The sequence below is a fragment of the Eurosta solidaginis genome, chromosome 1 (genome assembly GCF_040869045.1).
Source record: "Eurosta solidaginis isolate ZX-2024a chromosome 1, ASM4086904v1, whole genome shotgun sequence".
NCBI lineage: Eukaryota > Metazoa > Arthropoda > Insecta > Diptera > Tephritidae > Eurosta > Eurosta solidaginis.
This window is the reverse complement of record NC_090319.1, coordinates 310,075,459-310,219,637: the sequence shown is the minus strand read 5'-3', so window position 1 is coordinate 310,219,637 and position 144,179 is coordinate 310,075,459. Positions and strand designations below refer to the sequence as shown.

At 33.3% G+C, this 144,179-nt stretch overlaps 4 protein-coding genes, 1 long non-coding RNA gene and 1 pseudogene across 14 annotated transcripts in view; 4 read left to right on the top strand and 2 right to left on the bottom strand.

The window, feature by feature from the left end:
- LOC137237633 (zinc finger protein 830) overlaps positions 1 to 11,774 on the top strand; it is a 69,079-nt gene extending 57,305 nt beyond the window's left edge. Inside the window, exons 1-3 of one of the 3 annotated variants that reach the window (XR_010948995.1) lie at positions 456 to 9,113; positions 11,020 to 11,191; positions 11,280 to 11,774. The gene's annotated coding sequence lies outside the window, so the exon portion shown is untranslated. Of the gene's footprint in view, positions 1 to 455; positions 9,114 to 11,019; positions 11,192 to 11,279 lie in introns of those variants that run through there. The other 2 variants (XR_010948996.1, XR_010948997.1) reach the window with 2 other exon arrangements.
- Positions 11,775 to 28,196: 16,422 nt separating this feature from the next.
- Positions 28,197 to 39,193, bottom strand: LOC137237639 (uncharacterized; annotated as a pseudogene).
- Positions 30,412 to 32,553, top strand: LOC137237637 (uncharacterized). The gene is made up of 2 exons (XM_067761512.1): positions 30,412 to 30,886; positions 31,738 to 32,553. The coding sequence occupies exons 1-2, from the start codon at positions 30,754 to 30,756 to the stop codon at positions 32,484 to 32,486; spliced, it is 882 nt and encodes a 293-aa protein (XP_067617613.1). The 5' UTR covers positions 30,412 to 30,753; the 3' UTR covers positions 32,487 to 32,553.
- Positions 39,194 to 51,983: 12,790 nt separating the features above from the next.
- On the top strand, positions 51,984 to 136,158 carry drn (doctor no). Of its 8 annotated transcripts, none has more exons than XM_067761508.1 (7): positions 51,984 to 52,249; positions 52,442 to 53,140; positions 111,964 to 112,360; positions 112,427 to 112,976; positions 115,050 to 115,208; positions 128,202 to 128,370; positions 130,466 to 136,158. In XM_067761508.1, exons 4-7 carry the CDS (start codon positions 112,878 to 112,880, stop codon positions 130,612 to 130,614), a joined length of 576 nt encoding a protein of 191 aa, XP_067617609.1. In that variant the 5' UTR covers positions 51,984 to 52,249; positions 52,442 to 53,140; positions 111,964 to 112,360; positions 112,427 to 112,877; the 3' UTR covers positions 130,615 to 136,158. The 8 variants fall into 8 exon arrangements, with proteins under 8 accessions (XP_067617609.1, XP_067617611.1, XP_067617607.1 ...); XM_067761510.1 differs by having other exon boundaries at positions 51,984 to 52,294; positions 52,967 to 53,140; XM_067761506.1 differs by having other exon boundaries at positions 51,984 to 52,294.
- LOC137237629 (uncharacterized) lies at positions 85,311 to 89,621 on the top strand. The gene is made up of 2 exons (XR_010948994.1): positions 85,311 to 88,475; positions 88,545 to 89,621. It is a non-coding gene; the product is annotated as an uncharacterized lncRNA (long non-coding RNA).
- Positions 119,104 to 121,712, bottom strand: LOC137250614 (uncharacterized). Its single transcript, XM_067783766.1, has 2 exons — positions 120,828 to 121,712; positions 119,104 to 119,112 (listed from the first exon to the last, which is right to left on the bottom strand). Exons 1-2 carry the CDS (start codon positions 121,710 to 121,712, stop codon positions 119,104 to 119,106), a joined length of 894 nt encoding a protein of 297 aa, XP_067639867.1.
- Positions 136,159 to 144,179: the final 8,021 nt, after the last annotated feature.

Below are 144,179 nucleotides of genomic sequence, written 5' to 3'. Positions count from 1 at the left end.
GTTATAATTATAATTGACTTGAGGCTTGCTTTCACTCAAAGCTCCATTTCACTAAAATAATTTGCTCTCTGGAGAACTTTTCTCTCTCGCTTTTCTTTAGTTCTATAAATACTTTCTTTTTTTTTTGTTATTTTTAGCTCATCCACTATTCTCTATCAGGGATGATAAATGAATTTTTTCATTTTGTACCAAACGAGGAAAAAAAATGTACCAAATCATCCAAAAAGGTACCAAAATTCTTCGGATGTGAATTTGAACCAAACTAGAGCTATATTCTGCGATTGAAGCGTACAATTATCTACATATATAAAAACATTTCTTTATTGAGTGCCAGTAAGGAACATAAAATTAGTATTTAAAAAAAATAACAGCTGCATTAAATGCAAAAACATTTTAGGTACCAAAGATTTAGATTCAGGTATAAAAGTTGACAAATTGTCGCCTACATCTATACTAATAACTCATGTTTCTGTAGTGCCAAATTAAAATACATTAAAATAAATTGTAGATGGCAACCCCCTTTGGAAATGTCCAAGATGCAACCATACATCAGATGCACTCGGCATCACTAAAATTGTTAGAGTCGAGCAATTTGGAGAGTTTCTGATTGGTTGAAACTGCCGTTGATCGACGCCATCATTAATATCGTTGCTAAGCAACGTAAAGAAAAGCTGCCTAGCTACATAGTTGCGTTAGCGGCAGTTTTAGTTGAGTTAGAGTTGAGAGTTTGAAGTGAACCGGCCGCCGCGTAAGTTGTAATAAAAATTAAAATATACTTACGCACTTAGCGTAACAGAAAAACTTAAACTAAAGCCAAGTGACAATAAAAGAAACAAAGTGTTAGAGAACTGATTAGAGTGTTAAAGGACTAATTAGAATAAAAGTTTCAAAGAACTGAGAGTTTAAATAAAAGAAAAATATATTTAAAAACTAAACAAATTTTTATTAATTTAAAAGGGAAAAGTGTGCTTGGCAGCCGGGTGAGTGCGTGCAGAACGCTTCTGCAGGATCCAAAGATGGATCCTTTATATGGCGACCGTGGGCCGAAGCCCTGTAAATGCGGCGAGTGGGCATTAGGAAAGCCTCCCAACAGGCGTGGGTGTAACAGTAATTAAGGCGGAAAAAACCCACATAAAATTCAAAAAATGATTGAATAAGTAACAAAAATACATATACATACAAAAAATATTACAAAAAAATATAAAAATTTGAAAAACTACAAAAAATACAAAATATACAAAAACCCTACAAAAAAAAATTTTTAAAAATATCAAAAATCTTCAAAAAAAAAACTACAAAAATTTAAAGCCATTTACAAAAAAATATAAAACATTTAAAAATTCTTACAAAAAAAAATATAAAACATTAAAAAACTATTACAAAAAAAAAATATAAAAATTTGGAAAAAAAGATACAAAAAAAAAATTTTTATTTAAAAAAAAAAAAAAAATTTTACATGAAATACAAGTTTAAAATTCTACAAATATATAAAATCAAAAATAGCACAAAAACTTTAAAATCAAAAATTACAAAAAAAGTACAAAAGATTAAAAACCAATACAAAAAAAAATTTTTTTAAAAAATTTGGAAAATCTACAAAAAAATACAAAAATTACAAAAACCTTTTCACAAAATTATAATACTTAAAATCATTACAAACAAAAACATATAAAACTGAGGAAAATATACAAAAAATTTAAAATCATTAAAAACCAAAAATATGTAAAAATTAACAAAAACCCACAATTTGAAATGGTAAAAGAGAAAAAATTCACGAAATTAACAAATAAGGCAGTGGTGGTGGATTTTTTTGTTGGTCGTGGCTAGTGGTAGGAAAAAAATCGGTTGGAAAAATATACATATACACATAATATAAAAAATTAATAAAAAACGGAAATAATTAGAATTTTCAAAATTAATAATACAACGAACTAATCAAAGCAGAAATAATATTATTCAAAACAAAAAAAAAAAAAAAGTAAAAATTAAATATTAGTTTTGGCATAAACTGTACTAAACTCAGTAGAAAAACGGCACTAGCCACGCCACTTTAGTAACGGCACAAGCCACGCCACCGTCATAACGGCAAACCACCGTACACCATAAAATAGCGGAAAACAAGCGACGCCATCAGCAGCAGAACACCAAGCAGCAGCAGCAGAAAAGGAAGCGCAGCAGCAGAACATACAGCGGTAAATCAAACAAGCAGCATTGGTATGGCGAAATAAAACTTTTGATACATATTTTCATATTTAATAAATACATTTAAAAATTACATTTTTCAATTTTTATATCGAAGTTAAAACATATTTCATTCATTTTCAAAATTATTATAAAAAAATTTTGTTTTGTAGTCAAAATTAAATTGCCTACAAAAAAAATTTATTAAAACTCACATACTCATACATACATATATGTGTAAAACCATAGGTAGGCACTGTAGAACAGAGTCGGACAAAAACTGAAGAAAAAAATTATTAATCCATTCGATCTTTTCGTTATTCACACAATGGTGGTTCAATAAATTTTCATTAAAGTTTTCATTAGTTTAATCCCACTCTGCCCTACAGTGGGCTTCATCAACACAAAAATACAAAAAAAAATTTTTTTTCTTTACTTTTCGTAAGCGGTGCGTCCGCGTAAAAATATTACATATTTTTTAATCCCGGTGCGTCCGAGGACATTCATAATACAATTTTGGAAAGATGCGGTGCGCCCGTATCTATAAAAATAAAAACAATACAATTTTGATAAAAGCGGTGCGTCCGTTTCAACCTTTATATAAAATTATTTGCCATTCTCCAATTTTTGCATTTAGATAATAAAAATTCATTTCAAAAAAAATTTTAATTTTTGCCATACGTTTCAAATTCAAATTTTTTTCACATTCTGTACAATTAAAAATTCGTACATTTCAATAAATATATTCGTAAACAATCAACATCTTTTAAATTGCATGTGAATCCCAATTCCCATTCCCGTTTTACATGAAAAATTTTCAGCTAATTCCAATCATTGGATTTGGGTTTGCGGACAACAAAAGCGTAAAGTATTTCTTTAATCTTTCTTTTCATTAACTAATCACTAACTTTAGTATTTCAATAAAATTCACTAACTAAAGTTTTTTGCTATAAGTATTCGCTAACCAATTATATAATTATAACTAAAATCTAAAAGCTTTCAAAACTACATACTTTCACAAATTTCTTTTAAAATATTTTCATAAATTTCCTTTAAGAATACTTTCATAATTTTCTTTTGAGCTCAACTCAACCCGTTCCAATTTAATTTCTTTAAATTCAATTTCTATTCAATCTTCATAAACAAATTCCACATAGCTTGCAACAAAAATTTTAATATTCTGTCTATTCGTTTCAACGCGTATGGACCTAAGAAGCGGGAAGGTTGTTTCTAAAGATTCCCATTCGAGTTCAAGTCCCAAAAATTCAGAGCAAAATTTAGATTCCGAAAATTCAGAGCAAGATATAGATTCCAATAATTCAGATTCTGATTCATCTTCGAGTGCATCGTCAACTGATACCTTAACAAGTGAACATAATTATAAATTATCTCTGAGTGCAGACTTTTTAGGTTTTGCTAATCAACCTGTTACTCCAAATTCAAGTTTTTCTATTATAACTCCGATTCTTAACGTTACAACCATGGCCACAATCGAGGAGAAAAAATCGTTCATTAGTACTTGCGCCTCGATTATGCGAGACAACTACAGTGGAGACCCGTTAGCACTTGGCTCATTTATAAATAAAGTTGAATTAATGGAAGTATTCTCTAACGAAAACTTAACTTCTACTTTAATTGCATTTTTAAAATCCAAGCTCGAAGGCAAAGCTCGCGAAGCACTACCAACGCATATAGAATCAGTCAGCCAAATTAAAGAAGCGCTATGTAGTGAAATTAGGCCAGACAACTCGAAAGTTGTCGCGGGAAAAATTGCAGCCTTAAGAGTAACCAATAACAATTTTTCAGAATTTTCAAAGCAGGTAGAAGAGCTTTCTGACTCGTTAGAGCGATGTCTAATCATTGAAGGTATAACAAAGGCAAAAGCCCATGAGATGGCGGTTGAACAAACCATTAGCGTTTGTAGATTAAATAGTAGGTCAGATATGGTGAAATCAATCCTTGCGTCAACAACCTTCAAAGATTCAAAGGACGTAGTAGCGAAAATGATTATAGAGCGAGAACAGGAAATTAAAGAACGGCAAGTGTTAGCGTTTCGGTCACATCCGATAAGATATAGTAATTTCCGTGGAAATTCTAGAGGTAACAGCAATTTCAGATATAACAACAATAGTAATTTTCGATTTAACGGTAATGCAAATAGGCAACACACTAATACAAATTTCCGAAATAACAACTATAACAGAGGCAATAATCACAATTATAACAGAGGCTATAATCGCAATTATAATAGAGGCAATAGCAATTCCAACAATAACAATAATAATCGGTCTGGAAATAACAGAAATTCCAATAATCAGGGTTCAAATTCTAGAAATTCAGCCAATGTTCGTTCTTTAAATGCCGAAGCCCCTCAGGCGCGAACACTGAGGGAGCAGGAGCAATTCGACTAAATACTTCTCAATCAATATATTGTCTAAATTTAAATTTTTCCGATTTCGTCGAAGTCGCTTGTAGCGATTCTCATAAAATATGTTCCTTTCTAGTAGATTCACAGGCAGACATTTCACTAATAAAAATTTCCAGTTTGGCAAACGATGTAGAAGTAGACGATAGTAACGTAATAAATATTACAGGCGTAACAACAGACACGGTAACGACAATAGGAACAGTTAATACAAGTATAATCGCATCAAATAAATTTTTTCCTCTGACTCTTCATGTTGTCAATGACAACTTTAATATTCCTTCGGACGGTATAATAGGGAAAGATTTTCTAAAAACGAACAAATGCATAATCAATTATGCTAATGACACAATTACATTCGGACAAGGGACAGAAAAGGTAAATGTTTCAATTTTGCATAGCACTTCAACAAATACTCTTGTAATTCCACCAAGATGCGAAGTTTTTCGTGTTTTTAGTTTGAAAAATTCGACAAGTCCAGTTTTTGTCGATTCTCAGGAACTTAGTAACGGTGTTTTCACAGCAAAATGTATCGTTGATACAAAAAATCCAATAATAAAAGTTATCAACACCACCGACGAGGTCAAGTACGTAAAAGATTTCAATATTCAAACTGAAGACATTAAAAACTTCAATGTCTATCGAATAAATGATACACCTATCCATTCAAACCGTATAGAAGAGCTTAAATCAATTTTGGCAAAACAAATGCCTTCTTACGCTAAAAAGAAATTACTTGATTTATGTTTGAAATATTCTGATATTTTTGCATTAAAAACCGACTTAATGACGCTTAATAATTTCTACGAACAAAAACTTAGATTAACTGACAAAACCCCTGTCTATATTAAAAATTACCGTTTGCCATACACACAACGCGAAGAAATCAATAAACAAGTCGAAAACCTACTACAGAATGATTTAATCGAACCTAGTTTTTCAAATTATAACAGTCCTTTAATTCTGGTACCGAAAAAAGATCCAACAGGCAAAAAGTCGTATCGTATGTGCGTAGATTTCAGAGCAGTCAATAAAAAGCTCATAGCCGACAAATTTCCACTAGCACGCGTTGATGACATACTCGATAATCTTGGCAGAGCCAAATACTTTTCAACTTTAGATCTTTTTTCTGGTTTTCACCAAATACCCCTTCACCCTAAATCTAGAGATGTAACTTCTTTCAGTACAGATCGCGGAGCTTTTCGTTGGAAAGTTTTACCTTTCGGGCTAAACATTGCACCAAACTCATTTTCTCGTATGATGTCAATAGCATTTTCAGGCATTTCGCCAAATCAGGCTTTTATGTATATTGACGACGTTATCGTCATTGGTTGTAGTGAGACACACCACCTTAAAAATTTGGAAAAAGTTTTCGAAACCTGTAGAAAGTTTAATTTAAAGCTGAACCCAATCAAATGCAATTTCCTTCGTTCTGAAGTAACTTTTCTAGGCCATAAATGTACGTCAAAAGGTTTGCTGCCAGACGATTCAAAAATAGACGCTATTAAAAGGTATACTAAGCCAAAAGACAAAGATGCGGTTAGGCGATTTGTCGCATTTGCAAATTATTACAGGCGATTTATACCGAATTTTGCGTCACTGGCAGCGCCTTTAAATCGTTTAAATAGGAAAAAAGTTGAATTTGTTTGGGACGAAGCGTGCGAAAACGCTTTCGAAAAACTAAAACAAGCATTAATGTCTCCTCAACTACTACAATACCCCGACTTCACAAAAGAATTTATAATTACAGTAGATGCTTCTAAGAGTGGGTGTGGCGCTATATTAAGCCAAAAGCATGGTGATAACGATTTACCAATTTGTTTCGCGTCAAAATCTTTTAATAAAGCAGAACAGAAAAAAGCAATTATCGAATTAGAACTCCTAGCAATACATTTCGCTATAAAGCATTTTCGTCCATATGTTTACGGTACAAATTTTACAGTAAAATCTGATCATAGACCACTAGTTTATCTTTTTAACATGAAAGACCCTTCGTCTAAACTTTCTAGAATTCGATTAGAACTATCAGAATATAACTTTACGATTGAATATATAAAAGGAAAATCTAACGTTGTAGCTGATGCTCTTTCACGCATTAGTATAGACGAAATAAAAGAATCTACAAAGCATGTTTTAGCAGTCCAAACGCGATCACAAACCAAACAAAAGGATTTACAAAATAAAGACGATAATTTTACTGATACTTTTTGCGAAACGCCTAAAGTACAAGTTTATGACAAATTTTCATACAATTTTTCAAAAAAGATACCGCGAATAAAGTCGACTATACAATTTAATAAAAATAATGAGATCTCCAATATACAAATTTATGCGCATTTAAAACATAAAAAACTAAATTTACTTAATTTTGGGAATGCTAACGGAAAAACAAATTTAGATGAGTTATTTTCGAGGCTTGAAAAAGCAGCCGGCAGTCACAATATTAAGCAGTTAGAATGGCCAAAGAATGATATATTTTTCAAAGAATTTTCGATTACAAATTTTAAAATCAGCGGTAATAAAATTTTAAAATCATTACAAATAATACTAACAGACTCTGTAGAAACTGTAACAGAAACAGAGCAAAAACAAAAACTTATGACAATTTATCATGAGGACCCTCTGTTAGGCGGTCATTGCGGTACAAAACGATTATATTCCAAATTAAGAACAAAATACTATTAGAAAAATATGACAAGAGACATTGCGAAATTTGTCAAAAATTGCAATAAATGCCTTTTAAATAAAGTAAAACCAAAAACAAAGGAAAATCTTGTGTTGACTCCAACCCCCTGCAAACCCTTTGACGTAGTAATTGTCGATACAATAGGTCCACTTCCGGAATCCAAATATGGTAACAAGTTCGCTGTTACTATGATTTGTGACTTTTCTAAATACCTGGTAACAGTAGCTGTACCAGATAAATCAGCAAAAACTATTGCTTGCGCTATTTTTGAAACCTTTATATTAACATATGGTACAATGAAAGCTATTAGATCCGATTTAGGAACGGAATATAAAAACGAATTATTCTCTGAATTGACGAAACTTTTAAAGATTGATCATGATTTCTCAACAGCTTACCACCACGAAACCGTTGGTGCTGTTGAAAGAAATCATAGAGTCTTTAACGAATATTTGCGTGCATATCTAAATGAAACGTATTCAGATTGGGATACATATTTAAAATACTTTACATTTTTACACAATACTACAAGTAGTTCGGTTTTTGATAATAAATTTACTCCGTTTGAATTAATATTTGGCAGAAAAACTACAATGCCACATGAATTGCAAAAAGAGCAAATTGATCCGATCTATAACGTAGAAAATTACGCAAAAGAGCTTAAGTTTAGAATGCAAAAATCGCATAAAATGGCAAAAAATTTGATTAATAAGCATAAGATTAGAAATAAAGATTTATACGATAAAACTGCTAAGCCTTTAGAAATTAAAATTAATGATAGAGTTTTAGTAGAAACAGAACCTAGGAATAAACATAAAAATATATACCAAGGTCCCTACATAGTAAAGAATATTGATGGGCCAAATGTAACTATTTGTGAGATAGGTAAAGAAAACGAAAAAACTGTACACAAAAATCGAGTACAAAAAATTAATTAATCTAATAATCTATTATTAATCATGTAAATATATTTTAAAACCGCCAATGAAGGCTAAACAAAAATGTAACAAACAAATATACATTTAATTAGGTAGATTTTACAATAACAAAAAACCGGTTTACTTCAAACATTAAATTCAATTTCAAAACTAACTTTTATATATTTCACTTTACTCAAAATTTTCTTTTCATTTTTAATCATCTTTTTAGAAGTTGCACTGCGATGAACGAATGAGTCCCGGGTTAGAGCACCCTAATGCTAGCAAACTCCTTCGTTCATAACATTACAACAACATATTAAAGCCTAAAGAAGAATGTGGCAAGATTAATTACCTTAATCTTACCAAATTCTTCTTTTCTAAAGGGGGAAGATGTAGTGCCAAATTAAAATACATTAAAATAAATTGTAGATGGCAACCCCCTTTGGAAATGTCCAAGATGCAACCATACATCAGATGCACTCGGCATCACTAAAATTGTTAGAGTCGAGCAATTTGGAGAGTTTCTGATTGGTTGAAACTGCCGTTGATCGACGCCATCATTAATATCGTTGCTAAGCAACGTAAAGAAAAGCTGCCTAGCTACATAGTTGCGTTAGCGGCAGTTTTAGTTGAGTTAGAGTTGAGAGTTTGAAGTGAACCGGCCGCCGCGTAAGTTGTAATAAAAATTAAAATATACTTACGCACTTAGCGTAACAGAAAAACTTAAACTAAAGCCAAGTGACAATAAAAGAAACAAAGTGTTAGAGAACTGATTAGAGTGTTAAAGGACTAATTAGAATAAAAGTTTCAAAGAACTGAGAGTTTAAATAAAAGAAAAATATATTTAAAAACTAAACAAATTTTTATTAATTTAAAAGGGAAAAGTGTGCTTGGCAGCCGGGTGAGTGCGTGCAGAACGCTTCTGCAGGATCCAAAGATGGATCCTTTATATTTCAATCACTACATTAACAGTTCTTGTTTCAGTTCTTTAAATTCCTCAGTTGACAAAAAGTTTTTTTCGTATTTATATTATGGCAACTATTGTTAGTTGATTTCATCAAGTCTTTAGTTTTTATTAAATTCGAAACTGTGTTTGTTTGAAGTATATTTCTACACTTAGTTTTAATTAAATTTTGTATAGAAAATATCCTTTCTACGTTTGTGGATGAATGCACATTTAATATATTTCTAACTGATCTTAATTCTTCCCAAAAGCTGCATATATTTAAATTCTTTAATTTTTTAAGGCTCTCATGCTCTGCTAAAGCTCTAAATTAAGAATTAATTTTCTCTGTTTTATCAAATGCAGATTTCGGAAACAAGTCCATAACTAAAGGCACAATACTTTTTGTTTCACCACTTAAAATACTTTCTGGTGAAAGCTTTGAAGCCCACAGCAAAGTTCTATCATTCAAATTTACTTTCTTTAATAAAGTACTACAAAATTGTTTAACACAGCTCTTAAATATGTGTACGTCATCTTTTTCGAAAAGGTTGTTTGATAGAATAATATCCACATTAACACCGCTGTAAACTTCATCTGGAGTTAGGTGATTTTTGTCTGAATCAATATTTAACATCCAAATAGGACTGCAGTCTAAATAAGATTTTTTTATAAAATTTTTAATTTGGAAATAAGTAAAGGTATGCGAATATCTTCAGACTGCATTTCTATATTCACATTATTTAATTCATTTAAAATATAAGAAAGAAATGTAAAATATTCTTTATAAATAAAATAAAATTTTCAGATATAAGATTAATATTTTGATTACTGCTTTTATTTTCAAATACGTAAAGATTGAAATAATACTTGAGGGCATCCCATTGCTCAAGAATTCTATCTATGATTGCTTGTCTAGAAAGCCACCTTGTGGGGGCGTACTTTAGTATAACATGCATTTATGTACCGAAATGTTCTTTAAAACTCTGAAAGTCTTCCCTGCTAAGGGGGCTGTTACAAAAATGATAGTTTACGTCTTTTAAAAATTTATGAATTTTTTTGGGAAATACATCAGAAGCGGCCATTGAAGCTAAATTTAAAATGTGACAAACACATCCATTAACATGCAGATTTGGAACAACTTGCTTCAGCCTTGCTTACACTCCGCTTTTTGCTCCTCATAACCGAGGAATTGTCGGCAGTGAAACCAACAATTTTTTCAAGTGGTATTGAATGGTCTTTCAAGGATTTAATAATGGCATTAAAAATACCCTCCGTGCTACTATCGGTCAAAGGTATCAAATCTAAAAATCTATCAATGCACTTTTTATCGAAAATTCGAATCGAAACTGCCAAATTTTTTGATATATATCAGTCGTTTCATCTATTATTAGAGAGTAATAATTCTTCTGACAAAATGCAATTATGGATTTATAATTTTCTGGCGCTGTTATTTGAGTTATTATTTTCGGTGCTTTAATTCTATTGATCCAAAATTTGTTCACATTTTTAGAATCAGTTATGCTATTTTTCATAAGCATATTTAAATGATCCATGATTGCAAATGGTAAATTGTGCTCGGCAACAAAACAACTTAACTATATATTTTCTTCAAAAAATTTAAAATTTTTTCTACATTCAGATCTGCTTTGCAAATTACTTGAAGTGTAGTGCTGTATTATGTAAAAATGTACCAAATATGTCAATGTAGTACGAACGTACTTTCGGGAAGCGAAATGTACCAAAAAAAAGTACAAATGTACCATGATTATCATCACTGTTCTTTATGTCTTTGTCTGCTATTTCTATTCTCGTGACATTTGATTAATTACATTTACTTTGCTGTTTTTGTACGACATTAAAGCGGACAGCAAATGATAGACGAGTTACACATCATACGTGCTCAGTAACGGAAGACGCCCGACAAAAAATATATAAGATATACATATATTCAGAGCAATCGAATCATTCTACTTTGCACTCGCCCATCCGCAATTGACTCACCGAGATGTACGAGTACATATGGATAGTATATGGTAATGCGAATTTATTCATAACCCTTAATATATGACTTTGTTTTGCGCTTCCATTCCAAGTTTTTCATGTTTTGTTTTCTTCTTATAGATATCTACATATTTGTCGCCTTATCGTCCAATTTTGCTTTTTTCTTAATTTAAATGTCGTCTGCGTAGTACAAACATATGTCGTCTTTTTGTGAAGAAATGAAAAAGGAAATGCAAATTTATTGTGCTGTTACATTTAAGAGGCTTCAATATCTTGAGTGTTCAATGTGTGACGGAAATGGGGGACCACATTTATATCGCACCTACAAATATATGTGCAAATGAAGATACATATCTAACTATTTACTAATGTGCATAAATTTCTCTACATATGTATATATGTATGTGTATGTATAATTTTTAGACCACATGAAATTTTTTTGGTTCTTTTAACTTCGGGGTTTTATGGACATTTTTTCAAGCACTTTGCCTGCTAATTTGTAGTCGATTGAATTTTTATTGATCATCAATTGTTATATTATTTAAAATAGCAAATGGAAATGTGGTTTCATTGTTTATAATATGTTAAGGGATCGTAACGGTCTGGCTCGCCGATATAAAATAAAATAAATGTAAGGCGCGATAACCGCCGAAGAGATCTAAGGCCGAGCTTCTCTTCCAATTTGCGTCGTGCTCCTCTTGATTTTCCATACAAGTTGGCCGGACGGGACCTACATGTTTTATGCCGACTTCGAACGGCATCTGCAAGGCAGATGAGTTTTCACTGAGAGCTTTTCATGGCAGAAATACACTCGGTGCGCTTGCCAAACACTGCCGAGGGGCGACCCCGCTTAGAAAAATTTTCTTCTAATTGAAAAACCGTATTTCTAAAATTTTGATGTTGCTTTGCTCGGGGTGTGAACCCAGGGCATTCGGTGTGGTAGGTGGAGCACGCTACCATCACACCACGGTGGCTCGCCGATATAGGTGTTAGTATATTAGCCTACGTCTTTACAAGAAAGAAACAACCTAAAAGAAGCATCTGCGAACAAACCCCGAAGCAAGCAAGACCACCGATCTTTTAAGTGCCTATGAAAATACTGACCATACTATAGAATTTTTGTTATTGTTTTAATAGCTGGCGTGGCTAGGGTTAACGGCAGTACTTGGCGAAAAGGATGTGCGCTCCCATAATAAGGTATACTGAGCCAGGCGCTAGCACGACGCTCATTTGCCCAATAGAGGCTAAGCTGTATGATCAGCGGGACAAAAAAGTTCAATACGTTCCGATCCGTCCATATTCGAAACGGCAACGGCCTCCGTTGATTGGATAGCTGCGATTTATGGTCCAAGTTTTCGATGAAACTGTTGTTTGCGATTGTTCCGTAAGTTGATTAATTCTAAATCTCTCTGGAGTCAGCACATAATATATCTCGACTATTATCAATATTTCATAAAATACTCGAAAAGTGCAGCGATATCGGAGAGAATTGAACATGGTCCTGTGGCGCTCTTTCAGAGAAAAATTGGTTAGTTTGAAAGAGTTAGTTCATATTTTTGCAGTGTTCCTTTTAGATATCTTAAAGTACCTCACACGATATGATTCAGCCGATATTAGGTAATTAGGAGAACGAGCTTCATTTGCATGCAAATGGATGGAGCATTTAATGCCAATAAGAGGTATATAGATAGATATAAATAGAGGTATATAATAAGAGGTATATTTGTCCTGATACCAGCGTTCACCGGAATAAGATGAAAAAATGATTAGCTAAAGATTTCGGAATTGTCTCTTATTGGTTTGGTAGACGCGTTCGTAGAGAGAGTGATTAAAGAGAATTCTATTAATTTAGGGCAATGACGCTCACGCGACTGTGTGACAACACAAATTACTTTTCTAGCCGAGATATTGCTATGTGCGTGAGAAACGTATTCTCGCTGTTTGGTTGCATCGTTAAGCCGACCATTACTCTCAAAAAGCAAGTGTAAGAGTCGAGTAGAGAAGTTATCAGAGATGTTATTTCTTTGCATCATAGAATCGTGCTGGACGGGACCTTAAACATTTTTGTACGCTGACTCCGAACGGAATCTGCCTCATAGATGCCTTTTGGCTGACAAGCTTTTCCTCGCAGAAATACACTCATTACAAAATGGAACATTGGATTTATGAAGCCATTGATTTACAGCGCTTCCAAAGGCCACGAATCTCAAACGCTTACAAAAATCCCAGAGGAGTTCGGAGCTATGCGGCGCTTTTCTCTCCACTCCGACGGAGGTTCTTAACACTATCATGGACCTACCACCACTGGATTTGGTAGTAAAGAAAAAAGCGAATTTTCACCCAACCTTGGACTAGAGATCTTCCGCCTTTCTGACCATTGTAGTTTTTTTAAAGCGGAAATGTTAGCTAGTGGATGAATGCATGGGAGTCCTAAATTATCTGGGAGACAAAACAAGGTTTTGTTAGGATGTGTTCCTGATACCTAGACAAGTAGGGTGCTATATCAGCATTCTATGGTACAGAGGTCTTCTGTGCACTTACAAGGGCATACACTAGGGAATCCATAAGTAACTGGGAAACAAAGTAGTTCGGATAACAGTGGATTGAGTGCCCAGGGCAAATAGAGGCTTAATATGTTATACTCCCAACAACGAGAGTATCAGCTAAACTCTCACTGGGTACTAAACGGGACAGTGTAGTCTACGATATCACCTACGTTAGTTAAATCTATCTGATACCCAAGTCTATCGACTGTATACCTAACTGTATGTATTAAATAGGTATTTGCATGTTTCCCTAATTTCAACTGCTTTGTCTATATGTTCGTGCAAGGCCAATTCTTTGTTCATCGCTTCAAATTCACCTGGCTAAAGCAAGAGTTTCGTATTGCGCACCATTCTTTGAGTTTTTCTGCTTTTGTGGCATCCACGGTGTTTTGCAAAACGCAATTATGTTTGGGCACACCATATACCATACTTTTAATCCGCAAGTCCTTTATCTGACATATCTAAACATAACATATACCTGCATATACACATTTATTTATGCATCGCAAATTCAGCTCTCGCCCCTAAATCGCTCAACGTTTCGACAAGCCATATATACATAAAGGTGCTCGTATATCATCTCATACCCACATTCATTCATCCAATTATCCTCATTTCATCCGGTTTATGATAGTGTGCTATCAATTCACCTTGTGTTGGCCATTTGTTTTCCTCTCATTTTTTGTTTGTTTTTATTTTGTTGCATTTTTTGCATTGATATTATTATTTTGGTTTTCGTTTCATTATTCATATTTGTCATGCACTTTCGCTTCTTGCCTCTCCCACTTTGTTTACCCCAGCATTTTGACGTCTCATTACTTTACCATACTTTGGCTAAATTTTCTCTCCCTCCGGTCAATCATCATCTGTTCATGTTACACCACCGTTTCGTAAACAACATGAAAATGCATACAGCCTCAACCTGCAGCTCTTACAAGCACCTCCGTCTTCTACCGTCCCGTTGAATAGCACACGTAGATGCGTGTATTACGTTGTTTGTTAGGTTGTTGTTTTGTATTTATGTTTTTATTTTTCTTTATTGTTTTGACTTCCATCATTCACCAAAGACCGAGCGTCCACATAGTTTGGAGTTGTCGAGTTCACCTCACTTCTCAGGTGAAAACACAAAACAAAAGCGTCAGTGCTCGATGCAGTTGCAGTCTTGTCTTTGTTTTGTAATGGAAGATAGGACGTTAACATATGCGATATACGTGTGTGTTGCAGACGCTACGTGTTGTGTATCTTATGCAGCGTTGCTCTGACCTTACATGGTAGTATCGCCTGACATTAGTAATCTCCAACAGAACAGTCCAGCCACGACTTTGGTTAGGTGCAGCAGCTCGGTTTGTTGGTTGTTTTGCTACTTACATGGTTGCCTGGCCTTAGCTTCATGCTCCCTTGCTCATGACTGCTGCCTAAACCACACTCAGCGCAACCATTCAGGTTTTTGCTGTTTGCTTCAGTTTCTTGTGTTGTGGGCTTGTTTCATGTGGCAGACATTTAGACAACGAATAACTTGCAAATTGGGTGTGGATACATAGTGACATGTTTTTATGACAATGTTCCCACACTTGCATATGTGTATTAGAGGGACTCCTGAGTTCACAGCGCGAATAAATGCAGTAACCACTAATCAACCTAAACAGTCCCCAGGTCCGAATAAAAATGTCGGCATGTGGGTCTCGTCTCGCCAATTTGTAGAGAAAATTGAAAGGAGCACGACGCAAATCGGATGAGAAACTCGACTCAAATTTCCTCCGAGGTACATCGCGCCAAGTATTTATTGATTTCGTCAACTCGAATGCCTTATCATGTTTCCCATAGTTGGAAACCGGTCAGAGTGGTTTTTATTCGAAACGTCAATAAAAACAACACTATTATGATGAGCTCAATACTTCACCACATATTCACCGTTTGTTTAATCCGACCAGCTTAATTGAGAACGCTCTGTTCTGCATTTCAGTATGCTAAACACTAAGTGGAGTGGGCGGGACTCGACGTATTACGCCAAATCAGCAGGTATAGACTTATTGCAGTGACTTATGCCGATAGAGTAGGAGTACTGCTGTCTGGTCTGCACCCCAAAATGATCAGCGGTATTACGCAAGGAGCACTGCAGAGCTGAAGTGGATGGGCGTGGAACTCTAAACTACCAGGGACGATAAGATCATGCTCTACCGACGCTCTGAACGTGATATGCAACACCGTACACCGTAAGATACCCTTACTTACTTACTTACTTAATTGCCGCTTAACCGTTTAAACGGTTATCTTCGTCCAACAAGGCACTCCAGTCGTTTCTTCTCTCTGCCAACTGGCACCAATTGGTCACACCAAGGGAGTTTCAAACGTTTTCCACCTGGTCCTTCCAGCGGAGGTAGGATACCCTGAGCTAACATAATCGGTCTCCATAGCAAAACACAACCATACTACATATTTCTGTCCTATGACAGTCTTTCTGTACTACGATCGGGAATACAGTAAACTCACTCTGACATTCGACATTTCAGTCTTCACGTAGCGGTCCAACATTTTTGTGAAGTAGATTTCTGTAATGAACCCCATCACTTCCATATCTATAAGTGAGCGTGTTTTAAACAGAAGAGTTAGCTTTCCAGAAGGAATGCACGATTTTACCGTCTACGAATTGTGCCAGAAGTAGCATAATCATATTTTGGGATAACCAATCGGCTATCTATGTGTTCTAGCCACCAATATAAATTTTGGTGAGGCATTGATCATCAATTTATTTATTTGCTCGGGGTAGATCGTCTTCTATTTTCGCATTTGCGGAATGAAGTATGTAGCCTTCATGAAACCGAAGACCTCCCTGAGCCAGAAACAATGGATCGCCTACTTTACCCATCACACTGCCGCAGTACAATGAAGTTATTTAGAAAAAGTTTTTGGAGATGCTCTCAAAATTGAATGGCATCGATTCCGTGGAACTTTTCGGATATTTAAACTGAACGGGATGTATAAAGTCGGACAATGTTCCCACCCTGGCCCGTTTACATGTTCTAGTATAAAAATGGCCTTTTAGAACTTCTTGTTTGAGTAGCGACAGAAACACTCCCGAAGATTTTGGGAAAAGTTGCCGGTTAGACGGTCCTCGGGTACTGCAGCCTTAAGGTAGTAGGATTTCAAAGATATCGCAACACTTTGTCCTTGTAGTGGGTCTTTATCGAAATTATGTAACATGGGGTTTTGCACATAGCATAATTCTGTAGGGTATAACGTTGATGTTTTCTCACAGGAACAATGTTAGCTCGGTGAGTTTATTATTATGGACAAATAATGATTATATCCCCGATATCATGAGGGAAGGTCTCGTGAGAAGATCACCATCTTGAGCTTGGAACAATTTGTGTTAGGACCATCCCCATGATAAGACCAATTTTCGTCTTTAGCATCCGTTTGTCTTTTTTGAGAGCCTTTGTGTTGGTGGTGATTTAAATCTATCAATTTCCCTTCTGCCTGTTCACCAATTGCACCAACAGCACAGAGGAGAAAGTCTGATGATAAGAATGCCCGTCCCATGAATGAACTCCAGAAACATTTGGATGGTATATACACGTTTGTATAACCTCAGTTTACACTAAATCACAAAATGCCGATGTTGTTCTTGTAACGATAAAGACACTCCCCAAAGGTTTTGGGGAGTGTAATCGACTTAAATGGTCCTTTGTCGGATATAAATGGGTACCTTCCGGAAACAAGCACCATTAAGGTTCCTGGTGGGAGTGGCTAGGTTTTTCAAGTACAAAGAAATACCAAAATATGTTATAGCAGGGCGTTTAGCTTTCAAAACCTGCATCAATCATATTTTTTCGAAGTAGAGGGATCTCATTAAAAGCCTTCTCATATATTTCATTCTGAGGCGAAATAAAATATTTATATTAATATATAAATTTTTTTTAAATTTCTGCTCTTTCAGTTTTTCCTGTTTCCCTCTCAATTGATAGTTTTCGAAGACATTATCTTCACATTTTTAGCCTTTTCGTGTTTTTGTTAGTTTTCTCGTCTCAAGTACGCCGTCAACACATTGTGTTTAGGTGTAACATTAACGTGGTTCATTTCGCATTATACCCTGTAGATCGCTTTGATTTTGAAAATTCTACGAACTCATGAAGAAACCACAAACAATCAACTCTAATTGGCTTTAGCATTGTTGTTTTGATACTTACCGATATCTACATTTTTTATTCCCCTTTATAAGCTTTTTAAATGTCCCAACGGGAGTATACACAGGTAGACAACGCATAAAGGGTGTTTCGGACTGATAATGGAGGAAATTGCCAGATTGCCAAACGGGTCTTCGGATACTTCAATGCCAAACTATGTTATTATTGCTTTCCTCAAGTTGAATAAATCACTCTTAAATAGGATAGTAATCCGAGAAAAACACGGCCTCAGACCAATTAGATAGTTGTTTTGTGATATCAACGTGGCTTAGTATGCTAGAAAACTGGACTTGCTCCGCTCCTGCAAGAGCAAATATGGTCCTTACGCTCCTGAGGCGTATCAAGAACGGTATCGAGGCTGCATTGTAACTGATAGTGGCGCGTGCTATGTATTGAATCGAATGAAAGCTCTGTAAATAGATGGTCTCCTAGAACTGAAGAACTGTTTTATAAATATCTTACAAAATGAGGTTACCGCACTGGCTTCTAAAACTCCCATTCCATTCTTCAGTTCTCAACCTATCCGGTGAGCTGAAAGCCGTTAATTGAAGTCATGAAGGTTCGTAATCTATAATCCAACTCAGGGAGGAACTAGTTCTAATTCTGTCCACTTACAGTGCTTTCAACCGACACATTTAACATTGTGATGTCCTACGAAATGGCCATTTTCCCCATTCCAAACTTTGTCAGCGCGTTCTAAACTGATCCAGTCGTAGTCTGGAATAGTCGTTTCCTTTGAGTAGTAATTTAAAAGCATATAGCTTAGACTTAAGCGCTGTTGGTACAAGTGTGGCTACCAACTATGGCGCTCATCCGACTAGCACCAGTTCATCTTCAGTAAATGTATTGCAATCTATAAAATGGGATTCAGTATTGGAACCAAGCTAGGTTTGGGTTCCGGAGAGGTTGGAATCTATATCGTGGGATTCAGTTTTAAGACTAAGCTAGTATTGCGTTTCTTAGAGATGAAAATGGACCAATTTCTCTTGCCGAAAAACAGTCGTATCATTTTGAATCACTCTTTAGCACAGTTCTACAGCAACTAGCATATCTCTACTTGCTCTAACCCCCTATTAACGACGGCACTCACGTCTGCGTTGTCGTTGCTGTCGTCGTCTGCTATCCACCGTCAACAATTTGTTATACCTTTCTTTTTGTTTCGCGTATTCTTTTTTATACTCAGCGTGCTTTGCACACAGAGTATAATAACTTTGATTGGATAACGGTTGGTTGTACAGGTATAAAGGAATCGAGATAGATATAGACTTGAATATATCAAAATCATCAGTGTCGAAAAAAAATTTGATTGAGCCATTTCCGTCCGTCCGTCCGTGTGTCCGTTAACACGATAACTTGAGTAAATATTGAGATATCTTCACCAAATTTGGTACACAAGCTTATCTGGGCCCAGACTATATTGGTATTGAAAATGAGCGAAATCGGATAACCACGCCCACTTTTTATATATATAACATTTTGGAAAACACAAAACACCTGATTATTTAGTAAATAATACACCTAGAATGTTGAAATTTGACGTGTGGGCTTATATTGAGACTCTTGATAAAGTTGTTTAAAATGGGCGTGGCACCACCCACTTGTGATAAAATCAATTTTACAAATATTATTAATCATAAATCAAAAATCGTTAAACCTATCGTAACAAAATTCGGCAGAGAGGTTGCCTTTACTATAAGGAATGCTTTGAAGAAAACTTAACGAAATCGGCTAAGGACCACGCCCACTTTTATATAAAAGATTTTTAAAAGGGTAGTGGACGAAAAAAATAAGATATATTTTTGCAAAAAAGAGCTTTATGTCAATGGTGTTTCATTTCCCAAGTGGATTTATAACAATAAATAGGAAAGAAAGAAACGGAAACTCTTAGAAATCATAATAATTGAAATTCAATTATTATAAGCCGGTGTTAAGCTCATGAATTCTTAAACATAAGTATAAACTGAACACAACATTAAACAAACAAACATACATAAATAAATAGGAAAAACTTCAAATAAAAAAATGGGCGTGGCACCGCCCCTTTTATAACTAAGTAATTTTCTATGTTTCGGGAGCCATAACTCGACGAAAAATTTACATATTGTAACAAAATTGGGTACACATATTTTCCTTATAGCAGGAAATATTTCTAGAAAAAATGGACGAGATCGGTTAAAGACCAAGGCAGCTTAGTTATAAAACAAGTTTAAAAGGGTCGTAGACTAGAATAATAAGCTATAACTTAGCAAAAAATAGTTTTGAATCAATGATATTTCACTTATCAAGTTTTATTCTAAGAGGAAATGGGGAGACATTTTTCTTTTAAACGGGCGGTGCCACGTGTTATGTAGAAAAGTAATTTATCTGAAATGAAATGTACAAAGGAAGCTTATGCTGAGTATATAATGTTTGGTTACACCCGAACTTAGACACCTTTACTTGCTACTTTTATTGTTTTAGTACAATCTTTTTTATTTTTCTACTTTTATGACTGCCTCTTTTTTTTAAAGGTTTGTTTGTAGAACGCTTGTAATTTATTGTGGTTTCTGTCCATTGGTGGGTCGTTCGATCAACAAACAGTCCAACAGTGAATTGTTAAATTGTACATTTTATTTACACAAACGAATAAGAAAAACAATAAAAAAAGTTGCGTGTCTCGTTGCCCCTCCTAAGTACGTTGTATGTAGTATCTTCACAGTCATGTTAAGTTGGGAACTCGTTCGAAGTTGGCGTACTGTTGTTTGTTGTCTCTCGATGAAGTCTTTGCGTCGCAGTTGATATTTTATTTGTTTGTATTTTGTACCGTTTTACGTCCATATGTATTGCTGCAATTTATAGTATTTCGTTTGTTTTTTCTTTTATTATTTTTTTGTTTGTTAATTTGTTCTATTTTTTCCTTCTTGTTTCTGACCAAACTCACCACAACTCTGTAATTACCACAAAATGGCTATAAGAAGGCCGCTCTCTGTTTCGTTCAGCTTCATATACTACCATTTTAATTGCTTTTAACGTTGAGTTTTCATAGTTTTTTCTTTTTTTTTGCTATTTGAATGCTATAATCACTTAAATATTTGCCTGTCGGTCTGTTTGCTTTGCTTCTCGGCTGTTTCTTCGAGTAACTCTTAGCTACGTATGTATACGAGAACAGCTGCGATGATTGATTCCACTTTGAACTGTCGTGAGATAAAATTTCCTTGTATTTTCTTTTTTGTTAATTTTTTCCTTGTTCTTGTGAACTTTTTTCTTTGTGTTTTCCTTGTTTTTGAGTTTATTAGTACGTTTTTCTTCCCTGTTCGAAATTAAGTTATTCATTATTTAAGTCTCTTTATTACTTACTTACTTAATTGGCGCTTAACCGTCTAGACGGTTATGGCCGTCCAACAAGGCACGCCAGTCGCTCCTTCGCTCCGCCAACCGGCGTCAAGGGAGTTTAAATCGTTTTCCACCTTCCATAGGCGGGTTCCGATAGAAACACTTTCTTGGCCGGAGCATCATCTCTCATTCGCATAACATGGCCTAGCCAGCGCAGTCGCTGCGTTTTAATTCGCTGGACTATGTTGATGTCTGCGTATAGCTCATACGGCTCATCATTAAATCTTCTTCGGTACTCGCCATCGCCAACGCGTAGAGGTCCATATCTTTATTACGAAAATAAATTACTGTTCCTTGTTCTCCCGAATATTTCTATTTCTCTGAGCATTTAATTTACGGACAGTTGCTTGTTTTGTAAAATTTTAGTTTTAAAATCTTTGTCCTGACTTCTAGTAGTATGCGTATGTGATCATTTTATAACGGCGGCGATTTTGGTTAGAGAACACTCTATTTCAGCATTTTCTTGGAGAAATTGTTACAAACCAAATTTTGTTCGAGAATTTGTTACAAACCAAGATACGGCATTCTTGAACTGTTTGCTGAGATATGGCGTGTTCAAACTGGCAGCAGAGATAAGAATATCTTCAGCTCTTCAGTCGATCGACTATGTAAAAAATATGTGTGGAGATTTGGCACGTAAAAACTGCCAGTGAACAAAACATGAAAAAAGGCTCGGATGTGTAACTCTTTTCTGTTAACGATCAGAGTAAACGCCTTGTGGCTACGATTTCAGGGCATGAAACTGCGATGTCTGGATCCGGCTGTTCGAAGTCTTCTTAAGTTTTAAGGTTGACTTCACCGCCCTTTATAAAATGCGATGAACGGGGAATGACATCAATATGCGTGTGACGTCTACTACAGATATCTTGTAAAGAAAAGTTGATTTGTTGGATTTCTTGTGGGAAAAGAACTGCACCGCCAAGTACTAGCGTTTAAAAGCTGATACAGGGAAGACAGGCAACGCTTGGTGATTTTGACATCAGGATGGGCAAGGAAGGATCCCACCGGCGAGAAAGTCCCCATCCAACATGTTCTTGTTGTATTGACACTCCTTCAGCTTACCCCTTCCCGAATTGTTATCCCAGTCCTCTAACAGGGGTCCAAGGGGATGTTACTAACAAAATAGACAGCTATTAAATCCTACTCTTAGGCTTAGCACATACTCTCTGAGAACAGTTTAGGATGGGGATATTTTTCTTACTGCTAACGTCAAAGGGTGCCGACGGGCCGCGAAGTGCAAGTTGTTCTATGCCTTGTACAGGCGGAACTTGTTGCAAAAAATTTGCTACGCGGAGAAAGTTTGTCAAAAGCGAACTCAACATACGTCTTAATTGCCAAATGTATCGTGAATAGCATCAGCGCCAAACCAATTTTGTTCGCCCCTCTTACTCAGTTCACATATTAAGGTGTCTATGGCTAAACCGCAGAACCACCCCTAGCAACAACGGATGGAACTTCTCTCTATTAAACCAAAGGCGAAAATAGAATGATCTTCGTGAAGCATTTGCCTGAATTCCGAGCCGTACATCAGAATAGACTTATAATAGTGATTCTCCGTTCAATTGCCATTGGAGAAAGGAGAGAAACTGCCTTGAATAGGAATAAAGAGGTGGTGCCTCCAATTGGCGTCAATAGCCGTAGGGTTTCACTATGCTGTTGTTCTTGCTTTAGCCGTGCTTTTGACAGTGCAGAGACATACACAAAAAGTCATTAAATTACAATGCCGGTGAACCACGTTCTCAAAAATAAATATCCTAAACTCGCAGTTAAAGAAAGCAACCTCACCAGGGGACGCGAGTCATGAGGTGAATGGTGGATGAGGTGAAGCAATGCCACAACAACAACAGCGAGGTTAACTATCTTATCCTTAAGCATTCAACAATTGGAAACGTGTTCTAAAACCTTTTAATGAGGTAGGATCTTTTAGAATAAAGGTCATCTCATCCACTCAACACTGCCGTTGCTGTGCGAAAACGTTGAATAAGTGTTCTAGTAAAAGTTTGTGGATGCAGACTCAGAAATAAATTAAATAATATAAATTTTCCAAAAGCGTAAAATTAATGTTAATTTTCCGGCAGTTCACAGAATAAAAGCAGAAATATAAAGCGACAAAAATTATATAAGAATGACTAGGAAATATAAGACTGTACAAAGTTAGTTCCTGTCAAAAAATATTAAATACGAAGACTTGCCATTCAACTTGAATTATGCTAACGCATGCAGAAGATCTAAAAAGAAAAAAAAAAAAAACAAAAAACAAAAAAAAGTTGCCATTCACCAACAACTTAAATTTATTTTATTTATTGCGTAGAGGCAAATATTAATACAGTTTTATGTACGGGTATGTATGTACAGCAGCGATCAGTAAAATAACAGTGACAAATTTTATAAAATTTCGTCAGTTAAATTATTTTTTATTTTCTTTAATTTAGAAAAAAAGCTTCAATAAAATTTTTAACTAAAACTATGCAAGGCAATGTCGACAACGTTTTCGATTAAATTCGCGAAAAATTGTCGAAAATTTCGAACTTTTTATTTGGAGTTCCTTGAATTTTTTTAAGTATGTACTTTTGTAGCCCAAACAATTTTAGTCTGGCAAAGTTAAAGTTATTGGTCTCTCAAAATTCGTATTCCTCCGTACAAAGTGCGAGTTAATTTTTTTTATATAAAATAAAATCTGAAACACTATTCGGAAAAAAATTGTCAAAAATCATTGAAAATTTTGAGAGATATGTGACATGTCGACTACTAAAACTTATTGGGCTACAAAACTGCATACTGGAAAAAATCCAGAGAAATCGAAATGAAAAGCTGGAAACTTTCGTAAATTTTTTTTCGAATTTTAGAAATGTATTCGAAATCCCTTTTGAGATTGATCTGCTTACAAAATTCACAGCAGTTTATTCTTAAAATATGTATGGAATTACGACAAAACTATTTTCAATTCAACAATAAAATATATAGACAAACAAACGGTCTTGGAATGGGAAGCCCCACATCAGCAATTCTTATGGAAGTGTTCATGCAAAATCTGGAAGAAAAGTATATACAGGAGCTGAAGTCCAAATTAGGCGTGTCATTTTATGCTAGATACGTGGATGACATAATATGCGTTTTAACTACTAATAACGAAGAGCTTGTACTGGAGTACCTCAACAAGCAGCACGGAAATATAAAATTTACAATGGAAACCGAAAAAGACGGAGGAATCAACCATCAAGACCTGACGATAAATATTGATAAAGTAGCCAAAAGATTTAACTATGACATATATAGAAAGTCAACGGCCACCGACACAATAATACACAATACCTCAAATCACCCCCAACAGCATAGAAATGCAGCATTAAGGCACTTGGTACATACATAGACTTGAAAGAACACCTCTTACACAAGAGGCATATAAGAGGGAACTTGAGGTCATATATAATATCGCTGCAAACAACGGATATAAAAAAGCACTAGTAGACAAGCTCAGAAGGACAAATGGAGAACCAAAAAGAAATAATGGAAAGGAAAATAATAGCTGGACGACTATGACATATACTGGAAAAGCAACATATAAATTGGCAAACTTCTTTAAAAAATACAACATTAACACAGCATTCAAAACATCGAACAATCTAGGGCGAAAACTAAGAAGATCAGAGGATCCGTTTAGCAGCCACGGCATATACAAGCTTACCTGCGGATGCCAGCATAGTTACATAGGACAAACAGGACGGCAAATAAGAACGAGGTTCAGAGAACATATTAGAGATTACAACAAAAAAATACGTAATCCAAACATTATACCCGAGTCTAACTTCGCGAATCATATGGTCGAGAATGAATGTTCCCCGGCAAACATCAATAAAACAGTTAGGATTCTTCACATACAAGAAAAGGGCCGACGTCTCAACGTACTCGAAAACATGGAAATCTACAAACATTGAACATTCGACGGTATAATAATAAACGAACAGATAAAGACAATTTCTGACACAATATTCAAGCCTTTAAAACTTGTTTACAGGAAACAAAGTAATCACACAGGTACAACAGACAAACACAAAACAACAAATAAACACAAAACAATTAACACACCAAAACAAAAAATCGACAAAGGAGGTCAAACGACTAAAATCACAGATTTTTACCTACCCCATTCAGCCACACAAATCGATTAGTAAATCACCCTCGGTTCTGAATGAACACACAACACATACACATAACTAAATATACACAAGCATCAATTTTACAATACCTGCTCATATACCTACGAACTATAAATACAGGACAAACGACAACAACAGATGAAAAAATAAAAATAATTTAATTGACAAATTTTGACAAAAATTCCGGCTGCTATTTTTCTGTGCGCTGCTGTGTATATTTATTGATTGATATAATTTTCTGTAACCTTGCGTTGCCGTCTTCGTACTTACGTTCCATCATTTCACAATTCAAAGTTCGTTAACTTGAAACGCAAAAATTTTAATTAAAAAAACATAATAATAAAGAATTGTGTGTACAAATAACACCTATACACGGACAAACTTAGCATATCTACAACGCACACAGCAAATGGCGTATTGTTAATTTATAGATTTATTATATTTTTTGTGCCCTGAAACTAAAAAAAAGTTATTTATATACTGGTTTGAATGATTAAGTAGTTTAAAGTATTTGGAGAGAGATTAAAAAAATGAAAACGATTGGAATTTCCATAAAACAGTAGATAAGTTGAACTTGCCATAACCGTATCTATTGTTTTAGAGTCGAGTTTCAAAAGAATACTCGTACGAGTATTGAGAAGCATGGAAAGCAATTGCACTAGGCCAATCAAACTAACTTTTACATTTTTACACTCTCATTCCTAACACTCTCCTCTTTAAAAAACTTGATATCTCAAATATCCACGAAAGTTGATGGGAATGTTGTTACTGTAGACTAAATTAACAGAGAAAAAGGAGGGACAGAAGTAAGTGGTTACGAAATTTTGTAAAAAAATACATTGATCCACAAAGTTACCTATAAAGTTTTTGTGGGCGAATAAATATGTCTTATTTAGAGCATTTGAAAAAAAATCGAAACTGGCTCGTATTTCAGAAAATTGAAAAATTTGAAAAGGTGACACAACTAATACCAAAATAATAAATTTGTTTTTGAACGTACACAAAAAATACTTCAATAATCATATGTAATTTAAACAGTTGACGTAAGCAAATAGCGTACATCCGTTTTTTGAATGGTACTAGCTATGTACAGTATTAAAGAATTCTGAGTTGAAGTGTATACATTTTCTTCATATAATTTGTATAAAAGAGCGTGCTTTGCACACAGAGTATATTAACTTTGGTAACATTACGGTTGGTTGTACAGGTATGAAGGAATCGAAATAGATATAAACTTCCGAATAACCGAAAGCCAATTTATAAAGTGTATCTTTTTATAGAGAAATCCCATCTCTTCCTCTAGTACAGAAAACTAATATGGAATAACGTTTTTCTTATATCTTTTTTAGGCAAAAACGGTTCGTGAATAGATCCTTAAGGTAAGAAATTAGATCTCAACTTGTGAGACTTGTTATTTTTACCGGAAAAATGTTAATATGGACAGTTTAACTTGGCTGTGAGTATGGCTGAGCTATAAGGTTATTTTAGGGCCAGTCTACCGTTTCTTAGACAGCAGTAGAAACTAGCAAACGTTCGTCGTCTGTGAGTTGAATCGTTCGCCTATTTTTTTTCTGTATAAGGTTGACGACAGAGTGGAAGCGAGAAGCGTTACTAGAATAAAAGATAGTAATCTATGGAAAATTATTTCCTATGGAGTCAGTGCCAAAAACGTTTCAAGCTTGTAAAATGTATGAAATTAAAAACTGCTTCTAGCCTAGTATAGCTTATAGCTACCACTCTGCCGCCAGCCTAACTATCATAGCAATACTTAGACGGAAGCAGCTGTCGCAAATTAAAGAATTCTGAGTTGAAGTGTATACATTTTCTTCATATAATTTGTATAAAAAAGTGTACATTTTAAAACTCACACTTACTGAATAAACTTTTAAACTTTTCGAATATGTGAATTTTTTTTCGCAACAAAATTAGCGAAAAAAATAATAAAAAAGTTTTACTATAAACATTTTCACACAAATAGTGATTTTACAACTACAGAAGTTTTTTTTTTGTTTTCCTACTTATATTTATTTGCTTTTATTCTTAATTATTCCTATTTATGAACAAAATAAAAATATTTTCGGACGGATATTATTTTTGTGTTTTTCGAATTTTTATTTTTAAACTATCTAGCTTTTTTTGTTAATAAAATAAAAGTTTGCAGCATGTAAAGCCTCGGAACAATAAAAAAACGAAATGTTAAAATATAAAAGATTTTTACACTTTTTTAATTTTTATACTTTTATTTATTTTTTTTTTTATTGCTCCGGTTTAAATTGTATTTTTTTATACCCAGCTGTACTTTTACACAGGGTATTATTTAGTTCTCACTTTTTTATATTTCTTAAATTTTTTTTTAGTTTTTCGTGCACATACATACATAATATGTTGCACCAGATAAAACTGTAAAACACTTAACAAAGTGAAATGAACATAAAAAAATTAAAAATAATTATGAATAATCAATCTTAAGAAGAAAAAATGTTAAGAAAATGCAAGTTTTAAAGAAGTCATAAAAAAATTTTAAATAAAAAAGTCTGAGAAATGAAATCAAAATTATAAGAAGTAATATTATTATTATAAAAAGAGCAACATTAAACTAAAAATGTTAAATAGAAATACAAGTTAAAAAACGAAGTTAAAAACAAAGAAAAAATAAAATATTCGAAGTAGTAAAAATTAAGCTTATTTCCTGAGTTTGTATTACATATTCAAATGTTTTTTATATTTAATTTATTGAAATTTTTAAATTTAATTTTATATATTTATTTTTTAGTTTTATATGTTTATTTATTCTTTTTATTTGTTTATTTATTCTTTTTATTTGTTTATTTATTTATGTATTTTTTTCTTATTTATTTAATTTTATTATTTTTCAAATTATTATTTAAATTTAAAAACATTTATTTTTAATTTTCGAAATTTGTTTCTATTCGTCGTCCCTTAGTGGGCTTTACACATAAATCGAAATGTAATTAAAAACATGAAAAAAAAAAAATTATTCAGACCAATTCTAAATATTTTCGCGGAATTTTGTTCTCGCGGATTTTTTTATTCCCGTGGAAAAATTCCTCCAATTCTTTTCTCCTAGGGAGGAGAATAATTGGGGAATAGGGATTTCGAATTTTCGAAGTCAGCTGTTTTGACAATTGAAATTTCGTTGGCATTTCTTATTTTGTTTAAAAAATTGTAAAATTTAATTATTGTTGCCAATTTGTTTGAAATTAAGAAATAAGGTATAAACAATGCACATTATTGCATTTCATGTGGTATTCACTGAAATGAGTAATGAATTGGTGCCACAGCAACATCAACAGCGGAACATAAGAAGAAGACGGTCGCATAACACAAATCTGCCGGAGTTGCCTGCTTTCATTCTGCAAAGCAATTTTCTGGCGGCCACGTCGAGTTGAGTTCGCCTTTTGCCATATGCCAAAATCTAATTAAGCCTTCTTTAAAAATCCTTGCGCAATTTCTGGATGGATGCATCAAATATACAAAGAGGTCTTCCGTTGCTTATGATATACTTTTCGACTTAAAATAAAGAATATTGTTGCTGTTGTTGTTGTATTAACAGTGAGAATATTGTGGTAGAATGTAAATACATATTTTAGCGCAAATTTGTACAAATAAGTGTTCTTTCTTAAAAGAACCAATTTCCTTTAACTATTTTGATGCATTCCCTTCAATTTAACTAGTGAAAAAACTCCTATGAAATGGCAAAGAAATCTCCCTCTCCCTCACATTCATAATACCTACTTTTCTCCCATAACCGGTTTCCTCTTTTTCGAACATTGTTCAGAATAGGAGGAAAGGGAGAAGTGCAAAAACTCTCAAGGAATTTTTATTTAGAATACGAGGAATGGGAGAAGGGAAAAAACTCGCACGGAATTTTCGTTTAGAATTGGGCTGATTATAAACTGTACCTCATGGGAATGCGATTTTCCCTTAGAGTAGGAAAGTTGCAAACTTACATATGTCTGAGTAATAAATTCACTGACTTTAGAAATTAGTGGAATTGGAGAAGGTAAATTCCTTCTTTATTTCCTTAAACAGATTTTGGTTCCAAGCAAGCAGTTTTTTAAGCAAAATTCGACATAGCGTCACATCAACAAAAATTAAAAGCCGTAAAAAGTTTCGTCGAGTACAATAACTGTCGTCATTCCAAAATCTAAGAAATTTTGGGATTTGTGCGGTATTGAAATAGAGACGCATTAACCATTACAACTTCAACAAACAAAATCCAACAGCGTGTTATACTATTTATGTAAATATTTCAATATTGGAAAAGAAAAGCTTCGAAGTACATACATATGTCTGCCATATTGAAGTACTTCAGATCTCAACGTTGCCACGTAAAAATTCAATATCATTTAAGGTTTGTACGCATTTTTTACGTTGTATGATTCTTTATGATATTCTTTCTTTTATTTCTTATAGATTTCAGTGCCTGCCAGATTAAATTTGTTTTTGAGTTGTGCTCTTATCTACGTTAAAAGTAACTTCATTAAAAAAAAAAATGGCGAAATTTGTATAATCAGTTTAATTATCTTCTCTACTTCTACAATTTGTATAACGAGTTGAATAAGCAACTCAAAGCCACCAAAAGCAGCAAATTGAAGACAACATATGAGTAAAGTAAAATGAAGTTAAACGTTAACAATAAAACATTTATACATGTTATATATGTATCGACAGTAACTACGTAAATATGTATATAAAATTAAACGCAATTGAGTATTGTAGACTGCGTCGAAGAAAAGCGACGATAAAACTCACCACACCTATTGTAATTCACAAAGCACATACATATACATATTTAATTTAGGCGTTTACATTGATTATGGGGTTGTATTAAAAATTATGATTACCGATGTTAATTTTTTTAAATCTCTTCTCTCTGCGCACGCATCTCTCTCTTTATGTTATTATTTCGACTAAATGTAACTTGTTTTTTTTTTTTTTTTAATTTTTATTGTTTTTTTTATCACTTTTTGTTGATTTCAATCGAACGATGACTGTTGCTAACGCTGCCATCTGCTTGTATGGCTTTTTTTCGTGCTATAAACGTGTAAATGAGTAATCAGTTCCTTGGAAACGCAGTGAGGCGTACGCCTTTAGGGTACGAACAGAGTGGGCGCTGAAAGCCGAGCCGAGATTGTCAGTGCGATAAAACTGATTACATACAAGTCAATACAAATAAGTTTGTGTATAACACAGTGAACGCCGACAAGAGCAGAGCGCAAAGCCGATGAGTGCGAGAAAACAGTTTCAAAGCGTTTTTCGCGCTTTTTTGCATTGTTGATGTTTGCTTTTTAGCGTGCAGTCTTGTTTTTTGATGGATATCGATCAAATAATAAGTGAAATTTTTTCCCGGCCTGCTTTGTGGGACCAAAAAAACAAATTGTATCACAATCGTGTTTATGTGGAAAAACTGTGGACATCGGTTGCAGCAGAAATAAAAGTACCGAGTAAGTAATATTACATATTATTTGAGTTTATTGAGGCATAGATAGTTACAAAAGTGATCTCTAAATAATGTACCATTCTTGATGCTGGTTTTATTGAATTCATTTTGCGGTTCTTTTGTGTTTTGCTTCTCAACTTCTCTCAAGTTTTCATCCAAACCCTCTCGATCAATGATAATATTGTGCAGTAGGCGGATTGCCTTAATAATTAGTTCGGCAAAGGAAGGATCGGTTTCCATAAAATTCTAAATCTGGCATTTATAAGTCCAAAAGCGCATTCAGTGCACTTTCTAGCTATATGGCCGTAATAAACGTTCCAAAATGGGATAGGCTTCATCAACAAAAAAATAAGAAATATATGGCAAATTTTGGTTAGTATTTGATAGACTTGTGCCCTTGGTACCGCGTACCTGTAGTTCCCGAGTTTTCAAAATTCCATACCCTCCAACTTCGATCGCAATACATTTGCAGTTGGCATCGGAAATACCTTGCAACACAATGGAAAAAAATTTTTGTAATTATAAAACATTGAGCCAGGACTTGCTGGACACTTGATACGTATGTGCTTTCCATCAATACCACCAATGCAATTTGGGTAGTTCCATAAATTCCAGTATTGCGCTGCAACTTCTTCCAAGTGTTTTTTAGTTGGTGGCGGCATATGGACAGGAAATTACTGCTCTCATAGCGTTTAAGTTGTTTCTTTTACAATTAGTCCAACAGTTGATTTACCAAGTCTAAACCAAAAAGCCAGCGACGCAAACGATGCACCAGTAACCAAATATCTAAATAAAGAGATTGTCCTTTGTTGAAATGTTTGCAATATGAAAAATGGGTTTGTTTTCTTTTTTCAGAGGAAGATTTGAAGAAAAAATGGAAATATTTGCGCGACCAATTCCGGAGTGAACTAAAAAAGACTCCAACACCAAAGTCTGGTGATGCTGGTGACACTGCATCACAAATCACTTCAACTTGGCCATACTTCCAGTCTCTCCTTTTTTTGAAGGATCAGATGAAATATAGAAATTTAGGTATAAATTTAAAACCACGGAAATTTAAGAATAGTCAGGTGGAGGAGTATGAAAATAAAGACATCCACAACACATCACAAATTGAGGAAAGTGAGGAAATAAATGAAAGGTATGAATCATGGCCAAAGAGGAAACGGACTACGAACAGCAGCAGTGCAGAACTGTTAGAAATAGAAAAAAATCAATTACTTTTGCTTCAAAAAAGAAATTCAGAAAGCAAAACAGTATTGGACGAAGATGAGGCCTTTTTCTTAACATTACTGCCGCATATTCGGAAATTGGAGCCGGAAACAAAATTTTTATGCAGGATGGAAATGCAAAATACACTGTACAAATATGTGTATGGCAAAGCCAACAGTTTGCCAGCACTGCCCAACGAACGCTCACGCTATGAAGCAATTTCCTCTCCAATTAGCACCTCCTCTGAGAACGTGTACTCAACTGATTTGAGCACATCAGGACATTTTCAGTCCAGCACATTTGTGCCAATTGAAATCAAAAATGAATCATTGGACCAAATACAAAGAACAAAGGATACGTCAATTTATTACGCTGACTCGATACATGAATAGTTTTTTTATAAATACAAATTATTACATGAAATAAAATAATAAAATTAAACAAAGTATTAAATAATTATTTTATCTCAGAGTCACTATCAATCTTTCGCAAGATGTTACTGGCATCTTAATGAACTTTGTCCAGTTTTTGTTTAGTTTAACATCGATCTTGTCCAGAATGTAATCAAAGGTTTAAATTTTCATTCGGGTATATTGTTGAAATTTAGCTGGATCTTTTCTTAAATCATTATATAAATGATGAAATTCACCAAAGTCATTCCTTTTTAGTGTAATTGGATGTTTTCCAAATTCTTTTCTGTTAATAATTGCATTAATCACACTAAGAGAAGGAAAATACTCTACATGTTGTTGTAGTTGTTGTAGCGATAAGGACACTCCCCGAAGGACTTCGGGAGTGTTATCAGTTTATGATCCTTTGCCGGATGCAGATCCGGTACGTTCCGGTACCAAGCCCGACCATCTCGGGAACGATTTGTAATGACCACATGCGACCTTCTTTCTAGGTCATTCCGCCCTCCCACCCCCTAGATCAATGAGGAGTTCGGGGCTGCCAGAACCGCGGCTGTTAATGAAACAGGATTCGCCACGGATAGGTGAGCGTGAGAGAAGCTATATATTGCGCTGGTAACCTGAAAAGGTTGCGCTACACAACCCTTTGAATTTGGGGGCCTACTCTGTATTGCGATGCGAAAGAAAAAATACGCGAAATCGCAAAATCGGTACTCTGTATCTAGACATCCGCATTCACATTTTGCCCATTCGCATTCACATTTTGCCCATTCGCAATTTTTCTCCCTTTTCGCATTGCTAGCACTCTGTATAGCGAAAGCGAATGTCAAACAGCATTGATTTTTGCATTTTTCTTGCTACAACTAATAGGCAGTCGCATTGTTCAAATATGTAAGTATTAATTGATGATTTTATAAATTGATATCTTTATATTCATTGTATATTCTTTTAAAAATATATAGGGCAACTCCAAAGACTAAACAAACACAAAGGCAACAATTTGAAATCCTAGTGGATTTCATGGCAACACACCCAGATTTGGCTAAAAGGTTACTTAAAACGCCCAACGCAAAGACAACGGCCAATAATTTATGGAAGGTGTAACTTCCCAACTAAATGCAACCCAACCAAAGCAACTCAATAAAAGTTCTAAACGAGATGAATAACAATTTGAAGAACATTTCCAAAACCATGGGACTTACATTCAAAATAGAAAAAAAAGCTAAATTTTGCCAAATAACAATTTGTCCATAATCAAAGAATGGACCGTGAGAATTTAAGAATAAAATTAACGGACACTTCTTCTGGTTCAATTTCTGAACTGGGAGGATTTTCAACATTGAACATTATACAAATATTGTGCAGAGCACAACAAACAATAAACATTTGCACCACTTTTGTTGGAACACAATGCAACTGTGTTGAAGCCAAAAGGCAGCGAAATCGACCTTTTAAAATACGAAAAACTCTCTCAGTTAGTAATGCAGAAGTGGAGCGAATTTTCAGCACCATGAACAATGTTAAAACAAAGCAGCGTAACAGGTTACATTTAAAAATGTTAAATTCAATTTTATATGTAAGATACAGACTAAGGAAAGAAAATAAGTGCTGCCATGATTTACAAACGATCTCATTGAACTAATGAACAAATCAAATATTTATTGCAATTCATCAGATGATGAAGAATCCTGTGATATCGAAATATTTTTAGACATTATGTATATTTTTATCTCACACCTACTACCGTTTATATGTATATCCTGTTGCAAGCAGTGAAATAGTTGTAGCAGTAGTAGAGAAGTGGTCAAATGATTAACTTTAAAATATTTGTATAAAACACATATTGCATCTGTAAATTATATTTGGAGTAAAAATTAATTTACATTTTTTACTAGATGTATAAATTGTTTAAAATGCTAAAATTCTTATGAAAAATTAATAAAATCCTTGAAAAATTGCCTTAAATTTTTGGCTTTTTTTAACTTAAAATTTGTTTTTTGCTTTTATTTGGCCATTTAGCTTCTTTTCTGAAAAAGTTGTGGCAACACTGGGTCGGTAATGCATACTCAAGCAAAAAATAAACGAATAATAAAAAAGCGACATTGTTAGCGATGCGATAGCGCTACACAGTTCCAATTACCTTTCGCATCGCAATTTTATTTCGAATCGCAATGCCTTTCGCATCGCAATACAGAGTACGCCCCCTGGTGTTTTAGTCGCCTCTTACGACAGGCATACCTACCGCGGGTATATTCTAACCCCCTAACACGCTAGGGGGGATGAATCCATTACCGTGTACAGAAATTTTATAAACACAAATGAACAACAAGACTAAATTACATACAAGCAAAACACATGGAATAAACAGAATTTCAGCGCTGATTCTCGCATTCACTGTGTTATATAAAAATTTTCTTCTCGCATGAAAATAAGCTCGGCTCGGATCCGCTCGGCATGAGTCCCACTCTGTTGGTACCCTCATGATTTTGTTATTTTTTACGATTAAAAATCAACATACGCTTGTGTATATGTATGCATGCATTCAAGTGTATGTGCGTGCCCTCAAACCAGCAGGCAGCATCGTATTGCGATAGTACAAGTTCATACAAAGGTATCTACATACATGCTATCTTTTATATTTTGGTTATTTTTCTATACATTTATCATTTCGTGATTCACCACACTCAGCTGAGATGGTTTGAGTTAGTCTCCACCTCATTTAATATGCTCTCTCTAAACTTCAAACTCTCTTTTAATAAATTATTTTAAAACCTTTAGAGACTCTGCACTCTATGTTAAAAACAAAATGGTACTAATCAACATAACATGGCCAGCTCTCGCTCGTAGCCACGCTCTCTTGTAGTGCTTCGATATTGCAAAATGTTATTTCACAAGATTTTCACCTTGTTTTTTTGCTCGTGTTATTCAATATTGGCTTATTTTTTCTGGTTTTTTTATTTATTTAAAATTTGTTCTCATTTACGTTCCGTTTGTATGTATTTTGTTAATATTTCTGATTATTTTGTCTTCATCATCATTGTTTCTACTTGTAATTTTTTTTTTTTCAATATACTATACACATACATATGTAAATATCTCTGCCGTATTCTTGAACGTCTACCAATGTGGTGAATAAGGGAAAATTCATAGAGATAATACGGGATGGGACCTAAGAGACTTGAGAATCTAAAAGGATATATACTTCTATAGATCGTTGCCCAAGGGGTTTTCAATGGGGTGGGCGTATCAATGTTGTTTTTATACAGCCGTCGTCAACACGTAGAGGGTCCATATAACATTCCGAGAATATTTCCCTCGAGTACTCCCAGAGCCAATTCATCTAATGTAAGCGTTCGAGTCTTCTTTCCATATAGCAGGGCCTGTACAATAAGTGATTTGTAAATCTTGATTTACCTTGCCGAGAGAGATCTTTATTTTTTTGTTTGCCTACTTAACCCAAAGCATCACTTGTTGTAAGGACGTCTTCCGGCTTTAGGTCACCATCTATACCCATACGACCAAGGATATAGTATAGCTGCCTCTGCTTCTAACAGTTCATCAGGTTTAATGGTATGAGGAACTCTATTCTAATGGGACCGGGAACTCAGACAAGAGTGATGGTGACGGAATTTACTGCTGACTGTTGCATCATCTTAATGTTGTCGAAAGTTTAGGTTTAAATGGTTACGGATGTGGACAGTGCTTTGCCGTATTTGAACCGGTACGCTCCAGCACCATCACCTTCTGGGAACCAGCTTCATTGTCACAGGAATTATTTTTTTAACCTCTCCACATTTGAATCTGTAGATTTTCGTTGCCTCTTACGACATGTATGTCTTATCGCATAATATACTTTATATAAAATTACTCTTAGAAAGCGCCTCACTAGAGACCGCAGTCCATTGTGGATCCGTCTGTCTATCGGACACGATGTTAGTACTCCTGTTCCCCTGCTTAGGCTCCCGCTTGTATCTTGTGCAGTTTTTGATATTGCATTGTCTAGGGCATTTATGGTAGCTACGATCGCCCATGGTCTTAGTACGGGTGCTATGATAGCACCACCGTGTTAGCTTGTGCTTTAGGCTCGAGGTACTGTTCTTACATGACTTCTAATGCATGAGTGGTATGTATTTTAAGCTTTTTTGGTCCTTTTCCAATGCAGGGTTTGTAGATACCGATAGTGCGGTGCCGTTGAGAGGGCGTAGTCGAAATTATGCGATTTTGAGGGTCGATATTTGGCACATATTTAGCTGTCTGGGATAAGGTAGAAGGGAAAAGTACTGATACTGCTATAACTAAGTCATCCTTATTTTTATTAAGTATAAGTGCTATCTCGCTTAGTGCGCTAATTAAAAAGATCTGGTAATAGGACACCACCATATGGTGTTCCTTTTTTATATTCCAGATTTTCTCTACCGACCCCATTTTCGATTTTATTATCTTGTTCTGCAGAATCGATTGCGTCCATCCGCAAATGTGTCTGTTTGTTCCAGCCCTTTTGGAGAGCCACTTCTATTTCTAGGAAGCATGGTTTGTAGTGTGGTGAGCTATCCACCGGTGCCTTGGATATGTAAGACCCTACTATTATTGACCTTATGTTGTTGTCCACACCCCAGAGTATGTACGGTAAACAATCAAAGAATTCTTTCTTTGGAGCTCAATTTTTTGACCTCTTCGGAATTCCGTTTTTTTAACGCAGAATAGTAATAAGCGATCCCCTTCGTTTTATTCACTTAGAATTACTTATTCATCATAACTTTTCTTCGAAGAAGTTGTATCATTAAAACTTTTCTAGTACGTCTATAATGAGCACATTTCCACAATATTTTCCCATTCGCAATTTGGCGAATTTTCAACGAAGAGCATACGAATACTTATGGTAGAGTTTTTAAGCACCCTCAACTCGAACTTACGCATTACTTTATGTTCTTCCTTCTTTCGCTCCATACTTTGAACTGGTTAACCCACCGATTGTTGTTGGCTTTAATGATACTTATGCACGCCTCTATAAGCATACACACATGTTATTTTGCGTTGTTGTATTCATAGATGGGAGTGCAATTTTACTATGTACCTACTCAGCGACATGCATACATATGTATGTGCTATATTAACAATGAATACATTATATGTAAATATGTACATCTGCGAGTAAAAAAAGAGCAACAAAAATTACTTCCAAATTTGTCTAGTTTTTTAAATCTATTTTGTTTTATTTTCGTAAGTTAAAGAAAAACAATGAATAATTGCATAATACAAACTGTGTAAACCAATTTCGAATTCATAAAAATTTTATTATAATTTCAGGATTTTTTTCCGAAGTGTGATCTAGATTTTCTTCCATATAAAAGTTTTTTTTTCACACTTTGTTGCAAGAAAAAAGTGTCAATTATCTATGCGAATATTGCGCGACTTCAAACTTGTATTCCGTCAGACTAAAATTAATTAAATTACAAACCTGTAACTTGAAATTTTTGTAAAAACTTCTCACTTTTTCGTAAATGTTTTCGAAATTGGTTTACATAGCTTCTATACCACAATTTTTAGAAAGTACTAAAGTGGTAAAATACGTAAATTAAATCATTTCGAAAAAAATCGGAATTTCTAGAATCTCTTAAAATACAAAATTTAAGAAAATAGCTCATGATAAAAATAATTTTGCTGCTATTTTTTCACGTAGGTGTACATATATAGGTGAATATTTAATACGTAAAAATTTACGTTTTATGCGCAGTACGAGTGCAGCTCCCAATGCTGGCATAACCTGCTCATACGACGTGTGGTGTATTGATGACGCAGCTACATTTCGGAAATCAAGCTCTTGGGAAGAAATAAATATATTTTTTATATTAATGCGCTAGATTTCGTATATTTATTTATTTCATTTACTGAGCCAAAAAATTCTCGCTAGGAAAATATTTTTTTTTTTGCATTCAAACTGATGCCAATTTCTGTTCAATTATATAGCGGCCATCTTGCCTCAGTTTTAAGTACTTCCAACTTGTATATTAATGCTCTGGCTGCCAAACTAATAATACCTAAATTTTCAGTTTTTACGTTTTTAAATTTTTTAATTTCGCCAACAGTCAATATGCACTTTTGCTTCGAAATTTAATATTTCAATGATAAAGCCTCTTACTGCGTCTTTAGTTTTTTTCTTTTAGTACATATTTTTCAGAAAATTGCCTTGACTCATTTTAGCTGCTCTCAATTTCCTCTCATTGCTCATTTTATGTTGATTTTTCAATTGCATTGTATTTTTGCTAATTTTTTCTTTACATAGGACTGTTATATTTTATTTTGTTGCTGTGTGTGTGAGTTTTTTTTCGCATAAAATTGTATGTGGTGAATATGCATTACATATAAACTCACCACTTCTCTGTGGTGTATTTAAAAAAGCCTAGTCATCGTTATCATTTCTTGTTGTGCTCTTTGTTAATTTATTAATCTATTTGTTTTTGTTTGTGTGTGCGTGATGTGTATGGCTCTCCGTGTGGTGAATCTCATCTCAACTACTGCAAACACCACTACTCATGCAGTGATTGCTGTTAATTTATTTTATTCGCATTTTGTGCTCAATATAGGTAATTTTATTTCGTTTTATATGTTTCAACTTGCTCTAGCTGTATACATTTAAAAAATTATTAATATTTTGCTGTTGGATTATTGTTTCTTGCTCAATATATATGTATGAATGTATACTTAAATGAAACTATTGTTTAAACCTGTTTCATTTGAGTATGTGTTTAGCTAAAAATGTATTAATGCATTTCTTCTGCATTTATAAACTTCCTGTTTTTTTTAAACATTTTTATAAATCTTAAATTTTTTTTCCAAATGACTTACTGCAACGACATTATTAATTTATACGCGTACGTCGGCTTTAACAGCGATGCGCTTTTGTGTGCATAATCTTTTATAATTGCATACTACAATTTCATACATACATCCATATACAGTTTCTAAATGTCAGTATACAAGCAACAGCATATTACTTTTATTTTCTTATGTACATATATACTTTTATTTTTATTATTGTTTTTTACTTTTTTATTTAAGTGCTTGCTGTTTGGCAGGCTGTTGAAGCAACGCATTATTCTTCAATCGACCACGTCTACAATTCCCCATGATTGTAGCAGAGCTAAATTCGAAAAAAGTAAATTCATATAGAACTGTGCATACATATGTACACTTGCATGTGAAAAAATAGCAGCTAAAATTATTTGCAAATTTTATCAATTGTTACATATTTTTATTTCGGTTAATTAAAAAAAAAAATAAGAAGTTGAGTAACTAAAAATATGAAACCAATTTCGGAAATATGTTCGAAAAAATTCGAATATGTGTTTGAAAAAATTGGAAAATCGTTAAAAATGTTGATAGAGATTTATGCCCGTATTACGGTTTACAACTAAACTTAGTTGGGTTGTAATTAAAACAACTCAACTTTAAGACAACTCAACTCCTGTTTGGTATTACGAATTACAACTTATTTCAGTTGAAGTTGAATTGATGTTGCCAACCTAAAAAAGTGATGATTTGACATAAATGAACAGCTGATCAATTTGTGGCGGAAATTCAAGCATTTGCAAAAGTGATTTTTTTATTAATAGCAAAATGGATATGAATTAAATAGTATTACATTTATTTTATACGACGAAAACGGAAAAAATTCTCATGATCACTTCAATCTCTTGGAACTACCAAGCACCAAGTAAGAAAACGTTTAAGTGACAAATGATGAGCCTCTAACGAAGTTATTTTGCAGATTTGTAAGTTATTTTCGGTTAAGTAAGGAGAATATTACTCGAGGGACCCCGGTTTTAAAACTAAACTCCTTGCTGACGGCAGCTGTCAAAAATGCTGTGGAAATGATTTTAGTGTTGGACTGGACCACATCCACAGTTAATAAAGAGGTTTTAGGTATTGAGGAGCATATTTCTGCGAAGTGGATTAAAACCCAAATGACACCAGAGCAAAGCGCTACAAAAACCGCATTTAACTCTAAAAAGGATTCTCAAGTGTAGTGGGTAGTATCGATGCGACTCACGTTCGCATAATTTCACCTATTTTGGCTGCATCCGAACTGCGCCTTGCCTCGTCCAACTGCGGGATGTCGCTCCAAAAGGTCAAAAAGTTGTTGAATGCTTCTATAATTGTGTACAAAATTGCTGATTATAAAGTTTGTTTAAATTAATTTTAAAAAGGTTTAATTACTCGCTTTCCATTTTTTTTAATTTTTTTCCGGCAACGTTTTACAAGAAAGTTTTTTCAAAAAGTATCAAAGTGGTATCAAAAGACATGTTTCGACATTCGTTATAAGAATACGAAAGCGGAAATTAAAACTTTTATTTCTATCGAAAGATATTTACAAAAACCCATAAAATGGCCTCGAGAGGGCCCGAAATATGAGGCTCGATCCATAGTTTCTTTTTTGCAGAACACCTTTCTGCGTTGGCGGCCTTCGGCTGCGATTTGTAAAAATAACCCTGGGTGGGTCCTACACCTTTCTGCATTAGTGTGTACAAAAAATCTGGCAAAATACAACAACAACATGAAAATTTGGACCGAAATGATATGACAGAAATGAAATTTTTAATTTTTGCTTTCGGATTCTAAAAACGGAGGTCGAAACGTATCTTTTGAGACCAACTTTGTAAATTTTTGTTAAAAATTAGGTGGTGAAGCATCTTGTAAAACGTTACCTTTTCTCCAAAGAACTGCAAAATTGTATGAGACAACTGCTAGTAATCAGTTGTCAGATTTTGATGTCTTTGACAACTACACAAGGTTGTAAACGGTAATGCCACAAAAAGTTTGTAGACCAGACAACTCCAACCGACACTGTTTTTGACGAGTTGTAATCTGTACTACCAAACTGCAAAATTGCAACTGAAATCGAGTTGAGTTGTAAACGGTAATAGGGGGGGGAAAAAAAACTGTTTAGAATTTTGTAACAAAAACCATGTAAAACAATTTCGAAAAAATCCGGAAATTCGAGAATTTTTGAAAAATGTTCATTGAATTTTTTTTTTAACCTCTAGCAGTACTTGACCCAACTCATTTTAGACTACAAAAGTACAATTTTTCAGAGTTCTCAACGATTTTTTAATATTTTTGTCGGAGGAAGTTTCAGATATTCATCCAAAAGAAAAAAAAAAAACTTATCATAAACACGCTTTGGAAAAATAATTGTTAAAAATCAATACGCATTTTGAGATAGAAATGCATCGATGGTTAAATTGCAATGAAATAACCGAAATAAGGACTGTATATTGCAAAAATTCGAAAAGAAATTTTAAATTTTAAAAAAAATTTTCCAATTTTCGAACATATTCGAAATTCATTAAAATAAAGTAATAAAATTTGAAACCCATTTTTTCTGCAATTTTTTCCACTCGTAGCTGTATATACCTTCGTACATACATACGTATAAACCCACAGCCGTACATAGCACCAGTACGTCGTAGTCATGTCTACGTGAACACATTCAAGCATACATACAGATACTTGTTTTTGTTGTTGCTCATATCTCTACATACTACCAGATACTACGTATTATTGTATCTACATATATGTTTTAACATTGTACATACCTATATCATCGAATATATGTATGTACTACGTACTTGTACATCGCATAAAAGTTGCTTTGTGAAGTGCAAAAGTTGTTTGCCTTTACTCGTTTACTTATTGAGTATTTTTCAATTCTATTAACGTGATTTCCTTTTTCTTTGTTAACTGTATTGTACGCTATTGTTGTTATTAAAGTCATTTGTGTATTATACATAGCTACAATATTGCTTTAGAAGTACTATGCATATTAAGTTTTTGAGGCGTCAATTCTATGCCTGCCCCCGAATTTTACTTAAAAACGCTTTATCTTACAATTGTTTTATAATCATTGTGATATTCAATTATTTTAAGCTTGGAAAAGGCGTTCGGAGTTTTTCTTCAGAAACATCTGAAAACAGCATTTTCGAAAAAGGGGTCCATATATTTAGTTCGATTTTCCACTCAGTCGATGCAACGTATCTCCTTCTTATTTTATTGCTAACATATCCTCGGATTATGAGCAAAATCGGATCACACACTCGATTTTTGAAATATCGTAAGAATCGACTTAACAGATTTTTTCCTTTATATTCCATCGACAATACATTCCAAGAACATACAGCAGCAATTTTCACAAAATTTCGTCAATTACATTCTTCTTTTTTCCATAATTTTAGAAAGAACCGCCATGCATTTGTCAAGGCTAATTCAGTACCAGGTGTTGTTATCCCAACAACTGATTGCTTTTTCTTGATTATTTTCGATACATCTCCTTATACTTTAATATGTCAGTTAATCGAAATTAAAATTTTCTTTTGACTTGAAATTCTTCTGCACGGCGAATTGGTTGAATTCGCTTTGCCACCACCTGGTATGGATTCGCCTTGACATTTTGTAACTGAAACTAAGGCAAACAATCTGAAAAACATTTTCGAAAAGTTCGAAAACTGGGGAAAATGTTACGAACACTTCGAAATTTTTATTTAGTCTTCTGAATTTGTTTGAGTATGTAGTTTTCTAGCCCAATCAATTTGTATTTAACGGAGTACCAGTTATAGGTCTATCTAAACTCGCATTGATTAAAAAAATACGAAGGGTGCTTTGTATTTCCATTTCAAAACAAATCTATGCGCCCTTCGTATGGAAACAAAATTTGATATACCCCTCCAATTGCCAAAAATCGATGAGAAATTCGAGAGTCCTATACATATCTTGTACTGTGTTAAATCAGCATTGATTGGGCTACATAACTGCATACTCATAAAAATTCATAAAACTTTAGATTACACAATCGAAGTCATAAAAACTTTTTTCTTGAATTACAGAAAGTAAAAACAAGAATAAAAAATATAAACTTCTGATTTCAAATCGAGTTTGCTTACTTGATTTTTTTGTGAAATATATGTATTTTCTTCATTTGTTTACTTAAAATGTCACACATAAAATGAATATACGATTCTGTTTACCACAGTAAAGATAAGCGACCACAAAGGCATAAGAAGTGATAAGCTTGTGGCACTTCTGTTTATATAAAGTAGGTTTCTCCTCAAGTCACTTCTTTAATATCTCTAAGGCACCCTATACCTTGTACTCTGAATTTATTTCAAATTCTCCGTAGAGATGGCAATACATTTTCAGCTGAGAAGCTGTTTTGGAAAAAGTTCTTGGACAGGGCAGATAGTTACAGCTATGCTTAATGTTGATCGATTAGTGTACCAATTGTTTTGAGCACGCATCATGGCGGTAATTCAAGGCAGCTAATTTTACGTGTTAATCTCTCGAATCGATGTATTTGCTATTGGTAGCCAAAGTGATGTTGTGACATCTATTAGTAAAATCATGGGTTTTGCCTACATGCACGCCCTCATTCTTCCTGGTGAAGTTCGTCAATCATCTTCTCTACTGTCTACTGACAGTTAGTTTTGAACCATGACTAAAAATTCGGGATCGTGTGGACCCGGCCTCAGTATCGGACCAATTGTGACACTCTATGAGTCTCCGTATACCTAACCCGGAATCATATACAGGGTCAAGAGATGGGAAGGCGCTTGGAGTGTTCGAGAGAAGAATTTTTATGAGCTGTATGAGGCTGTTATGTGAATAAAAGAAGATGCTCCGGCCCAGAAAGTATTCCTAACCGCACTCACATTTGGAAGAAAAAGAGGGTATAGACACTGAGTTGAGGGGGACAGATTTAGATAGACTTAATCTCCCGAATAGTCCTCAGTTGCTATTGACTGTCATACTTCCAGATGTTTGCTTTGAGCGCTATAAGAAATATCTTTATATATATAGGATTTTCAACTTGTTTTAAAACGAACTGAGAAGTTTTATCTATTACCTTTGTTCGAGGAAACGAACTTCAGGAGTTAAATTATCGACTAATATCCAAAAATAGTAATCGGCATTCTTATTAATTTGATCAATATGTGAGTTTCACTTACAAAACACAAAATTAAACAGTAGATCAGTATAAAACAAACTACGAAGCGAACGTGGCCGTAGCTCGTTTCTGCGCTTTTATTTATTATTACATATGCGCACAAAATAACGGCAGTCATGCTGGCTTGGTGTTTTGTTACCTGCTTAATGTTTTTATTTGTTGTTAAGATTATTTTAGAAATGAAATCTAAAGGTGCTAGAATAGTCGTTATAAAATTCATATTTTGGCAATAACTTGTTTTCTTTCTCCCCTTTTTGAGAAGTTTCGATTTCAAAAATTGACCTGTAGATGGCCGACTAGAATGTATGCGTAAGCAAAGCATACTTTTAGGTTGCCATTATCTCAAATATCCTTAATATAAGCCAAATATCTTTACTTTAATCCTTCGACTTATAGAAATTAAAAGCAACTAGTTTTTGTTAATGGTTTCATTATTTTGGTGTTGAAAATCGAGGCAATGCATAAAGTAGAGTGCTGGCACAGCGAATACGACAGCCATCATATGCTATCGCTGCCACATATGTATATAACATATCTACATCACAAAGAGTACTTGACAAATATTTGTATATTCATATCTGTAAAATGTATATACGTCCTTATGTACATTCATACATGCATATGTTGCTTATATTTTCGTCATTGTTCACTGCTGTTGCGGATGATGACATTTCAACGTTATATTCACCTAAGTCAGCGAGTGAGTGAGTGAGTGAGTGGGCCACACTGTCCGTGGGACTTTGTGAACAAAAACATCAGACAGCAATTTATTTTTCTACATGCTTTTATGTACATAACTGCGTGTATTTTAAGCAGCACTTTCCCCTTACATGCTGCTATGGGTGGGTTCTTTATACGAAAAATCATCGCTTGCTAAACTCGCTCGCCTGGCTGCGCTTGGTGATTACATTTACTCATACATGCACACCTGCTGCTAAAACAGTAGGAGTAGAGTAGGAGCAGCAGCGGCCACCACAACAATGTAGCAGCGCTATCAATTGCCAGCTATCAGCTATATATACATAGCTATGTGTCTGTTTGCAAGGGCGTAGCGGTGACCAAGGGTAGGGCTATAACTTATAATAAAGTTGGAATCGTTGGGAAACGCTAACCTTTTGACCCCTGCGCCGCTGTCATAGTTTGATGTAGCGAGAAACATACTTTAAGGGGCTACAACTCGTTTAGCAGACACGTGGAGGATATAGGGCGTTTTCGAACCCAGCGAGAAAGAGTGTTATTCCAAGAGAGCCAAGTTAATTGAGGTAGTCAATGTTGTTGTTGTTGTTCCTGCACTTTTCCCTATATAGTCAGCACATCTATACACGGGTTATCATGCAGATCATCTAACGGGTTTTTGTAGGCAATTTGTAAAGGTTTGGATCACAGTGATATTAATGTAGTAGTCTAGAAAAGAATCCGTTGTTTGCACGTCTATCTATATGAATCTTTTGCTTTCATCATTGAAGTAAACTCGGTTTACGTCAACATCACTATCACTGTGGTCTTGCTAGAACTGCAAGCTTCCTAGGGTTTCCGATGGAGGACCTTTATAATAATCTGCAAATGAAAGCATCGACTAAGCAGAGCGTAATACTGTTCCGCAGAAAAAACGAAGATAATTTGAAATAAATTTGAAGATTCTATTTTAAGAGTCTGTGTACAAATGATTGAAAGCACACCATATTAACACCTCTTATGTGGGAAATAGAATTTTTCATTTCGTAGGGGACAAACACGGCACAAATTGGAAGAAAACCTCGGCCTAAAATCTCTTCGGAGGTTATAGCGCCTTACATTTATATTTTATTTATTCTTTTATTTCTCTGGAATTATCCGCAAAAAAGTCCTGAGACTTGATGCAATGAAAAACAGAAGAATTAAAGAAGCGACTCTGTGGAAAATGGCTCGGAGTGGAAGACATTGAGCCCAATTTAAAAAAAAAAATCCGTGCGAATTTTTTCCCTTCTCCCATTCCTCGTATTCTAAATAAAAATTCCTTGTGAGTTTTTTCACTTCTCTCTTTCCTCCTATTCTGAACAATGTTCGAAAAAGCGGAAACCGGTTATAGCAGAAATGTATGTATTATGTATGTGAGTGAGAGGGAGATTTTTCTGCCATTTCTTAGAAGTTTTTTCAATTGTTAAATTAAATGGAATGCATCAAAATAGCTAAAGGAAATTGGTTCTTTTAAGAAAGAACACTTATTTGTACAAATTTGTGCTAAAATATGTACATTCTACCACAATATTCTTTATTTTAAGTCGAAAAGTATATCATAAGCAACGGAAGAGCTCTTGGTGTATTTGATACAGCCATCCAGAAATTGCGCAAGCATTTTTTAAGAAGCCTTAATAGATTTTGGCATATGACGAAAGACGAATTCAACTCGACTTGGCCGCCACAAAATTGCTTTGCTGAATGGAAGCTGGTAACTCCGGCGGATTTGTGTTATCCCGCCGTCTTATTTTTATGCTCCTCTGTTGATGTTGCTGTGGCACCAGTTCATTACTCATTTCAGTGTTTTTCAAAATTCGAAATTCCTATTCCCCAATTACTGTTCTCCCTAGGAGAAAAGAATTGGAGGAAGTTTTCCGCGGGAATAAAAAAAAAATTACGAAGAAATATTTAGAATTGGGCTGATTGACTTAAAAAACAATAAATATTTGTGGAGGTTTAGGCTGAGGTTCTCTTAGAATTTGCATAGTGCCGCTTTTTAATTTTTCCTTATAAATTGGCGGGTCCCCTAAATGTTTCATGCCAAATCCGAGCGGCATTTGCAAGGAGAAGGAATTTTCACTGAGACACATGACAGAAAACATTTTATTTTTTCTTGCCAAGGGCCTACGGTGCGTGAGCGAACACGATACCCCAGCACCACGGCCGCAAATTTGTCGACGCCCCTTGCCTGCCCCTCGTATCGGAACCATTCCGGAATAATTTCCGGACTGTTTTTGCAATCCTTTCGGGACTTTTGATAGAATATTTCGGGATTATTTCCGCCTCATTTTTGGATTTTCCCCCAAAACCAATAATCTTTGGTATCTAAATCATACAAACCACGAATCTAACCAGTTGTGTATCATTTTGGAATATATTTCATAATTATTTTTAGACTATCACCTGTTTATTTCAGGGTTTTTTTCAGATTATATTAAAGTCATTTTAGAGTTGTTTTGGTATCGAGTCGTATGTATGAAAAAGCAGCAGCTGTTTCTTTTAAATATCAGGGTTTGCGAATTTGTATAAAATACTTCTTTTATTCACTCGCCTATTAATTAATGGACTATGGAGATTACTCGGAAACTTTTCATCTTAATTTCCACATTGTTTTTGTTATTTTTTTGACTATTTTGTGGATTGTTTAGGAATTATGTGGGTTCATTTTGAGATTGTTTTCGAGATAATTTTGGGGTTATTTCGAAATCATTGCGTGATCCTCGGATAGTTTCGAGATTATCTCCGGGTTTTTACGGGACTGCTTCGTTGTCGTTATGCGACTATGTTGGGTCGTTTTAGGACTGTCTCGGGATTGTTTAATGGACTTTTTGCGTCAGTGCAATATTGGGATCATTTACATGCTATGTGGTTTAGTTCCGACCAATTTTGCAGAAATTGGCGATAAACTTTATTTTTTTTTGTGCTAGCGGAGGCTCGGGTAAAGGTTAGTTGTAAAAGAAGATATAACAAGTAAGGAAGTCTAAGTTCGGGTGAAACCGAGCATTGTATACCCAGCTGTACACTTGAAATGCTGTTGTTGTTTGTTTTGTGTGCTTAATAGTGTTACAAGGCTTTTATATATATACATATGGTTCTATTCTGAACTAATTTTCATTTAAAAGAAGCGAAAAGGATAAGCCTCTGTATCACCAATGACCTTGAGCGGGTAATAATGCAGTTTTCCTTCAGATATGGGGATTTCCCTACTGTTTATTTTAAAATAAAGATATAACAGAACACTAAAAATACGATTGGTACAAAACTATTTTTCGCTAAGATTTAACTTTTAAAGTTATTTATATAAAAGTGGGCGTGGTCCTTAACCAATCTTATCCATTTTTACTAAAAATATTTCCTGTTATAAGGAAAATATGTGTACCCAATTTTGTTACGATATGTAAATTTTTCTTAGAGTTATGGCTCGCGAAACATTGAAAATTGTTTAGACAAAAAAGGGTCGGTGCCACACCCATTTTCAAAAATGTTAGTGTTTTCCAATTTGATGTTATAATTCAATTCAGAAAGTAAAATTCTATTGATACAAAGCTCTTTTTCGCTAAGAAATAGCTTATTATTTTCGTCTACGACCCTTTTAAAAGTCTTTTATATAAAAGTGGGCGTGGTCCTTAACCGATTTCGTTAAATTTTCTTCAAAACATTCCTTATAGTAAAGGTAACGTCTCTGCCGAATTTTGTTACGATAGGTTTAACGATTTTTGATTTATGATTAATAATATTTGTAAAATTAATTTTATCACAAGTGGGCGTGCTACACCCATTTTAAAAATTGTTTTCAAATTTTTATCAAGAGTCTCAATATCAGTCCACACGTCAAATTTCAACATTCTAAAAATGTTATATGTATAAAAAGTGGGCGTGGTTATCATCCGATTTCGCACATTTTCAATACCAATCTAATCTGGGTCCAGATAAGCTCGTGTACAAAATTTGGCGAAGATATCTCAATATTTACTCAAGTTATCGTGTTAACGGACAGACGGACGGACGGGCATGGCTGAATCAAATTTTTCTTCGATACTGATGATTTTGATATATGGTCTATATCTATCTCGATTCCTTTATACCTGTACAACCAACCGTTATCCAATCAAAGTTATAATACCCTGTGTACACGTACAGCAGGTATAAAAATGTCGGTAAGAGGCATTGGTGTGGGGGCTGTGTGGTCATAGACATGGTATAAATATTACCAGGTAAAACCATTTACTCTTCTTGGCGGCCATAATGGTTTTTTGAGTTTTAAAAAAATTTTAAAATCACTCTCTTGAACTTTGTGGAAATGCCAAACCAAAGGAAACACACATTGACATTTGACATTTTCATTTTTTTAATACCAAAAAAATTAAATGCTTATGAAATAAGTGAAAAAATATTTCGAAAAGTTTTGAAATCGGTTTTTATGTATATGGCAAAAAATTTAGTTACTAATATAATGGATGCCTCAACACGTGCTATTTTTGCAAAGGGAAAGAAGAACGAATGTTGGAGACCAGCCCTATTCATTTTTCATTCATCCTTCTTCACTTGGTTGATACGTCTTCAACCCTTAAATATGCTGAAACTTCACTTTATAAGAGATCACCAGTCTCAAGTGTCCTTGCTACTGCGGAAAAATAATCGTGGAGATATTCTTTGGTTTGTTTTGGTCCTTTTCCACGCGGTTGGAAGATACATTTTTTAAATGGCGCTTAACCGTTTAGGAGATGCTGATGGTTGCGTAACAATTCACTCCAGCTAACCCTGTTTCGCGATAACTAATGCCAACGGGGGGCACCAAGAGAGATCAAAGTCTTCCCCCACCTGCTTCTCCGAAACTAGTGGAGATTCCCATAACTTGCCCACGTCAGCAAAAACGCTGTACCTCTTCGCAGCTTAGCTAAACATCATCGTCCAGTTGGAGTATGATAGTTCGTGGAGGCTGCGTTTAACGGCTGAACTGTCAAAGTCTGCCGCCGTGGTGCAGAGCAAGTGTGTTGGCCTATCCATCAAGAATATTTAAGAAAATTTGTATAAATGGTATTGATTGTCCCTCGGCATTACATTGGCACCAAAAGTTCGTCCGAATTAGCAGATAAATTTTTGGGTCGGCACAAAACATGTATTTAGGTGAGCCAGTTCGTAGAAAAATGAATACACGATAAGTAGCCTTCGAATTGGATGGAAAGCTAGACCTTAATCTCCTCAGATATATACACCAAATTGTTATTATTAGTAGATATGTATCTCTTCCGTACACCTTGGCTGTAAGTCGGGTTTTTCTTCTCGTCGCGCAGACGCTGATACCTTTCTAAACAATTTGTTGAAGAAAATTCCTCAGAAGAGGATTGTGGCCTGATGTTTCCTTTTGCAATGCGGTTCACTGTTCAGATTTCTTATTTTCTGGTTATTTCCACCAATAAAATTTTCCGTTTTGGATAAAATATAATATAATTGTTAGAACGCAAAAATATACGGTAATTCCATACGACAGCATGAAACCGGTAATACGCGTCCAAAAATACCGAGAGAGGTGTCAAAAGTTTTAGATCGTTCAAAAGATATTAACGAAAAACCGAAAAATTACCACGGAGTGCTCCGAAACCGAGGGTGGGATCCATAGTATTTTTGCGCAGAACACCTTCTGCATAGGCGCCCTTTGGCCGCGCTTATAAAAATTTAAATCGGGTGGGTTCAACACCGGTTTGGAGACCAAAACTATATCCGCGGAAAACATTTATTTTCACAATTTTTTGTTTTGGGCACCACAAAATCATCAAAATTACAACAACCACATGAAAATTTTCAAAATTTCTTTTGCAAATATCTCTTGACATACCCAAAATTTTTTACCTCCGCTTTCGGATTCCCGACCCTGATATTTTTGGACGTGTATTAAGAGTGTCATGCTGTCGTATAGAATTACCAAATATATTAGAGTTTGTTATATTTTTGTTATGAAAACAACACCAAAATAAAAAAATAAAAATAAAAATGTGAGAGCAGTGGGAATTTTAAAATTTTTTTAAACGTCATTTCGGCTCTCACCGGTTTTACCTGGTAATATTTATACCATGGTCATAGATGCCTTTCTGGGGAAAATAGCATTAACCATGAAAATTTTTCTGAAAATGTCTGCTAATTTCTGTTATCTCTCGCCACATTGATTTGAAGAGAAACATCTTTCAGCGTTGTGCTAGCTTCAGTTTAATTTTTCGTTCTGGAGGAGTTATAATGATATCCAGCATAAGTTCCTTGTTATTGTCATTACTAAGCTGTTTCTCGTCGCTCTCTTGCGCATCAGTTGGTGACTAGGCAACGTTGCTAGCGAGATAAGGCTTCATGTTTTAATATGAGCAGTAGTTAGAGGTAATGAACCCCTTTCGTACACCACTATATTTCTATGTACATACACTCAGCTGTAGAATGACGGGTGAAATAGTGGAATTGTGAAAATGACCGTACATACATAGATACAAGAGTGTTTGTATAAATGTGTCTACGTTTATGGTTGGTACCTGCACTGCTGCCTGGTACAACTCATTTTTCTGTTAACTCATGCGCCACACTTTCGTACAAACATAGTGCGTCTGGGTGTGGTGAATATTAAACAAAAGCATTGCTCACTCTCCATTGTTTAATTCAATGCAGATATGCATATGTGTTTGTGTAGGTTTAATCACTTCTACGTATGTGTGCGTTTTTTAGCTTGCTGTATATCTACCATCCTGGTGGGCACTATAGCTGGCAAAGTTTTTCAAGCCATTTCAATTTTAGTCGAAAACGAGTGCTTGGAGACTTCATATATTGGAGGATCAAATCCACGTTAAATTTTTAGCTTTGAACGTTTTACAATTTTTCTGTCTCGTTCACATTTTGTGTGCCTGTGTACTATAGAGAGCAAACAGCCCATATGAAATATTGAAGAAGTTCAATTATTACAAAAAAATATAAATTGAGTTCTCAAAAACCGCAGTGTATTCAAAAAAAAAAAAAAAACAAAGTTTGAGTTGATTTCCAAAAAACAACTCAAGTAATAAATTGGAGAATTGAAAAAACCTAGAAACAAGAATTTGTTGTAAGCCAAAATTTCATTCGAAAATGTGTACATAAGAAAAAGTGCGTTTCGATTATTTATTTTATTTTCGGTGAAATTGATAGTTTTTATAATTTTGTGAAATTACGTTTACCTATTGTTTTTTCTTTTGTTTTATGGTGGCACTAGAGGACGAAGTAGACGACGTGGAGTGAGTGACATAGTATGTACATATAAAACGCTATTTAAAAATAAACGAAGTCATAGAGAAAGAGTGAAGAATATTTTCTTAAATCGATGTTTTGTGGTACGGCGAGATTTAAAGGATTTTGAAAAAGGCAAGCATACACGGAAGCATATTTGCGAGAAGTCGAAAGGATTTAGTTTTTGCATAAAAACAATTAAACTGTTTTCCAGCTCAATTTGAATGATTTGTAAAAAAAGAACTAAAACAAAGCAAATGCTTGACTTTTCGAACTTCCCAAACGTCTTAAAATAAAACACAATTTTGTTAGCTGAAAAAAACAAATATAACAAAAGTTTACAGATAAAACAGTAGCACTAAAAAAAAAACAACAAATTACCGTACCAAACAAACAAACAAAACAAAATTATTAAAAAAGAATATCAAAATTTTCGTGAAAATCAAAAGGGAATTAAAAAAAAAAAATCAACTGTGAAAAAATTTCAAATAGAAGTTTCTTTTTATAAAAGGCAAAAGAAAAAAGGAATCCAGCAAAAAAAGCTCAACTACCAAAACTGTGATTATAAAAGATTTTCCAGAAAAAACAAATACGTAAAAAAGCAAAACAGCTGCGGAGTAAATTGCATGTCAATTAACTTCAACAACAACAACTAAGCGAAGTAATAGCCGAAGTGCTAAGCAAAGTAAGTTTAAAAAGAAAATTTTTTTAATTTTAGTGAAAAAATAACACCAAAAAAATGTTAAGCCAAAGTACATTCATGAGGGTCCTTGATGAACGTATGTAATTTTCCTGCTCAGTTACATAGCAACAATTTTTCGACTCATTTTTAATAGCGAAAAAATTTACGCGCATGATAATAATTTCAAATTTAATTTTTTAAAAATACTTTAGTAGAATTTTTGTATGGAAAAAAGTAAAAAGTTCAACACAAAAGTGCAAGTGAAAATGTCCATATGCTAGGCTATATACTTCATGCACATACATATGTAAATGTACATATGTACATCCATATGTATGTACGTACATATATGTAGATAGGTGTGCATGTGACAGCAACACCAGGACATAACCGTGCCCATATAAAGGAAGTTTGATAGCAGCGAAAGCCTGTTAATAGCAAAAAGTCGCGTCACTGTGGTGAATTTCTCTAAAATTTAAGAGAATGCACTGCTGCACACACAAGAATATTTTTAAAGTTCTTATAAATTAACTAAAATTAAGAACATTAAATAAAAATTTAGTTACTTAAAAATATTTAAACAAATAATAAATGCAATTTTTGTATTGAAAATAAAAAAACATAAAACGAGGAAATACGAAACATAAAAAAAAAGAGTCGAGTGGGGTTAGCTATAAACAAATAATAATTCACAGCAGGGGTCGACTGCTTATAAGCGTCCAAAAATGTCGGGGGAGGTGTCAAAATACTCCACCTCGACAATAGTCTGAAATATCATGGATCCCAACCCCGCTTTCGGATACACCGGGGGTAATTTTTGGAGGTTTAGTTAAAATTTTTTGGACTCCATACTTAAAATTTTTGTTCCGCCTTCGGATTATTAGTAATGAGGTCAAGACGCGTCTTCTGACACCTCGCCAGGCATTTTTGGACGCGTGTTAGCAACCGACCAGTGTTGTAAATTATTACCTAAAAAAATATAAAATAATATATTTAATAAAATTTATTAAATGTGTCACTTAAAAAAAAAATAAAAATATTAAATTCTAATAATAAATAATACAAAAAAGATAAAAAAACGTAGGTATTGAAAATTAAAGTTAACATTAAACAATTTACAGAAACAATAAAATATCAAATAAAAAATATGTAAAGTTAGAAATTCATTAAAATGTGAAAAATAACAACGAAATGCTATTTGTCCGGAATGAAATACAAATAAAAAAACCAACTTAAAAAGAAATAACAAAATTGCAAAAAACTTACATACTTCACAAACTTTGCACTAAAATTGCTGGACGTAAATTTACAAGAAAAACTTAAAAGCTAAAATAAAAATACAAAATTCAAAGTAAACTTAGAAAAAAATAAATAAATTTAAAACTATTAGTGATATAAAATCGAAACTAAATAAAAGTGTGAGTAGTGAAAACAAAGCAAATTCGGCACAAAAATTGCAAATTTTTTTTGTTCTTTTGTTTTTTTTGTGCTGATTCTCCTTATTTTATTTCATTCTGGACGATACATTTTTGTTTTCGGACTAGCCAATACCAAAAATGTGTACAAACAAAAACATCCAAAATAACAGTAAAAGAAATTTCAAACGAATGGATATTCGCTCGGAGATTCCATCAATAATAGTAACCTCAAATTAATACACAATGAGTAAAAAGCAAATAATAAAGATAAAAAGCTAATAAATAGAATAAAACAAGATAAAGAAATAAGTAAAAAAAAAAATAAATAGAAAGGTATAAAAGGTTAAAAAAGGTCAAAAAAAAAAAATTTAGAAACAAAAAACTAAAGAGGATAAAGAAATACATTAAAAGGGCGTAAAAGAAAAAAATTATTAATATAAGCAATAAAAAACAAGTAAGGACGTGACTGTCTTCGGCTGTGCCAAAGACTTCATACCTTTCATGAATGGGGCTGATAAGATAAGAAATATATAGTGAACAGATGTACATACCTAAACGATTGTTAAGATAAATATAAAATAAAAAATGCCAAAAAACCCCCTTATCTGAACGATCGGTATGGGATATACATATATTATATATAGCTCCAATTGAAAAGATTTTTACAGGAAATCTTCTATGATATATTAGAATATATCACCAAGTTTCACGTTTTTATATTCGAAACTAAGTGAGAAATGGCCAAAAATTGTTCTATCTGAACGATCGGTTGTATGGGATAGGTATATTCTATATACATGTAGCTCTGATCAAAGTGATTTTTTCAGGATATTTTTTATGATATATTAGAATAAATATCACCAAGTTTAACGTTTTTATATTGGAAGTTAAGGGAGAAATTGCCAAAAATCTTTCTATTCGAACGATCGGTTGTATGGGATATATATTATATATAGCTCCGATCGAAATGATTTTTTCATGAAATCTTCTATGATATATTAGAATAAATATCACCAAGTTTAACGTTTTTATATTGGAAATTAAGGGAGAATGGCCAAAAATCTTTCTATCTGAGCGATCGGTTGTATGGTATATATACTATATATAGCTCCGATCGAAGTGATTTTTTCAGAAAATGTTCTATGATATATTAAAATATATATCACCAAGTTTCACGGTTATACTTTCTAAATTAAGGGAGAAATAGCTAAAAATCTTTCTATTCGAACGATCGGTTGTATGGGATATATATTATATATAGCTCCGATCGAAATGATTTTTTCATGAAATCTTCTATGATATATTAGAATAAATATCACCAAATTTAACGTTTTTATATTGGAAATTAAAGGAGAATGGCCAAAAATCTTTCTATCTGAGCGATCGGTTGTATGGTATATATACTATATATAGCTCCGATCAAAGTGATTTTTTCAGGATATCTTCTAAGATATATTAGAATATATATCACAGAGTTTCACGTTTGTGTTTTCTAAATTGCGGAAGGAATGACCAAAATCGTCTTATCTGAACGATCGGTTGTATGGGAGATATATGTTATAGTGGTCCGATCCTACCGGATCCGACAAATGTCTAATATAATACAAAAATACATTCTTGTGCAAATTTCATTGATATATCTCAAAATTTGAGGGACTAGTTTGCGTTCAAACAGACAGTCGGGCGGACAGACGGACATGGCTATATCAACTCAGTTCGTCGCCCTGATCAATTGGGTATACTTAATGGTGAGTCTATCTTCTATATTTCTCAACGTTACAAACATCGGACCAAAGTTAATATACCTTTTCATGTTCATGAAAGGTATAATTAATCAAAACAAAACATAAAGTAAACAGTAAAAAGCAAATAATAAAGATAAAAAACTAATAAATAGAATAAAACAAGATAAAGAAATAAGTAAAAACAAAAAATGAATAAAAAGGTATAAAAAGGTAAAAAAAGTAAAAAAAAAATTTAGAAACAAAAAAAATAAATAGGATAAAGAAATGCATTAAAAAGGATTAAAGGAAAAAATTTATTAATATAAGTAATACCAAATTAATGAAAACAAAACAAAGATAAATAAAAAGAGGATAAGAAAAGGAATAAAAAAAATTAATTAAAAACGATATATATATAATCGAAAAAGTAAATAAAAAAATAAAGGAATTAAAAAAACTATAAACGAATAAAGAAATGCTTGTCCCTATTCGTGCTTAGGTTTCGAGCAAGGCTGTATATTTTATAATACAATTTAGTGTACTTTATATATGTAGTTGCAAATATCATTCGTCTTGAGGACTTTTCAGGTAGCTTAGTTTATGCTGTTGCTATTTTAATAGTTGGCGCTGAATGTTGACATTTTTTGGTTGTTTTCTTTTTCATCACACCATTTCACTTTTCTTTAGCTCTTTTATATCTAAATATCTTTGCATTTCTAAATACAAAATTATTTTAATCAGTCTCTTGCCAAAATGCCATTTCTATTCGAATGTACTTCCTGTCTGTGGTCGCTCGCTCGTTCGCTCATTTCTTTGTTTAATTTACAGTTAACGTCAATAGTGTGTATGCCATGACGTTTTTCTTCCATTTCAAAAACATGTTATTTCACAGAATTTTTTTTCGAAAACACTGAGCAAGAATTCAAAACAAATTGACGTTAGATATACATATGTAGCTCTACAGTTTTTTTCTGTAACGGCACGAAATAAGCTGTGATCCACTGTAGCGTTTATGAAAAAAAAAAATCTAAAATAGCGCTTTCTTCAACAAAATTCTGATATAAAGCGTTTTTGAAACGGCAGGCAAAACAGGGTGATTAACACTCAGCACTCGGTGGCGACCGCTATGGTGTGGTGGTAGCGGGTTCCGTCTACCACACCAAAGAACCTGGATTAAAGTCCCGCGCAAAGCAACATCTAAAATTTAGAAACATGTTTTCTCAATTAGTTTTGGCAAACACTCCAAGAGTTTCATCTGCCTTGCAGATGCGTTTCGGAGTCCCGTCCCGCCAATTTGTAGAAAAAATTAGAAACAAGCACGACGCAAATTGTCTTCCGGCCTAAATCTCTTCGGGGGTATATTGGGGCTTGTATTTGTTTTTTATTTGTATACATACTTACTTTTGACGAACACTGTTACTCATTTTATTCTAATTATTTTTGCTCTGTTAGCCTTGGTTAGTTGATATCGATGCTTTTTCGCTTTCTTGTTTCTGATGATAAGCTTCGTGCATATTTACTTATATACAGATTTAGATTTCTAGTTTTTTTGCGAGAGCGTTGTTCAACTTTTCTTTTTCATATTTTAGCTATATTAAGTGTTCTTGGGTCATACATTTTTACTTTTATTTAAATTATTTTTGTGCGAGGTTTTCACCATTATTTTTGATCATTTTTGTTTTCTATTCTGATGATTTCAGTGTGTAAAAATATGGCATGGATTTCAGTAAGTGAGAAAATAATGCACTTTATGCCATTTTTTTTATATATTTGCACAATTAGTTTATTTTCTAAATTATTGCACTGTTAAAAATGCAATGTTGCTAAGTTCTGTTGAAAATATTCCACACAATTTGGATTGAAAACATAAAGCTATTTTTGTTGTAGCAGTGCTTCGCACCATCCAATAGATGCGACTAATTTGTCATCAATATCCTCTAACGGGGTTTCTATGGCTGAGTGGATAGAAGCATCTGCCCAACACCGGCATAAAGTATAAATGTGGGATATTTCGAGTTCATCACTCAGCGAAAAGCTAGCTGACGAAGAAGTAAAGTTCAGAAAGATGTTCAAGTAACTAATGCTCTGTGCAAATACAAATCTGGAAGTTTCCGATGCATTCCGTTTTGTTTTCGTTACTAACATAAACATTTCATTCTATTCGTTGCAGAGATATTTGATTTTACGAAAACATTTTTTTAAAAATAACCCACTGTATATCTACCTCAAGAGAACACAATATTTAAAAAAAATATCCACATGTATATATTCCTATTGTGCATCCGCATTCATTAATTTGCAAACGTAGAATGATATAAGGAATTTTGTTGTTGCGAAATGCAAATATTCATAAACAATTTATTGAGTAAACTCGTGTTTCTATTTTTAGTAAAAACACAAAAATTAAAAGAAAAAGATCAAGAAAAACTTGCATAATTTGCGCTTTGACGTAACTTCTCTTTGTTTAGCAGACTCGCCAACATTATTTCCTTATCAAAAGAAACGACTAAAAATAAGCGACTAAATATATTTGAAACAAAAAAAAAGCGTAAATCCAGGAAACTGTGTAGTTCTTTTGAAGAAATAACTGAACTATAATAATTGAATGTGAAATACTAAAAAAAGTAAAGTAAACGGGAGCGTGTCATTATTCTGTATTACAAAATTCTGGTTCACAAAATTCTGTAAATTGCAAAAAAATTCTGCTTGAACAAAATTCTGCTTTTTTAAAATTCTGCTTTTTAAAATTCTGCTTTCTAAAATTCTGCATGTTAAATTCTGGAAGTCAAAATTCCGGAATCATGACATGGCGTAGCCGGTGTTGGATCGGCTAAGGGTTATTTTTTAAGTGCGGCCGAAGGCCGCCTACGCAGAAGGGTATACTACGCAGAAGGACATCACGGACCGCCACGGTTATACCACACACCCGGACTTGGCATGGCGTAGCCCAGGGTTATTTTTTATAAGCGCGGCCGAAGGCCGCCTATGCAGAAAGATGTTCTACGCAGAATTACCTTTTTCAAAATAATTACATGACCTCTTTAACATTGTTAACATTATATTTTAATACAGAATTTTGTAATACAGAATTATGAAAGCAGAATTTTAGAAAGCAGAATTTTAAAAAGCAGAATTTTGTTTTTAGAATTTTTTAAATACAGAATTTCGATACCAACCCAAGTAAACTAATTAACTTTTAAAATTTTATAAGGATTTTATATACATATATACTTATTATCTATAAATAAATTCCATTATCCAATATCTATTTACTCTAGTTGACATTTCTGAACTTGTTGTCGATCTTTTTATCAGCTAGACATAACACTAATATATCTACTATCTTGTACCTCATCTAATACTTAAGACTTGTTTTAATAACACTTGTACAAAGAAATGTTTCTTGTATTTTTCTTAAATTATTTGCACATTTGTTTTTACATGTGTAAGTAAACACTTAAAATTTATGATGTATATAGGAAGGATATTGCGTCATCCCTTGTCAAATTTGGTTTCGGTGCTGTGCCGTCATCAGTGGCGCTTTTCATTCTGAGAACGATCATTTATCCACCCTGTCGGAAAATCAACAAAACAAAATAAGTCACTTAAAAGTTAAATCATTTTACTAGTTATACACTTAAGACTGGAAAAAAAGAATGAAACAACTAAGTGTGCTTGCTATGAAATAAATTAAGAAACAGTTGTTACAAGTGTGCATGTCGTAATACAAATGTACCTCGATATTTGCTTAGACTGAGTTGCAAAAAATGTGGTAATTATTCAAAAAACATGTTAACTTAAAAAATAAAAAAAGTAACAAAATACATTTCAAGAAATTAAACTAAAAAACATAAAGTAAAAGGCTATACCTTTTCGTTGGGAACTTTTTGTACTGAAATTTCTGAGTTTTTTTTATTTTTTATTCTGCTAGTATTTATGAGAAAAAAATTATTCTTCATAAAACAAATAAATGTAATAAGTAATAATTTTATCAAAATAAGTAAAAATAATAAAAAATTAATAAAAAATAGTAATTTAAAAAAACAATAAAACATAATAATTAAAAAAAATATATATATACATATATATTGTTACGAATATTAGCAACACTAAGGGGTACTGCCATCTCTAAGCCGATGCTAAAACAGTGACTTGCATGCACATCCATAAATCAATCATTATGTATCTACACAAACGATTCAATAAATTATGTCTACACATATGTACGTACACGCAGGGAGAAACATTGCACAAACACATGCATATATCTTATCTGAGATGCTCCCGAAAGTATGCAATTGTAATTGTGGAAGTGTCGCTCACAAATACGCGCGCATATGAGAAGCTACACACGTGCATCTGTAGTTATAATTATATGGCAGTAACTAAGTAAATTATAGAAAAGCCTAGAAATATGCAACGAGAAAATCAGACAGTATAAAAAGGCGACAACAGTAGAGGCGAGAGATCAGTTTCATTTAAGCTATCAGTCGCTTTGGTTATTAAGCAAGCTAGTTGCAAAGTAAGAGTGTTATTGTGAAGTATTTTAATAAAGGCCATTTTTCCATTATTCAATATTGGAGTTATTTATTCAACAGTTTAGCGATACGAACGTTAGCAGAAGATTCGTTACAATATTTAAAAAATGTTGAAAAGGAATGAAAAAAAAAAACAACAAAGCATAGTAAGGTATAAGTAACAAAGGTAACACAAAATAATTAAATAATAAAATATAACAAAAACATTAAACTATACAAAAAGTTTAAATTAAAAAAAATTAAAATAAAATATTAGAAGGAAATAATCAAAATGAAAAAAAATAAACAAGCGGAAAAAAAATATTATTGGAAGATGCAAAAGATTGTTCTCCCTTGTTAAGCTAAAATGCCGGTTTTCTTATAAAGCACTTGTTGTTTTTTTTCTTAAATTATTTGCAGCCCTTATTAACTTCATACTTAAGTCGAAACATCAAAAGTAATTGGAATTTAAATAAAAATTAAAACATTTTCAAGTCTTTTATTTAAAAACCACCCTCAAGAAAATAGAACAATTTTACACTAACGGCCATATATGTACATAATAAATCATAGAACGGAGTTAATAAATAGAAAAAACTGCAAGATAAAAAATATATATAAAAATTTATGAAAAAAAAATATTAATTAAGCATATAATCAAAAAACAAAAACAAAAGCAATGAATCAAAATTATTTAGAAAAATTCTTTAACATGAAAGAAAGATAAAAATATTAATAATATATATAGCAGATAAAATAAAGTTAAAATACATAAAAATGCAAAAAGAAAAAAATATTTCTTAATTTTAATGGCAGGATGGAAATGTCTATAAAGTCAGCCGGTATGCTTAATTCTTTTGAGTTTTTCTGTCATAATAAATCATAATAACTTAATATATCAACAAATTATTGTGAAAGGCGTCTATAACTCAATAAAATATACAAATGTACAAGATGAGAAGGAGACTACTGAAGTTCAAGATCTTAAAAAAAATGATTTTAAAATAAATTGAAATAAACATACATGTCTTATACACAATGTTTATTTGCCTTGAAGAAGAAATAAGTATGGCAAAAACCATTCCAATTTTCCTTGTTTTCGAAAAATTATTTTTTCCAAGTATTTAGGACGATTTTTTGTGAATCTTACACAATTTCGAGCTTTGTTTTATGCGGTTTCGCGTGGGGCTTTAAACTGTATTTTAATTAGAAATTAACGATGTGATGAAAAATGAATAATATGTGTACTACACTCATACAAAAAGATCAACGTCAGCGCCAGATTTTAAATTGAAAGTCGTTACAAATAAACAAATATTTTTCGACCTTTGTAATGATACATACTATAACTACATATGTATATTGATTCATGTACTTTCATATATATGCATACATCAATAGATTAGCGATAATCAGAATAATATTTCTGTAACGACTGACAAATATACAGAATATAATAAAATAACAAATCGCTCGTTTTATTGTAAAAAGAAGTAATCCAAAATTTTAATTTTTTGGGAAAACGCAAATGAAGTTTTATTTTTTCATACAGTTTCATTATAAAAATGAGATTCAAAGACAGCTATGTCGGTCAATTTTAGTCCCTTAGGTATTCTATGTATGTGATCATAATCTCACAAGACGTCTATTATCGGTTATCATAAAGTCTCAAAATACGAATTTTTTAATTTGAATCTGTTTACAATAAAACGTGCAAAATTAAATACGTACAGTGCTGAACAAAAATATTGTATGTTGAATTTTTTTTAAATATATTCTTTGTGTTCTTTTGGTAAAAGCATTAAGTATTTTGATGTACATATCTTGGGCCATGATGTATTTTTTGGACTAAGTCCGACACTACTCGATCAATTACCAAGGTTATCTTTAATTTGGTCCCACTTAAAGCGTGGAATATTGACCAAAGCGGGTGGACTAGGTGTTTCTTATTTTTCCTATTCCAAGAAAATCACCCTACATCGACTGCCTTTAAGAAACGAACGCTCTATTTCAGATTTTATTTAAAAAAAAATTCCTATATCCGAACTTAATTGAATAATACCATTTCTCAGCTCAGACTTCGGTTGAAATACACCCTTCCTCAGAACTAGTAAGTCAGACAAATTTTGACATCTATTGGTTTCCAATTGAAGGGCGATATAGGTTAGACAAATATGTTTGTATGACGGCAAGGCTATTCGTACAGAGCAAAATGATGTTTTGTTTAAAATGAAGAACAACAGAAAAAAACAGTTAAACTAAAAATCTTACAATTTCAATAATAAATTTTCTAACAAATGGGGACAGCCTATTTATAAAGCAATAAAGTGTGTCAATACTTTAATCGGGAACTGTAGTTATAAGTACTTAAATAAAAGTGAAAATAAAATGAAAAGCTAAATGAGATTACAGTAATATTTTTCAATGAACTTTTCAAACTAAATATTTACAGTTCATTTATTGATAACTTGTAAATATGTATTACATTATTTCAAATCCCGTATGAAATTTCTAATTATTTAGAATTGGATTTTTTTTCCTTTAGTTGCATTGTTCCGGTCCTATGAACTATGTGTAAGTTTTCAAGTAGCTCAAATGAAAGTTTCTTAAAACTTGATCGCATGATTCCACCGTATGATACGAAATTTCTTAATATTTCGACCCGGTCGCCACCTATCGGAATTTTTACTCTCTTGCATTACATTGTCAGTGGGTTCTCAACTACGTATGATTTATTAAGTTTATAGCTCTGTGGCAAGTCTCGATCAGTATAACTCCTAATTATTTCGACCCGTGCGCCACCTAGCTGATATTTTTTTTCTCATTTTGTTGCATTGCAAATGTTCAAGCTTCTAGCGCAATGAGAAGTACTTAAAATTGGATCTCAAGATTCCACAAATGGATTTTCGAAATATATCTTAATATCTCGACCCCCGCCTTATTTAGAAGATTTTCTTTACCTGACTAAAAAGGAATAGTGCCTTAAGTTACGTTAAAAGTTTCCGGATCATTATCGGGAAGTCATCTTAAAATGATCCAAATTTTAAGTCTGTAGCACACCGGAAAGTTACTTAAATATTACTCGCAAACTTTTTGGAATTCGGAGGTTTTTTTATTTTAAATTTTTCTCTCATGTTAGATTGGCATTGGTTCTGAAGCATGTATCATAAATGTTTACTGAAATTCGCGGAAACCCCTGAAACGAGACTAACATAAATAAATTACGCGTTATATGTACCTCCGAAGAGAATTAAGGCCAAGCTTCTTTTATTATTTGTCATGCTTCTTTACAATTTTTCTTACAAATAAATGGAAGGGCGGGACCTACATGTTTTACGCGGTCTCCCAACGGCATCTGCAAAGCAGATGAGTTTTCACTGTAAAGCTTTTCATAGGCGGAGCACGCTACCATCACACTATTGCGGCCGTCCTGACGAAACTAATTTAAAGGCACTAAAAATTTAAATTTTTGAAGAACTCAATATAGTTCCCTAACATATACCTACTTTCCTTAGCTCCTCTTACTTTTAACTCATCTCCTATAATCTTGGTTTAAATACACTTCTTAAGCATTTGTATGAGTGCCAAGGTTAGGTTTCTTCCATTTTGTTTTTTACTTTTATGGTACTAGAAGGCACAAAGCTCATGCTTGCCTGCTTTGTCTGTTTCATGCCTTAGTTCAGGTCAAGTGATGCTTGTGATGTTGTCTGTCGTCCAAAGTGACGACATCTCTCTACTTTGTAGGTAATTGTTCCTTACCTACTTTAAGAAGCTTGATTTCAGTATTTTTGTTGTTATAACTTTTGTGAGCAATTTATATTTACATTTATTTACTTGTGCCTGTTTAGTTAAGCCTACACGAGTGGCGACAAAAAGTACTTAACAACTTGACTTTAATACAAAGATTTATTGGGCGTTGGCAAGCGACAACTGGTAGTAACTGTGTGTATATATATATATATATATATATATATATGGGGGCACCCTACTTTTGGAATGCGGTATTAAAAATAAACAATTTAGGTCATAGCCCGCATCGAAATATACAATATAAAATAAATATAATATCTACGCTTAAACTTGTTTCGTTCTTTTGTTGATTTTATGTGACTGTTCGCTGCTTCTTCCTGCAGAAATTTGGTAAATTACTTGATTTTGAAATTTTCTACTTGACTTCAGTATTTTTTCAGCAGTTTATTCTCCATAGGCTTTTTTGTTATTTTTGTCTTTGCGTTACTTTTATCAATAAAAAACGTCAATCTTATACAAATGTACATATTTTTGTATAAAACATATCTACACACATACATATATACATATTTATATCTACTGTATTGGCCAATTCACATTCATAAATTTTATGCGTAGTTTTTTTTTTTTTAATTTTTTTTATGTATTTGTTAAAACTCGTATTTGCTTGCCATTTTTGTTGCTTTACGTATCTGTTTTGCTTTCTGCTTATGCATATTTACACATGCCTGCGTTTGCTACGTAACACTTTGTATATATTTCTGTATATGTTTAGGTATATGAAAAAACAAAATCAACGAAATGTCTGTCACGCGCCTTCAATATGCAATCATACACCCGTACATACATATAAATATTTATGTACCACGTCAACCAAGTCGTGCCGATTTCTCTCAATTCATTCTCTTTGGTATCCCCACAAATGTTGATTGGTATTTCAGTCATTATCGTTTTCTTCTTTTATGTCTTGTGGTTTTTAATTTTTTCCTGAGGCTTGCAAAAGTTTAATAAACAAAATGAAATATTTTAATTAAAATAAATATTTTTTACAAAGTTGTTAGCAGTAAAAAATAAAAATCCGAAAATTTTATAAAAATTTTTCTAGTCACATTTTTTTACTATCAATATTTTTTTTAAATCAATTTCCAATTTTCTTAATTTTGAACCTTTTTGAATTTTTTAAAAAATGTTTTACAGTTTTTTTAAATTGGTATTTGCGTAATTTTTTTTGTTTAGAAGTGGCTATTTATTCGAAAAAAGTTATTTTTATCGCTCAGAATGAAGTAAAAAAAAATAAAAATTTTTTTTTAAATTTTTAAATATTTATTTTTTCATCAATTTTATTTTATTTTTTTATCATTTTATTTTAAGATTATCAAATTAATGTTTAAATTTCTCTTCAAGCTTTACTTTAAAGCAGAAATTTCTTCAATACATTTTTCGACAGCTTATTAAATATAAATAAACTTTATTCACATTTGACTTAAAATTCTTTATATTAATTTGATTTACTTTTAAAGCTTAATTTATTATGTGAGACTCCAAAGTTTTACAAAATTGTGTTACTTAGTGCATCTTCTGAAAAGCTTTCGACTTGCGTTCAACTCCCATCAAAAAACTCAACCTTAAAAAATGTTGTTTCTTCTGGTTTACTACTTACTACGCGAAACTTGCCACGCCAAATGTTTTAAAAACATATATGCCTTGGCTACTATTCGCATTTCTGTTCAATCGAACTACATATACAAATTATATTTGCATAATCGATTAGATGTTCTTTGTACTGTTAAAAAAATAAATTTTTGCTGAGGGATTGACTGTTGTTCTATTGAATGGCTTGTGAAAACAGAATATTTATAAAAAAGAAGGCGAAATATGAGAAAAATAAATTAGAAATACAAAAAACTTATTACAAAAAATAAAACGTAAAAAAATGTATTTTATGAAATTAAAAGATAAAAAAGAGCAATGGAAAAAACAGGATAAAAAAAAACAAAAATTAATAAAATTGTTTAATAAAAATAAAAATCCGAAATTGGGCAAAAACAAAAAATTTAAATAAATAATCTTACCAAAATAAAAGATTTTTAATTAAAACACAGGTTTTAAAATAAAATAAAAAAGGTTTAATTAAAATAAAAACATTTGAAATTAAAACCTAAAAGTAAAAAAAAACTTAAAAAAGTATATAAAAAATAAAAATAAAATGCAAACAAAAAAGGAAGTGATTCGTTAAAGTTTTTTTTCATATTCGTACGGAATTATTATTAATACCACCAGGATAACATCAACGTGATGAAAAACAATATTTACAGGGACAGCATCAAAAAATAGAAACAAAGACTAAATAAAAATAAAAAATAGAGATGAAAATGAAAAAAAAAAAAAATGAAAATGAAAATGAAAAAGCAGAATTGAAAATGAAAAAATATAAATCAAAATGAGAAAATATAAATAAAAAAATATAATAATAAATAAAAATTAAATAAAAATATATAAATGAAAATAAAAATGTAAAGGAAAAAATTTAATAAAAATTGTAATATACTAATAAAATAAAAACAAAAATAATAAATATAAAAAAAATAAAAAATTATAAGCTAAAGTTTAAACAAAAATTAAAAATATGAACGAAAACAAATAAATATGAATAAAAACAAAAAATATTAATAAAAATAAAACGTAAAAAACTAAAATAAAATAAAATTAAATAAAAATACAAACTTAATAAAAAATGAAAATAAAAATATAAAAATAAATTATAAATAAAATAAAAAATTATACGCTAAAGCTTAAACAAAAATGAACAATATGAATAAAAACAAAAATATGAATAAAAATAAAACGTAAAAAACTAAAATGAAATAAAAAAATAAAAAATATAAAAGAATAACAACAAAAAAAATAAAATAAAAATAAAAGTATAAAAATAATTATATAAAAAAGGTAATAATTAAGAAATAAAAATAAAAATAAAATATAAATAAAAAATAAATGATAAAAATAAGGACAAAATAAAAAATAGCAAAAAATTTAAATTAAAAAAATTATGAACCTTTTTTTCTTTTGTCCAGAACACGAAAAAAAATGCAATTATCGGGAAGCTCAAAAAATTGCTTATAAAATTTCTGATGATTCCTGATTTTCGAACAACTAACTGTTTGTAATATTATATAATAGCTCTATATTTTTTTACCCTTGTATACATAAAAAATCCCCTTAAACTTTATATGGACATAACATAACTTTATCTGCGCTTTTGAAATTGTTGCACATAAGATTAATATAAGTGTGTCTCCAATATAAACAAAAAAATTAAAACTACAATGATAAAGTTGAGTTAAAACATAACTTTATAATATTTCTATGATATTGGTCAATCTGCTAGCTCAGCTGCGCCAAGTAGAGAGGTATTTGTGCTTTGTTTTTAATTCAATAAGATTGAGATTTTACGGGCCCAATCCGAAACAATCAATAATCTTCTTTACACTTGCCAAAAAACTGCAGGGGCTTGCGAACTTTTGTTGGAAACCATGTAAAACGTCAATACTTTTTATGATAAGCACTCTTTTGTCAAGATTCCTAATAAATACTGCATCGAATTTGTTCGCTGTCAATATATGGACATTTTGTAATGCACCTACACACATATATATGTATGTATATGTATACTATAAGAGTATTTGCTACAAATGGCATTTTTTGTCATACATACTTACATACATATGAACATATTAGTCATGCTTCCACAATGTTGTATTAAAACGTGATTTTTATGTAGCTGGTTTTTCTTTTTTGTTTATTTTTAATAAGAAAGAACAGACGAAACGAAAACATAGAGCTAGAAGAGTTGAACGTTTTTAAGACACAATGAGTAATTAATATGTAAATAAAAGTCATGATGACATTGTAAAACATTCAACTTTATATCCATCTTTTACAAAAAATGTACATTTGGTGTGCATTATGTTTGACCTGTTTAACCCATAGTTGAACTCGTGTAATTTTACTGCTTAAAATACATACATAAATATGCAGAGTTTATGTTTCGTTTTAGAGCTTCTTTTTAATTTCCAAGTGGTAGTGGCTCGTTGAACTTTATAGATCTAGTATATGTAGCCCTATATAAAATTTATGTGCATACATTTTATTATGTTTGTTAGTTCGACGTGTGGTCACTCTACCCTTTTTCAGTTTTGTGATAAATTTTTTATGACAGTCAATACTAAAACTAAAGGCAACATTGCAAGCAAGCAATAGCTTTATTATTTTACCATATAAAATGAAATTTTCGTTATCAACACTGCACTTAATACAAATAAAACGATACGGTACGACATGCACGTATAATTAGGGTGGTTCTATGTTGCATTAAGTTCAATGATCTCATAGTAATAACAACGTAACATTTGTTGATTTACCCTTTGTTGCTGTTGCGAGTCGCCCAGCTGGTATGCTCAAGGGTTTATTATAGTGAAGAAATACAAAATCAAAGGAAAACGTGTTATTTTTCGAGCATAAAGTTAAGAAAGAAAAACAAAAAGAGAGTAAGGAAGGACAGAGAATATAACAATCATTAGTATTGTTGTGTAATGTTTTTTGTTTTAACAAATATGGCTAAGTTCTTGAGAAAGTTGGGAAAGGACTTAAGATTCTGGAATTTCTTTCGTTCTAATAAATTTCCTGAAAAATATACATAACGGGCAAAAGTTTCTTATCTCCTTTTATAGTTGAATATATATTTTCTTATAGGGTTAAGTATATAGAAATTATGCTGTACAGGAAGCAGCCCTGGAAACCTAATGTTAACTATAGAACTAGGAAATCCTCGACTGGGCTTTAATGCTGTAGGGTACCCATAGGCCTATATGGGGGTGATGGTGTCAGTACAGCTAACAAGGCGGTTGAAATAAGTGCCGCTTTGCGGGCAACGCGGCTGCGACCCGTGCGTTGTTCAACATATATACGTGATATTCGATGGGGTAAGGATTCTCTGAGGCGGCCACCGTGGTGTGATGGTAGCGTGCTCCGCCTATCACACCGTATGCCCTGGGTTCAACTCCCGGGCAAAGCAACATCAAAATTTTAGAAATAAGATTTTTCAATTAGAAGAAAATTTTTCTAAGCGTGGTCGCCCCTCGGCAGTGTCTGGCAAGCGCTCCGATTGTATTTCTGCCATGAAAAGCTCTCAGTGAAAACTCATCTGCCTTGCAGATGCCGTTCGGAGTCGGCATAAAACATGTAGGTCCCGTCCGGCCAATTTGTAGGGAAAAATCAAGAGGAGCACGACGCAAATTGGAAGAGAAGCTCGGCCTTAGATCTCTTCGGAGGTTATCGCGCCTTACATTTATTTATTTTAAGGATTCTCTGACTGCGTAATCCGACCAACTTCAGGACAAACTGCAGTCCTCCAGTAGAAAAATATGTTGAGGGACCCAACAGGCCAGTGGATCACGGATGAGCTGAAGTTGGAACGGAAGTTTCAATTTCAAGCTGGTGGATGTACTAGATGAGATAATATCCAGTGATACTACAGTTAGATAATTTTACATCTACTTGGATAGCCAAGCGGCAGCAAAGTTTCAAAACTTGATTGCAGTGCGATCAAGGGTGATCTGGCTGTGCCTAACCTCGCTGGCGATTTTCTCAGAACTAATTTAAAATAAGAATCATCTGTATTCTAGGGCATATCATTATGCCAGTCAACTGTCACGCTGACCTCTTCGCCGGATTGTAGGGAATTTGGAGTTAGATGTTATGCAGTTGGGTATCAAGCAAAAAAAAAAAAACAAAAAACAACCGTTGGGCAGACATTTCCTATTAGAGTGTAGCAAAATCGTTTTAGCCGGAACTAATGGTCACGCGAACTTCTGAAATAATTATGTTAACTATGACTTATTTATCTTTGCTGATAAGGGTTCTAACGGGTTACTAGCCAATCGGAATGCATGCGGCACATCTTACCATAGTTAATGATTCGGCTTAATGGAGGATAATGAGGTGGAAACCTCGTGTCATTTATTGCTTGGCTGTCATGATTTTGCAAAACTACGTGACAGTATCTCGGCCTAGGTTTACTCATATCTCCGGGTGCGTTATTTAATATATTATTATCTCACCTACCGAGGTAGCTAGCTCTCAGTGTAATCTATTCTAACCTTACTCTATTTCAGAATTTGTTTAACAAATGTACTTCCTCATAATTTGTCCTTATTTCAGAACTCGATTGAGGAAGACCCCAGTTCAAAATCTTCTCAAACATCTAATATACGAATATATGAGGAGTTCTATATCAAAACGCTATAAGTACATATACATTTTTTTCGGATCTTGATATAATTATATTCTAATTTACGATATCTTTCAGACTATTCATAAAAATTATAGGAATAATTGGTCTTAAATACATAAAATTCCGATTAAAAATTTGGATTGGTACTGAGGCCTTAAATGTTTTGAATGCGTTTTCTCAAGTTTCTCGAAAGTGTTCCATTGTTATTATTGCGTGTTAATTTAGAGCGCCTCATTTTAAACTTACGGGTATTTAGAAACGAATTTCGAGAAAAGGCGCTCTTCAACCGTTGGCTGAGAAGAGATGACGTGAATCGCTAAGGAAGACTGTAGCTTGGTATAATAATAATAATAATTGTCTCACCGTTGTTTTCCGCATGTGTACCTATAAGAAAATTACACTATAATCTTACCTTACCTTTAAAATTTGGCGCACCTTTAATAAGATCACATGAGTTTATAGTAGTCGGCCGCCGAAGTCTTTGAACGGCCTTCAATTTCGGGACTTATGTACGCTTCATTTACTCTATTTTTAGTTGCTCTGTCTGCGTTCTCAACGTGATGGTGATATACATTTTTTCTCTTTACTTCGAATGCCTTATGTATTTTTGTATACGTCTTTTTTTAAACTAGATACTTTATTTTCCCTTCTTGATTGTTGGATGTTGGTATTTTTTATTGCTGACTTTATTCGATAGTTTGCTGCAACGTGAGCTTTGACTGCATTTACAAAATTCGTTGAACTGGTTTTGTTTTATGTGGTCTTAAATTCATATAGATTTCACTTATGATTTATGCTATTGTTTACCCGTTGCTGTTAGTGCTACGTTGAATATTTACTTTTGATCATGAGTACTAAAATACTCCATGGACCGCTTCAAAGACTATAGCGGCAAACCAAACAGCAGTGGCAATTTTTTTTAATCAAATTTCGTCAAATAAATTCAGCTTTTCTAACTTTCGATATTTAAAGAAAAAACTTCGATAAGTTCTGTAAATGGAACTTTGTAAACCAATCTCAAAAGCGTTTTCAAAAAAAAATCGAAAATTAAAAAAAAAACATACAAATTTCTAACTTTTTATTTATAGTTCTTTAAATTTTTTTTGAGTATACAGTTTTCTAGCCCATTTAATTATAAATTGATAAGGTACAAGTTATAGCTCCTCAATATTTGCATTGATTTTTGATAAACTTTTTCCGGAGGGTGTTTTATATTGTCTTCATACGAAGTGTGAAACAAATTATAGGAGAAAATCGGAAACACCGTTCGAAAAAAAAAAAAATTTAAAAACAATGCAAATTTTTAGCGATACACAACTTGTACTTTGTTAGACTAAAATTTGTTGGAGATCAACTTGACAACTATTAATTTCATAAAATCTCACAAATTTTAATACATTTCTCAAAGGTGTGATAGATAGTCTTTCGATTTTCGTTGGACCCCTTTGTTTTTTTTGTATGGTAGAGATCAGCTTGAGAACTATAAATTTCTCAAAGGTTGGAGAATAATTGGAAGATTACGTTGAATGTGAATCTGAAAGCTGTGAATGTCTACTCTCAATGGGCGGAGAAGAATTGGATAATAACTAATATTGGATATCAACGTGAGAACTAAACATTTCTCAAAGGTTTGAGAACGAGTGGAAAATGTGGTTGGGCATCAGTTTGAGAAATATACTTTTTTGGAATATTGAAGAAATACTTTTTGTTGTTTGTTGGGCAATTATACATTTTTCAAAATTCCTGTTAGGGTTTCGGAATAGTTGGAAAATGACTTTGGAGAACCACTTGAGAACTATAAAATAATTAGGGATTTATGCTGAATATCAACTCAAACTTGGGACAAAACCACTGTTCTCAATGTATGGAGGAATATCGCTTCTCTTGCTATGAATTAGCAAGATCTGCTTTCGTTGAGGACTAGATTACTAATAGCGTTTTCTTTTCTGGAAAAAATTTTACCCTAATGTTGCGCTCTGAAATTCTAAATTTTGAACTAGGTATCCTAGGCTATGTAAAATGGCTCTATTTGTAGGTAATCCTATTTCTTTATAAGTAAAAAATATTTTATGAAAGGAACACACAAACTGACTATATAGATTAAAAGAACAAACAGGACGATGTTTTTTTCAGTAAGGAAAACACCATAAGAAAATTTGTTCTCACATCAATGGGAAAAGAAGAAATTCATAATCAATCTTTTTCGAGTATTCTGGTGTTCAATGATTTCTTTACAAACTGGACACTTTTGTACATTATCCAACGCATGGGATGCCTATATCCCGGCCAGTTTACTGAATTTATGGTTAAAAAAACACAGAAATCCTTCAATTAAGCCGAAAACAGTTCCTTTTCTTTTATATTCTTGTCCAGCAAAGTAAATTTCGAAAAATATTGCTTATTTCAAAAGGAATGTAATCAAGCAACAAAGCAAAGCGAACGTACCACATTCAGACCACCATTCAGTATAACAAAAGTGGTTTCAACGCCCATTTTAGCATTTTTTGCATACATTGTGGCTTCATACATTTTTGCACCAGAATTTATGATGTTGAGCACCTCCTGCGGCCGGTGAGTTTAATCATTCTTCATTATTTATACGCATAATACCGCCTAGTTATCTACGTAGAAGTTCGAACTCTTGCGTACATTCATATGTAAGCATATTTGTACATATGTATTATATACAGTTAGTATATAGGGTTACGAGTATGTGCAACTTCGAACTTTAGCCACAACATCTTGCATCAATTTAGCACTACTTCCACTCTTTACAGCGGCACTTTCATACCTACCCCCCAGCGTCTGTCGTCAAGGCAGCCGGCCAGCCAACCAACCAACGAAACAACCAAGCAATCCATCGACTGACTGAGTAGCTACTCTTCCAGTCCAGAGTCAGCATGTGTGCCAGTTACGTTCATGGTCGGTGTTGTATTACGATGCAGCTTCAGTTCCCATTTCAGTTGCAAGCTCCCCGCATAAACCAATTCTACATTCATACATAACACCAATGGTTACTGCATTACCTCACCAAGCAACCAATAAACTTGCCATGCACGTCTGCCTGCCCTACTTCTTGCCGGTTGTGAGTTGCTTACCTCCAGGCGTCAGTTTGCCTCAAATTTATATAAAGTATGAATGTGCATAGCAAATACTTTATGTTCCCATGCGGTGCAACATTAATCTTGATATATTATTTCTTTCGTATGTATAGAAATGAAAATAAATACAAAATGAAAAGTGATATATACAATATGTTTTGAATGGGAGTAAATTTTTATTTATGTATGCACTTCATTACAATTAAAAAGCTGTGATTGTGCTGCAAGTTCACTTTAAAGGGTTTACAAATTTTTCACAGAACTGCGAGAATTTTTAAAGTATGCAGATATACTTAAAATCGTTTGACAGAAAAAAAAACGTTCACGAAAAATTTTTACACCAGTATGATTGCAGATACTAAGTATGGCAGCCCAATATTCGAGCTTCACCAAAATAACAACATTGACAACCTTCAGGAGGATCTTCCTTTACGAAAACATTTCCGATCCAGAATTTTGGTAAGCAAGTGAAAATGTTCTCAAAAAACTGAGTAATTTGTATATGCACATTGACATTCATTGAATATTAGTGAAGGCCTTAGATAACGCCGAAGCCCAAACACACATCATCGTGATTTCTTGAATTCTTGTCCGATGGTAAGGAAATTATGGAACGATTCTCGTAAACACTTCTTGCAAAGGAATTATTATTTTAAGTTAAAAAAAAAATTGCCCAAAAACATCGCGCTTAGTTAGATTATGTTTAAAAAAAGTTATTGACTAGACATTGAACACATACAGATCAAGTTTTAAAATGCACGGGCCTCCCAATGGTTTGTGCCAGATTTTCAATGATATGCTTATCATCATTTTCAAACCTTTGACTCGCTCTTTCTAATTAAAAAGAAATACATTGACTTAGGTCCACTTGCAGAACGGCAAGTTATTCAGAGTTAATTTAAAACATTTGTCAAAAATGTATGAGGTTAACCCCTCATGTCAGTTTAATTCTTTCTGAGTTAAAAAGTTTACTTGCTGTTAGGCAAGCGAGTCCTAATGTTTTAAAATAAATAAAAATAAATGTAAGGCGCGATAACCTCCGAAGAGATTTTAGGCCGAGCTTCTCTTCCAATTTGCGTCGTACTGCTTTTAATTTTTCCTCTAAATTGGCGGGACGGGACCTACTTGTTTTATGCAGACTCCGAACGGCATCTGCAAGGCAGAAGAGTTTTTAATGAGAAGCTTTTCATGGCAGAAATACACTCGGAGTGCTTGTAAAACACTGCCGAGGGGCGACCCCGCTTAGAAAAATTTTCTTCTAATTGAAAAACCTTGTTTCTAAAATTTTAATGTTGCTTTGCCCGGGTCGTGCACCCAGGATCTTCGGTGTGGTAAGTAATGGTGAAAAAGGGACTTTTGCTGTCTATTGCTCACTTGATTATGATTTATAGTTGCTCGGAATTGCGTCCATTCCGATAACATACTCAGCAATTTACCAAGCAATTATATAAAGTATGCTTGCTATAAATAGCATACGTGTAAAGTATTTCAAATTTTCATTACCTCAGTGAAAAGGGACTCACAATTCGAACCGAACAAATTACACTGTGTTACTCGACATAATCCCGTATAAACAAATTCTTATTTTGTATTAATTTTGTAAACTCACACTTTCTACTTAATGGTTTTTCTTTCAAAATAAATCATCAATATTAAATTTGAAAACATTTAAATGAATCTATTATTCTTAGCTTTTCTAGCTGAACACATGCAATTTTCAATCAAATTGAAGCTCATATATATTGCGTACTTTGTTTGCACTCTAATCATAAATATCATTCTATAATCTGCACTGCAGGTCAATAATCTTACCATTTATGGTATATTTCTATTTTTCTACTAATTCTATTTCCTCCACTTTACCGTTGTGATCTACTCATTTTGCTGCTATACATATTTCACATACTTCCTTTTTAAGCATTATACTACCTACTTATTTCCCATGCTACCTACCTATGTTACCTGCAGCGATTGCCCTTTTCCGCACATTATTACTCATTGGCATACACGTCGTACTCATATGCGTCATAAGCGCCTTTTATTGTTAGCTGCCATCCATCCTCCACTTCTTTCAGTTTTACTTGTATTTCGAAAAGACAGACAGGCAATATCTATAGGGGAGCTTCAGCTAAGCCAACAACAATCTTTTGCATTTGTTTGAGTATTGAGTCCTCACCTCACCATAACTGCAAGGTATATGAATTGTTGCGTACATGTGGGTATATATTGAATGAGTATATTAATGTGTATAAGGAATGCTATGAATATTTACATAAATTCGTTTTATTTAAAGATTTAAAAAAATTCATATAGAATGTAGTCAAAATTTTTAGTTGTTTTTTTTTAGTTTTTCGGCAATTGGAATATGTATTTATTTCTGTTTACTTTTTGAAAAGTTGTTTGGTTTGGTTTTAAAACTTTCTTAACATTCATTGTAACTCTTGTGAAAATAGAATCTAAAATTTAAAGTTGTTTGAAATTTTAAATGTTTTAAAACTTCTTGGAAACTATTAATTTTCCGCCAGATATATTGAACATTTTTAAAGATTTATAACATTTTTTAATGGAAAATCCTTAAGTTTTTGTCACTAGACTCTTTTAGAATATTTTCATTTAATTTTTGAAAAAAATTTCTTGTTTTTTGTTATTTAAGGCTATTTTGTTTTTGAACTAGTAAACGTTTTATATTTGATTTTGTAAATGTTATAAAGAGACTAAAAATAAAGTGTATTTAAAATTTTAGGAGCAACAGTTATTTTTTTTTTTGTAATTTTGTAGTTCATATTCATCTGCAAATAAAAATGATTGTTCGTCCAAAATGAAGAACTAGAAAAAAAGAGAAATAAAAAAAATAAAATATTGATTTTTTTAAGCCGGCTTGATCAAATCAAAAACCGAATAAAAAAATTAGACAAAAATCCAGAAATTTGTGTACTGAACTTTCTGAAGGATAGATCTTTATAAATTATCAATAACAATATTTTAATCATATGTATTTAATTAGCGAGCTTTGCTCATATTGCTTTATACAATGGTTTTTGTTATTGATATTAGAGAAAAATTGTAAAGTTTACAAACGGCGATGGTTACTAGGACATGTTGCTGAATTTCACTTCTTCATCAGCTAGCTTTTCGGGAGCTGAGCATTGAACTCGAATCTCCAACATTCACATCAGTGCAAAGGCAAATGCCTTTAGCTACCGAGCCATATGAATGTCCCGTTGCTCGCTGTACAATTGGTCTCTAAGAATTGCCTTTTTGTTTCTATTCCTTTTAGTCACCATGTAGGCACATACACTCTGTATGTAGTTTATTCCTAATGGTGTGGACATCTCCCGAAAAGCTAGCTGATGAAGAAGTGAAATTCAGAAACATGTCCTAGTAACCATCGCCGTTTGTAAACTTTACAATTTTTCACTAATATCAATATTTTAATTTTTTCAACTTTATTACACTTTTGAAGTCCCTTTTCTATTTTTATATTATAAATTTAAATTTATTAAATTAAATTTAAAAAATCGTTAGTTTAATTTTTTAAATTTTTGGTGTCGAACGTTTTTTAATTGTATAATTATGAAAATTTTAAAGTTCATATTCGCCTGAAAAGAAAAAAAAAATTGTTTTCCATAATAAATAAAGATGTAGCAAAAAAAAAAGGAGTAATAAAAAAATAAGAACAAGAGCTCATTAATTATGAATAACAATATTTAAGTTTGTTATGATATATTGCATTTAAGAAAAACTAAAAATATTTTTTTTTTCAGTACTCGCTTTCCTAATAAAAATTATTAATAACACAAAATTTAACATTTTATTTTTTCATTTACATACTTTTTTTAGTTTGTTATTTTCTGTTTTATTTTGGAAATTCCTAAAATTTCTTCTTGAAAAATTTAAAACTTTTTGTGTTTATTAATGTGTTTTGTTTCCCTGCAGTTTGTAAACTATTTTAATGGAACTGTTAACAAATTTTTGCAAGTTTAGTAAACATGAAATTTTTTTTTTTAATTTTAAAATTCAAAAAAAAAAAAAAAAAGAGAAGTATAAAAACTTGCTTCCATAAAATTTAATCAATATTTTTTTTTTTTTTATGCTTAATTCCTATAGTCTATGTAATTTTTATTTGAAAAAGTATTGTGTTTGTGAAATGTAATTAGTTTTTTCCGAAACTTTGTTTCTTAGTGGAAATACCACCAGCTGCTTGCATAAAAAACTTTTTCGCCCAGCAACAATATTGTTTGTCCCATTTTGACACCTTAGCCACTGTACACAATTTCATTTGTATAAAAAGGTGTGCAGTTAGCTTATCGTCTGTGTGGTCTTGCGAGAATGTTAGTTTTGTCTTTATACATATTTCTATGTCCATATACATCTGCGCACATCGCACTCTGATGTGGTCGGTGCATTAGTGCCCGAATATTTGCCAGGCAGCCAACCAGTCAGCCACCACCATCATCATCAACATCAACATCGACAATAAGCAGTCACAAAGAAATCAACAACTTTTGTCGTTCACATTGATTTTTTCCTATTGTAAGCCGAGCAAAGAACACGTTGGTATTCACTAATGTATGTACTATTAAAAAAATACTCTGAATAATAATAAGAAAATATAAAAAAAAGCAAAAAAAATCATGCATACAAGCATAAAAGTCATAAAAATGGCCTCTATGTTAAGAGTTCAAGGAGAAATCTGAGTACATGCGTATTTTTATATTCTTAAAATTTTTTAATTTTTCTTCTACCTTATCTGTCTCATTCGTTGTGCTGCACATTTACCATTGTAGCGGTGCTTGTGGTCTACCATTTTCAACTTTTTATTTTATAATTTTGTTCTTTTTTTCCTCTCACGTTGCCCTCCCTTTTTAGTTCTATAATCTTTTTAAGTGCATTTCTCTAGCGGACATTCCCGCCCGCAATCTGTGTATGTGACAAACCCTTAATCACAAGCATATGCACTTTTTGGTGTGCACTCATGACTAGTATGCGTGGTTCTACTCTGTATATAGTTAAAAATAATTTTCTTAAATCTGCTTGTGGTCCCTGATTTTCATATGTCGTATGTATATGGGTGTGCAAGTGTGAGTTTTTACTCTACCGCTTTCACTTGAAAAATGCGCCACTCGGTGTCCATTCCAGACATAATTTCTTTGAGGCATGCATATATGCAGTTAGTCAAGCTCATATGTATGTATGTATGTATGTGTATAAGCCAAACAGTATTGAATATATGTATATACATGCGAGTAAAAATATAGTTTACTAAAAAAAACCCTGTTCAAAACTTTAAAGTTTTCGCTATTGATATTAGAGAAAAATTACAAAGTTTGCAAACGGCAAAGGCTACTGGGTCATGTTTCTGAATTTCACTGCTTGATCAGCTAGCTTTTCGGGAGTTGAGTATATAACTTGAAATCTCCAACATTCAATACTTTATACTAGTGTAAAGGTAGATGGCTTTATCCACTCAGCCATATGAATACCCCGCTGCTCGCTCTGCAATTGGTCTCAAACTATTGCCTTTTTTTGCTATTCTTTTATACACCATTAGGTACATACTGATTCTATATGTTTTTAACCCTAATTGTGTGGAATACCTTGAAGTTTTCTAAAATTTTGAATAAATTTCCATTTTTTTAGAGTTTGATGAAATTTTTTGTAAGTTTTTCTTCCGAAGCATGTTTTAGATTTTTGTTAATACAAATTTTGTAGTATTTATTTTGTAGGTGTAAAAATACCTAAAGTACTGCTCAAAAAACTTAATTAATTTGGTGATGAAATGAACTACAATTTTAAAACCTTTTCACTCAAAATTTTTCAAAGCATTTTGAATTTTTTCAAAAACGTGTTTAAAATTGATTTGATATTTTCGTTAATTGCAAAAAAAAAACTGGAAAAACTATGATAACTAATTTCGAACCGTTTTTAAAAATTCAAAGTCCTTAAAATCTTCATAAAAATTTACAAATTTATTATTAGAGTGTTAAGAAACTTGTTGAGAATTTTTTTGCAAGCTTGTTTTAGTTTGCTCCTATAAGAACTGGGTTAAATTAAATTTTGTACATGAAAAAAACCAAAAAAACTCAAAATTACAGTTTCCTTTAACAAAAAAAATCATTCAGAATTTTGAAAAGTGTAGCTCAAATCTGAGAGTTATCTCAAAAATTATCCTAAAATTAAAATAAAAAATTCAAGTTTCATAAAGATAGTTCTATTTAGTCTCCAGAATGTTTCTTTCAATTTTCAAATTTGTTTGAAATTTTTAAAAAAGATTTGAACTTTTTTTTAAGTTTTTTGAAATTATTAAATGTTTTAAAAAATTTTGGACACTAATATTTTTTCAGAAATTTATGACGGTGTAGAAAGTTCTTTGTATTAAAATGGAGTAAGTTTTTGTTAAAAAAACTTTTAAAAATATTTAAATTTAATGGCTAAAACTGCTAGTGACTTGTACTTTGGACTAGAGCGAATCGGTTTACATCCAAAACGCTTACAAAAATTCGAAATACAAAAAAATGTTAATACAAATTTAAAAAAATAAAAATTTTTTCGAAAACGGTTTTGAAATTACTAGTTTTTGTTATACAATTTAATACAGTTCAAAGTAAATAAAAAAGTTAAAAACTGATAAAATTTGCTGATATTTTTTTACACACAAGTGTACCTGTGAATTTGTGCTGTATACAATATATGAAGGTACAATAAGCAGCAACTACGCATATGCGTTCCATGCGCCTCGATGACTTTGAATATACCTGCTGTTCCTTATCGCCTATTCATCTTTGTTTAAATTTCTCCTTTGAATTAACCTGTCACATTCATCACATGTAAAATACACGATTTGTGTTGGTTGATCGGACGCTTTGTTTTAGTTATCCATTGGCGCTGACGAGGCAATAAGGTTGATACTGTCAATTCATATTAATTTTCTCACTCTGATTTGTGACATTCTCTATGACATTTTTAAAGTTGTTGAGCAGATTGTTCTTAAACGACGAGTGAGTTATTCGATGAGCTAGAAGGCTTTGTAGTTTAATAGGTTTAGAAGAGCCAAGTTCCTTGTGTTTACTATTTAGGAAAATTACACAAAACGCCTTCTTAGGCCGTCATATGGAAACTCCTTTCATATTTTTCAAAGATTTATGATCTGGTCCTTAAGGAAGTTACAAACATCTTTTATAACTGAAATTTACTCGGAAGGCTTTGAAGTGCAGGGAAAAAAATTTCAAAAACCATCTCCTTTGTACCTTTTCTGCTAAGAGAGTGCGATACGTGTCACCTTATTTTTCTTCTTTCATAAGTATTTGCTTTCAATGCTCGCATGTACTGTTTTCCATATTTGTTAAGTCTGTTGTTTTGACGTCCACACGCATGCCAGTCTCCTGCATTGATTTTGCATGTGTGCATTCGCTGCTTTACACGTTTTTCGTTTCGGTTTCATTTTGTGTACGAGGTTTTTTGGTTGTTTTTTTTCCTTTTTTCTTCCGCCTTAACAGGTGTGCTGCCATTAGCTGTTGGTCGGCCTGCATGTTGTGACTAGCCCCTCTTACACCTTTAGACTTTTGTATGAATTCATCTTTGTGGTATTTCATTCATTATATATTCCATACTTTACGAATTTTGTGTCTGCTTTGGCGGTTAACGTGTCTGTCTTTGTTGTTGTTATTCCCTGTCTAAATACTGTTGCACCAAAGAGGCTTAGTTTTTATTTTACTTCTTTTAAATGTTACGTTTGTATTATTTTTTCTCTATTTTTAATTGAACGTTTCCCATGAGTGACCAGCTGCAATGTGATTGCTCGTTTGCGTTACCGAAATCCAAAAAAAAAAAATTCGAATCATCCAGAAAATTATACGAAAATCGCGAACTTTTTTGTTTGCGTTTCTCGGAATTATTTTGAATAGAAGGTCTCTCAAAATTCGTATTGACCTAAAATTTTGTTTCGCTCTATACAAAGTGTAAAAAAATACTTTTTGGAACAAAAACTCAAACACCCTTTGGAGAGAAAATTGTCAAAAATCAATGCGAATTTTGAAAACCCATAACTTGTACTGCAGAGAAATTTTTTAAATTAGCAAAAAAAAAAAAGATTCTAGTGGTGGTAGCATCTCTCTACTTTGCAGATGTCGCTCGAGTCGGCCTATAACATGTAGGTTCTTTCCCGCGTATTTGTAGGAAAAAATTAAAAGGAGGACGCCTCAGATTGGAATAGAAGCTCGGCCTAAATCTCTTAGGAGGTATATCGCGCCTTTTATTTATTTACTTTATTTTTATAACTTGTACTTTTTTGAACTTGAATTGATTGGGCCACAAAACTGCATTGTCAATTAAATATAGAAAACTGCAATTCCTAGTTTTATCGAACATGTATTTGAGATTGGGTTGCGTAGTGCTATAGACATTTTTTCGAAATTAAAAAAGTGTAATTTAATTTAATTTACGAAATTTGATGAAAATTGGCACTATTTTTCTGTGCGCTGCTATATATGAAAATTTTCTTCATATAATTTCATTTAAAAAATGGCGAGAAATCACTATCACCAGTGCTGCTCCATATTTTTTATATTGAAGTGCAATCACAATACATGTATAAAATTGTATATGCACTGAAATTTTTGTTTTTTATTTAGAAAATATATATTTTATTTTTAAATTTTCAAAAAGCCCAAAAATATTTCGTAAATTGCTATATCATCACACTACTCAACAACAGTTACAAGTTAATTTTCAAAATCCAGCACAACTCCACTCAGCACCGATTGATATTTATTTCAATTGTTATTGTCATTAATATGGCATTCAGATCATCTCCACCAATTTTTTTTACGATACTTGGATTATTACCGGAGTAACAGCTTTGAAATTGTGGTGAAAACCTGAGTCTAAAAAAGGTACGTTAATTTTTTTTCAATTTTGAATCGATGTTGCTGGCGACCCAAATTTTAGTTTAAATTCAATATTTGAACCAGTTAGCTACATTAGTATTTAGTCTAGGTCGATACAAAAAGTTTCAGCAACTGCTGGAGCTTTAACTCAGAAATGGTTGAGACCACGAAAAAGTACTTCAGGCTGTACCTGTAGAGAATTTCATAATGTTCAACTTCGAGTAAGACATAAGAAGCTAGATTGTTGTGAAGTACCGCAAAAGTGGGCGCGGTTATAGTCCGATTTCGTCCATTTTAAACGGCAATCTGAGATGAGTGCCCAGGAACTTACGTACCAAATTTCATTAAAATACCTCAAAATTTACTCACGTTATCGTGTTTACGGACAGACAGACGGACGAACGGACATCGGACATGGCTAGATGAATTTTATTTTTCGCCCAGATCATTTTGATATATAGAAGTCCATATCTATCTCGATTAGTTTATGCCGTTACTGGGTACCGTTATGCGAACAAAATTAATATACTCTTAGAGCTCTGCTCAGCTGATTATAAAAATATAGACCACTACCTAAAATAGAGTTAACACGTTTCGACGTTATTTAAAAATATTAAATGTAAACAAAAAAATGAAAAACAACGCGTAAAGTGCAAAATATTTCTTCATATTTAGTCACAAATACATATTTAACAAAAATATTCATTATTTTGACATCAATCTTGTTTTACGTGAAGCTGCCCACACAACGAAAACAATTGTGTCCCAATGAAAAAAAGGCTACACAAGCGTAATAGTTCGACAAATTTAGTATAGTGAAAAATATTTATTGTACATAAAATAATGCGATGTTTATCAAATAAAAACGTTCTAGCAATAGATATTCAACAGAAATATAAAAATATGAAAGTAAAAAGTGTCATTCTCATGACGGCTGATTGGGATAATAACTAACAAATAAATGCAAAAAAAAAAACAACCCAGCCAGCATTTTTTGAAAATTTTGATAAAAAAATATTCAAATATCATACCCCAAGATGATTACAAACGTTCAAATTTAAAAGCATTTTCTGTTCGAAAATTAACGTACGTCGGGAGAAAAATGTACCATAAATGTGATTATTCTAGAATAATCATTTGTGATTCATATTTCGAAACGCTTTTTGGTCATATTTGATATCATTGTAAAATTGGGCTTTAATTGTTTTAGAGTAATATTTGAATGCTTTTCACAGTAATTTCTGATCATATTCGTGAACATATTTCAATCATTTTGGTTGAGATTTTTGAATAATTTTTGGAATGCGATTATCATACATTTATTCTTCAACAAAAGGTAATTCGCAAACAAACTAGACCAATATACACCTGCGACTACAACATCCAGCATCAGCTATGATCGTGAACATCTTAAAATGCGATATGGTACGGGATGTTGAAGCCATATCCAGGTATATATGTCAAGAGAGTTTCACTTAGCTGGCGTTCAAATAGTTCACAACCTTTGTATTGTCTAATGGTATAATTTTTATTTTCTGGGAAGCCGATGGTGGAGAAAAATAATTTTTTTGAAACATGGTGTCACGCAAATTTCTTTTTGTTAGGAACATTGAGGGGCAAATTGGAGCTATAGTGCATCGCCGTTACTCGTCTTACATAATGCCTCAAAAAGATATGGTAAAAAGATCGAGCAAAATATATATAAAATGAGGTCACAATGTTAAATATACATTTATTTCAACTCTTCTGTTCGGTTTTGTAGATATCGGTAAAAATATAAAACCGAATAACCGCCAAATATATTTTACTGCAAAGTTTGCAACACATTTATTTTAACACCTTTCTACCGATTCTTTTGAAACTTTAAAAACATATAGATATGTGAACGAAGTATGTTTAGGTAAAAAAGTTTTAATACTCGATATCCGGGTTTGGAGATATTGATAAAAATATAAACCGGGAAAACCTTAATTTTTTTTATTTATTTAAACACTTAACCGATTGTGTGGGGTATATTTATGTAAAATTTTGTTGATACCCGAACCCCGGGTTTAGAGATATCGGCAAAAATATGAAACCGGGTAACCGTCAAATATTTCATACCCGTTTGTTAATTTTTTCCCTACACCACAGTAGTATGCCACCAATTGCCTCATCTTGGAATATTCACGCAAGGAAAGTTATTGATGTTTGTACATGGGGCGAATATACGAAATTTTCGCCAAAAATTGGCAATCGTCAAAAAGTGTAGACAATTTTTTTTGTTTTTTAAGTTTTGTACCAAATTTTTAGTTCTTTTCATTTACTTGTAAATAAAACCTGGTTAAAAAAAAAAAAAAAAAAATTTTGTCTACACTTTTTGACGATTGCCAAGTTTTGGCGAAAATTTCGTATATTCGCCCCATGTACAAACATCAATAACTTTCCTTGCGTGAATATTCCAAGATGAGGCAATTGATGGTTTACTACTGTGGTGTAGGGAAAAAATTAACAAAATAGACCAAAATGATCAGGGGACGAGCTGAGTTGATTTAGCCATGTCCGTCTGTCCGTCCGTCCGTCCGTCTGTCCGTCTGTTTGAACGCAAACTAGTCCCTCCATTTTTGAGATATCTTGATGAAATTTGGTAAGCAGGCATATTTTGATGGGGTATTTGACATTTGTCGGAATCGACCCGGTCGGACCACTATAGCATATAGCTCCCATACAACCGATTGTTCAATAAGAGGGTTTTTGCCATTTCTGCTCAATTTGTGCCTCATTTTAATAGCTAGCAACATCAAATTTTACCACAAGCTTACGCATTGGGCATAGATAGTTGTCTGAAAAAATCGTTGCGAACTTTTTCTTATTTGGCAAACACTCTGAGTGTATTCCTGCCATTAAAAGCTTCTCAGTGAAAAGTCATCTGCTTTGCAGATGCCGTTCGGAGTCGGCATAAAAGAAGTATGTCCCGTCCCGCCAATATGTAGGAAAAATTAAAAGGAGCAAGACGAAAATTGGAAGAGGGAAGCTCGGCCTAAAGTCCTTCCGGAGGTTATCGCGTCTTATATTTATTTTTTTTTTAAGTTATTTGTGTACCATTTATTTACTAATAATAGCTGTTCTATTTCAAATATATCTCCTATTTCTACCAGTTTTAAACGTTTTTTTTGTGTTAAATAAATGTATGTATATATAAATAAAAGTATAAAGTATTCACTACTTACCTCATTTTACTAAAGACAAAGTTTATGGAAGTGTAAAATGACAAACAGAGGTATGCAAATTAAGTTTCGGTTATTTTTAGGTTATTTAAAGCGGTTTAAAATACACACACGTACCCAATCAATATGCATAAACGAAGAAGATTCCGAGAAAATTAGACAAAATTTACATAATTTTACCCAAAAATTAAACAAAGTGTAAATTTACAAAACACAGAAACTCTGTTGACAAGAGTTAAGTTCTTATTTAGCTTAATGAGACAATTATTTAAAGTACCCATGTTATTTTAATGAATTTTTTAAATTTACGGCTTTAGAACAAGTGTGCTTTATTTCTTGTGTCATGGGATACAGAAAACTAACGGTATGTGTAGTAATTAATTTTTTTGTTCCACTAATTTGAAGAAAAATACAAGGCTGTGTCCCTATGCTTCCTGAAAAGCCAGTACACAGTTTTTTGATATATTTTTTTCGTGTTAATGTAAAGATAAAACACTTTTACTGTATTTCTTTATTATACGCAGTTGTTAATGTATGCATAAAAAACATCGATATTTGAGGCATGAATTGGAGCTATGTATGCATGCCAGTATAAATTCATGTTTATTTCTCTTTGGTTAGTGTAGTTTCTCGGGCATCATACATACTCTATTACGCCCTTTGTACTACTTCTGTATGCTTATGGTTGTATTAATGCCGACTGCATACAAAAGCATTAGAAAAACATGTACACATCCATACGAAAGCACTAACCCTGTATCGATCAATAGGAATTTATTCTACATACATATGTAATTACAAAAACAATGCCATTGATATGATGAGAACTTAAAGCCATCAACTTGGATTATATGGACTACTAATATTGGTCGAACCCCCCACTATCTCAACAACAGTTCAATGACGGCAAAGCATCCGGGCTAAACGGTCGGCGGTCGTAATAAATCCTTGATATATTCCAAGCTTATTGCTCCAAGTTGCCTAATCCCTTATCAGTTATTCATAGTCTGGAGTTCTTTTCGAAAAAAAAACATATTGTTAAAGTACATACATTTCGTAAACACGAATAAATTTTCAAAACAATAAAGAAAAATCAAAGAGTCTTAAATTATATACGAGTAGACAAAATTCAGAAAAGTGTTGTTTTACAAACATACTATTATTGATACAACATGCATATTTCAAGCATGCATAAAACTTTTTCCATTCGGGTACCAATGAATTGTTCACACTTTTTAACTTCATACTTCTTGAATGAATAAATATGTTGCAGTTAAAAAAATATGAATCTCACATACTTTTTCATGCATTTATCATACATACAAGTACTCTTTTGAACATAGCAGAAAATTTATGAAAACATTTTAACAGTTCTGTATTTTTTTTTTTTTTAATTTTAATCTTTCGAGTTTTTGATTTCGAAAACAATTTTGAAATTGAGCTCCTTTTTTTTTTATATTTGCATATAATTCATTGAAGTTTCTTTCTAAAATTAGCGACAGTTAATAGAAGACAAAAAAAAAATATTAAAAAACAATTTATTAATAGTTTTTGTTCCTATTGTAACGAATTTACTTGCAAATCCTCTTATTTGCCCTTCTGCTAAGTTCGAATCACTAAACTGTTGAATAAATGACTCCAATATTGAATAATGGAAAAATGGCCTTTATTAAATTACTTCACAATAACACTTATACTTTGCAACTTGATGGCTTAATAACCAAACTGATTGATAGCTGAAATGAAAACTACTATTGCCCGACAGATTGCGTGCTTAATCAATAACTGCTTGATAGCTCAAATCAAGCTGAATTATTGCATACTTTCAGGAGTATCTCAGATATATGCATGTGTTTGTGCATTGATTCTCCGCTGCTCGTGTACGTACATGGTACATATGTGTAGACGCAATTATTGTTTTGTTTATGTAGATACATAATGATTGATCTGTGGATGTGCATGACATCACTGTTTAGCATCGGCTTAGAGATAGCAGCACCCCTTAGTTTTGCTAATATGTTGAATTGTCATCCGAGATAGCACGACTCTACAAAACAAAAATTTGTTCTTTGTCCTAAAGGTTATTTCATGATTTTCTGTTTTATTATAAACAAAAACGAAAAGAAAATATCTTTTTTCGGTATAAAGTTTGCTTTCGTGATAGTTATAGTAACAATACTCATGGCGCTAGAGTGATAACTAAACAACGATCAGGTGTTTTGTACAAATCTAGAATAATCTAAAATGTCGTCACGAAAGTGTAAATATAAAGCTGATGTTTTTTGTTATATCTGTGCGCAATTTATTAAAGTTCGAGATATAAAATATGAATTAAATACATCTCTCATCCTCTGTGAAGCCTACGAAGCATATTTTGCTGTCCTGTTTGGAATCAATATAAGACATGGGATCCACATGTTGCTTGTAGTAAAAGATGTTTGGAAGGTAAGCAAATTTTATTTAAATAGTAAATTAAATAAAGTATAATTATTGATTTCTCTCTCTATATTTTAGGTTGGTATCGAGGTGAGAAAAGATCTATGAAATTTGCAACACCAAGAATCTGGCGAGAACCAAAAGACCACGTTAAAGACTGCTACTTTTGCATTATGAATCCGAGTAAAAGACGTAGAGGTAAAAATGCAAAACCTATCGAATATCCTGATCTTGAATCTTCTTCCGCTCCAGTTGCACACGATCTGACATGACCAGTACCGGAGCTACCGAAAAAATTATCGCAGAGAAGTGGATCATCTCGTTCTTATAAAAGCAATGCCGATAAGGAGTTTTTAACGACACCAGAACAACCAAAACATCATGCCATTACTACCGAAGATTTTAATGATTGGATTAGGGATTTAAATTTACCAAAAAGTAAAGCAGAGCTTTTAGGCTCTTCTTCGAACAACGTTATCAAGGCCAATATAATGAAAACATGATGGGAGGCTATGTATATTTGGGGTTTATTGAGGGATAGTACCTATGAACATAAAAGAAAAAGTAAAAGTGTACACTTTTAAATCATTTTCCACTTTTTTGTAAGTTATTTCGATATTAACACTTAATAAAAATATTTATTTGAATTGTTTAATTTTCAAGTAAAAATGAAAACCACAGATTTTGGAAAGTTTCGTTCAAGCGGTTTCCTAAATAGGAAAGCAAACTTTTTCAAGCTATATATTTTTTGCCGTCAAATTACGATCTAAAGAATTGAAATTTAATGCTTTGAAGGCAAAGTAAAATTTTGTGTTGACCCGTGTAGTTTATTACCATAAGCTGAAGTATTTTGTTGAAAAAAAAAAGTTTGTTAAACAAAAAAGTATAGCCACTCTCTCGGCAATAGACTTTTATAATTCCAAACTTGACATAGTAAATTTGGCATTGAACCAATCAATGTGTAGCAAATTTACATTTTAGTCGTCAATTTTGTTTAAAAAAATTAAAACAACTTAAATTGTTGGCAATGCAAAAAATAGTGGCTGCCCAGCAACAAAATTACATAAACAATCTAAGACCTAATTCGTTTTGCAAATAATAAAAAATAAATATTATATATAAAAATAAATAAAATAAAAAATAATTAATTTAAGTTTTTTGACCATAAAAAAATATTAAAAGAAAAAACAAATACTGCTGATTGATTGTTAGTTGCAATATGAGCACGTCATGAGTGTCGCTGACGATGCGCTGCTCCTACTCTATGAAGCGTAAAAACCAGTGAAGCATTTTTGCTGACTGGTCATATGTAATATGTACATAGCAATTATGAATAAAAATATTAAGTGTAGCAAAAAAACAAAAAAAAAAAAAACTGATTCAACTGATTTGCAAATGCATTGCAATTTTGTATAAGAAATGGTTTGAACCTAACTTCAGAGGCCAATTAATAATGCATAAAGTTTAGTGTGGTTTGAAAGGTTAAAAACAACTTATAAATAAAGCTCTGACTAACGCCCCTATTCTAGTGTGGTAACAACATTCTTCACCACGGTAACGAAATCATGTGGCAACTTTTACACCCTTTTGGTATTCTACCTGCTAAAGTAGCCGGATAATTTTTTACCCACAAAAGTAAGTGGTTACATCGAAATAACCACACAGCAGCTGTTGTTCAGAAAAGGGCAAAACTGAAAAATAAAGAATTGTAAGCGCAAATAAGTAAAGATAATAGTAAAAAAGTGTTGCCTCTTGCTATACATATTTGTTTACATTATGTACTTTCACAGAATAAATTACAATATACATATGTAGAAACCTAACATGCATAATATGCATATACACATCGTCCCGTTTATTCGTTAACATCGTATCTACAAGTGAGACATTTTCGGTAAAGCGAACACGGTTCCACACCATGTTTTCATTTGGGACCAAAATTTATCGAAAAAAAAAAGAACCAAAAATGATACTATATTTTGACATAGGATAAGTCTATGTCTTCCACCAACCAAACGTTGTGAACCTAGTTTAAGTCACAAAGCTCTTGGTTCCAGCATTATGTCGTTGATTGCAATGAAATAAAATGTATGGTGCAGTTAGGCTTTAGTAAGAAACGGTTCAAAATTTGCGTTCTGGTGTTGCCGAACTATGTATGTGGAAAACTCAGTAAATCATAAATGAAACTAGGCAATTTTGTTAGTGCTACCTTTTCTCTTAGCGTTTAAATTTAATATCAGAACCTAGATTCAGTAAGTGTGAGTTTTGATCCCAGGACTCAGGGATTCTGCTAGCACCTACGGGAATAATTTTATACAAAACATTTCTTCCGAAATCAAATCTCTTTTGCATTTGTTTCCTTCTGTCTTCGAGTTAAAATATTTCTTGTGCGAAGATACTTAGTTTTCAATTACCTTGCTTGGCTTAACACCACAATAGTCCTGGAATTCCTTGAATTCATTGAGCTGGGTGATAAAGATTTAAATATCAAAGTTCCAAACGAGAAGTAATGCATCGAATTTCTTTGTAAAAGTTTTGAAAGTGTTAGGCTCACGACAGAGTGCTCGCTATAAGCTATGCTAGGCGAGAAGAAATTTTTATTTTCATATATTTTACATAGTGTTGTATAACCGATCGAAATATCTAGCCGTTATTAATATTATTATAAAACAAGTTTTTTTTTATTAGTCGGTTAGTTCATCAACAATTAACGACAATGTGTTTGCCAACACTTTTCTTTTTAATGCCTGGCTTAATTATATCCTAGGTGAAATATTATTGTTCTGGTATATTTTACTGACTGAGCAATTTATTATGGTGAGAGTTCCATTGAAGTAAATTCAAAATTATATGGGGGCTAACGAAAGTGTGGCGAATTTTTGGGCAATATTGTGAATTTTTACCTGAGTGAAAAAGAAAGAAAAGTACCAATCGTGGCTACTGCCTAAAAAGGACCAAAATTGAAGAAAAGGGACCAGCGGACCAAATGGGGTTGGAAGGGACCATTTTTGGTCTAAATGGACCAAAGTGGCAACCGTGAAAGCGAAGAAAACTACCATTCAAATTTCTCCACCGACACTGGTGAGTTTCTTGGTGATGACAGCGTTACCACTTGGGCCAGAATCGCGAATAAAAGAACTGGTAACGATATTCGGTTACATAATGTTCTGGGAACTATTTTACCGGTAACGCTCAGAATCGAGGCGTAACTATGGGTTTAGTTGACTGGTTGTTTGAGTAGTCATTGAAAGTTACTATACGATGTAACGTTGTAAATATCTACAGTTATTTACTTGATATAACGTACAGTAGTGGTGACATAAATGTGATAGTCAAGTAGTGTAACCACAGACTAGAAAAAATTGTTGCATTGTGCTTTTAGCCATCATCCCATCGCAAAGATTCTGAGCCAGATAAAAAATTTTGCATGAAAATGCAAAAATAATGATTCCAGCCAGATAAATCCAGATAGAAGTCTGGTTCAATTTGTGATCCAGATAATTTGTTAGTTTCTTATCTTTAGTTTGGCAACGCTGCCTTTAATAAACCTACTTTTTTTCAAAAATAGATGGCGCTGCTTGGCCTTTTAGGAAATACAATGCCGACATCTGCCTATCGCAACTCATGTGTACAAAAATATCACGACCCCTGCTTCTCAAGTCCCGCAAGGGTCCAGAGCGTTCCCGTGAGAATTGAGCGTGATATGGAGCTAGAAAACTCACTGGATGATGGCTTTTATCACTCTTGTATATTGCATCCTTCTCGGAAAACACTACTTTAAGGGCCACTGCTATGCTAAAAGCTCGTAATGTTAAGAAGTATTTTACTTCAGTACAGTCTAAGAGCCCGTGACGGCCAGGCCTTAGTTAAAGTATAAAATCTAAAAGTTTCTCTATGTATGTCCACTATAAAGGTAAGAACGATCCCAGGCTATGAAACTTGGGTCGCGGTGGCTTTGGCAGGTAAGAGGCAGTAAAGGTGTGTAAAATTGTGTCTCAAATTAGGTATAGTATAAAGCTCAGTTTTCACATATTTTATTAGCGCTAATCTAAGAAATCGCCTCGTCCGCACCCAGACACTTAGTGCAGTTCCAACCCCCTGCCAGACACCCTTAAAGTAGGGTTAATTTTAATTGTACTTTAGTTATAGTATAAAACCTGAATTTTATATATGTTACTTGGAGAACTATAAAATGATGTTTCCTCAGTAGCCAGACAGTTTTGATGGTTCCCTTATATTGCCAGACACATTAAAGATTTAGTATAGGTACGCGGGATATATGCGTAAGCGGGTGCGAGTGAGATAGTGCGTTCAGTCCACGGCTACCTTTTGTGTATACTGTAGTCAACTGTTATATGTACAGCAAAAGTTTTATTATTTATTTGTGCAGTTTTTATAAAACAAATGCGATCCATTTGTAATAATAAAGTGTTGTCATGGAAGAGGAAAGCAAACAATTAATTTGTTTTGTTTGTAAAAAAAAAAAGCGATGGCAAAATAACATTATTTTCTGAAGAGGCATTAAAGAAATGCCACACTATTTGGGAAGTGAGAAAAAACATAACCTCAAATACAAAAACATTATTTTGCCTGATGAATATACTGATGGGGGTTATCACCGGGAATGTCATAAAGCGTTCACAGGATTTATGAAAAAATATTACACTTCTGAACCTGTACGTTCTAAGAAAGGAAGTGCAAACGAACAATTAACCATTATAGTTGCAGAGAACTTATCTTCAGTCACGCCATTGGCACCTGAGTTGACTAAAAACTCAACAACAGAATCTCCAACAGCATCAGAGCAAAATTTATTTTCTCAATCAATAGAACCGCAACCTTCAACTTCTCAAGAGCAATCTCAATTACCGCCTGTACTTACTGAACCTTCAACAACATCACAAGCTGTTTCAGGAACATCACATTCTACAACTTTTGAAGAAAGTCCTGACGTAAGTAATCCAGATAATAGTGAACATAACCATGCACGTGAGGATGGAAATATTCCGATCGAAAGTGATGCCAACATCAATAACTCTCAAATCGTTTGTATATTTTCTAATAGAAACAAAAAAAGCACGATCTAAAATGGTTCCACTTCATGCAGCTGATACAAATCAATTTAAATCTTGCATTTTACCCATCATTGAAGTTTTGGAAGAGTATTATCAATTATTATCTACATTGAATAATTTTTCTGCTCCAAAAATACATTACCATACAGATTGTCGAGTCCATTTTAACAATAACATATATTTAAAAAATAAATCATCCAGTAAAAGTGACTGGCATTATCATCGAGAATATCACAATATTGTTTTTAGTGAAATTAGGAGCATCATTGAAGACGACGTCATCAAAAAAGGGCGCTGTTATTTATTAATATATTTACACGAATTAAATGTTGATTCGTTGGAACAAATTTTGCAAGAAAATTCCGTTGAAATGAACTTCACTTTTACATCACACCAACTTGAAGAAAAAAATACGAAAGTATTTTCTAACGACATTAAATTTTTTACTGTTCGTAATAAAAAAATAATTGTTCCTAAGTATGTACAAGCTGTGGATGATAGAGTATTTGAAAACTTACAAACAGAAAATGTTTTACAAAAATCTGCATTGATTCTAAGAAAACTAATACTTGGAATAGAAAAAAACAAATTACCCTCTAAAAATATCACAGCTCAGCATTTGATAGCAGGAGAAGTTTCAATACCACAACCATTATTGGACTTTTATTTCACTCTCCTAGGTGGGTGTAATCAAAAGCGAAAAAAAAGCATCAAATGTTCTCGTCAAGTTCGGTCTTATTGCCAAGATATAATTTATGGAATCCATAACGGTCAATCCAGACGTCAAAGCACATCATGTTGGGTATGACTTTGAAGAGCTTAACAAGTAGTAGAAAAATTATTGATATGATTAACAGATATGGACATTGTATTAGTTATCAAGACGTCGAAGAACTTGAAACAGAGACCACTTATACTTCAATTGAAAATTCTTCTTTATGTCCAGAAGAAATTAAAAAAAATCTCAATCTTTTTACTGGTGTGGCTTATGACAATTTCGACCGTTTTGTAGAAACTACAAATGGAAAGGATACTCTGCACGATACTGTAGGAATCATCTACCAAAACATTGATTTAAATACAACTGAAGAATCTGAAATGTCCGAAGCTCCGATTCTAAGTAATGAAAACAGTTCGCCAAATAAAAAAAATAGAAGAAGAACTTTTGAAGAAATAACTGTAGATGAAATTCCGTATCCTAAAAAACCAAAAATGACGAGTAAGTTACAATCAACGGCTGAGGATGAAGAAACGATTGACGTTCAAAACCACAGTGAAATAGACAATATATGGATGGTTACTCACGCTCTAGAATTACCTGATGTACCTATGTGGGTTGGTTTCAATAGTAGGATTTATGATCGCGATGACTCGCAACAACTTATCTCCTATTTAACTCCAATCAATGAGTCACCGACCAGTACAACCATAGTTCTAGAAACTATGAAGCAAAGTAAAAAAATTGCTGAAGATTTACAACAACCTTACATACAGGTAACGTACGATCTTGCGATAGCGAAAGTCGCTCTTCAAATACAAGCTACAGAAAAACCTCAGTTTGATAATTTATTCATACATTTAGGACCGTTTCACATAATGATGGCTTACTTTAAAGCCATCGGTAAAGTGATTAGTGACTGTGGATTGAGCAATGTTATGGTTGAGAGTAGTTTGTTGGCAAATGGTTCAGTGAATGGGTTCTTGGATGGAAAACACTTTAACCGTTGTAAAAGATTACATCCCTTAATTACACTAGGACTAGAAATACTCCATTTTAAATCGTTTTTACAACATGACAATATAACTTTAACAGATGATATGACAGAAGAAGTGAAAAGATTACAAAAGTGCGATGTATCGTCATTCAACGTTGAAAATGAAAATCTGAAAGAGTTGATGAATAATTATAAAGTTTATAAACAACAAAGTCTTAATGGTGAACATGGAAAAACTTCACAATTTTACATGATATATATAAATCTCATACATCATTACTTGAACCTATCCCGCAGCATTCGTATTGGATATTTCGATGTTTTGAAATCAGTGTTGCCTAAAATAACTAATCTATTTTTTATGTGCAACCAACCAAACTATGCACGGTGGACTGTAAAATACTCTGATAATTTATCGAGAGTTGCAGAAACTCATCCTGATTTATATCGAGGATTCCAACTAGGTTGCTTTGGTATTAAAAGAACCGCGAAGCCATTTTCAAGACAACCAATCGATTTGGTACTAGAGCAAACGATAAATGCAGACGCTGCGAGAAGGCTGACAGGTGTTATACACTTCACTAATTCAATTTCAGCACGACAAAGGTGGGCTCGAAACCACGATGTAAGATCTACTATAATAAGTTAAGTTCGTCTCGAACTAGGATTACAAACTCATCAAGATGTTTCAGCAGATTTAAATCTTCATAACATCCGTAAAAACACCAAACAACTGCACAAGTTTATGGCCACTTTCGAACGATTTATTAATCCTTTCAGCAATGAAGTGCCGCAAGATCAATTAATTAATATTTCTACCGGAAAATCGGCATCACCATCGGTTGAGGAATGTCTTTTAAATATTGAAACAAATGGAGATTCATGTCGCAAAACTTTCATTTCTGCATGTCAATTGGATATCAGCAGATTTGAGAAAGCTATAAAAAAACATCAATTGATAATTTTTCGAAAGATTATAAGAAAGGGAACAATGTTCGAGTAGGTGGTAAAATTCAAGAAGTTAATATACAAAGAGATTTATTTGGACGTATGCTAGGAATTTCCATGGACTACAAAATAGATATATCTAAGATTTTATCATACCCAATGCCATTGTCAATGTGTCATATAGATGGAACTATTTGTAAAACAGATAAATCAGCATTGACGAAGTGTTTAGAGAAAGAGGTGACGCACGAGCAACCACGTCACATTGATGTATTAATAATTGATGGCTTTTTTTTATTGCACACGATGAAAAACGTTCCAAAAAAAATTGGAGGTATTACTAGGAAAATGTTGCAAATGGTTACTCAATTACAAGCGTTGAGAATTGATGTAATCTTTGATCAATACCTTACACCATCTATTAAAGATTATGAGCATTCTCAACGGTTTGAATCCGCGCAATTGGGGTATAACATAACTGGACCTGAGCAATCCCGACCAAGCGATTTTACAAAAGAACTAAAGAATTCAAATTTTAAAGAAGCTCTTGTGGATTTTTTTATTTTACATTGGGCAACTGATGAAATGGCGTCATTTATTGGTAACAAGATTATACACGTAAATTTTAGAAAATGTCATTCTTTCACATCTAATAATTCTAAAGTTACATCAAGTATTGATGAAGAACTGTCGTGCCCGGAACATGAAGAAGCAGATACAAAAATAATATACCATGCGTGTCATCAACTATCCAGCGAATATTGTAATCCGAAGTATTGATACAGACATTGTGGCTTTAATGCTTGCTCATATGCATCACCTAAAAAATGATTCGTTTGTTTGGATGCTGACGGGAACTGGAAACAACTTAAGATACGTGGACCTAACAAAGATAAACGCAGAATTAGGAGAATCTGTTTGTCAAAGCTTACCTGGATTCCATGCAATAACAGGGTGCAATTATAATCCTGCATTATTCAGGAAAGGAAAATTAAAACCTTATAAACTTTTGAAAAAATCTGATGAATTCCAGGAAGCTTTCATTAGGTTCGGTGACAGTGAATTAATTGAAAATAAAGTTGAACAAGAAAACGTGTTTAATATTATTCAAAAATTTATATGCAATATATACAATATTCGTAATATCATTGATGTTGATGCAGCTAGACTTCAAATCTTCATAGATTCGTATACAGTCTCTGATGTGAATGAAGCTTTTAATCGAAAAAAATTGCGAAACTTCGACGCTAGCAGTTTACCACCTTGTAAAAGTGAATTTTACAGCAATTTTTGCGAGCAAATTATATCTGCACTATTTGGAACAATGCTCACCTACAAAACCCAACTTCTTATGGACCAGAAAATAATGGTTGGGTACTGGAAAATGACCAATACCATTTTAAATGGTTTGAAGGGGATCAACTACCAAATTATGTCAGTGATTCTTTAACAACTTCGTCAGGTATGTTATTATGATGCCAAATTATTATAGATACATTTCAAACTATTCATAACTATGCTAACTTGGCTTAATTATTACAGAAAATGACGAAGAAGAAGATATTGACGACGACGAATCCACGGACAGAAGTAGCAGTGGTGAAGACGATGAAGATATCGGCGAGACCGATGAAAATAATTGAATACTTTTTTTGAATTTAATAATACTAATACTCGATTAAAAATATTATTTTTTTACTTTGTATTCAGTGGCTATAATTATAATTAAACTTCTTTTTCATTCAATGTTTTACTACCACAATAATTATTCCTTCCTCACAGTATAAACAATTGTTTGCATAATTAAATATTTAAATGAAGCTTACAAACCTCTAAACCGTAATTAATATCATTTTTTGATTATTGATTTAAAGATTAATTCGTGAACGCACTATCTCACTCGCACCCGCTTACGCACATATCCCTCGCGCGCGCACCTATACCAAATCTTTAATGTGTCTGGCAATATAAGGGAACCATCAAAACTGTCTGGCTACTGAGGAAACATCATTTTATAGTTCTCCAAGTAACATATATAAAATTCAGGTTTTATACTATAACTAAAGTACAATTAAAATTAACCCTACTTTAAGGGTGTCTGGCAGGGGGTTGGAACTGCACTAAGTGTCTGGGTGCGTACGAGTTTCTTTCATTATTCAAACTTATTTGGAAAACACATTTTGACTTGATAATCAGAAAAGTATTGTACAGTATGATACTCTGTAAACTTATTAACAAAAAATGCTGTTAAACGTGAGTTATTGTTAATACAATAAAAGACAAAAAAAAAAAAAGTAAAATCGCATTTAATAACGCAATATAAGCAAAGGCAGTATAAAGTCAAAAGCAAAATAAATAGAAGTACAAAAAAAAACATGTGCATAAAACAAGCTTGTGAAAAGACAAACATTGTATACATACACATATCAATGTCAATGTGGGCTTTGTATGTGGGCCTAAGACAAATTTGCACCTACGAACAATTTCATGTCGATTGAATGATGTACTGGATACATACAGCAGCGAGCAGAAAAATAGCAGAGGCAATTTATGTTTTAAATTTTCGTTAATTAACTTCTCTTTTTTTTTTAATTTTAAGGTAAAGCTTTATGAATTTCCTAACTAGAACTATGAGAACCAAAACTTTTTGGAAAAAAATTCGATAATTCGAAAATTTTTATCTTCAGTTCTTTTAAGTTTTTCGAGTATGCAGTTTTGTATTACAATCAGTTTTAGTATATCAAAGTACAAGTTATAAGTTTCTTGAAATTGTCATTGATTTTTAACAATTTTTTTCCGAAGTGTGTTTCAGCTTTTGTACTTTATATAGAAAATGTTTCACACTTTGTCCGCTGGTGCCTTTCCTCACAACTTTCACCGGTCTGCACTAATTGCATTTTTCTTTCGACTGAACGAAAATAATAAAACGTAGCTGTGAATTCACCAGTTGTTAGGCGTGCAAAATAAAATAATATACTTTATGATCACTTGACAAAATATGACTTGACTTTATTACCATTTCAAAAAAGCAGAATATATTTGTGTTTGACATTGTAGCCGTTTCATATCGTTTTAACTTCAATTATCTTTGGGCGATTTGAAGGTCCATTGATGTAACGCGCGTTGACCTTATGTCACCCCTTCGTTCATTCAGCTAGGTTTGGCTCAATTTACAGCTTGTGCAATTTTTAAATGACAAGCCTGCACAAAACTTGCTCTAGGTCTATTCTAATTCTTTAGAAAATCATATAGTAGGTTTGCTGTTTGACTGGTAGTTTGAAAATTATTAACATTGTGAATAATACAAGTGTGATAACTTCTGCATAGACGTCAAAATTACAAATAGAATGGATCACCTCGTTTTTATTTGACTATCGCTGTCTCGTTCTGTATCTCCTTCTATCACCCGATGAAGATAGCCGGCTCTATGCGCCACCATATTGAACACCCTGTCAAAACGCTAAAAACTAGCCATATTGAACATCCTGTCAGGTAGCTGACGGATAAGATATCACACTTGTTTTATTCATAATGATTATTAAGTGATTTTTGATTCATTTCCACGCAAAAAAGCTTTTTGGGATAAAAGGAAATTTTTTTTTGGAATCAGGCTAATGTGCATGTGCTTGGTTAAATGTTTGTACATACTCTATACTTGTGTGTTTGCACCGATGAGCGGAAAATGTTTGCGGAAAAAACAGAAACACATTTTATATTGTATATAATATACATATGGATGTATACAAGTTATATGTAAACATACTACAAAGTTACATACGTTTCTATTTGTATACGCCCCATAAATCAATCTCAACGAGTAAAGTTAGCAGGCAGCCACAAGTCCAAAAGCAAAATGTTAATAACAAAGACATCCTTGATATCACGAGGGTTATGTTGAACGTTCCTGGATTGATATTTTTAGATCTTAATTTTTTATATAAACAAGTAAGGAAGGCTAAGTTCGTGTGTAACCGAACATTACATACTCAGCTGCCAAATTACAGCTTGCAAAACTTTTAAATTATCTTTTAAAAGTGGGCGGTTGCAAGCCCATTGTCCAACATTTTACTAATTTTCTATTCTGCGTCATAAGGTCAACACACCTACCAAGTTTCATCGCTATATCCGTCTTTGGTAATGAATTATCGCACTTTTTCGGTTTTTAGAAATTTTCGATATCGAAAAAGTGGGTGTGGTTATGGTCCGATTTCGTTCATTTTAAATAGTGATCTGAGATGAGTGCCCAGGAACTTACATACCAAATTTCATTAAGATACCTCAAAATTTACTCAAGATATCGTGTTCACGGACAGACGGACGGACGGACATGGCTAAATGAATTTCTTTGTTCGCCCTGATCATATTGATATATACATTGAAGTCTATATCTATCTCGATTAGTTTATGACGTTACGGGGTACCGTTATGCGAACAAAATTAATATACTCTGTGAGCTCTGCTCAGCTGACTATAAAAACCAATTTATTAATTGAGTATGATTGAGTATGTACTATATTTCGTCGAAAATTTCTATGACAACCCTCGCAAAAATATTACAACAAGTTGCGTTGACTGCGCCAACCAACTGCTGCTGCAACAGAACTTGCCTAGCAATCACCCGGTGATAGGGCATGTCATAGCGTGAGGGCGATTGGAGCCTTCCAAGTAGTAGGTAGGCAGTTCGATACTTAAGGCTTGCCGCATTTGCCTTACACTTTTTGAACAGCATTTATGTATATGTACATTCGGGTTTTTTGAAGTAAAAATTGTAAATTTGAAGTTGATGTTGTGGGTTTTGTAATGGGATGTGATTGGTGTTGGGATGAGAATTAAAATCAAAGTAACATCGATCTTAGATCTTTCCTTGGGAGATTTACAAATGAGGTTAATTAACCATTATGCTTGCGTATCTATATAATATATATATCATATATTATTATATAAAAATGAATCGTGGCGAGTGTATGTTCAGATGGTTAAAACTTGAAAACTACTAGACCGACTTTTATAAAATTTTGTAGGTATATTATCTAGGTACCCGAATAGGCTATAAGCTATATTTCATACCGCTGGGTGGCTAGGGTCTTGAGACCAAAACGTGGATCCGGGTATCACTAGAATGTGTTTATACAATATGTATATCAAATGAAAGCTATTGATAAGGGCATTCGTAAAGAGTTTTTTTTTATACTGCTGGGTGACTAGAAGGAAGTAACAAGAAGGTTCAAAACATGCTATCAAGCAATATTTCATGCCATTACTATGCGGGTATGGTATTAACCATATTTTTTTTATATGAGAAAAATTTCTTTCCACGTGGTGAATCCCATGCTCGCATATTACGCACAGTGTTGAATAGCAGCAACTCTCGATTACAGATGTCGCCCGCTCATGCTATAATATTCGTAGGTGGCATTATATGAAACGTTTGACTACCGAATGACAGATGTCGCCCGCTCATAACGCTATGTATTACCCGTCGTTGGTGGCGTCACAGCAGTGTTATTGGCGACGTTGTGGTGAAGTTTTGACTAACAGCAACGTCCGTTTACCGAATTACAGATGTCGCCCGATTATAATACAAGTACTAAGTACTACCTAGATTAGCACAGGAGAGTTATTGGCGTTACTGGCGGCATTGAGTTGAAGTGTTGAGAATTGATGTTATGTCGAAGATGAGTCTGTAGTGGTACTGCTGTTAGTGGCGCCATTGCGCCACGGTATAACGAAACAGTGTGTTAACTTCAGTGACACCAGCCCCCAAATTCCGACTTTCACTAAGCTAAAATTCCATCGCCAAAAATCTCTAAAAGAAAATCAAGTGTGCTGAAAAGTATGCAGCATTTAGTACCATGTAGTCATAAGCGATAACAGCCTAACTTCTATTACTTAGGTGGTATTTGCTATCGACCACATCGTATTAAATATTGCATGCTTTTCTGCGCACTTGATTTTGTTTTAGAGATTTTTGGCGATGGAATTTTAGCTAACCGAAAAATGGAATTTGGGGGCAGTCTCGGTATCAACTCAATAACTCAACACCGCACTGAGTTACGCAGCCTTACTTTATTCTTTAAATAAATCTATAACCTAAGTTATTAGCAATCACAAATTTCTAACCAAAATTTTGGGCAAAACGATGTTTGCCAAGGTCAGCTAGTTTACATATAAATTTCGATCTGAACTTAAACCTACTGTAGGATGCCAATCAACACGCACGATTGTCAATAAAGAAGGCCCACATCGTTTCCCATTGTTTTCGCGGTTTGTTTCAAGGCAAATTTTGTTAATGTCTCCTAAAATATGCGTTTTCGCAGCGACTGGAAAGATGAACTCTTTGGAAACCGTTGATGACTACCGAGCACCAGGGAATACAAAAACCAAGGGGCAACGGTGCCAACCAAAGCTGAACCAAAATAAGTGCCGGTTAACATTTGGAAACGCCACTCGCAGTGGTCTGCATTCCATGGCACAATTGTGCTCTCATTACGAATGCGAAAGGGCAATCACTTTCAACTTTGTAGATCCATGCTCAAAAGCAAACTGCAGATTAGCATATCTCACCATCTCCCTTCTATAATAATGCTCGGCCACTCGGATAGTCTGGCTCAGCTGCCCCTTTATACATATACTATCCGTAAATAGAATTAAGCTGTGTGGTTGTGCGTGCGATGATTATACTTTTCCTCGGCCGTGAAGCTATTAGGAAATCGTGCTCCCAGATGTGAGTTTTTTTCTGCATTCCTGTGCAAAAATAATAAATCGAGAACTGTTGTGGAACAATTTAAGGAAACGCTATCGTTGCAGCATTAGTGTAAGTATGTTTGCTACCGATTTTATCAGTATGTTAGGAACATAAATTCCAAATGCGACGAATTTCCTCATACAAATTCCACTTCTGTCTGCAAAGGAAATCCACTCATGCGATACACACACACCTTCGACATTGTCTAAATAAAAAAACTCGGAAGAACATAATGGTTGAACTAAACGACGTATCATAAGCTTGGTACTGCATCAAAGTTATAAATAACAGTTTCCACTAATTTGTTACAGCCAAACTGACAATTCTACCAGATACCGATCTACAGGGAAGGTTAAGCTAAAGACGAATGAGCCAATATAAACAATTTAAAATGACTCAGTTGAAAGTACGCATTTAAGTCCATATTACAATGGGAGCTATAGATACTTCAATCTTTTCGATAGCTGCCTAGCTGTGTCTCTAAAATTTGAGAAATATTTATGCTCCGAACAAATTCCGATATTATCACATTGGATCCTAATACTAATTTCACACAGACGGCTTATTGAATAATAAAGGCAATTTTCTACATTAAGACGCTTCCGTCTCCGCTTCTTAGTTTCAAAGCAAAAAAAATTTACAAGTACATGGCATTTTTTTTGTTTGTAGGTATGTCACCATGCTCCCACCATGTATCGTTCCGCCATGATTGTCTGTCTCATCCTTCATACTAATCGAGCAGTTACTTCTGTGTGAAAGCAAAAAAATTACGATTTCATTAGCAGGTGAAATGAGATCAATAAGTTTCTGTGTGAAAACAGTATTATTATGGCTTTTAGACGGCTCGGCTTTTGATAAAATCGTTGTTTTGATTCTTCGAGGGGTACTTTCAGAAGTCCAACCAGTGCTTATGTAGCGTAAACTTCCACATCAAAGACAATGTATGTATCGAGAAGAAGGTGATATAACTGACTGAATTTGGGATGACTTAAATACAGAACGTATCCAGTTTTCGTTTTACATTTAAACCTGCAATTACTTACATACATATTGCCTAAATAACTAAGTTCTCACTCACCTCCAGCTAAATACCGCGCCAAGAAAATTTGCCCTCGCATAGCCAAAAACAGAGGAAAGTTAAATAAAACACACACACACCCTGTAATTTCAAACGTGACTCCACGTTTGAATGTTTGTATGTATGGCTATATGTTGATACACATACATTTCTATGGAGTGAGACATGAAAAAATAAACCAAAAGTGTGTTGTGCAATGCCAACGATGACAGCGCGTAGTGCGGCGGAGTCAACGTCTACGTCGTAGACCCAACAACGACACGGGGGTCCCCAACTCAGTTGTACGCCATGTCTACCTCTAATTGCGTTGATGTACAATACAATAAATATGTACATAGATATGTACCTAGTATATATTTATGTATGTACGAATGTAATCTTGTTTACAAATGATATAGAAAATTTCTCAAATTAAATTACAACATGTATGTACATACATATATAACATTTTTCACCACATTCCACCAAAGTGTGTGCTCTATCGTCAGAACAACGACGCCCCTGTTAAATAACCTTCGTCGCCACTTTTACATAAGCAAGAATAAGTTTCTGTATACAAAAGTTTTACATAAACAACTCATACAAAATGCACATATTCAGAAAATATACATCAGTCAGGTATATAAAAAAGTTTGTTGATACTCATTTTCTGTTTATGAAATGAAAGATGTGGGAATAAACTCGTATGCCTCACATTTGATTCACTATTCACATATCCTCTCAGTTGCCAACTGCCATAAACTCAGGCTCAGTGTATCTGGGTGGTGGTGTGACAATAGATTATAGTTAATTCGCCTTCTAATGCATATGTATGTATAATAATTATTCATTTCTATGCATGTGTTTCAAAAGCAGCTGTTAGTGGTGGGGTTGAAAAATTCCCCTATGTTATTTGTTGTAACGTCATGACATTTAGCTAGCTGTCAAAATGCAATGACTTTGCTGATTCTCTATTTTAACAGCTCCTGTTATGCTCTTAGGGTGTGTGAGAGAGAGCGAATTAGACATAGAAATAAATAGAGAGAGAGAAAGACCGTACTTTTTTATATTGAGGGCAGGCAAGTCTGTTTGTGTGCTTGAAATTTAAGAGATAACACACTTCTATTCATATTACAATGTGGTGGAATTTATGGTGAGCTCTAAGGTCATCTATTGATTGCGCATGCCAGTTTTATAAAATTCACCACTATTGTGATTAATGCATGTTGTTTTTTTTTTGTCAACCATTTCTTTTTTTATTTTTACTTAATATTTTTTACTCATTTGTTGCTGATTAAGCAGTTATGGCGTTAATCAGCTTTTTACTTAAATCGTGCATATTTTTTATTACGTATGTTTGTATGATGTATTAACATACAAATGCTTGTTACGTAGTAATTGTTGTGCAGTAGCTAACGCTGCACTTTCCTCAATAATTTGTCTGCCAAATTTGGTAAGCGAAGCTTGTAAATAAATGTATACATTTCATTACTATTTTTTACGTGAAGCTAATCACGTTTACGCTAATCACACCTGAAAGTAACTTATTGAAAAATTGCAAAATATTAAATAAATTGAGTTTTAAAAAACTTATATTAAAAATGTGTATTGAAAGTAATTAAATACTTTTCTTCCAAAAATTGGATCCAAAAAAATGCGAGGATAAAATACAAAAAAAAAAAAAAAACCGCAAATAAAAAAAGGTAAAAAATAAAGTAATATTAAAAAAAGTTCAAAATTTAATAAAATTATGTAAGTTTACAACATATCCCTGTTTATCCGAAGAGCTTTGAAGAGAAAAGAGAACAACAATCGAAATAATCAGAAAAGTCTAAGATTTGAAATGTTAATAATAAAAATGCAAATTTTTAACGGGACAGTCCCTATTCAACTGAGTTTAAAAAATTAAAATCAAAAATAAATAAAAAACTAAAAACGAAAATAAATGAAATAATAATAATAAAGCATATTTGACTATCCAAGTACAATCTTATAAAATTGACTACTCTACTCATTCGTAGGCGTTCAAAAAATAGGAAAAAATAGAAAAATTTAGTTGGTTAACAAAAAAAAAAAAAATTATTTATAGAGTGAGTCAAATTTTATATTAAAAAATTATTAACTAAGAAATTGTGTTTGTTGAAAAGCACCTGATATTTTTTTTACGTTAAGCAAAAAACAAAAAATTGAGAAAAAATTCCAAATTAAAAAACTGAAAATGAAAATATAGTAAAGTTTAAAATATAAGCAACTGAAAACAAAAATAAAATATAAAATTTTAATAAAAAAAAATAGTAACATACCAAAAATTTAAATAAATCAAAATTTAATTAAAAAAAAGGCACAAAATTAGAATGCATGAGAAAAAGAATTAAAGGATGAAAGAAAGCTTTAAATAAAAAAGAATGCAAATATTAGAAAAATGTTAAAAATAAAAAAAGCATAATCAAAAATATTGAAAAAAAAAGAATTTTAATACAAAGTTTGCAAATTAAAAAAAGTTCAATTTATAACAATTTCAAAAAAAAAAAAATTGCAAATAATATTAATTTGGGAAACTTTTTGTTTAAATATTAACTTTCTTGCTTTACTTGGTCCCATGTAAGTCTAACAAGTTTCATCAAACGCGTGGAAAACTAGCGCAGCTTGTTAAACACTAGATTTCCATGTGTATAATGAAACGTCTTAGTGCTCCATGGAAATTTGAAACGTGCTATAGCAGCTGATTAATTAAAAGTACAACTACATATACAAAAACGAAGACGAAATTAAAAATAAATAATAAAACCATAGAAAAATTGGCTTAAACAAAAGTAGAAACTGAAAAAGGGTCCGTCATAAATACACAGTTCAAAAACGAACAATTTTAAAATTACTTTGTATGAAAAACATGCCTGAAAAAGAGCGTGACGAAGCCTCACATAACCGCGGCTTCCAACATTACTTTAAAACTGGCAACACTTAAGCAAAATCTGTCACTATTCTAGTGCCTAGATGGAATGCAAAAAATATTAAAAATATGTTACATCAACAACAAAATAATAGTTAACAGCTGCAAAAATTTTAATATAAAGTAATTGCAACAAAAACACGTTATAACAATGAAGTACATAGCAATAAGAAGCTGTGCTCAAATTGTTTGTTATTGTTCGTTCTGTTGTTGACAACAAAGTGGGCGCTTTAGTCAATAATAATTGCAAAGTAAATCTTTTTCAAGGCTCCCTCTGTATGGGAAGGCAGCAAAACTAAAGCAACAACACCAACTTAAAAACAAATCAACAAAATAAAAACACATACATCTACGCATATCACACTGACATTACAAACACGTCATGCACATAAAAAAATTAATAAAAAAAAAAACAAAAAAAAAAAAAAAACTCATGAAAAAAAAATATGGCAAACTAGTGGAGCTCGTAAACAAGCATTAGAGCTAGATTCGATTCGATTTTTTTAAGAATCGATTTTTTCGATTCGATTCTAGAAAAAATCGATTTAATCGATTAAGTCGAACCAAACAAAGTTTATTTAAATTTTGCTTATTCTTTGTAACAATGTACTTGCTTACGTACTTAACCATTTTACACGATTTTTCCCGACAAATACAGCTGGACAGTTTCTCCCTCGTTTCGTTGCCAGCCGACAAAATTGGAAGCATCAAGGAATGCCACATGGGTCTTCACTTGATCCTTTCATCGGAGTGAGATAATTAGTATAGTCTTTACCGAAATGTTATACTTTTTGCGCTTTTTTGAATCTTTTATTTCAAAATGTAGGGAAACCAACCTTGGGAACATTGACCAATACACATTATTCTTTAATATTTATTATTACAATATGTATAATGTTCTCGCTTCGTTTACGGCATTAGAATCGATCTATGTTCAGCGTCATATAAAAAGGAAGTATTTATTACATAGGTAAGGTAACATGTTCTCAGTATACGTTTGCAGCTTTTTAACCAATGAGGTATATGGAATTTTCAATTGACAACATACGGTAATTTGTGTCATGGTTTGCGTAGTTTCAGTTAAAAACTTTATGGAAGTATTTTCTTAGCTAATTAAAAATAAAAAGGAATAAGGAATTTAATTGACGAAATTTCATAAAAATTACCACTTCTGTTTTCGTGTTTGCCGCTGTCTATGTCATAAAATTATTTATTTTATATATTTGTTAAAAGTGTGTCTCTTAATGTTACTCGTTAAGGCAAAACGTACCAAGGATCCAAGCATTGTGTAAAAGATCTGAATCCGTTATCTTCGACAATCCTAAAGGGTTGCATATCTGATCAAGCACAATCCAGTTGTCTTTTTCGCTCATCTAGAGACTGAGACTTCCTTATGTTGTTGTTATTAGGTTCAAAAAAGGATTCTATAAGAGCTGTTGATGAAGGCATTTCCATCAACGTTGGATGAGACCGCTTCAAGTGATTTAACAAATTGGTTGTATTTCCACCTGTTTTGCATTTTTTCCCGTACGATTTGAATTTCGCAGAATGGCCCTGCACTTGACTAAAATACTCCCAGACAACAGATCTGCGAATCTTTGGATTACTTATAACATTGAATTCCCCTTCAGTCATCAATTTCCTACTGAACACAAAATCATACCACACAATTTACACTTTAAATTTTCATGCGATTCTGTATATTATTGTGCACATTGTTTTGCTGAATGAGCGCTGAATGTAAAAGTCTTATATCAGTGCGAAAATATTCATCAAACGACATGAAAACAAAAAATTCATTCTGCAACAGTGCGTATGAGTTCTGAATGTCACAACAGTGTACACAGGCTGCCAAGAAAACTCACGAATCAGTGAGTTTTTTTGTTCACAGTTTTGCTTTACCGAATCAAAATTACAAAGTTTACACAATTTCTGGTGTACACTTTAAAACTCACAGTTAGCGAATAGGGGCCCAGAAGTGCGAAGAAATTTCTTCATCTTTCTCCTTTCTCTAGAAGACACCAACACAATAAAGCTAAATTTATAAAAACAAAAATTACAGAATATGTATTTCCTCAAGCATCCGTAAAGTAGATAGTGATGAAAACTTCGATGCCTAAAGAATCGAACGATTTAAAAAAAAAATCGATTCTACATTTCTAAAAAAAAGATCGATTAAATCGATTAAGGATCGAATCGAAATCCAGCTCTAACAAGCATGGTTATTTATTTATCTAAAAACTTGTACATACATACCAACATATGCAGGAAAATACCAGTTTTCCAATGCAACACTGATTGTTTGAAGTCTCAACTCTGGACCAACCAACCGACCGATCGAACAACAAACAAAACAACTAAACTGAAAATATCGTGTGTAAATATGTAAATGCTAATGTATACTATTATGTACAACATGTGTGAAGTCAAGCTCATGACGTGATTGACAACAGACTCAAACTGTATCGTATCGAGCTCGAAGACTGAAGGAGGAAGGAGGCAGTCACGCAATAGAGTAACTCAGAGTGCTTTTTTGCAGTTGTTTATGCACTTATTATATATGTACAGGGTTACCCGATTCAAGTGTTATACATTTTGGTTAACTGCTACTGCAAGCTCTTGTGCCTGAATTTTATGGAAAAAAAGTTATTCGCTATGATTAAAAAATTTAAATACAAAATTTTAAAACTAAAAAATAAAATTAAAAAACGTAACCTAATATTAAAAAAGATTATTCATAAAAAAAAATAAATAAATAAATAAAAATTAAAATTAAAAAGAAAACTATTTGAAAAAAAGAAACTTATATGAAAAAATATATATATATATGAATAAAAAGTTAACAAAAAAAGTAAAAAAAAACATTACATTTTTTTAAATTAATTAAGTTATGAGAAAATATTCGGAAGTTTTCACTGTAAAAATATTCTCAACCACTCCGGAATATTTATTTTAACGTTCTCTTTACTCATGCTTTTGCTTTTTTCCTCATGGTCTTATTTTGTTTTACAACGTTATTGTTGCTGGCGTTTGCTTCTGCCCTTCCAAAAAATTAAAAAAGAAAAAAAATTTTTAATTGAAAAAAAAAAAACTTAAGTAAAAAAATATAAATAAATAAAAAAATTATACAAATTAAGAATAATAATAAATAGTACAAAATAATAATACAATTATCAATAATTTTTCATTGGCGTATTCATAAAGGATACCTGGTTCGAATTCGAGCTCAACACCTATAACAAAAATTTTTTATAATTGTGTTTTTTTTTTTAAATTTACTATAATTGGAAAATTATTATTTTTTTTTTTGGAACAGAAGATATCTATCTACGCAGCTATGGTAGGTGCCTGAAAAGTTGTTTTCTTCTATTCCAAATTTAAAAAAAATATTTACAGAAATATTTAAAAAATAATAATTATCATACAAATTATTTTTATAGGCCTTGATCTCGATTCTAAACCAGGAATTCATAAATAAAAATATTTAAATAAATGCTAAAGGCAAAAATTAAAAAAGGTGCCATAATCTATAGAAATGTATTTCGATGTGATAAACCAAGGCGAATCTATACAAAGTGATGGCAAAGCAAATTCAACCCAATTCGCTGTGCAGAAGAATTTCAAATCAAAACAAAACTTAAATTGATTTCGATTAACTGACATTACCGAACCAAAGCGATGCTTGGAGATTATCAAAAAGAAACAATCAGCTGATGAGAAAACATCACCTGATACTGAATTCGCCTTGAAAACAAACTGAAATAAAAAAAAAAAAAAAACAATCGACGAATATAAAAACTAAAATAACATTAGAACAAAAATTACAGGCAAATAATTTTATCACAAATCATCCCATAAAAACTGTGCAATAAATATATCTGGACGAATATTCTCGCGATCAGCTCACTTGAAAGCTTTGAATGCGATATGCATAACCTTATTTGTTGCGCAGTATTTTTTATCAGCTGAAGGCCATCAAGGAATAACGCTTGGCACACACATTTTTGTGATATATGTACATATGGAGTATTCCATCCCATTTCGACCAATTTTGAACCCGACCCCTTTAGAATTGGCTGAAAGTTTTTCTTCTTTTTCTACCTTACGAAAGACGTTTTTCAGAATTTTTTCAAAATTTTTCATCCAACTCAAAAAAAGTTATGAATTTAAAAAAAAACACCGTTTTTGTTTTCAAAATGCTGTAACTTTTTCAAAAATTGACCGTTTGGGATCTTTTTTTTTTTTTTTTTAAATTTGTTTTTAAATGTGCTTTTCGGAAAAAATACAAAAAATGTTTAAAGTTTTTTTTTTTTGTAATTTTTCAGTTTTTCGAGATTTTTCGAATTTCGCCATTTTTTTTTCTCATAAAAAACTTCAATCAATTGTGCAATAATCCCCACTAATCCCGGAGTGGGCCGATTTTTTTTTTTAATTGAAAAAAAAAAAAACTTTAAAAATGTTTTTGTATTTTTTCCGAAAAGTACATTTAAAAACAAATTAAAAAAAAAAAGATTTTAAACGGTCAATTTTTGAAAAAGTTATAGCATTTTGAAAACAAAAACGGTGTTTTTTTAAAAATGCATAACTTTTTTTGAGTTGGATGAAAAAATTTGAAAAAATTCTGAAAAACGTCTTTCGTAAACTAGAAAAAGAAGAAAAGCTTTCAGCCAATTCTAAAGGGGTCGGGTTCAAAATTGGTCGAAATGGGATGGAATACCCCATATATATTTTTTCATTTGAAATTTATATATCATTTTATGGCAATTTGTTGCACATCTAGATTTTATGTTCCTAATAAATTTCATTATTAGAGCTTTTTTTATAAAAGAAGTACTTGTACAAATATTTATGAAATTAATTAAGCAGTAAAATTTTGTGAATTTTATTTTAAGAACTGAAATTAAGTATAATTTATGTATCCGAAAAAAGAACTTTAATATAACCGCACTTAATCATATTTCCAAAAATCTAATCAGTTGTCTTTTCTTTCTTTTTTTTCAATTACAGTTCAATTATACAACAAAAAACAACAAAAAGTGAGTGAGTGTTTCAGCCTTAATAACATAATCAGTGGAGAGGAGCAGCCACAGGCAGCAGTAATCTAAAGTCAAATCAGCAAGGCAAACAGGCAAGGCGACAGTGTGTGCCAGTCACCGGTCAACACACGACTGATCGCATACAACAACAACAACAACAACTAAAGCAACCATTTTTAATAAAACAGTTTCTTATTGCTATAGAAAAAGGAAAATTGTCTATCGCTTCAATTGCAATTGGAATTGCGTGCAAATCAACAACACAAATACTGCTACTGGACAATCAGTTCATACAATAATACTTGAACTGAATCTTCAAATAGAAAGGAAAAACAAGTATTTTAATTGATTTATTATTCAACTGATTGGTGAGTTTGAATATTTGTTTCAAAAAATGTTTCATGTACTAATTTCATTTTTTATTTCAATTATAGCACAGCGAATAGAGGTTTACTATATTTGAGAAAAGCAAGAGGTAGAGAGCAGGGCGTTGCCCACACCCACACCTACACACTCTGACATATGTTTTATATTGAATTTATTGTTCCATTAGTTGAAAATTGAAAGTGTTGTTCTGTCGAACGAGTTGTGTTTATAATACACTATACTACCTACATACATACAAAACTGTTTGTCGCTTAACTGCAATCGAAGTTTCTCAAACGCTAATTAAAAAATACTAAACAGCCTAAATATTGAGCGAGCGGTGCTAAGAAGTGGTCCTGTATTCATAAAAAGACGAAGGCAAAGTTTGCAAAGTCTAAGCGTGCAATAACAACAACAATAATAAAATCAAAGTTAAAATCAGCAACTGCATACGTACACAATAACTTAGTGAATCTAATAAAAAATAATAATACTAGAACAACTTAACAAAAAAGAACAATGGAACGTGAATCAAATCCGATGCAACCTATGTGCCGTTCTGGCTGCGGTTTCTATGGCAATCCAGCCACCGATGGACTCTGCTCAGTGTGTTATAAGGTAAGTTGAATAGATTATGTAGATTCGCTATAGTCCCAAATTAACTATCCAATAAACATATTTGCCCCAATCAGATTGGGATAGATTAAAAGAGGGCGACAGTTCGACATGATCGACCAAGTAGGCCCCCCAGCGGGTTAGGGGTTCAGAATATACCCGCGGTAGGTATGCCTGTCGTAAGAGGCGACTGAAATACCAGAATCAAGGGGCTGTGTAGCGCAACGCTTCAGGTTGCCAGCGCAATATATATCTTCTCCAAACCCAATTGTCAACCTCACATATCCGCGGCGAATCCTGTTTCACTAACAGACGAGGCTCTGGCGACCCCAAGCTTCTCATGGAACTTGGTGGTGGGGAGGGAGGGAATGGCCTGAAGGTTTAATGTGGCCACATAAATCGTTCCCGAGATGGTCGGGATAGCACCATAACGGTGCTGTGTTACCGGAGCGTATCGGATCTGTATCCGGCAAAGGACCATTACATCGATAACACTCCCCAAAGCCTTCGGGGAGCAACCTTATCGCTACAACAACAACAACAACAACCCAAGTAGGAAAGGCATGGAAACAAAGCAAAGTATCAAAAGACAGGCGGCCACCGTGGTGTGATGGTAGCGTGCTCCGCCTATCACACCGTATGCCCTGGGTTCAACTCCCGGACAAAGCAACATCAAAATTTTAGAAATAAGATTTTTCAATTAGAAGAAAATTTTTCTAAGCGGGGTCGCCCCTCGGCAGTGTCTGGCAAGCGCTCCGATTGTATTTCTGCCATGAAAAGCTCTCAGTGAAAACTCATCTGCCTTGCAGATGCCGTTCGGAGTCGGCATAAAACATGTAGGTCCCGTCCGGCCAATTTGTAGGGAAAAATCAAGAGGAGCACGACGCAAATTGGAAGAGAAGCTCGGCCTTAGATCTCTTCGGAGGTTATCGCGCCTTACATTTATTTTTTTTTTTTTTTTTTTTTTTTTTTTATCAAAAGACATGTGGAGGTCTTACAACTGTAGACTAACAAAATTATCATTGAAAAGAGGGGACTGTAGGCTCATGATGGGTATTCTGACTGCACACTGCCTTCTGGCGTCACATGCTTTGAAATAAGGCCTAGTTAGTTTTAGTAGATTTAGGAAGTGCTCGTTTGTGCACATGCCCTGTGCTCGTCGGGCTAAGCCTCAAGCTATTAAGAGTGGCGCCGCTATCAGATCCAGAAGCAGCAAGTAGCATAGATCATACAAAGCTTCAAGAGAACGGATTTATTTTATAACAAAGGTTCTGGTTTCTGACAAAGTTTTTCATATTGGCCGTTGAGCAAACTTCTGGTAACACTTCGGACTATGTAAGGTCCTCACGGACCGGTCCGTTAAACCTAATATAACCGTCCCAAAAATAAGATTTTCTCTACAGCTGACAGAATTTTTTTAATCCCAAAACTATGTATATCCAATATGGTCGGAGATTGATCGAAACGGCCTTTCAAAATGCTTCTTAGCTCGAGCTCAAGTTGAAATATGTACATATTTGAAAAGAGCTTGAGAAAACGTTAATTGTCAACTGATAAAAAAATTGCAAGCAAAGAGAGTTAACATTTTGTCAAACCTTTGAGAATATTTTTCTCTGGGAAATGGCTTTGATCATAATTCGGAACAAAATATTTTATATTTCATAAGCCTTTCGTTAACTACAGTTCTTAAACAGGCTTTTCGAATTCATATCCTTCAACCATGACCTGCCAAATGCCAAGGCGTATATGCTTTCTGTGGTGATACCTTCTTCTTGTCTTCCTCAGACATTATTTTACCTTATGCAAACGTGCCCCCAAGGAGTACTTTTTCATGGAATCTCCAAGATTGCCGGATAAACAGTCTTTAACTGAGTATTAGAGTACGACTCTCATCTATCCAGTTTGAGAAATTTCATGAAAAAGGTCTCGGAGGCAGCGCTGTCCCAAGTCTGCAAATTTCAAATATGCCTTTGAACCGTTAGACGGATCATACGATTCTTGAGTTTTTATTTTGATACAATTATATTAAATACATTTGTTTTCTCTTCACTAATTTTAAACTTAATGTTTTTACAGGATTCCTTAAGAAAAAAGCAACAACCGCCTGTTAGCAGTACACCCGTATCAGTTCCAAGCCCACAGCCAAGCCCCACATTTAGTCCAGCCATCACAATAACCAATACAGCACAACCGACAGTGCAAAGTTTACAACAGCCACACAATGAAACTAAAGAGGTAAGTAAATTAAATTGAATAAATTCAATCGAGCACTTACGGCAACTTTAGTGTAACCAACAAAAATTCAAATTTACAAGAGAAAGTCTTCAACGTGGCACCCCATGTCTCCAAGGTGCTAAATTCTAAGAAAAAATATGGATTATCTCAACTCTTCCTTGGAATTATGTCACACGCCGTCATGGCACATTAAGCACCTTCGCCTGTAAACTTTCTTATTACGCTAAACTCACTGTTAGTGCTTGACATAATGGTGAGACGCAGGGGGAAATAACGAAATTGTTATAAGATCTCTAGCTAGAACTGGCTACGTTTCTACCTCTGAGGCGTTAACGATGTAAAAGTTGTTCCAACAAATATTTTTCTAGCTGTAAGGCTTACATATGTATCACACGTAATATCGCAATATTTTTAACAGTAGGGATTTTTCGATGAGAATATCGGACGTCAAAAGTTACCTTTGAATATTAAGATTTCGTTGCACTCGCACCGCTAAACTTCCACTGCGTCCTCTACTTTATTGTTCCCTGGTCTTACTGGTAAGATGCCTCTGGTTTTTTGTTTGGATTGATTGCTGAAATTCCCCTGGTCTCAATTTCGGTCTAAATAAAAAATTAATTTTACGATTGCAATCATAGTGTCATTAAACTGATTGCAATAATATTTATTTAAGTGAAGTGACTACTACCCTACCGCATTGATTGCAATCGGTGACTGTGAATTGATAGTACAAGATTGCAATTTATCGAATCCTAACTAAGGCAATCAGAACTGCTACAACAACAACAACAAGGCAATCAGATTTGTTTGCACTCAAATAAGTAGTACAATCATTGATTGCTGAACAAAGGGACTGCATTTTTTTTACTTTTATTTGTTTGTATCACACTAAGTGTTATTGATAACAAATAATATTTTTTCTTATTATTTCGAATGGCTATGCAACTTTAATCAAATAAACAGTCAGTTTTCGAAATTTCAAAATTTTCAAATAATTGTTTTTTTTTAATGCAAAAAAGGAAATTTTAGAAATACATTTTAGCAAACAGCTTTGGCTCAAATCATTTTATTAAACCAAAAGTAGGAGTGTGTGTGTGCGGGTGTAGTACAATGCATCTTTTTAAGAATTAAATGTTACAGCAAATTTTTTTTTTTTTGATTAGAAAATTTCAAATTTAATATTTTTTGGTGGCAAACAAAAGAAAAACAAATTTGCAAATAATAAAAAAAAAATAAAAATAATGTTCGCGGCTAAAACGAAGACAGCGCCTAGCTCCACCGCAGCCAGCACAGATGTCAATGAGCGTATACGTAAGCATCAACAACAGCAGCAACACCAACAACAAGATGGTAAAGTTGGAAATAGTGCTGCTGCACCATCCACGGATACCGATCCTCCACAAACCAGCTCAACAGCTGCAACTACGACAACAGGAGCACCAGAAATACCCACAAAGCCCATACCTACAACAGCTATCGATACCGCAACCACATTACAGGGTGCTGTTGGTGCACGTGTTGATGGTGGTGTTAGCCGACGAAACCGTGAGCACCAATTAATAAAATTAACAAATTGTCTCTTGTTTCATATACCTTTCCTTTGTTACTTGTATTTTACAAGGCACTAAAAAAATGCGCTCTGCCAGTGGTGATGATTTCAAACCAACTCTTGCTAAGCGCAAACCCTCAGCTAAAGAAATACGTCATGTGAATTTTATATCACCGAATATCAAATCAAAAGCTGCAGTAAGCAACAAATTAATTAAGAAATCAACATCCGGTCCAAATGCATCAAAAACGGCCGATGCCCTACCAACAGTAAGCAAATCTAAATCGATACTGAAAGTAAAACAAACTGTTGTTTTGAAACGTAAATCAGGAGGCAGCAGTAAAGTGAGTAAAAAATCAAAGAAAGAACCACAAGGCGCACAAGCTGAAGCGGAAGCAGCAGCGCTATCCAAGTTGGCGCAACAATTTACAAGAACTTTTCCAGAAGTTACAGCAGATGATGCGCCAATGTTATCAACACGTTCGGCTTCGCAAGTTAATAGTCGCCACGTTGGTAAAAAAAATCATCTTTTGCTGAAACGGCGTTACAGTGCCGTTACAAAACATTTGACATCTGGCGCGGGAATTGTCGAGTCGGAATCTGTAAATGTGCCACCTGTTCGACGGTTTAGTCCAGTCAATGATAAAACATCGTTTAGTGATGGCAGAGATGTTAAAGTTTATGGCGAAGGCAATTTTGTGAACGATGCTGTAAAAATGATCGATCTACCAACGACAAGTAGAAATATTACCGTTGCAATGGTCAAAGAGGAGCATAATAAACAAAAAGCAAACGAAAATAATACAGACGAACAAGCACAGCAACAACAGCAAGTAACAAATGAGACGCCCAGTGCTAATGCAAATGCTAATACAACAAATATTTGGCCTATTGAAAATGTTGCTAATATTCGCCGTCAACGTCAACGTGGAAGCAGCATTGTTTCTGCTGCTAGTACTGTGAGCAGAGGCAGCGTTTCTTCTGCAGCTGCAGCTGTTGATATACCAGGTTTAGTTGATGCTCAAATAGTGATGCCAATTGATGATAATGCTGGTGCTATAACTGGTAATAATACTCGCTCATCAAAAAAAGGGGTAAATACTTTACCAATTAGCTTCTTCATACGTTTAACTATTACAAATGTTGTAATGTTAATCTGTAAATTTTGTTGCGCACACTGTTATTGATGTGTTGGTATTGTGTCTAGGATTTGTACTTAATGAAACAGCAGAAACAATATTAGTTACGTTCCATTGAGACTTACGAGATACGGATAGAAATTTAACATGCAAATGCAACAACAACGTTGTGATCCTGATATTTATCTGGTTCAATTTCTGATCCGTATAGCAGTTCTGTTTGTTTCGTTTTCTGTAGTAGATTTTTTGACAGCTAACCACTTTTGAGTCGGTAGCACTCATGGCTCAACTATATGGTTGGCTCATCTCTACAGCAATAACATACCTTTGTTCACATTGCCAAAATTAGCGTGATGGTGTTAGACGAATGGAATGGAATGAAAACATAAAACTTAGCAGCATTTGTAAGTAGTAAGAAAATGTTGTAAATTCGTTGGTTTCTTTTTAAGTTTGCCATCTCCTTCTGACAATCCCTACTCCAGTGAAATGAAAAAAATAAAATCAGCTGGTGAGATGAGCCAACCATATAGTTGAGCCATTGTAGCACTGAACTAAATACGTGTACATTTGTGTATACATAAAATATCTCGCCATATTTAAAAGCAAGAACACTGAAAGAGTAAACAACTTGAAGATGATGTAAGGAAAATAAACAGTTTGCTTACGTGCGAAACTATTTAAATGGTAATAATTCTATCAGTATCTTAAAATTTTGTGTACGTTTCTTCTTATTTTCTACAAAACAGATGTTTTATATTAGTGCTGCCAGCTCTCATAAAGTTGATCTAGATCGTTCCAATGAGATTTGAGCCAGAGCCAGAGCTCGATAAACCAATGGAACGGCCCTATTACTTTGGAAAATTTTGAATGCTTCATAAGATTTGTGAAATATACATGGCGGAACGATACAAGGTGACATACCTACAAACAAATAAAAGCTCCATGTACTTTGTTTTTGTAAATTCGATGTACAAATGTCAAAATCGTACTGCGCCGGAAGTTGATGTATCAAATCAAATAAAAAGGTTTATAATCAGCTGTCCCTTGCTGCCACCTTGTGTCGTTGCGCCACGGAAATATATATAGGTATTTGGCAAGAACTATTGGTTTCTCATTTGCCCTTATATATATTCTTGTCGTTACAAGAAGAACAAAAATAATTCGAATACGTTGGAGTTTTCAAATTGAGTTACAAATAAATAATAGTTTAAAAAAACTAAAAAATAGAAAATAAATTTCAATTAAAAAGAGTTTATATAACAGTAGTAGAAGGTTAAACAATCGTTTATAGTTAATCACCTCAAAATAAAATTATAATAAAATTTAAGTTATTAACAAACTAATTTAATTCACAGTAAAAAGCGTGGTGGCCACCGTGGTGTGATGGTAGCGTGCTCCGCCTACCACACCGTATGCCCTGGGTTCACATATAAGGTTTTTCAATTAGAGGAAAATTTTTCTAAGCGGGGTCGCCCCTCGGCAGTGTTTGACAAGCGCTCCGGGTGTATTTCTGCCATGAAATTCTCTCAGTGAAAACTCATCTGCCTTGCAGATGCCGTTCGGAGTCGGCATAAAACATGTAGGTCCCGTCCGGCCAATTTGTAGGGAAAATCAAGAGGAGCACGACGCAAATTGGAAGAGAAGCTCGGCCTTAGATCTCTTCGGAGGTTATCGCGCCTTACATTTTTTTTATAAAAAGCGTGGGGTGCTTGAATTAAATTATTCTGTTAATAACTTAAATTTTATTATAATTTTATTTTGAGGTGATTAACTATAAACGATTGTTTAACCTTCTACTACTGTTATATAAACTATTTTTAATTGAAATTTATTTTCTATTTTTTAGTTCGGTTTGCTATAAAAGCGTGTTTTTTAGATTTTTAAACTATTATTTTTAATTTTTTAGTTCAAATAATTTTAAAAGTTTTACTCGAGAGTGATGAAACCTCGAAACGCCACGGTCCATGGATGAATCCAACCCCACGGCACCGAAAAGGGCCAAGACGCGGTCTTTCGCCGATATTGCCAAGGTTCGGCAGATCAAACCTATGGCCATTGACCTTATGGCCGTTGACCTTATGTCAACACACCATCATATTAATGCATTGTCATCGAGCCTTGATATGTGTGTAAAGTTTCAATCAAACTTATGGCCATTCAAAGTGGTGATAAGGCCAATTGACCTTATGACCGTTGACCTTATGTCAACACACCATCATATTAATGCATTGTCATCGAGCCTTGATATGTGTGCAAAGTTTCAATCAAACTTATGGCCATTCAAAGTGGTAATAAGGCCAATTGACCTAATGGCCGTTGACCTTATGTCAACACACCATCATATTAATGCATTGTCATCGAGCCTTGATTGCAAAGTTTCAATCAAACTTATGGCCATTCAAAGTGGTGATAAGGCCAATTGACCCTATGGCCGTTGACCTTATGTCACCACACCATCACATTAATGCATTGTCATCGGTCCTTGATACGTATGCAAAGTTTCAAATTAATCAGACTTCTAAAAACCGGTGAAAATTAAGCTCAAATTTATACAATTTGTACAATATTGTTTGGTCTGTTTAAAGTTTGTATGACAGGTTTTAGGCAGGGTGAAAGTTGGATCTTCGAATATGTTTAGAACTATATACAAATATCTGAGTTTTGTCCTACCTTTTCTAGTAAGAAAAGAAGTGAAAGTACGAAGGAATCTATTTCAGCCCATGCCTATGCGCCCATTTTTTGTTTATACGGGTGGCTGATGAATTTTGCTACATTAAGAAACTCAAATAATTTTTTTTTCAGTGTATGGAATTCGTTTTTCTTTTATTTATGTTAAAGCTCATTCAATTTTATTAAATATAGCTTAATTAGTTTTAAACATAATGGACTTAAATGCCCCCCCTGCTCGTTGATGCATATGCGGCATCTTACCAAAAAGTTGTTCATTACTGCTTGGAGAGTTGAGACAGGAATAGCCGCAATTGTTTCTCGAATGGATTGCCTTAGTTCATTCAAATTTGTTGGTGTTGCTTTGTAGACTTCCTGTTTGCAATAACCCCACAAGAAAAAGTCAGGTGCAGTAAGGTCAGGCGACCTGGGTGGCCAACGGAATGTGGAGTTTCTGGATATCAGCTTATTGGGAAATTTTCGTCGCAATTCTGTCATAACAGGTCGGGCTATGTGAGGACCTGCACCATCTTGCTGAAACCACACAGAGTTGAAAGAAATTCTCATTCGGCGTAATTCTGGATAGAAAAACTCTCTCAACATGCTCAAGTAACGGTCTCCAGTAACCGTAATGGTGTGACCGTTTTCTTCGAAGGAGTAGGGCCCGATAATGCAGCGTGATGAAACTGCACTCCACACTGTGACACGAAGTGGATGAAATTCCGTCTCATGGAGTATCTGTGGGTTGGAAGCACTCCATATTCGACAATTTTGTTTGTTTATGTTGCCGTTTAAATCGAAATGGGCCTCGTCAGACATGAAAAGACAGTTCAACATGTTTCCATCCTCTTCCACCATTTGAAGCATCTTCTGGCAAAATTCCAAGCGAATCGGCAAGTCTGCAGCGTTCAGTTTGTTGGCCATTTGAATTTTATATGGGAATAAGTCCAAATCTTTGTGCATAATTGACTGTAATGACTGTCTGCTTACACCCATTTGAGCAGATAAACTTCTTGTCGAAACACGTGGATTGTTTTGTATGGCAGCAGCTACAGCAGCGATTGTTTGCTCCGTTCGAACTGAAGGGTTTCGATGGTAAGGTCTTCTGTTGACTGCTCCATGCTTGGCAAAATTGTTTACAAGTCTCATTATGGTCCATCTGCTCGGAGGATTGCCGCCAAACGTGCGCCTATACTCTCTTTGAACCGAAACTACGGACTCCAGTGCGTGATAGCGGCGGACAATCCAAATTCTTGTTTCAGTGTCCCAGTTATCCATTTTTGTTAAATGTAAAAGTCAATCTGCAAAATAAAAAAAAAAATTAACCAGATTCATTAAATAGAAAAAAAGTTATTTAATTTTTTTTTGGTAGCGGCTTTCATCAGCTATTACAAATGTTGTAATGTTTATCTGTAAATTTTGTTGCGCACACTGTTATTAATGTGTTGGTATTGTGTCTAGGATTTGTACTTAATGAAACAGCAGAAACAATATTACTTTGGACAATTTTGAATGCTTCATAAGATTTATGAAATATACATGGCGGAACGATACAAGGTGGCAGTATGGTGACATACCTACAAACAAATAAAAGCTCCATGTAACTACTTTTTGTTAATTCGATGGACAAATGTCAAAATCGTACTGCGCCGGAAGTTGATGTATCAAATCAAATAAAAAAAGTTTATAATCAGCTGTCCCTTGCTGCCACCTTGTATCGTTACGCCATGGAAATATATATGAAGTATTTGGCAAGAACTATTGGTTTCTCATTTGCCCTTATGTATATTCTTGTCGTTACAAGAAGAACAAACAAAAATAATTCGAATACGTTGGAGTTTTCAAATTGAGTCACAAATAAATAATAGTTAAAAAAAAACTAAAAAAACACGCTTTTATAGCAAACCGACCTAAAAAATAGAAAATAAATTTCAATTAAAAAGAGTTTATATAACAGTAGTAGAAGGTTAAACAATCGTTTATAGTTAATCACCTCAAAATAAAATTATAATAAAATTTAAGTTATTAACAGAATAATTTAATTCACAGTAAAAAAACGTGGCGGCCACCGTGGTGTGATGGTAGCGTGCTCCGCCTACCACACCGTATGGCCTGGGTTCACACCCCGGACAAAGCAACATCAAAATTTTAGAAATAAGGTTTTTCAATTAGAAGAAAATTTTTCTAAGCGGGGTCGCCCCTCGGCAGTGTTTGGCAAGCGCTCCGGGTGTATTTCTGCCATGAAAAGCTCTCAGTGAAAACTCATCTGCATTGCAGATGCCGTTCGGAGTCGACATAAAACATGTAGGTCCCGTCCGGCCAATTTGTAGGGAAAATCAAGAGGAGCACGACGCAAATTGGAAGAGAAGCTCGGCCTTAGATCTCTTCGAAGGTTATCGCGCCTTACATTTTTTTTTATAAAAAGCGTGGGGTGCTTGATATTGAATGTTGCAATCATTCTATTGGCAACTATCTGAGAGGAAAGATATGAAATGTAGTCAAATGCACCCCACGCTTTTTACTCTGAATTAAATTATTCCGTTAAAAACTTAAATTTTATTATAATTTTATTTTGAGGTGATTAACTATAAACGATTGTTTAACCTTCTACTACTGTTATATAAACTCTTTTTAATTGAAATTTATTTTCTATTTTTTAGTTCGGTTTGCTATAAAAGCGTGTTTTTTAGTTTTTTTAAACTATTATTTATTTTTAATTTTTTAGTTCAAATAATTTTAAAAGTTTTAGTCGAGAGTGATGAAACCTCGAAACGCCACGGTCCATGGATGAATCCAACCCCACGGCACCGAAAAGGGCCAAGACGCAGGGAGGCTGGACGCGGTCTTTCGCCGAAATTGCCAAGGGTCGGCAGATCAAACCTATGGCCATTCAAAGTGGTAATAAGGCCAATTGACCTTATGGCCGTTGACCTTATGTCAACACACCATCAATTAATGCATTGTCATCGAGCCTTGATATGTGCGCAAAGTTTCAATCAAACTTATGGCCATTCAAAGTGGTAATAAGGCCAATTGACCTTATGGTCGTTGACCTTATGTCACCACACCATCACAGTAATGCATTGTCATCGGTCCTTGATACGTATGCAAAGTTTTAAATTAATCAGACTTCTAGAAACCGGTGAAAATTAAGCTCAAAGATTCCGCTACATACAGGCCAAGCTAATAAAAGCGTGTTAATTAAAAAGGGCACCTGTAAGCGAATCAGCTTCTGACTATTTAGGTATAAAATTTGAGTTTTTGTCCAAAGTAAAGTTAAAAAGCATAAAATGCGACCCATTGGCTGTGTTTTTGGTTCTATAGTGTTCAACCAAAATGTCTACCTTCAAAAACTTACGCGTTTTGCACTTTTGTACCTTCTTCAGGGATTTTACTAGATAAGGAAAATATGGTATTTACTTGAACCCCACCGGCCAATAAAATAAAATTTAATACTATTTAATTTCCGTTAATATTTGAATATCATAAAATGAACAATGTTTTGTACCTTTTGGCGAAATTTTTATAAATTCATCCTATGAAAAAAAATATCTACATATGTATTTCGGAATGTGTTCAAAAATGGCAAACACTTCCAAATGCTAGATTATTGACACTATACCATTTTTTTCAAGAGATTGATCCATAAGTAATTTTTTCGTTTTTCGATTTTTTAAGTTAATCCTGTGATGATATTTTTTAATGGTACAATATTGTTTGGTCTGTTTAAAGTTTATATGTTTTAGGCAGGATGAAAGTTGGATCTTCGAATATATTTAGAGCTATATACAAATATCTGAGTTTTGGCCCACCTTTTCTAGTAAGAAAAGAAGTTAAAGTACGAAGGTATCTATTTCAGCCCATGCCTATGCGTCCATTTTTTGTTTATAGTATTCATTTTCACATAGGATTGAAACAAAGTATGCAGCTGTTTTATTCTACCACCCATCTGCTCGACCGCTTCTTTTAACACCCATCTGATATTGATACTGAAACTCATTTTGTTAAAAAATTTGCGGCTTTCAAGTCTAGAGTTTGTGTTGTAGTATGAGTATTCGGCTTTTGTGCTGTTTAGTAGTTCAAGAAGATATCGTCTCTTCAAACTTGTACTTTGTCAGTTCAAAACGACAAACTGCATACCCAAAAAGATTTCTAAGGCCCACTTGCAGAACCCGTAGTTAACGTGACATGAGGAGTTAAACTCATACATTTTTGAAAATTTTTAATTAACTTTGAGCTAAAAAATTAACTTGCTGTTCTGCAAGTGTGCCTAAGATTCTTAATAAGCAATTCAAAATCTGGGATATTTTCATGAATATTTTGTTGAAAACTTCGCAAATTTAAAATTTTTTGGGAGGAGTTTTTGAACTGGACTAAATAACTTTGATATGCAGTTTCTTAAATGTGAAATATAAAATGTGGTAAATTTTTAATCAGTATTTTTGAAAGCTTAAAGTGTTTTCGAATTTTTTCGAAAATATTTTTAAAGTTGGTTAACATGAGCATTTTTTAAAAACTTCGCAAACTTTCGAGTTTTTTCGCAAAAACTTTTGAATTGAGCTACAAAACTGCATATCCCAATTTCTTAAAATGTTAAATAAAAAATGTGGGGAACTTTCATCAATATTTTTAAAAACAAAGTTTTCGAATATTTTCGAAAGTCGTTTTGAAGTTGGTTTACTAAATTTTTTGTTATAATATTCATTATTTTTCCTTTTCTAAACTTCTTTTTTTAAATGTCGCGAGATTTCCAATATTTTCGAAAAAGCTTTTTTTAAAGTTGGATTAATAATTCAAGGTTCGATTCGAGCTCAAGGCCAGAACAATAATTTTTTTCTAATGATAATTATCGTTATTTTTATTTTTTTTAATTTTTCTAAATTTGAAAAATTGTATTTTGTTTTTGGAATAGTAAGTAGAAAATTTTTCAGACAACCTGCCATAGCTGCGCAGATAGATCCATTTCGAAGGAATAGAAGTAGCAAATTTGCCATTCAAACAAACCACCGCTGTATAGCTAAATGGTTAGCGCAGCATGCCTAAAGCGTACTGATGATGAAGGCTTAGCACCCTTCGAAATGGATCTATCTGCGCAGCTATGGCAGGTTGTCTGAAAAATTTTCTGCTTACTATTCCAAAAACAAAATACAATTTTTCAAATTTAGAAAAATTAAAAAAAAAAATAACAATAATTATCATTAGAAAAAAATTATTGTTCTGGCCTTGAGCTCGAATCGAACCTTGAATCATTTATCAATAGGCCGATAAAAACAAAAACAATTGTTAATAAACCATGAGCACTTGGGAATGTCAAACAAAGTAATTGACAATAAACAAAAATCCAGCATTATCAGTGATTTGCACCAGATGGCGCAACACTAAATAAATATAGTTGGTAAAAAGGAATAGAAGTAGCAAATTTGCCATTCAAACAAACCACCGCTGTATAGCTAAATGGTGAGCGCAGCATGCCTAAAGCGTACTGATGATGAAGGCTTAGCACCCTTCGAAATGGATCTATCTGCGCAGCTATGGCAGGTTGTCTGAAAAATTTTCTACTTACTATTCCAAAAACAAAATACAATTTTTCAAATTTAGAAAAATTAAAAAAAAAAAAAAAATAATAATTATCATTAGAAAAAAATTATTGTTCTGGCCTTGAGCTCGAATCGAACCTTGAATCATTTATCAATAGGCCGATAAAAACAAAAACAATTGTTGGATTAATAATTTTTTTGTTATAAAATAAAATTTTATCTTTTTAAAATAACTTTGAATCTTGACGAGTTTGCTTTTGAAATTGGTTTACACATTTTTTTTTTAAGTTTTAATAGTTTTTCGTTTTTTAAATTAACGGAAAAAATTACTGATAAAGTTTCCTTATAATTCTTGCTGCTATTTTTTTTTTTTTTACTCGCAGATGTCAGTTTTTATAGAGGCATTCCGCATTTTTCTGTCTCGGCTTATTATTAATTGTTAAATTTGGTTCTATGAAAAATAAATTTTTATATCAAAGAAGTGTATTTTTTTATCAGCAAACGACTGAAGACTGCCATATCTCGGAATTTTGTTCGTCTTAGTGTTTTTTTTTTCAGGAAGCCCTTATCTCATAATCATATCTAAATCGTTGAAAATTAGAATGTGTTTTAAAAATGCTTAATATCAACATATGTTTCAATAACGCCTTATCTCAGTATAAGTACAATTAAAATTTGCAATAGACCATTTTCGGCACAATATTTTTATTTTTTCCAATAAATTGACATGATTCCACCTTTTACTACGTTTAAACGTTTTCGAACAAGAAACCCAAGCAAAGAGGATAAATATAATAAGAGCCACCAGTCTGCTACGAGTGGCGAATAACCCGCTGGAAATCAAAAAATTTATGCCGAATGTTTTCTAAGAGAGACATTTTTGAATTGTCTCACATTTATCCATGTGGTGTAAGCACCTTATGCAACTTTGATTTTTGGAAAGATAATTAATTAATTAATTAACTACCGTCGGAAAAATAAACACAAATATCCCACGAAAATGTATAGACTACATTTTATGTACCTGTTAGAAAACATGGAACAAATGGCGGCGAGTAACGAGCGACGTCTCTTATCATAATTTATCCTCGTTGACCCCCTTCTTATATAACTAGATTCGAGAGAAATTTTAAATGAAATGAACGTGGTTTGAAAGCTTTCAAATCGCATTTCCAAGGCCTCAGATGAGATCTTCCGCATAGTCGCCGTTATGAAGCTAAAAGCTACAGTAATCAACTATGTAATAGAGCTTGACATATCTATTTAAGCTTCTAAAGGGATCTGCATGGGAAACAAATTTCTTGTTTCTAATTGCAATTCTTTGTCAAGGGCTAAAACAAGCAAACATTTTAAGTCACATGAATAGATATTAAAGTTGCATTCATACCCTAGATGCAATCCATTTTAGACGTACCTGAGGGTGTACATGCATACGTACATAATCACCTCAACAACATATTCGAAGGGTTAATTTAATTTCATGGGCGCATTGCACTGCCACATTTCAGTTGAGCAAGCGACTTTTTACTTATTTTGTAATTTAGCTTGATAAAATTTGGCATTAGTTGTAAGGAATTTTGGCTGTTAGCCACCTTAAAATGCGCTGATTCTCATTGATAGTATGTAGCACAAAAAAATCAACAGCGTTGAATACTGAATGCCGTGCCACCCTAACCAACCCAGTGCAATAGTATAATATTTTAAAATGTTCTTGAAGTGGTTTGCGCTATACATTAAATAAAATAAATGTAAGGCGCGATAACCTCCGAAGAGATCTAGGGCGAGCTTCTATTCCAATTTCCGTCGTGCTCCTATTTTTTTTTTCCTACAAATTGGCGGAATGGGACCTACTTATTTAATGCCGACTCCGAACGACATCTGCAAGGCAGATGAGTTTTCACTGAGTTTTTCATGGCAGATACGCTATATGCGCTATACATTGCGTGTGATAAAAAGGGACCTAGTTCATTGACTGTAATGATTTTCGGAAAGAGTCAGCGTAGCTTAAAGTATACTTTTGACCTTACAATATTTTAAATACTATTTTTATTTGCTCTGAAGCAATTGTTTTTAATTTATTTTTAAATTTTTATCTTTTCAGAAAGTAAACGAAGAAAGCGCAGCTAAACCTAGCACCGAAGCTGCTGCCGTTGCCGGTCCATCAACATCCTCCGAATCAGCTGAAGATGACAAAGATAAGGAGGAAGACAAAGATGCAAAAAAGAAAAAGAATCGTTGTGCTGAATGTCGTAAGAAAGTTGGTCTTACAGGTGAGTTGCTTAATTTAATAGGAAAAAGTAAACTTAAAAAAGAAAAAGTAGTATACAAAATAATAAAGTTTTCATTCCGAATTAGCAAAGTTCTGAATTCGTTCTTTAAAACGATCCCGGTTTATTTGTTTCGTATACCGTTCAAGATGAAAAGGCTAAAAAGCAGTATTTATTAAATGATTCGATGGCACGAACTTGACTAACTCTCAACTCTTTTAAAATAGAATCTGGCCAATCGACTAGGATATGAATTTCTTGAGCTTGTATTTGCAAAAGGATTGAGGAGTGTGGGGATAGCCCATACTAACCAATCAATGCATTGTCTGTCAACCGCACGTTTCTGCCATTGAACATACAGGACTTCTGAATTCCGCTAACGACTTTGAGTCCGTTCTTGTGCATACGGGCTTCGGATCGTACATCTTGTAGGGAAGGCGGACTCTTCTCACCACCTGTGGGAGTCTATGCAGCGATATTTACAGTGCTGGGCAATTAATTTCATGATAGTTGTATAGAGGATATTACGAGCGAATATCATCGCGTTAATTGATGCTGATCTGCGCTGCTTACATAAATTCGGCTTAAGTCCTTGAAAGATTTATGCCATGTTGAAGTTCGCGCTAACTGGAGCTATATCTTGAACACAAACTTTACTAATCTTAAGCTGGTTTTATAATCAGAAAATATGAAAGAAAGTAAGCATTAATGTATAAAAATCAATTCCCACATCCTGGATTGAATGGAGAAGCGCTTTATGGTCTGCGCGGATAGCGAAGCGTCGTACAGTTGTTCTAGTAGAGAAACCGTCGAGAATCACTGCTACAACAACAACAAAAGTGTAGAGCTGCCTTCACCTTTTAAAGGGATACTCACTAGAACCTTACCTGTGATATGTGATCACTTTAAGCATTACTTCAGGTATGTAAGCGCCAAAGAATTGAACTTCGGATACTCTTACTTATTCTAGGCAAAGGAGTTGCAGAGCACAGGGGCTTGATTTCAGAAAATAGTCGGATATAGGTGCTAGTTCCTGAAGTACCGGATAAAAGTAACGTACGGCGTCTACGCTGTATCTAAATGGATTTCAACCTTATACAGTTGAAAGATCAACGGAAGTAGCAGTGTTTCTCCTCGAAAATTCGTTCAGCTGGAAAGTACATTTCTATTTGGCCACTTTAATCATAACTCCAACTCGCAAATGAACTCCCTGGTCCACTGTCTAACAGCACTGTTGCTACATAGCTCTTACAGCGTCCGATCGGTATGTTCTAGCGTCCGATCGTATGTTCTAGCGTATTAATATCCCTACCATATTGTGCACTGAGGTCTTAAACGCGTGCTTTCCATTGATACAGTGTCTTCGGAAACCGTGCAATAAGCTAGAGCAGTTCCCGGCGGCCCTACATCTTAGACCCTGGTTAAAGCTACATGAAGTCTTATTTCTTCTGCCCGGCGTACCAGAGTCGCGGGAACGAGGAACTTTCGAATACACGGCTTTGTTACTTGCTATTGATCCACTCAGATTCAATATTAAGTATGTACCTCAAGTTTCTTGAAAGTGGTCGTAGAAGACTAGTTTATTATCTAGCTTTACCTTTTGATATTTCGTAAAGTTGTCGGTTTCCACTTGTTAGTCCCCAGTCGAAATAGTTATGTTAGGGGGGTTTCTGGACTATCGCGATTTTCACTTTTGCTGTCGCCAGTTAAAGACCGTGGTCAATCAAACCACGCTACGCATAATCTGGTTAAGTATAAGCTTTGCCATCATATGCGAAGGCGACAGGATAGGTTCGTTCTGGCATTTGAAAGTGGAGAAGACTATTTACATAGTATTTTAAGACACTCAAAACAGCTTTTCAAAACTATTTCGACCAAATGTGTATGTATTTTGAATTTGAAAATCGGAATATTGTTACTTTGAAATAAATAATTTAAAGTAATTAAATAATTAGTTTAAAATAATTAAGTATCGGGTCTGTTTTTGATCGTTCGCTCTTCTATATTGAGTTGATATATATGCTTAACATTTTTATCATATGATATCCTTGTCTACTTTTGAAAAATATATAAAATGTTCACCTTCTCCCATTCACAGGTTTCCAATGCCGATGTGGTGGACTCTACTGCGCCGTACATAGATACAGCGACAAACACGACTGCACATTTAACTATCGGGAACATGGGGCCCAAGAAATTCGACGCAATAATCCTGTGGTAGTTGGCGAAAAAATACAAAAAATTTGAACTTTTGTGCCATCAACTTTATAATATAAATATATATATATATAAATATAAATATTAAATATATACATAAAAATTAATTATAAATAATAATGATAATATAATTAATAACTATATATAAATATAAATAATAATAATTAATATATACAACAACACTACAAAATGCAGCAGGAAAAGAAAACAAAAAAACTCAGTAACAAAAATTAATCACTAAATTTACATACATAAAAGGCAGTAATCATAAAATTTGAAAAGTGGACACTACAGTTATATATAGGCATACACAAACACACACAATCACGCACTCATATATCACCACTCAACAGGATTATTTTGCGTGCAACGAAGCACAGTTTTCTGCAACCGCCTCCAATCAAAGGATGAAGTAGCTTCACGCGCCACTCATAAATCGGCCAATGTATGCTGGAACATACTGACGAAATTCGTCTTAAATATGGCGAAGAAAAAAGTGTAAATCACGAAAAGAAAAAAAATTGTTTAATTGTGTTTTAAAAATGTGGAAGATTTTGAAGGCGGCTAATGTCGTTAATGTTGGGAGAGAGTAAAAAACCTGTATGATGACTTTTTCTACGAAGTAACTTGCAGAAAATGGTGGATGTGGAAAGAACAGTAAAAATACACACCTCGTTACCATCTTTAGCGTTTTTCGTAGATGCAACATATTTTCGAACTTGATTTCCAATCTCACGACATCAGCAACAGAAATGCAAGCATATGCAATGAGAATAGCTGATCGCAACAACAACACGCATATGTAAATATAAACAGCAAACAGGCAGCATAATAACGTCAACTCAACGGCCCTCCTTTTTGTAACTCGCTGCGAAAGTAAATTTATTCGAAATCCAATTTTTTATCTTCATCTCATTCTTCAAACAAATTTCAGATTAAACTATTGAACTTTTCGCAAAACTGTTTCGAATATGCTCAAAACACTTTCGAAGACACTATTCAAAAACAATTTAAATTGTAAAAATAAGGAAACATTGTAGCATATAATATTGAGTTTTTAAAATTTAAATTTTGAGTTTTGAAAACAGAAAACATAATTTCGAATCTCGAAAATAGGAATGTCGCAAGTAACAAATAAATGTAAAACATGAGTTCACACATTCGCAAAATGCGACTTCACAAATTTATTTTCGAATTGACTTACGAAGTGGTAGGACCTCCGTCGAGGAAGCCTTTTCTGTGCGCTAGACTGCAGTTTAGCGTTTAAGAAATTTCAGATTAAATTAAAAAAAAAAATGAAATTATTAATTAGAAATCTAAAAACAATAAACGGCGCTATGGAAATTTATCAATATGTATCTAAACTAATTTCAGTTCCAGCAAGCGAAATGAGGAAAAATTCAAACGAATAGTAGAAAAAAAACAACAAATATTAATTATTATTAATAATATTACTATTATATTATTATTAGAATTGAAAAAAAAAAAAAACGAAAAAACACAGGCGAGACAGAAAATGAGCTAAAAAAGTAACAATTAAAACACAACTTAAGAAAATTTAAGAAAAAAATTGAAAAAAACGCATAACAAAAATAATTTTACCTAGTTTACTATTAAAAATTGCGTGCAGGAGTAACCGACATATTTTAATTAAAAAACAAACATAAAAACAAAAAATAAATTGAGTGTATAGTAAAGCGGTAAGCGAGAGTAAAAAACATAAAAAATCAAAAATATAAAAAAAAAAAACAACAAAATTTATGCGAAGGTCGATGATGCAGAAAGAGTATATAAGTGTAATTATTATTAATGAGAGTAAATGCAAATGGATTAATTTAATTTAATAAAAATATATACTTATACATATTACCTATATACAAAATAATTGAATTACGCTTTAAGGAGTGGGCGGCGAAAAAGCGATAAAAGTTATATTTTAACTGATTTAGCTATATATAAGATTATCTTCTTCTATCTCACCACACAAACACAATTTGTTCTTAATCTTTAAACAAAAGCTAAACACACACAAAATTAATAATCAAAAAACAAAAATGCAAAATTTAATATTGGTTTTTTTTTCGTCCATACATCTATAATTTATATAAATTTTTTGCCCGATTTACTTTTTAAGCGTTATTTAGTTTCTGCAAAACTATGATAATAATTAAATTCTATATTATTTAATTTTTCCTTGTTTAATGCTTTACAAAAACAATATATAAATATACATAGGTACCGTTGATTAAAAAAAGCAAGCAGTACTAAAAGCGTAGAACTGTAATTTTATTGTTATATGTATGTAATAGAAATCAACTTCATGTTGTTTAGTTAATTTGTTTAAAGTAATTATATTAATAATTAACAAATTAATAAATATAAACAAATTTTAAAAACAATTTTTTTTTAGCAGGGTGGTGCGAAACGTAAAATAAAAAATATTTTTAGTTTGTTAGTGTAATTTGTTACTTTTAAAATGAAATTATTTGACCACGAGGCGAAAGCTGTCGACTATTTTTTTTTTTTTTAACGCGAAAGAGGCATCGCTGATTTGACAAACATAAATTTAATAACAATTTTTGGCGATTTTTAATAAAAATTTTTGTTCTTGCTAGTCACCCTGCAACCGAACTTTTTCCAATCAAATTTCACTCAGATGCAATTTTTTTTTAAACCGAATTTTCATTCCGTACACTCGATTCAAAAGTTTATTCTATTTGGATGTGCTATTTAATTTCAATTTAGGCCAGCGCTCTATCACCATATATTCAGATTCGTTTCAAAAGTTAGTTCTAACTGAAATTGAAACGAAAAGCTATTTAAATTAATTTTTCAACATTGAGAATAAAATTTTCGAATTTCGAAAACAAAAACCATGCTTTTGAACTTAGAAAATAGTAATTTCGAAATTCGGAATCAGAAATTTCGAAACTAAGATTTCATTATGAAAATTAAAGTGACATATTCGCAAAATAGGATTTTAAGCAAATTTATTTTTGAATCGGCTTACGAAATATCATCAATGTTAAGGAAACCTATTTTTGTGCACATGCATGGCAGTACATATTTTTTTAAATTTAAAACAATTTAAATTATTTATTAGAAATCCAAAAACAATAAAAGTATGGCAAATTTTCAATATGTTAATTTTCGACTTTATTTATCATCACAAAATCGCTTGTTTTATTTTCGAAAACGCTAGAAAAAAGTCGCTTTTGACAAGTGTAGTTAGTATGTAACACTATTCGTACGACTATTCTATGCAAATACATTTAAAATGCAAGTAAGCCTCGTTTCACGATGTGAAAAATATGACAATACTCCAAAAAAATTTCGAAGCCATCAATTACTATTCGAAAACGTTAAAAATTGTTGCGGTTGAAGACCCCTTGTCTGACTCGAATTTGCATTTTGAAAACTTTAACCGTCCCAATTCGGATTGAATTTGAATAGTTTTTTACTCCAGTTTTCGGAAATATTTTCGAAGAAATTCGAGTTCATTTTCGATATGAAATTGCGGCACTTGGTACGTAGTTTAATCTGTTTCGCAATTGTAATAAAGCCACTGAACAAATTTTAAGTCGAGCTACTGATGTTACCTTGTTTTACTATGTGAAAAATATATAAATACTTCGAAAAAAGATCGCACTGATTCGTGTATGAAATCTTATTTCAATTTGATGCTAAAAAAAATTTCGAATTTAATTTTCAATTTATTTTTGAAAAAAAATGACAAAAGGTTTGTAGTTGATTTTTGAACACTCACAAAAATTATTGTTTAGAAACATATGGTGTATTATGTAACTCTGTACGTAATTTAATCTTGTTTGAAATTATAATTTTAAGCATACAAATTAAATTTAGTTATTATTATTATTATTTCACTATTCGAAATTGCCGAAGTTGTGTTGTTTTAGAAGCAATGCTCGTATTTGATAAAAAAAAAAATGGTTGGATCAAACAAGTATAAACACGAATTCCGAAAATCCTGTGCGAATATCAAAACTTAATGATATGAATCGTGTCACTGATTTTGCATCGTTAATTTATTCGAGCATATGGAGCTATGAATTTTAAACACTTTTAAAGAGGATAATGGTACGGAGCTAATACGGCATTCACATTGCGGCATAAACTCGAGTTTATATAATGGTATATATTTCGCAACAACAAAAAAAGCACACGCAAACAGTTCAGACGAAAAAAGCTTGGTCTTCCAAAAATATTTTTATTTTATAAGCACTAGCATGCATACAGGATGCATTCCTTTGTTCTGTTACTCTATTTGAAAGAAAGTTCTCACGAAATTGGGGAAACATTTTTAATGTAATTTGACAGCTTTCGAATCGCAATCGACTTACAGCAAAAAGCCCATTACTTTTTATTATATTTCGCGCCACCCTAATGTATCAAATCTAAGATTATAATATGTGCAGCGCGCGGTGTAGCAGCAAATTTAGCATCAAAACATGAAGCATTAAACTAAAACAAAAAAAAAAAAAACAATAAAGCTTGATAAAAAAATTAAAAATAAATCTTAATAAAAACACCTACGAGGTATAACGTTCTCTCTCCAGGTCGGCCAACATTTTTTTGAAGTTATTGCACTATATAAAATTTAAAAATCAGTCTCAGAACAAGAGGAAATCAAAAAATAAACAAAATAAAATATTTCTTTTTTTTTTTTGTTTAAGAAAAACATAAATATATGTATATGTATGTGTGTAGTTGAGAAATTTGAAACTTCAATAATATCAGAAACGGTTATACCTTGGAGATGTTTTTATCATGAAATAAATCAAATATAGAAATGTAGGTGCACACTGAATGTGGGAGAGTAGCAACAACATTTTTAAAAAGTGCAAATCAAAGCTTTGTAATTTAGCGTTTCATAAGCGTCAGGACCTGAGAAGAATTTCTAACATATGCGCATGCGCTAAACCAATTGCTTAGTCCACTTTTGTACGCTTCCAAATTTGTTTCTTTATAAAAGTCTTTCGCAATATATATAACTCAATAATAAATTCCCACCCATGCCCAACTTTACACCCCTTAGTTGCTTAGTTTATATTTTACATAATTTCGTCTTCAAATTAATTTTAGTTAATGTAAAATATTTAGTGAATTTGCAGTTGACGGCGACGATGACGACATACTAAACATGTCTGTATGTAATCTAATTTTATATAAGTTTAATAAATGTGGTGAACTAATAAATAATTGATAGATGGGCAAAAGATACTAAAAAACTGTTTGCTGCTGGTTTTTTGTTGCTTTTTTTCTTGAAACGCGCACGGCACTTGTTACTGCGCGTTTATTTTAAGAGAATGGGCAATAAAGCACAGAGCGAGAATAGCAGCGTTTTGCTTATTTAATTAATTTAACTTAACAAATAATTTACTTAGTATATATATTGGTTTAAGTGAGTAAAAGTAAATATGAGTATAAACAAAAAAATAAATAAATAAATAAAGCAAGAGAATACAAAACAATGAACTCTTAATACTTTAACAAATGTGTATGATGGAAATATAAATGCGTAAATAAAAATTTAATTGATAAAAATAAACCTAACACCAATCACTGTAATTATTTGATGAATAAATGAATGAATGAATTATATTAATAAAAATTACGTAATATGCATTTTGATGCTCAATTATATATAGCAGACGTAGTCCATTCATATATTAATTGACGTTTAGCCACCTAAGCAAAGTTGGTCGAGTTTTCATTATTCTTCGTGATAACTGACGCTAAGTGGGAACATCAACATCGATAACACTCCCCAAAACCCGACCCCCTGCTTTGCTGCTAACTACCGAAACACTTGTATAAGTATGAGCCAGGCTATGTCCACCTCCAAATCATATGCCCCTGTTACGGTATACAACTCAACTTAGTTGGGTTGTAATTAAAACAACTCAACCCCTGTTTGGTATTACGAATTACAACTTATTTCAGTTGAAGTTGAACCGGTGTTTCCAACCTAAGAAAGTGATGATTTGACAGATAAATGAACAGCTGATCAATTTGTGGCGGAAGTTTAAGCATTTGCAAAAGTGATTTTGTTATTAAAAGCAAAACGGATATTATATGAAATTTATTTTAAAATGGCGAAAATGTTGGTGATTGACATGTCGCGAATACGGAAAGTATTCGCGTGATCATTCCAATCCCTTGGAACTACCAAGCACCAAGTAAGAAAATGTTTAAGTGACAAATGATGAGCTTTTAATGAAGTTATTTTGCAGATTTGAAAGGAAGCATTTTGCTCATTACTAAACACAATTAATGACCATTTCCGCAAATACGTTCGAGGGAAGGCCCTACCCCTATTTTAAAATTATGCGCCACACTCGGATTCCTTGCTGATGACAGCTATCAAAAATGCTGTGGAAATTATTTTAGTGTTGGACTGGACATTTACAGTTAATAAAGAGGTTTTAGATGTTGAGGAGCATATTTGTGCGAAGTGGATTAAAACCCATATGACTCCAGAGCAAAACGCTACAAAAACCGCATTTTACTCTAAAACACAGGATTCTCAGGAGTAATGGGTAGTATCTATAGGCCTCACGTTCGCATAATTTCACCTATTTAGGCTGCATCCGAACTGCACCTTGCCTCGTCCAACTTCGGAATGTCGTTTTTTCTATAAATGTGTACAAAATTGTTGATTATTGTTTGATTAAAAAACTTTTACCTAACTACCGGCTTTAATTTTTTTTTTCTTTGGTAACATTATCTCTTATCAAAGGTGGTATCAAAAGGCGTTTCGATCTCCGTTTTTAGGATTCGAAAGCGGAAATTAAAAATTTGATTTCTTTCGAAAGATATTTACAAAAACTCACAAAATGGTCAGAGAGGATCCAAAATATGAGGCCCGTTCACGCACAGTTTTTTTGCACAGAACATCTTTATGCGTTGGCGGCCTTTGGCCGCGATTTATAAAAATAACCCTGGATGGGTCCAACGCCTTTCTGCATTAGTGTGTACAAAAAATCTGGCAAAATACAACAACCACATGGAAATTTGAACCGAAATGATATGACAGAAATTAAATTTTTAATTTTTGTTTCGCATTCTTTAAACGGAGGTCGAAACGTGTCTTTTGATACCAACTTTGAAAATTTTTGTTAAAAATTAGGTGGTGAACCATCTTTTAAAACGTTACCTTTTTTCAAAACAACTGCAAAATTGTATGAGACAACTGCTAGTAATTAGTTGTAAGATTTTGACGTCTTTGACAACTACACTAACACAAGGTTGTATACGGTAATGCCACAAAAATTTGTTAGACTACCCTTCAAAAAACGCGAGTACTCCATAAATAGCGTAGGGAATACTCCTTTAGGAGTATAGGAGTGTTCCAAAACTAATCTGTATTCATACAAAAAATGTGCCCCAATTAACATTGGGGTGTCCTAGGAGAGGAGTAGGTGATCCCTCTCTCGCTTTGTTTGTGAGTATTCCATAGAGTACATACGAGAGAGTACTTTCCAAAGTACTTTCACTGTAGTACTCCATGGAGCACCCACAGAGGATCATATACCAAAGTACTAAAGAGGAATTGTTTCGGAAAGAATTATCGAAGTGAATTTAATTTAAAATGAAAGTAAATGAAGTGGGGCAATACAACTTTTATATTTTATACTACGAATATTCTTATGTTATTTAGCACGCGGTTGCATTTTATCAGAGTTGCCATAGTAAAATTGTATTATCAGTTATTTGTATGCAATATTTTACTTTTGGGAACTCTGTTCGAACGTCAACGTGTCGTGATCGCCATATCCACAGCCTAAAAATATTTGAGTTGGTGAATTTAATAACTTTTTGTAGATTTCATACATTGTTTTGGATACGTTATGCCTAGGAGACTTATTTTTTGTGGAATATGTTTGTAATTTTTTGCGTTTTCTTCATTTTTATGAAATTTTCACGATTTTTACGTTAAGGCACCATTAATCGATAACAATGTATCGTATAGGGTTAAAGCGGAGTCATTGGTGCCGTTTGTCGTATCGCTGTAGTCGTATCCCTAACGTAACCCTATACGATACATTGTTATCGATTAATGGTGCCTTAACCTAAAAATCGTGTAAATTTCATAAAAACTAGAAGACCCGGCAGACGTTGTCTGTCTATCTGCATACATTTTAATAAGCTTTTTCCGTCTAACTCTGCCCTCCCCCCGCTTCGATTTTTCCTAATCCTTTTATTCACTCCTCCCTCCGTCTTTTTCGCTTCGTCTATCTCCATCTTCGTCTCATTCTCTTTCTCAATCTCCTCTCTTTTCTCTTTTCTCAATTCCTTCTCATTCTTCTGCATCCCTTATTGCCTGTCCCAGAGGGGGTATGTATTTTATTCCAGTCCCAGTCCCACTCCGAGCCTCAGTCCCAGTCCTAGTCCTAATCCCAGTCTCAGTCCGTATCTGGATAATATATTACTCTGTACTAAAGCACTCGTCAACAACGCTCATTTGATATCCATATTGTATAAACACTGTCTAGGCATTCACTGGCCCACGTTTTGGCCTATATCTCGAGACCCTTGTCACCCTCTACTAAAGTACTCATCAACAGCTTTTATTTGTTACCCATATTCTATAAACACATTCTAGGGGTACTCGAGTCCACGTTTCGGCCTATATCTCGAGATCCTGTACGTCGATCGTAACCAAACGTATTGTTACGAATATTAGCAAAACTAAGGGGTGCTGCTATCTCTAAGCCGATGCTAAGCACTGACGTGAATTCACATCAATAATTCAATCATTATGTATCTACATAAACGAAACAATAATTGCGTCTACACATATGTACCATGTATGTATACGAGCAGCGGAGAGTCAATGCACAAACACATGCATATATCTTATCTGAGTTGTGACAAGAGAGGGCAATAATTTGTGCAAGTATTACTCAAATGAGAAATTATACATCTGTAGTTGTAGCTGAGAAATTTATAACTAAGTAAAATTCTGGAAGCGCCTAGAAGATGCCACGAAGAAATCACAGAGTATAAAAGCATCAGCGGTAAAGGCGCTATGGGCAAGTTTCGATTCAGACACTATCTAGCGAGCAATAGCGGTATTATTTTGATAGTTGAGTTTCATTTGAGCTATCAATCAGTTTGGTTATTAAGCCAGCTAGTTGCAAAGTATAAGTTTTATTTGAAGTACTTTAATAAAGGCCATTTTTCCATTATTCAATATTGGAGTTATTTATTCAACAGTTTAGTGATTCGAACTTAGCAGAAGGGCAAATAAGAGGATTTGGAAGTAAATTCGTTACAGTATGTAGTAACCACCGCGTGAGGCTTACGCAACTTGTGTGAAAGTTTGAACAAAATCGACCGACGCATGTCTTCAAACACCGGCGACCAACTAACACACATTTTAGCCTTTTTATATATATAGATTTTTTATTTTTCATTGATAAGCACGTTGTTTAATTAAACACCAACCAATTATACGGAAGTATATCCGCACCTCCTGAAAATGTGAGTGCCGGTGCGTATACGTAACATTTTATTATTACGTATAAACAAATAAAAAAAATGCAATAAAATAATATTGCGACTATAAACTCAGATATAACCTATCCAATATTTCAAGTTAGATCGAACTACACACGGGGTGCAAAACAAATTCAAAATCGGCTCAGTAGTTTAGGAGTCCATTGCGGTTAAACATAGTGACACGTGATTTTTATATATTAAGATGAAGAAAACGCAAAAAATTACAAACATTCCACAAAAAATAAGTCACTTTGTCATAACATATCCAAAACAATGAATAACATCTACAAAAAGTTATTAAATTCACCAACTCAAATATTTTTAGGTTATGGATATGGCGAGAAACCAAAAACCAATTGGTTGGGTACGATACGGTTACGACCTTAGCGTTACGATATGGCACCAATAATCGATTACATTGATTCCCATAAGGTTAGTCGAATCAGCTGTTAAAAGGTTACCGATACGGTTACCGATAACGCACCAATGTCTGCAGCTTTACGTTATGGATACTACTACAGCGATACGACAAACGGCACCAATGACTCCACTTTAATTCACACAACTTTTGCCACTCAAACTTGCTGTCCAAATCAACGGCATCAATATGGAATGCATTTGTCTGGAATTGAGGGGCCTTTATACACCATGAAGTCCCTGTAGGGTTTGACTTTGATAACGAATCGTATCACCAAAGACGATAAAGTTTTGTCGGATCCGAAATTTTAGGTCGGGCAGAGATCGAAAAGACGGACGCCCAAATACAAAAACAACGCTGCGCCTATCACAACCGCTACCGTTTCAAAGGCAATGCTTCTAAAGCCATACGGTTTAGCCATTATGATATTCACCCTTATCGCGAAGTTCACGCGGAAAAGTGTTCGCTTTCACTTCTTTTGTTCGGGTGAACTTTTTCCGCCTATCGGCAATTTCGGGCGAACAAAAGTTCACTTCGAAACAGCTGATGCTCTATTGTGAATTGGCAGTGAACAAATAATTTACTTACAATTGTGTAAATTTTGTAACCAAGCATATATTTCCTTAAAATACAACAAAAATAGAAATAACAAATTTATAAAATAATGTTTAGTATTGAAATTAGGTTGGTATTGATTGAGCGCGGTGAGAATATAAAATTGAAAGCGATTCGGAGGCAATTAAGGGACAGATCTAACCCTTTGGAACTGAATGATTCATTGTAAGCTAAGAATTACTATTAGCACTTTTGAATAAAAAGTTAATTTTTTTCAATTAGTTTTCGCCAATATTACAGGCTAAACAAGTCGGCATTCTAATATTTGCTAGTTATCCTTACCACTCCTTGCCACCATTGAAGCAAACGTTTGGAGTTCCACCAATTGTAAAATTGAGTGCATGTCTTCGTTTTTTCGCATAGGAAAAAGGCGTCGGAAACGACCATGAAGTGGGTCTTAGCCAATCTTGTTTCAGTGAGGTGCTCAACATTTTGGAACCGTTGCTTTGTCCACAATGGATAACTTGCCCGACTAATACGTTGTCATAAAAAATAGAATTTACAGCAATACAAGAATTTCACTTCTTCCACTCAGCTTCCGATTGTGCATTATTTATTGATTTATTTCTAATAATAAAAGAACATATAATTATAAGAGTATCAAATTTCAAAACAAAAAATTACTTACATTTTGTTTTCCTCTCGTTCGCCTGTAAAATATAAGTGAACAAATTTGGGTTTTCCTGCTGTTCATTTCGCCCGAACAAAGAGTTGCCGATAAGGTGAAATCTTTTTCGAACACGAAAAATTTTTTCGCCACCCTCTGCGATAGGGTGAACAAAAACTGTGAATATTTTCGGGTGACAATAAAACTCGCGAAAAGGGTGATTATTTCAATCTGTCATTTCCTCCATTCTCATTCTTGCAGAAATGACAGGAATTGCAACAGGTTGGCTTAATGCAATCATGGAACAGTAGTATACATTGAAGTGAAACTATCGTCATTCATCATTGATTGGTGCAATTTTGGGCGTTTCGTAACAAGCAATTGGGAGCAGCAAGGGAAGTCAAGTCTCTCTTCATCTATTTCTCCCAATTCAGTAAAGGTTTCCCGGATCCTTTGCATCGAAACTGCGGTGGGGATTGAAATTATTTTTTCGCCGGGGCGTCTTCGTCCATTGGCATATCATAACCTAGCCAGCGAGACTTTTGGGCTTTTATTCGCTGCACAATCTTCATATCAGCGTAAAGCTCATACAGCGCGTCATTATACCTCCTTCAATACCCGCCATCAGCATCACTGACAGGACCATAAATCTTCCAGAGAACTTTTCTCTAAAATATTCCAACAGCCGTATATTTAAACTCGACAGTGTCCATGATTCCGAGTCATACATCAGAACAGGTCTTATGAGCAGCTTGTAAGAGTGAGATTTTTGCCCATCGAGAGAAGGGTTTACTTTTTAATTGCTTACTCAATTCAAAGTAACACTCACGGATTAAAAAAACAGTTTGCTAGACTTGCTCTTCATTCGATTTGTAAGCGGACATTGTTTTCGATTTTAATGCTAGTTGGCAGATAGATGAAGTCCTTCTCAGTCTCGACTTTATATCCGTTAACAGTGATGTGGCTGCCAAGGTGCGAACGTGATGATTCTTTCTTGTATGACAGCATGTACTTCGTCTTGTCCTTATTTTCCGCACGACCCACTTATTTGCCTCTAACTAATCAGAGAAAACAAAACTCACGGCGCGTTTGTTTAGGCTAAAGTTATCCTGGTGGTACTGACATGCCAGCAATTGTAGTAGATTGTGCCATTGCGGTTTTGTTTCGCTGCTAGAATTATCTTATCCAGTTTTAGGTTGTGGAAAATACACGAAAGAGCGTCGTCTTGTTTGAAGCCTCATTTGGTTTATAATGGCACGGAGAGCTCCTTTCCAATCCTTACCGAGCTGGTGGTGTTGCTGAACACCATTTGGCAGAGTCTTATACACTTTGCAGGGAACTTTAATTCAGAAATAATAGCATACAAGCAACTTCGCGTTGTCGAAGGTTGGTTTGATTTCGATAAAAAGATGGTGAGTGTCGATTCTCTTATTAAGAGTCTTCCGAAACGTGAAAATCTGGTCGATAGTAGATTTACGAGGTCTGAGGTCGTCAAATTGTGCTTTCAGTTTTTCGCACAGTATACTCTATATAACCTTATATGAGGTTGTGGTGAATATTAGCATTTCGATTCATCACTATGCTGCTACTAAGTAAATGCACAACATGTAAACAGCATAGCTAACAGCAAAGAGAATATTTCCATACATACATGTAGGCAGCAGCTAAGAGAAGAATTTATTACTCACACATATACACGCATATAACTAGAAGAAAAAACGTGAATACCACATACAAAAAATAGAAATAAATAAGCAGTTTTTCGAGAAGGTTGTTCGTGAAGAGTTTAAACCCCTAAGAGATATGCGAACGAGGCAACAGATTGTATAAAAGAAGCGCAAGCTGGTAGGAAGAGTAAATCGGTTTGATTTTAACACGCTTTTAGTGAAGTACGCGAGTATTGTAATTGTATTTCTGCCACAGTAGAGCTGTAAAGAAATAAAATTTTGCCATACTAAATACTTGTGTTATTTATTCGACAGTTCAGAGATTCGAACGTTAACAGAAGCTGCAAAAAAAATAGGAATTTCCTAAAAATCGTTACAATATTATGCAGGGGAGTCCCACGATAACTAGCGTTGTTTATGAGCTAATTTAGGCTATAAAATAACCAACAGCACTAAGCATTTTAGGTTATGTTAAGCGCTTTAATTTAAGAGATGGCAATCTACTAATGATGTCTTATCAGCATCGCTTGGAACAATGAAATGCGTCGAACATAGTTTCCATGACGGTGTGATTGCAATATATACACACAAAGACGTATTTATACTTATGCCACCTTATCAGCGTACTTAATAAGACTGTGAAACGGTATTTCTTGCAACGGATTAAAAAAACCCCAAACGTTTTGCATCTAAATTGTGCTTGCAGTTTTTAAGAATTAGCTGGAGTGTCTCTACAAAGATAAATATATAGTTTGGCTGATTA

Excerpts from the sequence above, each read along its gene's own strand:
- LOC137237637 (XM_067761512.1), top strand. The coding sequence starts at position 30,754 with ATGGATATCGATCAAATAATAAGTGAAATTTTTTCCCGGCCTGCTTTG. Across the intron at positions 30,887-31,737 it reads AGCAGAAATAAAAGTACCGA|AGGAAGATTTGAAGAAAAAA; the intron begins GTAAGTAATATT and ends TTCTTTTTTCAG.
- drn (XM_067761503.1), top strand. The coding sequence starts at position 116,450 with ATGTTCGCGGCTAAAACGAAGACAGCGCCTAGCTCCACCGCAGCCAGC. Across the intron at positions 116,754-116,829 it reads TGGTGTTAGCCGACGAAACC|GCACTAAAAAAATGCGCTCT; the intron begins GTGAGCACCAAT and ends GTATTTTACAAG. Across the intron at positions 117,852-128,201 it reads CTCGCTCATCAAAAAAAGGG|AAAGTAAACGAAGAAAGCGC; the intron begins GTAAATACTTTA and ends TTATCTTTTCAG.
- LOC137250614 (XM_067783766.1), bottom strand. The coding sequence starts at position 121,712 with ATGAGACTTGTAAACAATTTTGCCAAGCATGGAGCAGTCAACAGAAGA.